The sequence below is a fragment of the Drosophila subpulchrella genome, chromosome X, assembly GCF_014743375.2.
Source record: "Drosophila subpulchrella strain 33 F10 #4 breed RU33 chromosome X, RU_Dsub_v1.1 Primary Assembly, whole genome shotgun sequence".
NCBI lineage: Eukaryota > Metazoa > Arthropoda > Insecta > Diptera > Drosophilidae > Drosophila > Drosophila subpulchrella.
In genome coordinates this window covers 1,849,872-1,994,050 of record NC_050613.1, presented here as the reverse complement: position 1 = coordinate 1,994,050, position 144,179 = coordinate 1,849,872, and the positions used below count along the sequence as shown (strand labels likewise).

At 40.6% G+C, this 144,179-nt stretch overlaps 6 protein-coding genes across 12 annotated transcripts; 4 read left to right on the top strand and 2 right to left on the bottom strand.

Moving 5' to 3' along the window:
* The first annotated feature begins 77,753 nt into the window (after positions 1-77,753).
* On the top strand, positions 77,754-89,662 carry LOC119557074. The gene is made up of 2 exons (XM_037869626.1): positions 77,754-77,985; positions 88,196-89,662. The coding sequence occupies exon 2, from the start codon at positions 88,197-88,199 to the stop codon at positions 89,610-89,612; it is 1,416 nt and encodes a 471-aa protein (XP_037725554.1). The 5' UTR covers positions 77,754-77,985; position 88,196; the 3' UTR covers positions 89,613-89,662.
* Positions 89,663-96,424: 6,762 nt separating this feature from the next.
* LOC119556900 (solute carrier family 35 member E1 homolog) lies at positions 96,425-105,728 on the top strand. The gene is made up of 4 exons (XM_037869386.1): positions 96,425-96,936; positions 98,787-98,995; positions 99,066-99,191; positions 104,474-105,728. Exons 1-4 carry the CDS (start codon positions 96,606-96,608, stop codon positions 104,930-104,932), a joined length of 1,125 nt encoding a protein of 374 aa, XP_037725314.1. The 5' UTR covers positions 96,425-96,605; the 3' UTR covers positions 104,933-105,728.
* Positions 105,617-110,404, bottom strand: LOC119556901. Its single transcript, XM_037869387.1, has 2 exons — positions 109,563-110,404; positions 105,617-106,036 (listed from the first exon to the last, which is right to left on the bottom strand). The coding sequence occupies exons 1-2, from the start codon at positions 110,264-110,266 to the stop codon at positions 105,826-105,828; spliced, it is 915 nt and encodes a 304-aa protein (XP_037725315.1). The 5' UTR covers positions 110,267-110,404; the 3' UTR covers positions 105,617-105,825.
* A 490-nt stretch (positions 110,405-110,894) lies between these two features.
* LOC119556498 (protein tilB) lies at positions 110,895-114,879 on the top strand. The gene is made up of 4 exons (XM_037868758.1): positions 110,895-111,752; positions 111,809-112,655; positions 113,918-114,130; positions 114,496-114,879. Exons 1-4 carry the CDS (start codon positions 111,743-111,745, stop codon positions 114,602-114,604), a joined length of 1,179 nt encoding a protein of 392 aa, XP_037724686.1. The 5' UTR covers positions 110,895-111,742; the 3' UTR covers positions 114,605-114,879.
* A 451-nt stretch (positions 114,880-115,330) lies between these two features.
* LOC119556500 (DDB1- and CUL4-associated factor 7) lies at positions 115,331-120,544 on the bottom strand. Of its 2 annotated transcripts, XM_037868760.1 has the most exons (6): positions 120,390-120,544; positions 119,796-120,321; positions 119,529-119,721; positions 117,065-117,524; positions 116,825-117,006; positions 115,331-116,762 (listed from the first exon to the last, which is right to left on the bottom strand). In XM_037868760.1, exons 3-6 carry the CDS (start codon positions 119,717-119,719, stop codon positions 116,564-116,566), a joined length of 1,032 nt encoding a protein of 343 aa, XP_037724688.1. In that variant the 5' UTR covers positions 119,720-119,721; positions 119,796-120,321; positions 120,390-120,544; the 3' UTR covers positions 115,331-116,563. The 2 variants fall into 2 exon arrangements, with proteins under 2 accessions (XP_037724688.1, XP_037724687.1); XM_037868759.1 differs by having other exon boundaries at positions 119,796-120,526.
* Positions 120,545-124,227: 3,683 nt separating this feature from the next.
* LOC119558074 (ubiquitin carboxyl-terminal hydrolase Usp2) lies at positions 124,228-143,900 on the top strand. Of its 6 annotated transcripts, none has more exons than XM_037871250.1 (11): positions 124,228-124,289; positions 126,485-126,603; positions 126,679-127,320; positions 134,126-134,974; positions 138,163-138,373; positions 138,976-139,122; positions 139,179-139,392; positions 139,450-139,772; positions 141,167-141,316; positions 141,373-141,451; positions 142,215-143,900. In XM_037871250.1, exons 3-11 carry the CDS (start codon positions 126,820-126,822, stop codon positions 142,285-142,287), a joined length of 2,547 nt encoding a protein of 848 aa, XP_037727178.1. In that variant the 5' UTR covers positions 124,228-124,289; positions 126,485-126,603; positions 126,679-126,819; the 3' UTR covers positions 142,288-143,900. The 6 variants fall into 6 exon arrangements, with proteins under 6 accessions (XP_037727178.1, XP_037727181.1, XP_037727179.1 ...); XM_037871251.1 differs by having other exon boundaries at positions 124,279-124,405; XM_037871253.1 differs by lacking the exon at positions 134,126-134,974 and having other exon boundaries at positions 124,242-124,289.
* Positions 143,901-144,179: the final 279 nt, after the last annotated feature.

Genomic DNA, 144,179 nt, shown 5'->3' with positions numbered 1-144,179 from the left:
ACGAGCCGTCAACAATCGTTGGCGGGCGTTCCCTTCATATCGTCGAAATATATCCGACCTTCAAAATGTATATAAAGACATGCTTCCAGTTCACTATTTAACAATCAACGACAGTGTTTTATTTCTTTAATTATTTAGCTTTATCGCAAATATGGGTGACGATCTAATCTAACCCTAACCTGACACTGCGTCGAAGTCGGGAAAAAGATTTACAAACACGTGTACATGGCCGCCACCAGACGGTTTGCGAAGTCCCATGTTTCTCGGTGTTCGCTGGTCTTCCCGATTCTTGAGCAAACTTATAAGCTACGCACTCACCTGCTAACTCTTCGACACACACACGTCACAAATCTCCTCCTGCTGATTCTTTTGTCCTAGCCGCTGGTCCTGGGCTGGGAACTCGGTCTGCTGATCCCGCTGACCTCAGCGCTTGTCTTCCTCTCCTCCGCGTACTTTTGGGCTCAGTGCCAACCGGCCGCTGTCTAAAAGTCGTGCCGCCGCTGGTCCTGGGTCGGAACTCTGCTGCTCCTGATGGGTGTCCCGTTTTCCGTTGGTCTCTGCTCTTGTCTCCTTTTTGCTGCCTTACGTGCTCACTTTTGCTGCAGTGCCAAGGGGCACTGTCCAAAACTTGTGTCTTTCCGATTCTTGATCACAACCAATCAGCCGCTGCACAAGAAGTGGCCAGCCACGCAACCTGCGCGCCTTCTTTTCCATTAACTATTCACTATCGTAGCTCGCGATCATATCGTCCTCTCGCTCACTCTCGGGGATTGGCCTAGTAGGTGCCAATTTAAAGGGTGGGTTTTGTCTCGATTGCGTGTGTGTGGTAAGTTAGAGATGTGCGCGCTGCTAACTTATCGAATAATTACTAACTATTGTTCATGTTTTACTTATAGCTGACTGGGGCCAGCTACAGAGGTATTCCTTATTTCGAATGGAGGAAGAAAAAAACCGGCCACTTGAGTTCACTCTGTTCTTTATTAAATCTGTACGTAAGTCATGGTAACAACGAAAAAAATACAAATCAAGTAGTACGCATGGAACCCAGCAATTGGTACAAATGTGGTGTTCACACACGTAAGCATACCGCCGGCCTTGCAATATGTTGCAACGATGCATCCGTTGGGGCCTCATATGCTCAGCAATGAAATGCTCCAGAAAGCGTCCAACCGAAGACGGTGCTTTGAGCGACTGGCAGACCATCCGTGCTCGGCGAGACTTTTGCGCATATAACGTCCGAACAAACGTCAGCTCCTAAATAATAGCCACCGTGGATGGGCAATCAAACAGCTCATACGCCAGAGTTAGGTGCTTGAGATGCGGATCAATCTTCAGGTAGACTTCTAGCCTGAATTTTGGTGTCATCTTGGACTTTATTACTGCGCTACACACCTCCTCGCTGCCAACCGAGATCTTATCGAGGTGAAATGCTCGTGCCATGAAGGCGTTAATACGAGACACAGGCTCACAAGGATCGATGGGCGCTCTCGTATCGTACTCTGTCGCCCCGTTGTGAACCAGAATCGATGCCGTGGGAAACACTCGTAGGCTTCTGTGTTGCAACAAAGCCGTCAGGGACGATGACGGAATCCCGGTTTCAGGCTGGTGTGACGATGGAGTCACAGGTGCCGGTCTTCTAATATGACGGGGTGACCGTGACCCGGTAGAGGGTGATCTGGACCTAGATCGTGGAGAAAGCGTCGACTCCCGCATGTTTAGAAGTGTGTGATGATCTCCGTCATACTGACGGCATTTGTTACCACTTCGGCAGGATTCACCCGAATGTTCATGAGCCAGGCAGTTAGCACAGTAGCCGTTGACTAGTACTGCCCTGAGCCGCTTCTCCATGCTCAATCTCAAAAAACGGACGCACTTTTTGAGAGGGCGGATGCCGGCAAACTCGGCAACGTTAGGAGTTAATACCTCGAGTACATTTGCGCTCATTGGCTTGTACCTGCTCTCGACGTGGGCGTGGCGTCATGGTGGTCTGAGGACGGAACCGGATGGATGTACGTATATGTAGATGGTCTGAATAATGAAATGAATAATGGAATGAATGAAATGAATGATGAATAAGTGATATGAATGAATTAGTTGATGATTGGTTATTAACTGGAAATGATTGATGAGTAGGAGGACAGGATTTGGGATTCCATTGGAAGCATAATGGTTATAGCGATCGGTCTTTTAATTACGACGAGATCGCCAACCTCAACATTCTTAGATGAAAAACGCCACTTGTTCCGCTTATGCAATTCGCTCAAATACTCTCATTTCTATCTGACACAAAATTGTTGCCTCTGAGCCTTGATGCGTTGCCAACGATTTAGGATTGAGGCATCACGTCCCTTAATCTCCGGTTCAGCGGCAGAGAGGAAATGCTCCAATGCTCCAATGAGGAAATGGCCAGGTGTCAGCGCCAGCTGATCCGTTGGGTCTTCAGACATTGGTGCAATCGGCCTGGAATTCGGACAGGCTTCAACTTTGAAAAGTAGCGTCGCGAATTCTTCAAACGTGTACTTAGACGTAGCCATAGCTTTGTAAAAATGAGCTTTAAAGCTTTTCACTCCCGATTCTCACAACCCGCCCATGTGAGGCGCACGGGGAGGTATAAAGCGCCACTTATGATTTTGATGGTATGTATCAAAGTGGCGTCGCGAATTCTTCGAACGTGTACTAAGACGTAGCCATAGCTTTGTTAAAATGAGCTTTAAAGCTTTTCACTCCCGCTTCCCACAACCCGCCCATGTGAGGCGCACGGGGAGGGATAAAGCGCCACTTAAGATTTTGATGGTATATATCAACATTTATTCTTACTGTGGATTCAAGAAAATCGGAGTACAAGGCTCTAGCTGCCCCGACAAAGTTTTTACCATTCTCGGAATGGACTTGACATGGGCAGTCCCGTCGCGTTACAAAGCGGACAAAGGCAGCAAGAAATGCTTCGGAAGATAGATCGGATGTTGCTTCGAGATGGATGGCCTTTGTGGTGAAACATACGAATACACACACATACCCCTTCCTTATTCGACAAGCGCGGCCCATAAATCTCTTAATTTCGAACGGACCCGCAATGTCAACACCCGTGTACGTGAATGGTCTGGAAAAAGTGACTCGCTCGGTTGAAAGATCGCCCATTAACTGTGATTGCACCTTCTTTTTGTAGATAATGCATACTTTGCATGCGCGGATGACGGACTTTACAATATTTTGTAGTTTTGGGATCCAATACTTCGAGCGTATTAGACCTATGACGAGCTGGTTCCCACCGTGTAAGGAACCAGCAAACGAGCCAAATGACTGGATGCTGACACTAAAAACGGATTTCGTTCGTTGTAAGACATGGAGTCTGATGCTTGAACCCGTCCACACGCTCGCAGCACACCTCGCTTATCAATGAAAGGATTGAGACTTACAATTGGTCTGGACAATGGAAGATGCTGCTTCTTCGTAAGAAGTCGACGTTCATCCTGATAACAAGCTCTTTGAGTTGGCGGACATGGCGCCAGTTGTCTAGGGTGTCGGTCCGAGCTATTTTAACCCCTCTGTTGGCTACGAAGATAGTCCATTGACGTGGAGGCTGGTTCAACCACGCCAGGACGATCGTCGAGTCTGTCCAGAAATACTTTTCGGTGGAGTCGAGTGGAAGTTGGGGAGCAATGGCTGCTGTCAAGTCGACTAAAAGTACGGCCCCACATAACTCAAGTCGTGGCAGTGAATAAGTTTTTACCGGATTGCATATTATGCCTTCAGGCGTCTCTACCCGGACATATATGCCCACCCCATAGGCGCGTTGTGACGCATCGCAGAAACCGTGTATTTGTACCTTCGCTTTAGGGCATGTTTGCAACCATCGCGAAATTCGGATATTATTGATCTCCGGAAAGCTTGGAAGGAAGGATTGCCACTTCTCGGCTAGGGCGATGGGCAGCACGTCATCCCAGGCCAATTCCCTAAGCCACAACTCCTGCATAAACAACTTTGCACGGACGACGAACGGAGCTGGCCAACCTGCTTGATCGAAAAGCTTTGCGAGTTGGGAGAGTATTTCACGCTTCGTGTACGAGGAATTGAGACTGGGGTAAGAAGCAATAAAATAAAAAGGGTCACTCGTGGATTTCCCACGAATGCCCAACGTTTTTGCAGTGCTAGCCTCCTCGACTTCCAGAAATTCCGAATTCAAAAGATAATCAACTGGTACTGTGTGTAACAGAGCCTTGTGGTTGGAAGTCCACTTTCGCAGTGGAGCCCATGCGTACCCTGCGTATATATATCTTGCTCTGAGTGGGACCCTGCTAACACATCATCGACGTACATAGATGTCCTGACATCCATTGACAGCTGCTGCAGGACTCGGGGTGCCAGAAATGGCACACAGTTTATGCCAAAGGTTACTGTATTGAGCTTATAATCGTTAAGATTACCGTCCTGGTCTCGGAATAATATTCGTTGGAATGGAGTGTGTTGTGGGTCTACTAGGATCTGGCGATACATTTTGGTGATATTGGCATTAAAGACAAATCGAAAGCACCGCCATTTAAGCAACTGGATGGTTAAGTCCGTTTGTAGGACAGGACCTAGATGTAAGATGTCATTCAAGCTAACGCCACTTGTTGACTTGCTTGATGCGTTGAACACAACTCGCACCTTTGTTGTTGTACAGTCAGGCTTAAAAACAGCATGATGAGGAAGGTAAAAGTTTTGTGAGCTGCTATCAGCTGGTACATGGCACATGCGGGCCAACTCCAAGTACTCTCGAATGACTTGGTTGCACTGCGCCTTCAAAGTAGATTCTTTGCTCAAACGATTCTTTACGAATTGGGACATTGCTATGGATCTGGAATGACCCAAAGAAATGGCATCTGGGTTACTGTTCACGCTTGCCTCTTTATTTTAGTTGAAATTGTATGCTAAATAACAACAGCCACTGGCATTTGCGCAAGGGCAAATCTCACTTTTGGCTGCCACCTATTAGGCAGCGGAGTAAACAGTTACGAAAAGGAAGCGATACCACGTATCTCCCACACTCTAGTCGCTTAGTGGTTTTTTGAAAAGGTGCTCACATACTGTATCGGTCTCTTTAGCTGCTGGAAGCGGTAGATCCTCCACCTCCCAAAACCGAGTGAGAAGGTTTTCCAACTGGTCATGGTTCTCTACAGAAATTCGAGTGGAGAATGATGAGATCGAACTAGGAACTGGCCCATAAATTACACAGCCAAATATCGTTTCTTGTCCTAAGAGAGTTCCGCATAAATTCGAACGCACGCCTCCAACAGGATCGACGGTATTATATCGGCTCCCATGAGTACATCTATTGGTGCACTTTTTGAGAAGGACGGGTCGGCCAACTGGATATTTGGCAGATCCCTCAACGCATCGGATGGAACCTCACGCGACGGCAGATTATCTGCCAAATGTGGAAGAACATAGGCGGAAGTTTGTACTTGAATGCGAGGACGATGCGAGGAGCCCAAACTGAATTGACACATTTTTTTAAATTTGGCCAGCAACAGCTTGATTCAGCCCTGAGACTCGTGCTAGCACCTTCGTGTAGGAAATCTTTGTAGTCCTGAGCAATTTTTCAGAAATAAAGGTTCCCTCGGACCCCGAGTCGATCAAAGCTCTGGCTATGAAAGCCACGCCGTTGTAAATAACTTGTACATAACTTGACTTGTTGCAGTCCCTAACAAAACGCCTTGCACGTTGCTGACAAAGAAAGAGTTCACGTTTGAAGCGGCGGGGTTGCTGGTGTAAGCCGCAGGCGGAATAGAAACGGCTTGGGCTGAACAGTCGCATGTCAGAAGCGTGTGATTCTCACGGAAATTTTTTTTTATTTTAAGTGGCACCAGGATTAATGGTTCGAATCATAGGCGGACTAGAAGCAGCTTGAAAAGCATCACCGCGATGAAGAAGCGTATGATGTCGGCCCCTGCACCTGTAACAATTGTGTGTACTAGTACACTTACGAAGTTGGTGTCCCCTTGCGAAACAGTTCATGCATAACTTTTGCTGTCGGATATAATTACCTCTCTCTTCCGTTTTTAGTTGTAGGAAGCGCGAGCACAAGAGGATTGGGTGATTCTCTTTGAAACAACAATTGCAATTTTGTGGCTTTGCGTTTACATTCGTTTCAATAGCATTTAAGTTTCTCACAGTATGAGTGCTCTTGAAATTAGTGGATGTATTCGGTTTTATGTCTTCGATCGCCTCCAATGTTCTGTATCTCTCACTAAGGAATTTGTTCATTTCCTCCAATTTGTGAATCACCCACAAAGAACAGTTTTGGCAATTTACTTGAACACAGGAAAACAAGCACACAATCCCAGTTTTCGGTGGATATAGGGGAATGCCTTAAAGCAACCAAACAGCCCTGGACAGTGCTTTGAAGCTCTTTCAGTACGACGCCTGATTCAGAACATATCACACATAAATTAAAGAGAATCTTGAGCTGGCTATTTACTAACAGTCTTAGATTCTCGAATCGTGCCATTAAATTGTCCCATGCTGACTTAAGACCGTCGTTAGTGAGCGGAGATTTGGAGACAATCGCATGAGCATCTCCAGTGGTCTTTGCGTATAGATGGAATAATTTTTCGACCTCGGTTAGCCTTGGATTATTAATATATATGGCCGTAAATAGGTCCCTAAATGTGGGGCAGCCCAGATAGTCTCCACTGAAGACCTCAGTATCGCAAGGATTGGTACTTTGGGATTGCGTTTGTTCACATAATTGTGCCGCACACTTCTCGTAGACCCCATAGCAGTAATCATACATTGCCTGCACCACAGGGGTGAGACTATAGGCGAGCTCTAAAGAGATTGCTTCGCAGCATATTTCATATTCGCGCTCCACCTCTTCCCACAAGGCCCGGACTTGGTCACGACGGATTTGGCAAGTATACACAGATGGCTCAGCTGTGCCAGGAGTATTAATCCTTGCTTCAAACTGACTCATCCTGTCAGATACAGCAATCAATTTCGATAGTGCCGCCTCTGAAGACATTTTAGCGCTGGATCGAGTAGCCCTACGATTTTTAGGTGGGACTTCGTTCTTAGACTCGGGAGTAGGTGGGTTTACCGAAATGTTAGGGATGGTCTTTGTAAGGGGTGTGGATTCAAACGAAGGTGCCTTTGGGCTGGAGGTGGGTTTTCTTCCAAGTTTAGGACTTGGAGTCTTTTGCAAGTGTTCCTCGCGATTTGTTTTCGGTGTGCGAGAGGAACTCGCTTTTCCGGCGGACAGGGCTGACAACTTCTTGTCTTCTTCCCCTCCCGCTTGCATACTAAGTTGGACTACAGCACTTTAAGTTGGTCTATCATAAAGTTACACTTTTCCCCGAAACGCAAGTGTTGCGAAGTGGAATCACCCACGAATAAAAAAGAAATGCTGTCACGATAATATATATGGACCGTGTTGAAAGCAACGTGTAATATGTGAAAGGAATGCCTGATAGGATGGAGTTCGAATATATAATTACAGGAAAATCGTAGTATTTTTAATTGTACATAAATTCCAATAATAAATTTGAAATAATAATTGGATAGGAGTTGGATAACACGTATACGTTGGATAACAATGGAGACGCAGTATTAATATAAGATGCGTTGGATGATAAGGGAAACGCATCATATAGCTGCCATAGGAACGATCGAAAAATTGGTGGGAAAATAATATGAAACAAATTATATCTTCGGTGTTTTTTGGCATATTATCTTATACTATGTTACGTGGGCATATTAGTGCCCGAGTCATAACAGGGACTTGGGCCGAGGGAGAGGCGTCCGATATTCTGGCACCATTTGCCGGCATAAGCTACGTCGTATTCGGGTCGTGGGATCTTGGTAAGCCCCTCTCCTCTCCAACATAACGAGAATAAATATTAAAAGTGCCTGGAAAATAATATTAGTCATAAAGTTCGTCTGTCGTCAGTCCACACTGCCCCACAAGCTTAGCTGTTGCTCGATCGCAATACGATCGGGCTGTGTTTTGGCCATATTCCCTCCCCTTCACACATTCGTGTGCCAATGGATCGTCGCGGGCCGCGCAATACGATCCCCTGTTGTCAAGGTTATCCGTCAAAAGTTATGTCATTGTTCTTGACCTACTCCACTTCTCGCGTCAGCACTTCTAGCACTTCATGTTTTCGAATTCTTTTTCACATTATAAATTTATTTGGTAATATATATCGGCGACTGCCGTGGATAAATAACATAATATTGGCTAATTCATATGGGGATTAAGTTACTTGAAAATTATTTTATTAGCGGAGAGTATCGACTTTACCACCTGTGAAGGTGCACACATCAGCAAAATGCTGACTATTCACGACTACAAACGTTGCTCACATACAATAACAATTACATACAATTACAAGGCTGATACTCGCCGCTGAAAAATTAATATTTAATTATTATGTATGAAAAAATGTAAAAAATGTATAAAAAAGAAAAGTATATCTAAATGATTATATATATGAAACAATTATTATATATGGATATAATTTTATGAATTTTTAACAGATTAATTCTTGGTCTTAACTAGGAAAGTATAAGCATTGCCCAAAAATAAATTCTTATCTAAACGGGAGAGGACAATGACCGTTGGAACGGTAGATATAATGATTGCCTTTTCGGTCTTATTACAGTGGGCAAGTGGTGAAAAATCTAGACGGAAGGTCTCAATATATAAGTACTCCAATTTATTCACTGTTATTGGTAGGGTTGTTTTTGATAACAAGTTAGGATTCCTACGTTAAATTGTGGATCATTGTCCATAGTTCTTGCTAAAGCTTCTGAAGTAATCATGGTGCACGGATATTTATACATGTATTTATAAGAAAGGAACCGTGTTCCGCCGAACTTACCCTCCTTTTAATCCTGGGCGATGAGATCTCGACGCTCGGGATCCTGGGCTTTGGGAGATTTTAGAATTGGTTTATACATATATATACGTGCAAGACTTGATGACGGTTTACAAAAACAAAACACAAAAATTACGTTACACAAAAAAATAACACTATCGCTGTATATACACTGGTCGGCATATGTATTTTGACAAAATAAAAGTTAAGTATACTCATAACTTGAATTTACTTCTTGTAAACTATAGGCATCAATGGAAAGGTAATTTCAATGCCGTTTGAATGATACAATACATTTCTTTACCCATTCAGTACTTATTGAAAAGGACAAATTTGTGTAAATCAACTTTTAAATTTTTTTTTCAAACTTTTTTCCTCGACTTGAAAACTTAAACTTTTTGATGCAAAAAGTTTCTTCAAACAAAAATAATAGTAACTGCAAAAAGAATTTTTCAAAAATCATTTTCCTTATATTTTTTATGATTTTTTGAAGGTGACAATGTCGGAAAAAATTTGTATGAAAAAGAGAAAAATATGGCTCAAATGCCTGTTTTTAAGCATTTTCAAAAATTCATAAAAAATATAAGAAAAATGATTTTTGAAAAATTCTTTTTGCAGTTACTATTGTTTTTGTTTGAAGAAACTTTTTGCATCAAAAAATTTAAGTTTTCAAGACGAAGAAAAAAGTTTTTAAAAAAAATTTAAAAGTTGATTTACACAAATTTGTCCTTTTCAATAAGTACTGAATGGGTAAAGAAATGTATTGTATCATTCAAACGGCATTGAAATTACCTTTCCATTGATGCCTATAGTTTACAAGAAGTAAATTCAAGTTATGAGTATACTTAACTTTTATTTTGTCAAAATACATATGCCGACCACTGTATATGTATGTATGTATGCATCGTATGAGAGTTCCACTGCGGCACACGTCCGTTCCAATGCTCGGGCTGGGGCTGGTCGGTGGAGCTCCAATTTCGTGTTCAACGTATGTATTTGGGGGTTCTGTTTACACTTGAATTCAGAAATGCATGAACTCGCAAATTGTTTGTAATTGTTTTTGGCGATTCACTTTTAGTTGATTTTTCAATGTAGTTTATTCGCCTTTTATTGTTTTTATTGTCTTTTTGCTCTTTCACTTCACTGCAACTGCTCTGCCTAGGCTCCGATGTGGGTCACCACTTTCTCCAGGGCATGATGTTGGTCGCGGCGTCTCTGTACAGGGTGCTTGTAGATCTTAACAACCTTAAGGATCACTATAACCAGGAGTAGTCCGACGATGAGCTTCATGGTCTTGTTGACATCTTGAATATCATCTTGGTGGTCAACGATCTCTACTGTGTTAATCACATTGGCGGTGCTGCCGGCCACTTTGGACGTTTTGCTGCCCATCTTGGGGTCCTTAGGCCATACACTTGGTTCACTAGATCTTTTCGTCCTTCAGGATTTTGCAGGTTGACTTCCTCTAGAATGTGGTCGATCGCAGGACCAGTAATCAGGAATTTCTCCTGGGTGAAGTTGATCCTAGGGAAACGGTCAAGACATCCTTCTTCCAGTCATGGTCTGTGTTGATGGGAGTTGTACTTCTAGACCACTGTCAGGGAGAGATCAGAACAATTTCTGTCTGTCTTCTCTATTTGGCTGGGGTCTTTCATACCGGACTAGAGCTTTCGCTAGGCCCCCATATTGGATGAATTAACTAGGTGTTCCCACCTAGGGGTACTGTTTCTCCATTTCCCCTATTTTAGGAGTCAACGGCCGGCTGGTGCACTTTGCCACCTTACTGGAGTACGGTTACGAGCAGGTCGATCGTGGTCGTTGTTCTGGCCACGCGTCACCCATGAGTTGTCGAATTGTTTTTGCTGTTCTGCCCTTATCAATCGGAGTGTGGTTAGTCATTAGGACCCCTACCCTCAACTTAAGACAGTTGTTAATCTTTGTATGGGGCTCAAAGTGATCGATGCGGCTACGCATGGAATGACTTCGCAAAAGGAATCTTCGTACTGCCATTCTTCTATTTATTCTTCTTCTCCTTCTTTTTTTTTCCTTGGCACCCATTGACGAGTGGCTTCGACCCACTACTTTAACCCAGTCTCAGATGAGCTAGTCGAGCTTCTTAGTTTACTATTTAATTATTGTACATATCTATTAAGTTATTATTATTATTTTTTATTAAAGATATTTATTGCTGAATAAGAAAAGGCTTTCCGGCCTCGCACGGAAACATACATATGTACATATATATTTATACCTGTAAACAAAAGATTTGGCTCATAATAAAATATATATATATATATATATATATATAATGGAAAATAGTATATAAATATATAAAAAAAGCAGAAGTGAGTAAAAGCTAAAAAGTTGAGAATAAAATGGCTGAGTGTGCCGTAATCACGGTATTCGACCAGGGGCTACTCAGCTGAATTGAAAAAGTTTTCCCATTTCCCGAAGAAATAATATTAAAAGTATAAGTATTTTTTTTTTTTAAATTTTTTTTTATTTATTTAACATTTTATATTAGTTATTAGTGATTTAATCTACTAAGTTTTGCGGCTCTTTCATGATGGCTGCTATTTCACGCCTCGCCTGGATACGAAGTTGAGGGCTTAGAAGGTTTTTTTTTTTTTTATATTCATTTATTACGTACTACGTATATACAGGGTAAATATAAGTACAGGCAACAGGGGGCTGTGGTTGCGCGGTATCACCGCAAGGTATTGCTTCGCGCAATGGTAGACGACTAGGCTGTAGCTCCTCTCCTCTCAGTACGCTCGCAGTACGCTCGCTGCGTAGGCTGCCGTCGCTTCCCAATTTGCCTCCTTCAGCAGCATGAGGGGCACAAAAGTTTCTGGCCGAACTCTTGCCCCGGTGGTCTCCATAAGTATTTGGCGGTCATAGCCAAAGCGGCGACATTCAAAAAGGACATGCTGAGCGTCCTGGACAATACCACTGCCGCACTATGGGCAACCGTCCTCAGTGTCGTGTCCGAAGCGCTTAAGGTAACTTCGGAAGCAGCCGTGTCCACTCAGAGCCTGCTTGAGGTTAAAATCTACCTGGCCGTGCTTCATATTTACCCATGGCTCTATGCTGGGGATGAGCTGGTGCGTCCAGCGACCCTTGCTGGTGTTGTCCCAGACTGCCTGCCAGTTATCGACGCTCTGCATCCTGGCCCTCCTCTTCACCTCAGTCTTGGTACTGTGGTCCGCCTGTTCGCCTGCTAGAGCCGCCCGAATCTCCTTTGCCTCCCGCACCAGTTCACACAGGGGAACTTGGCCTGCGATGACAAGCGCTGCATCGTCCGAGATCGTCCTGAAGGCACTCGAAATTCCGACGACACACAGGCGGTACGTCGAGTTGACACCTCGCATGTAGCTGCTCACAGCAGTGGCCTCAGCCCACACTGGAGCAGCGTACAGCAACTGCGACTTGACCACAGTCGCGAGGAGCCTGCGTCTGTCCTGCTTCGGTCCCCTGGTATTCAGCAGGATCCTGCAGAGCGATCCTGTGGTCTCGCTTGCCTTCTTGTTTACGAACTCAAGGTGTTCGCGGTAGGAGAGGCGGGTGTCCAGCATGACTCCCAGGTACCTTATGGCACGCTGAGATGGTATCGTTGTCCCTCCGATTTGAATATGCGCCGACTCCACTGCTTTCCTGCTTGAAATCAGCACCGCTTCAGTTTTGTGTGAGGTCAGCTCTAGGCCCGCCACTGAGAGCCACTCCTCCACTGCTCGAATCGCGCAGTTTGCAGCTGCCTACACGGCAGCAACTTCCTTGGCCACCACAACCAGCGCGACATCATCTGCAAAGCCAACAATGTTGGTGCTGCTTGGCAGTGGGAGCTTCAGAACTCCGTCTTACACCGTGTTCCAAAGCAGAGGGCCCAGTACCGAGCCCTGAGGAACACCGGCTGTCACCTCGTAAGTCCTGGGGCCCACAGAGGTTTCTAGGACCAGCTCCCTTTTGCTGAGGTAGCTATGCACAACATTCAGCAGGTATTCCGTGATGTTGAAGGACCGTAGTGCCTCCAGTGTCCTACCCCAATCGGCCGAGTTGAACGCGTTCCGTATGTCCAGCGTGACCACTAGACAATACTTCTTCGTCCCACCCTTCCATCTGGTACCAGCGATGGCTTTAGCGGCAATGTTGGTGACCCTCTCTATCGCGTCCAGTGTCGATTTCCCTTTCCGGAAACCGTATTGGTTGGAAGAGAGTCCACCGGCATCCTCCATAGCCGGCTTGGTTGCACGTGTTAGAGAACTTCATCATGTCTGGTGACTTGTCGGTCCCTGGTTGTCGCTTTTATAGCAGAATCGGAGTAGTTCTGATGACTGTTCTACCCATCATGTTTCCGTAGAATCGGATAGGCTGTTCCATGAGTAACCATCCGCGTTCTGAACATTGCGTAATATGGTTCAATGCCTATCGACTCGTGTAGGCCATTCCTAAGGGCACACTCTATTCGACTTAGTTGGGTATCCCAATTTCGCTGATCAGTGGCAATTGTTGCTCGCAAAATTTGGAGTACAGATCGGTTTACCCTCTCAGCCGCGTTCGCTTGCGGGGAGTAAAGTCCAGTCTTTACGTGTCGAATACCGAAGCGGGTAGGTTAGGTTAGGTTAGGTAGGAGTGGTTGGAGACTAGATATTAGTCCCCTCACTTAGGCCACATTGGGCCCCTTGTGATACCACATGATCTCTGAAAGATCCGTTTCCCTAGCTCATAGTAGTTTTTGAATGCTTACGTCCTGAATGGCCGCAAGGTTCGGAAGTGTGTAGCTACCTAGGGTTTGAAAGCGCTTCAGGTTATGCGCTGGGCAGAAGCATAGGAGGTGTTCGATGCTCTCCTCTTCGTCTATCTCTTTGCAGCTGCGGCAGAAGTCGTGGTTACTTAGACCCAGCCTTATCGCATGAGTCCCTATAAGACAGTGGCCCGTGAGGGCATTTAGGAGAGTGGAGATGTCCTCCCTGCTACATTGTAGGAGAGTTTTTGTTCTTTTCGTGTTGTAGTTTGGCCATGTGAGTCTAGAATTGTGACATGTTGAGATTGAGTTCCAACGGTTGTTGGAAAGAGTATACAATCTCTGCCTGAGATGGAGCTTGCAGGTAGCCATGGGCATCCCTACCGTGTCCTTATCACGAAGGATATCGGCGGTTGTCCCCTGTCTTGCTAGCTCGTCTGCTATGCAGTTGCCCTCAATGTTGCGGTGTCCAGGCACCCAGATGAGGTTGATTCTCAGATGAGTGGCCATCTCGTTAAGAGATTTGCGGCATTCAGAGATTGTTTTTGAGCTCGTTGTGTAGGAGTCGAGGGCCCTGAGGGCAGCTTGACTATCCGAGAAGATGAAGATATCAATGTCTTTATGTGCAGACGTGATCAGGTGGGTAGTGGCTTCCTGAATTGCCATCACTTCCGCTTGGAAAACACTACAGTGGTCTGGTAGGCGGAATGAGACTTTTATGTCTAGTTCGGGGGAAAAGACTCCCCCGCCTGTTTGGGAGTTAAGCTTGGAGCCGTCCGTGTATATGTTGACGGCGTTTACGAATTGATGTGGGAGGTTGTCCCAGTCTGAACGGGTGGGTATATAAATTTTGTATCTTCTTTCGAAGTTGACTATGGGTGGGACGTAGTCTGTATTACGTGGTAGGGGTGAATGTTTTGATAGGATATTGGAGTGACCCGTGGAGCCCGTTGTCCATGCCGCTGCTTCACGGAGCCTAAGCGCTGTTGCAGATGCCCAGCTTTTGGCAAGTAGGTCCAGGGGTTGGAGATCGAGAATTGTGTTTAGTGCCTCAGTGGCGGTAGTGCGCAGCGCCCCACTGATGCAGAGCTCTGCGCTAGTTAAATATGTAGGTTCCTTTGATGATTGTCTCCGACAAGATCCCGACCAAATTAAAAGTTAGGTGTTTGCTGGTTTCAAGTTAAACCCAGAATGAATGATAAGGTTTGAACGAAGAATTATAAAATAAAGTTATAATTCTTCGTTCAAACCTTATTGTTTACGTAAAATGTGCTGACCTAGCGGAATGGATCTGTAATTGGACCGGATGCCTATCTGGGGCTTGGACTCAGCAGTGGTCGCAGTGTTTGTTTGGTTGGCGACTTTATTGCCAATCAAGTGTTTTGTTTCTAGCTGCTTGCCAAACGTAGGGGCTTAGGTGGGGGACCGCCGATGGAATGTGCTGAGGCGGTAACTCCTCCCCCATCAGACTGAACTACCGACCATAGTGGAGCGATGGTTGGTGTGAAGGTGACCGGTGGAGCAATGGTTGGTGTGAAGGTGACCGGTGGAGCAATGGTTGGCGTGGAGGTGACCGGTGGAGCCTCAGGTGTGAAGGTGTTTCGATATCTTCCAACTCCAGCTCGTGTATTCCCAATTCTTGGGTTGTTCTATTCTTCTTAATGGCTTCGATTTGAGGTATCTCCAATTTTAGCTTTGTTGTGCCAAGTCTCTCTACCGCCTCGTACTGGACGTTGTTCACCATGGTTCTGCATTCCTCAAATGCGATTAATGCCGATCCATTTACCGTTCTCTCTTCCCCGCAGTCCGTTTGCAGCTTTACATTTTCTCCATTGAAAATTGCAATATATCCTTCTTCTGGCTCAAAGATCCTGGTTCTGAGCCCAGCATCCCTTGTTTCGCAGTCCGCTTCCTTTCCGCTGATCAGGTTTTTTAGACAATTTTCATTTATCTGATTTACAATTTTGTTGTTCTTACATGTGTACAAATTTCTAATTTTTTGACATTTGTTTTTGTAGTAGTACATTTCTTCGTTATTCATTACCACGTATTCTGGCGTTATTACAAATTCTGTCTTATTCATAGGTAGGGATATAATCCTCTGTAAAGAATACGTTCCTTTCTTAAAAATGGGTAATTCTATCGCAAATATTAAATCTGTCTTATTCATAATCGCTTTGAATTCTAGAAATTCGTACATGTGCTCTTCCGATATTATGCGTATGCCCTGTTCTTCTAGTTCTTGTACGCATTTGGCTGTTTCCTGCTTGTCGAATATGAATTTTGAAATTAATCCAATTTTTGCCAATAACAAACTTTCGGCTACATCATTTATATTTAATCCGAGCATGTCTATTGTTACTGAAATTCTATCGATGTATTCTAACTTATAAATTCTCTTATCTTCCTCTAAAAATGTTTTGCTTATTCCGTTTTTGTAATTGTTAATAAATGTCGTTACTCGTCTTTGCTCATCGTTAATATATTTCGTCAAGTTCTTAAACCTTATCATGAATTTAGCTCCTGTCCTCTCTTGTGAACTCAAATTCTCCTTCAATCTTCTTTCCTCTTCCTGCATCTTCCTTATCTCCTCTTCTAACCTCTCTGCGTCTTCCGCGTCTAAGTTTCCTGTTATGGATTTAACGACAGATCCTAATCCATTGATTAGTCCTCTTGCTTTCCTCTTTCTGGGGCATATTGCCTCTAATCTGTTCTTGATCATCTGTAATTTGTCTTGCAAAACCCTAACAAGGTCTCTGGTTTCCGAGTCTTCAATTACCTCTGTAAGTGTTCGTTCTAACTGTTCTATTGCCTCTTGATATTCTTGTAATTTTACCACGTGTACCAATGTTTTATGTGTTTGTATTATCCTTGCTTCGCCTAGATTTATTTGTGCTAGTGGTTCTTCCCCTAGCAATGGTCGGATCTCAAGTTTCCTTTCCGCTGCCGTGATCCTGGCCCACCTGTTATTATTGTTCGTTTGGTTTTGTTAGTCTCCTGATTTTTATACCCGTTACTCGTAGAGTAAAAGGGTATACTAGATTCGTCGGAAAGTATGTAACAGGCAGAAGGAAGCGTTTCCGACCCCATAAAGTATATATATTCTTGATCAGGATCACTAGCCGAGTCGATCTAGCCATGTCCGTCTGTCCGTCTGTCCGTCTGTCTGTCTGTCCGGATGAACGCTGAGATCTTGGAAACTATGAGAGCTAGGCTATTGAGATTTGGCGAAAAGATTCCTGAGCTTCTTACGCAGCGCAAGATTGTTTCAGTAGAGTGCCACGCCCACTCTAACGCCCACAAACCGCCCAAAACTGTGGCCTCTACAGTTTTGATGCTAGAGTAAAAATTTAAACTGAAATGTATTGTTCTCATCAATACCTATCGATTGACCCAAAAAAAAGTTTGCCACGCCCACTTTAACGCCCACAAACCGCCCACAAACTTCAAAAAATCGTAAGTATGAACGCGGATATCTCGGAAACTATCAAAGATAGAGTATTGGGATTTCAGATTTAGATTCCGTAGCCTTGTACGCAGCGCAAGTTTGTTATGCGAATATGCCACGCCCACTCTAACGCCCACAAACCGCCTAAGCCTGTGGCGCCCACAATTTTTATGCTAGATAAAAAATTTTAACTGAAATGTATTGGTCTCGTCAATACCTATCGATTGATCCAAAAAAAAAATTTGCCACGCCTACCCTAACGCCCACAATGCTTAAATCTGTCTTCTGCCGGTAGGTGGCTCATTTAAATCTCGCTTTTCTGCTTGCATATCTCCATTTCCCTTTGGTCCCTTTAGCTGAGTAACGGGTATCTGATAGTCGAGGTACTCGACTATAGCGTTTTTCCTTGTTTCTTTATGGATTTTTTGTGGTTTAGTAGAAGTTAGTGTGAGGCCGTTGTCTCCCATCACCTTGTGCTTCGAAAAACGAGGAGTTAATTTATCCCTCCTGTTTTCCTTCCTAAATATTATGTCTCCTGGTTGTACTGTGACCGGGCTTTGTCTGTCTACATTCGCCGCCTCTATTCTTTTGTTCTTTTCTTGCTGAACCCTTTCCTTAATTTTTGGATAAAGCTCGGCTTGAAACGCATTAATCTTCTGTAAGTACTCGTGTTCGTTGTTAAAGGACACGGTATTCAGGAAGTTATGCGTTCTTCCCGTGAACAGCTCCTGCGGTGTTAGTTTCGTCGCTGAATGAATGGCATTATTATAAGTTATAAATGCCTCATCCAGGACTTCCTCATGTCTGCTTTCGAGTTTGTTTTTCTTCCTTGTCTCATTTATTAGCCTATATATTTCTGTAATAGTCGAGTGCAATCTTTCAACCGTAGAATTGCTTGATGATTGCTGAAAGGATGTAGTGTGTAGCTCTAATTCGTATTGTCTACAAAAATCCTTGAACAAGTTGGAAAATTCCACTCCTTGGTCACAGACTATCTTCTTAGGCACTCCGAATAAGGCCATGAAACTCTTTACTGCCTTAACGATATTTACGCTTTCCTTTGCTGGGATTGTTGATCCCCAAGCGTATCTCGAGAACTTGTCAATTATGGTTAGTACACTTTTCTTGTTTACAAAATACAAGTCAATGTGCACTATTTCCATAGGCCTCTCTGGTGTTTCTGTCAGACTGTATTTTCTCTTGTTTGGTCTCCTATCGTACTTCTGAGTCTGGCAACTGTCACAATTATTTATTGTTCGTGTAATTGCCTGTCTCATGTGTACGAAAAACACTTCTTTTTGAGGTGAGCTAACGTTTCGGCTATCCCCCTATGGTTGCTTTTTTCATGATATTCCTTAATAATCTGTTCTTGCTCGTTTTTCTCCGTTATATCCGGCAATAAGACTGTACATCTTATTGCCCTATACAACTTACTGTAAGCAAAGTATTTGCAATAAACGTTTTGGATCACAATCACCAGATTTTCTGGGATCAATAGCGCAACCGTTCTTTTAGGTTTCAGGATTTCTTTTAACCTACGACCAATTGTTTCCTCATCAAAACAATTTTCCGTCCAAGTTATTCTTAATTTATTCCTGAATGGGATTCGTTTATCTATTCTCCCTACTCTACCTTCCTGTATGACCACCTGAATGTTATACTCGTTTAGTGGTTTCTCTGATATTGGAAATCCCAACTGGAGATCTTCCCCCGCAGAGTGGATTGTCTCTCCATTGGTCGCCATCTCTGAGGCATCTTCCAACACATTGAGCTCCGGCTGAATTCTGCTCAGTGCGTCAGCCACCACATTCAGCGAACCCTTCTTGTATACAATCTCGTAGTCGTACTCCAACATTTGGAGTCTCCATCTCACCAGCTTGGAATCGGGTTCCTTGACGCTCATTAGCCATGTTAATGGTCTATGGTCCGTGACTATCTTGAACTTTGTGCCAAATACATAATGCCTAAAATGCTTAATCGCCCAAATAATGGCGAGCATTTCTTTTTCTATTGTGGCATAATTCACTTCTGATTCTGACAGGGTTCTACTAGCGTATGCTATTGGTCTGTCCGTTCCCAAATTTCCTTGGGATAGGACGGCGCCAATAGCATAATTACTTGCATCTGTGGTGAGTATGAAAGGTTTAGCAAAGTCAGGAAACTGTAAGATTGGGTCATTGCACAATAAGGTCTTGCATAGCTCAAATGCATCTCTATATTCCTGGTCCATCTGCACAGCCTTTTTTCCTTTCAACTGTCTTGTCAATGGCTTTGTTATAGCCGCGAAATCCCTTATGAACTTCCTATAGTATCCTAACAGACCTAGGAACGACTTTATCTGCCTCCGCAAGCTTCTTGAAAACCTTTTCTAAATCCGTTACGTGTTCTTGCAGGGATGTCGAGTACACCATAATGTCATCCATATATATCAGACAACACTTTCCAAGTAACTCTCCGAAAATATTATTCATTAACCTTTGAAATGTTGCTGGGGCGTTATTTAGCCCGAACGGCATTCGGACATATTCGAAGTGACCCCCTTCTGCCGAGAAGGCAGTTTTCGGGATGTCTTCTTCCTTCACCTCGATCTGGTGGTATCCACTCGCCAGATCTAAAGTTGAGAAATATTTAGCCCTACCCAAGCTATCTAATACGTCATTGATTAATGGCATAGGGTATCTGTCTTTAATTACCTTATCATTGAGTTTTATATAGTCCACCACCATTCTCCATTTCCTCTTTCCGGAGGCATCCTTTTTCTTGGGCACTAACCACACCGGCGCACTCCAAGGAGAATGGCTATGTCTAATGATTTTCTGCTCTAACAGCTTTTCTAGTTGTCTTCTCACCTCCTGTCTTTCTTGGAATGAATACCTGTACGGCCTTGCGTACACCGGTATGTCGTCATTCGTTCTAATTTGGTGCTTGACCGCATTAGTGAATGACAAATGGTCTCCTTCTTTATGGAATACTTTCGGATATTTCTTAAAAATTCGTTGGAGCTCTTCAAGCTCCTTTCTATTCAAGTGTTCCGTTCTGATTTTATCGAATGGTATCCTCCTATTTTCATTGTCTGTCACCTCTATATTGTTGAGCTCGAAATGTTGGTCAGTTTCGAATTCAGCACCTTCCAACGGTTTGTTGGTAGTGTGTCGTGGTTCAACGAGCTTCCGTGTGGTGTAATGGAGTCCTGGAATTAATTTAAAATGAGTACTTTTCTCTTAATCGATTTTTAAACAAATAAATATCAACAATGGGTCTCCAAATTTTATTATTTATTTCTTATTATTGTTATTGTTTCCCTGTCTTCCTGTCGTCCAAACTCATCGAAATAACTACGATTGCTGTATATTTATTCTTTTTATTTTTTTCAAGTTACCCGACATGCTGAAGCTAGCCGATCGGCTGTGCGATACAACCTCACGACCAAATGCGGACAGACATTGCCCTTAGGGTATTTGTTTTGGCCATCCCCATGCTACGCGAGTACCCCGTTCTCTACAGTGTATCGCCTAATACATGTGGATAGTCTCTTATATTGTTCTTGTTTACTAGTACATCACCTCATCCCCATGCTAAGCGGCCGCCTTGTGCATTACAGTGCGCCGCCCAATACATGTTAATGGGTCTATATAAACTTTTATTTTAGTTGTTCCATCGAACTGGTACTTCCCTTGCTAAGCGGCCGCTCTGCTTCCGCAGTTTGCCGCCTAATACAAATAAAAGCCCAATCCGATAGTACTTATTATAAATCGACATTTCTTCATATTACTTTGCCCCCTTTCTCATGCTAAGCGGCCGCCCTGTGTAACACAGTGCGCCGCCTAATACATACATGTTAAAGGAGAAAATTTCTTTATTTATTATTGTTTTCTATTTATAAGCTTGCTCCCGAACTCTAGTCTGCTAGTCTACATCCCACTGTGCCTGCACCGATCGAACCGCTCGATCCTCTTCTGTCTTGGCTTGAATTTGCCGCCAGCCGTTGCCAACTCGACCCGAACTGTCTGCAATCTCCCGGCTGTCATCACTCAAGAACGAATACCACCACTGTCGTAGCACGAACTGTCTGCAACACGTTTCATCCGCCCTTCGTTGGCGATCGAACGTTCGACCGAGCTGTTCGGTTCGCATCGAACCATCGACAACAACGACCGCCTGTCGACACTTGTCGACGGCCGACCGTTCGATCGAACCGTTCGACCGAACCGTTCGACGCAACCTCTAACCGTCCGTGCTACACTCGACCCTTCCATTTAATTCGCGAAGACGAACACTATTTAATTTAATTAAGATTCTAGTCTAGCTCTTTGGTTATTAAACATTTTCACTTGTATCTTGGTTACTTATTCATTTTATTTTTCTCTCTGCTGTTGTGCAGCTTCGGTCTTTGCACTTGTCCTACACTCCCCTTTACATTTTTGTCTGCGTTTGGAATTACTGCCTTTTTCATAACTTGTTGCTTGCATATTTTTATTATTTCTTTCATTTATTTATTTCCGTATGCTCATTGTTTAGTTTTATTTTTTATTACTATATTCTTCTTCATTTCAGCTTTATATATTTCTTTTACACTCCATTGCACCCACTTCACTCTACTCACTCTCTTACATAATAATGCTAAACGTTATCCAGAACATCTGTCCTTCCTGTGTCCTTGGTTAAATCCGTTCTTTGACGAAAGCTACCGTCTGCGCCAGTTAAATATGTAGGTTCCTTTGATGATTGTCTCCGACAAGATCCCGACCAAATTAAAAGTTAGGTGTTTGCTGGTTTCAAGTTAAACCCAGAATGAATGTCTTTATTTTATAATTCTTCGTTCAAACCTTATCGTTTACGTACAATGTGCTGACCTAGCGGAATGGATCTGTAATTGGACCGGATGCCTATCTGGGGCTTGGACTCAGCAGTGGTCGCAGTGTTTGTTTGGTTGGCGACTTTGTTGCCAATCAAGTGTTTTGTTTCTAGCTGCTTGCCAAACGTAGGGGCTTAGGTGGGGGACCGCCGATGGAATGTGCTGAGGCGGTAACTCGCTCCTTTGGATCTTGTGAAGGATCCGGAGGTTGCAGTTCTTATCTAGAGAAGGCCACCAAACGATGTTTCCGTAGAGGAGAATGGGCCTGACTATTCCAGTATATAGCCAGTGAACTATCATGGGGGAGAAACCCCACTTCCTCTCTATGGCTTTTTTACAAGCGAAGAGGGCTATGGCCGCTTTGCGTGTGCGATCTAGGATGTTAACAGTCCAGAGGAGCTTTTTGTCAAGGATGACACCTAGGTACTTTGCTTGGTTGCTAAAGGTTAGGCGCGTTTGGTGTAGTTTTGGGGGAACTAGAATTGGTACCTTGTACTTCCTTGTAAAGAGAACTAGTTTGGTCTTTTCCGGGTTAACTTCCAGTCTACAGCCAGCCGTCCACCGGAAAAGGGTGGATAGGGCTGTCCCCATTAGACTACAAAGGGTTTGCGGGAATTTGCCCTGCAGTAGGATAACCACGTCATCCGCGTAGGCTACCACTTTTGTGCCCGCCTCTTCTAGAAGTGATAGCAGTTTGTTGACCACTAAAACCCATAGAAGAGGTGAGAGTACGCCCCCTTGTGGGGTTCCTCTACTGACATTTTTGGTCGAGTGGGCCGATCCCATAGTGGAGTGCACTACCCTGCTGGTTAGCATGGTGTGTATGAGTCCCACTATGGGCCGCTCAATGCCCAGTTCAGTCAGAGCACCAGTAATCGCCGTTGGGGTGACGTTGTTAAAGGCGCCTTCTATGTCTAGAAACGCTGCAAGAGAGTATTCCTTATTGCGGAAGCCTCGTTCTATACTGTACACTAGAGAGTGGAGGGCGGTATCGGTTGATCTACCCTTACGGTACGCATGCTGTGCGTCAGAGAGTAGGCTATGGTCGATGGTTAGTCTGATATGGGTGTCAATTAGCCTTTCCAGGGTCTTCAACAAGAAGGAAGAGAGACTGATCGGGCGGAAGTCCTTTGGGTTGGTGTGGGAGGGCTTGCCGGCTTTCGGTATAAAAATTACCTTAACGTCCAGCCACCTTGTTGGAATATGGTTTAGAGCAAGGCAGCCGTGGAAGATGGCTGTCAGCCAGGGAAGGGACATATCTAATGTCCGTTGTAGCTTGGCCGGGAAGAACCCATCTGGGCCAGGTGATTTGAAGGGCTTAAAAGAGTTAACAGCCCACTGAATGCGGCCAGGGTTTGAAATGTTGTCAATACTCTGGTCGTCTAAATTCACCTCTACATGGGTGTTGTTAAGGAAGTGTGTGTCTAACAGTAGTTCAAGGGTTTCCTGACTGTTTTCCGTCCAGCCATCAGCATTGGTTTTAAGATAGCCAATGGTTGCTGGAGCTTTAGCTAGAATTCTTCTGAGTCTGGATGCCTCCGCAGTAGATTCTATGCTACTGCAGAAGTTAGCCCAAGCTCTTCGTTTTGATATTCTAATTTCCTTTTTGTATAGGCTTAGTTTTGTATGGTATGAATTCCAGGAGGATTCGCTATTGTTGTATTTAGCTCTATTGAAGTAAGTTCTACACTCTCTTTTGAGGTTCGCCAGGGTAAAAGTGTTAACTAGGTTATCTAATTCTTGACGGTTGCGTATGTGTGTCGGTGGAGCGTGTAGGTTCCTTTTGAGGAGATTTTTGTAATATCCCCAGTTGGTTAAACTTAGATTAGTGATGTTCTCGGCGGGAGGACAGTCTAGAGTTATTGTAAATTCTATGTATCGGTGGTCTGAGAATGAGTGTTCGATCCCCACCTTCCACGCTTCTAGTTGGTTAAGTAGTGGATCAGATATCACTAGAAATAGGAGGGAAGTACTAGACATTATAGTACTTCCCTCCTATTTCTAGTGATGAAAGTTGGGTCATTACCTTTGTTGCAGATGAATAGATTTGATTGAAGGAGATAGTCGTAGAGTAACTCACCCCTTTCGTTAGTGTTTGTACTTCCCCATTGTGTGTGGTGTAAGTTAGCGTCCCCACCCAGGATGAGTTCCTTAGATGAGTGAGTGTGTATGAGTTGTTGTGTAGTGGTGTTTGGTAATGGCCCGTCATAGTCGTGAGCCAGATAGAATGATGCTATGGTGGGATGAGTGTGTTCGTTTAGCTCCAGTCTGACCGTGGTGAGGTCGCCTTCGCTAAACTGTGGAATAAGAAATGCGTTAAAGTGTGCCTTTGTAAGAATGCAGGTTCTGGTTTTACCCTTGTCCTTGGTGTAAAATAGCTTGTATAGGGGGGTTGATAAGCCACAGATGTTGTTACCAACAATCCATGGCTCTTGAATGAGGACTACGTCTATGTTGCCTGTTGCCAGGCGGGTGAGGAGGGCAGCGGATGCTGCCTTGCTGTGGTGCAGAATAATTTGCAGAAACTGCACCATCTTTGGGACTGGGGTCGGGCTGGGCACCCTCCGCTTCCTCCGCTATGTCCTGGAGAACAGAGCGCCCTGGTCGGGTTGTGTCCTGGGTGCACAGCTGTTTCAGGCTCTCCGTCAGCTCCGAGTCGGTTGACACGTAGCCGGTGAGGGTGGCCTCTTCATGATCTGGTTCGTCGTCGCTCGGGGGTTCGTACGACGCACAGGCAGCCAGGTTGTCTGCCGCTATCTTATCGGTGTCATATATACGTAGCTGCACCTTATCGAACCCGTAGTTCACCCGGTACGCGCTCGGGTTTCTCCACCTTGACCACCTTCCAACCGTCTGTTGGAAGCTTCGGGTTGAACCTGGTCAGCAGGCTGAGTATAGCCTCTGGTTTCAATGGTTCCGACGGCAGCCACACCCTCGCTCTCGGTCGAGACGGGATGTCCGCAGCCTAGCAAACTGCCAGCTTGGCCCCGGGGTAGACCTCGCCGACCTTGTTAATTGCAGCCTTGTAGAGTACTGCCGATCTCTCGTCTTCGCAGGCGATCAACTTTACATTGCCCTGGTACCACCCTGCATCTGTGCAATCGGGTGGCGGGCCTGGGTTTTCGTCCAGCACTTTCAAGGCCACTGACGCAAGGGCCCGTCTAACCAGACCCCATTGGTTTCTTGGGATCCTACCGCCTTCATCGCTCTGGTCGATGACACCAATGATCTTCCGATCCTTTACCACTTCCGCAAAGGATCTCGACCATGTGCCGCGGTTGGTTACCTTAGCCTTCTTGCTCGCTGGTTGAGCTGACTCCATCGACCTCTCTCGCTTGTTGCTGTGGCTGGTGGTCATAGCGATGGGATAATTGCCTTTGCCCAGGCTATGTCCTCTTGGATTTTCAGGTAATCCAATTTCGATGTCTGATCCTCCCGTATCGGATTGGTGGCCAGCCGCTTGAGGATCCTGGAAGCCTTCCTTCTTTCAAGAGGTCCTGCCTGGTTAGGTGGTACCCTCTTAAGCTCCTTTGCCCTGGTACTCACCACGAGACCGGCCTTAGCACTCCCCTCAGGTTGGAGTGGCTGGTTAGCCACACCTACGCTGGTGGGGGGCTTGGGCTTGTCGCTATGGCGAGTTGGGCTTAGCCGGCTGCGTTGTTCGCTGGCCTTGGCAGGGGTGGACGTCACATGGACTGGGGTGGTCAGAGCCGTGATCTTGCTCTTTCTCTCGTCGTTGGTTGCGACTTCCGACTTTATAAGAGTGTCGGGCTCTTGTCTTGTGCAGTCTTTTAGTTTTCTATTTGTTAAATTCTCCATGTTAATTCCCTCGAGCTGCGGAGAAAGGACAGGTCCACCCGGGCAGAGATCCGCCGTACCCGGGTAAGGCTGACTTAGAACAGGCGGTCGCCACTTGCCTGAGCTCACCGTTTGAGACTGAGTTATTTGATGACTCGGGCTCCCAGCCAGATTGACTCTCGGCACGGTACGAGTGACACCTTAGTCCAGCCCGGGGTGAGATGAGTTGTGTGGGTAGGGAAGAGGTAGGTTCAAAGAGTGTGGGAAGGGGTGTGTGTGAGCTATTTGTCGGAGGCGGCAGCACAAGCGCGACGTCGGTACTGCTACGGCGCAGATACCCGCTGACTGTCCGGGGCTACTTATTTGCGCTTCGTGTTGAGGGCTTGGCGGTAGCCGGGCCGTGTCCAACTTCCACGCTTATTCGTAGCTACCCTGGAGAACCAGGGCGCTCGCTATCCGCAACCTGCGACCCGTTCGGTAGCCTTCAGCTCGGCGCCCTCAGAGCCATCCCACTAGCTCTTTGGCCGAAAACAAGCGGGTACTAGCTCGCCAAATATTTGAGATACAAATTGTTTGCCGTTGTCCGAGTGTACAAACTCGGGGACCCCATATTGATGGAAAATTTTGGTCTCAAGGAATTTGATGACCTCTGCAGCTACTGCATGTCTCATTGGCTGCAGCCAGACAAATTTGGAGAAATGGTCTAGGCATACAAAAATCACCGAATTCCCAGCTTTGGTCCTCGGGTATGGTCCCATAAAGTCGATGAACAACCTTTGACCAGCCCGCTCCGTAACCCGCTGTTCTCCCATGGGTGCTCGATTATTTTTGTTGGCGGTCTTGGTGATTTTACAGACTTCGCACATCTACAGCCATCCCTGGCCAATAGTAAAACTGTCTTAATTGGGCTAGTGATTTGTGCAACCCCTATGTCCTGCGGTTATGGCATGATGTGCTCTCCAGACTAAATCGGGTCGCAGCTCGGCTGGAGCCCAGAGCTTCCATGCTCGGGTTTCATCCACGGCGTCGTTTAGGCAAAATCCCATCCGTTTATAGACATAGCCTTCCGATGTTTGAAGGTCTGGACTTTTACCTAAATTTTGGTCCACCGCCTGCACTAGGTTGACATAATCCGATGACTGGAACGCTGTCGAATCGAGGTTGATGTGTATGTCTAGTTCTTCCGCACCAGCCTTCTGTAGCTCGTCCTTATGAACTCGTGAGAGAGCATCTGGGACTACATTTAGTGACCCTTTCCTGTGTTCTATGGTGAAGTCGAACGCTTATAGCTTCAGACTCCATCGCGAAAGTCTGCCTGATAAGTCTTTCTGACTCATCAGCCATTTTAGACTAGCGTGGTCAGTGATCACTTTGAAGGTCATCCCATCTACGTAGGCACGAAATTTGGTAATGCTAAGAATAGCGGCATAGCATTTCAACTCGGTTATGCTGTAATTCCGCTGTGCTTTGTTAAATTTGGCTGACATATAGGCAATGGGATGTTCTCCGCCCTCGTCATCGGTTTGGAACAAAACTCCCCCCGCTCCAGTGGTAGAGGCATCACATTGGATGGTAAATGGTTTTTTAAAATCTGGGGTGACGAGTACAGGAGCTGTTGCCATGCTGGTTTTTAAAAGTTCAAACGCCTTGATTGCCTCTTCAGACAACTCAAATTTCTTTATGCGGTCTTTCTTCAAACAATCGTGAAGCGGTGCCGCTGTCTGGGCGTAGTTTTGGATGAACCTCCTGTACCAGCCGGTCGTTCCCAGGAACCTCTGCATCTGTTTGGCGGAGCTAGGCTGGGGAAATTCCTGGATCGATTGTAGTTTCGCATCATCCGTTCGGATGCATCCTCCCCCAACGACATATCCTAAATATCTTGCATGGCTGTAGCAAAACTTGCTCTTGTCTACATTTATTGTTAGTTCTGCCCGCTGTAAGCAGGCACTGACCTGGCTCAACATATCCATGTGGGCTTTAAATGTAGGTGAACAGACCAGTAAGTCATCCAGATACACAAATACATTCTCGCGTAGCGCCGTTGGTATAACTTTATCCATTAGTCGGCACATTCGCTGCGCGGCATTGCACAAGCCGAACGGCATGACTGTAAAGTGATACAGTGGCCTGCCGGGCACGGTAAACGCGGTTTTTTCTCTACGTTTGGTTTCAAGAGGTATTTGCCAAACGGCGTCTTTTAAGTCAATTGCGGAAATGTAATACGTTTCCTGTAGTCGGCTTAACAGACCCTCAATATGTGGTAGTGGATACGCATCTTTGATCGTCTTTTACGCGCATCGAGGCAAAGGCGACTTTTCGGTCCTTTTTGCACCAGAGTTACCGGTGAACTCCAGATATTGCTCTCCTCGATCACGCCTAGCTTCTATTTAGCTGGGGATATCGGGTAATGTCGCTGTTTGATTGGTAGGTCCCCGTTGGTCACTTCAATTATATGTTGCTCTAAGCTCGTCTTTCCTAATCCCTTTTCTAGACAAGAGGGATATGTGTCTATCACTTGCTGCAGCTTAGATTGTTGTCCTGGAGTAAGCTGATGTGGGGTATAGACGGTCTCGGGCTTAAGCGTGTTGTTCATGTCTAGGTCTCCAGTCATAAGATCGAAATCCGGTGTTGTTTCGACGACGGTAACCTCGCGTCCACCTTTACCGAGGAAGGTGAGGCCGAATGTATCCCAGAAATTAATTCCAAAATAAAATCGTTGTGTCACACCTGGCACTATAAAAATCTTTAGGTCCTTGGTTTCTCGTGACCATTCTACAGGTAACGTTATGGCTCCGGTTACTTGGGTCTCACCACCGCTGGCTGTGCGTACACATTCTTCACTTAGCTTCCTTATCGGCCGCGTCCAGTTTTTTAAGAAAGCACTCGCTCCTCTGCCAATACAGTTCGCACTGGTGCCTGTTTCCAGTAATGCGAGTATTTCTTCTCCATCGACCTTCGTTTTGGCAAAGAATCTGTTGTCGTTCTGATCGCTCACCACCGTGTACACCACCTTTTGCTTGAGCCGACGATAGTCTGCTCGGGCGTCATATAACCTTAGTACTTTCCGTGTTGTTCGTGTCTCGCAATCCGCATCTTCCGAGCCAGTGAAGATACATTCGCGAGCGAGTTCGTACTCCCTCTCTCGCTGTTCTAGGCTCTTATTAGGGGAAATTTGGTTAGGCTTCGGTGTTTTTTCCGGAAAGGTTTGGTCCTGGTCGGGCAGGATTCTTCCTTCGAAGGATGCTTCCTGTAGAAGTCTGCTCCTTTGCCACACTTATAACACACCAGCGCGTGTAGTGGGCCTCGGCATCCTTGTCCATCCTCATAACGCCCTCGTGTATCTTCCCGCTGCCGGTTGAATTCTTCCACCGTGACCGCGTCCGGCAAGTCCTCCAGTTTCTGAAATTCCTCTATTTCGTTTACCGCAGCTCGGCTGCGCATGTTTCTTCCAGTATTTCTCAACCAGCGATCTACTCGGAGACTTGGGGATGTTAGCAGCAATCCCCCCATATGGGAGTTCATATTGTCCTTTAAGAGCTCAACGAATTCATCTTCAGCGATTTTGTGCTTGAGTTTGAAATGCAAGTTATGCATATCCGAGTCATAATCGCTAAAGGTTTCGTGCGGCCCTTGCTTCCGTTCCATTAGCTCTTTGACTTTCATAAGGTCACTCCCGGTAGTGGAAAATGCCCGTCTCATTTCTTGGGTCAATGAGTAGTAGTCAAAATCGTAGTCTTCCGCCTTGTCCTCCATTATTTGCCAATATTGCCTGTGGGACGGGGTGTCCATCCGCCTGGGTGTTCTTAACCGGTGCATCTGGCTATTGAGCATGTCCTGTGTTACTGGTTCCAGAGGCGGGATCTCTTGGTACCTCAAGAAGCTGTCGGTTGGATTCGGAACAGTACGGGGCGGCGAAGGCAGTCCCTTCTGTTCGGGTCTCCTGGATGTCGGAGACTGCAACTCTGCCACTTGTGCCTTCAGAGCTTCTATCTGGGCGCTCATCCCACGCTGCATTTCGTTGCTCTGCCTCAAGAGCTCCATCAATCTTTATTCACGTCGCTCGGCAGCCTCTAAGTTGTCCTCCACGTGCCGCTGAAATTGGGAAGCATGCTTGATCTTCCTTTCGGCGGTCCTAGGGGTAGATTCTCTCCTCTGGCGGCTCCTTCCATTTCAGTGGATTGATCCAAATGGTTTTCTTCGGACAGGGTATCCACCTGTCCTGGCTGATTCTGTGCGAGCTCACACGGCTCTCTTTCAGGTTAGTCTCCTAGCCTAGGCGCGCTCGCACTACGGGGTTGGTGATTTTCACCGCGCGTTGTTGCTCGGGTCACTCTTCCGGTGCTGGGTTGGTTCTTCTTGGCTCCCTTCGTTTATATGACTGGGCCTTCTTTACAGGCCTCCGCTTTCTTTTATAAATTTTCACTTGGTGCTGATTAATACACGCACTAAAATTTATTTTCACTTCTTTTTCGTTTGGTATAAAAGGATCACGTGATTTCTTTCAAAAAACCCGGTCAGTGACGTAAACGCTAAGTCGACAATAAAATGTTTATAAACTGGGGGTGCTTTTATCTGCTTCTCAAGTTTCTCTTCGGTCAAGAACCGTCCGATATTTAAGCCCCAAAGACAAAACAAAACATATATCCCTAACTGGGGGTGTCAGCCACTTCTACACAACTTTGTTCCGCTAAACTAACATGCCCTTACTTTCCCTTTTTCAAGACAGCTCAATATAAGGGATCTGTCCAAAAACCCCCTCCCGCCTGTCGTCGTAAAACAAGTTGTTTGACCGATCACTCTCGGGGTCCACAACCGTTTCCTATTTCTCTGGACTCGAACCAAGCAAACGACCTGACCAACTAGCCTAATACGTTGTGGGGCGTCGGCCAGAGAAACTAAAAATCGTCCACCGCCCAAATATGGTCAAGGGAAACCGCAAAGACTCGAACCAAGCAAACGACCGGGCAAATGCCTAGTTCGGCGTGGGGCGTCGGCTTTGCGTTTCCTGTCAGTTCCCCCACCCCCATTCTGTCCTGGATCGACAAACGAACAGTAGACCCGCACCGCAACTGCTAAATGCGTTACCGTAATGCTTGCGCTCCTGCACTTTCTGGACTCGAACCTATCAAACGACCTGGCAAATGCCTAGTACGTCGTGGGGCGTCGGCCAGAAAGCACCTATAAATTGTATTTACTTTAATTTCAACAAATAGTCGTTCCGCACGTAGTTTTATAGTGTTATAATAAGGAAAACTCATAGTTCTTGATTTAAGGAAATTCTGGTAAATTGATCCATTTACAAAACAGGGAATTCTGCGATTGTAAAAGACAAAAATTAAAACATCCTAAAGTCAAGCCGCTATTCTGATACGAAGTTCTGATTGAGCGGCCGCTCAACACTGACAGTCACTGAAGTTGGGGACTTTACAGTTACTAGCTCGACAAATAAGTAGGTACGCGTACATTTAAAATTATTTAATCTCCCTGCTCTATAAATCAGTAAAATTACCTATGGCAAGAAAATATGAAAGCTTTGCCATACTTAGCATTCACTCCGATACCGCAGGCATCGAGATGATTGACCCTAATAATATTCCTTAAGGAATATGATAAATCCTAGCGTTGGGCGCCAATTCTGTTACGTGGGCATATTAGTGCCCGAGTCCTGACAGGGACTTGGGCCGAGGGAGAGGCATCTGATATTCTGGCACCATTTGCCGGCATAAGCTACGTCGTATTCGGGCTGTGGGATCTTGGTAAGCCTCTCTCCTCTCCAACATAACGAGAATAAATATTAAAAGTGCCTGGAAAATAATATTAGTCATAAAGTTCGTCAGTCGTCAGTCCACACTGCCCCACAAGCTTAGCTGTTGCTTGATCGCAATACGATCGGGCTGTGTTTTGGCCATATTCCCTCCCCTTCACACATTCGTGTGCAATGATCCCCTATTGTCAAGGTTGTCCGTCAAAAGTTATGTCATTGTTCTTGACCTACTCCACTTCTCGCGTCAGCACTCCCTCTTAATAGAGCTCTAGCACTTCATGTTTTCGAATTCTTTTCACATTATAACGGCGAGTGCCGTGGATGAATAACATAATATTGGCTAATTCATATGGGGATTAGATTACTTGAAAATAATTTTATTAGCGGAGAGTATCGACTTTACCACCATAACACAAAAATTAAGTTACACATAAAAAATAACACTATCGCTGTATAGATATGTATGTATGTATGCATCGTATGAGAGTTCCACTGCGGCACACTTCCGTTACAATGCTCGGGCTGGGGCTGGTCGGTGCAGCTCCAATTTCGTGTTCAACGTATGTATTTGGGGGTTCTGTTTACACTTGCATTCAGAAATGCATGTACTCGCAAATTGTTTGTAATTGTTTTTGGCAATTCACTTTTAGTTGATTTTTGAATGTAGTTTATTCGCCTTTTATTGTTTTTATTGTCTTTTTGCTGTTTCACTTCACTGCACCTGCTCTGGTAATGCTCCGATGTGGGTCACCACTTTCTCCAGGACATGATGTTGGTCGCGGCGTCTCTGTACAGAGCGCTTGTAGATCTTAACAACCTTAAGGATCACTATAACCAGGAGTAGTCTGACGATGAGCTTCATGGTCTTGTTGACATCTTGAATATCATCTTGGTGGTCAACGATCTCTACTATGTTAATCAAATTGGCGGTGCTGCCGGCCACTTTAGACGTTTTGCTGCCCATCCTGGGGTCCGTAGGCCATACACTTGGTTCACTAGATCTTTTCGTCCTTAAGGATTTTGCAGGTTGACTTCGTGTAGAATGTGGTCGATCGCAGGACCAGTAATCAAGAATTTCTCCTGGGTGAAGTTGATCCTAGGGAAACGGTCAAGACATCCTTCTGAACACCAGCCTTCTTCCAGTCGTGGTCTGTGTTGATGGGAGTTGTACTTCTAGACCACTGTTAGGAAGAGATCAGAACAATTTCTGTCTGTCTTCTCTATTTGGCTGGGGTCTTTTATACCGGACTAGAGCTTTCGCTAGCCCCCCATATTGGATGAATTAACTAGGTGTTCCCACCTAGGGGTGCTGTTTCTCCATTTCCCCTATTTTAGGAGTCAACGTCCGGCTGGTGCACTTTGCCACCTTACTGGAGTACGGTTACGAGCAGGTCGATCGTGGTCGTTGTTGTGGCCACGCGACACCCATGGTTTGTCGAATTGTTTTTGCTGTTTTGCCCTTATCGATCGGAGTGTGGTTAGTCTTTAGGGCCCCTACCCTCAACTTAAGACAGTTGTTAATCTTTGTATGGGGAGGGCTTACGTAACAACTATTTTTTATATCCTTTTTGTATTTTTAAATTTAATAATTATAACTGCAAGGGTATACAAACTTCGGCTTGCCGAAGTTAACTTCCTTTCTTGTTTTTATTTAATAATAATATAAATATATGTTATACAATATAAATGTGAATCTAAAATGTAATGGAGTTCACAATTGCGAACTGGAAGCAGTGCAGAGTAGTGGACTGTAAGCAATGCAGAGATGTGGAATTTCAGCAATTATTTATGTACCTAAGTCAATACATACATACATATATGTGCGCCGGTACGACATGGTAGAAGGCCAAAATAACTGGGGAACTTGAAGCTGGAGAGGGCAGCACCTATATAAAATAAAGATCAGTGGGTTAGTCTCGCGTAGTACCGCTGCGTTGCTCTGCGTCTTAGCTGTGTAGTTCTGCGTCTTTGCTGTGTAGCTCTATGTCTATGTAGTGCTGATCCTGATGTATCTCGTCCTGTAGTGGCCTAGGCCTGGTGCTGGAACGATGATTAGGTTGGCGGTAAACCTTACCGCTATTGCTGGCCTTAAGCTCAGTCAATAATAAGAAATATGGTTTAACGGCTTTGCCGGAGTATGTTATTTATTGAGACAAGTGAACTGTCGTATTGTTCATACAAGACTGACAATGAGAGTTTACAATAAGAACCTTAAAGCCAAGCAACAATGCATCACGCCACAAAGTCATGGTCGGCAAGCCGACTCAGCATTCCATAAAGCGCAGCACTCCACTTCGAATACGAAGTGTCAGCATATCACTGTTGGTCGTTCTTAGCGCAGAGCGCTGAACTCAAATGTGGCGCATCCGCATTACTCACGTAAGCTATTTGATAACTAGGGCAATACATTGTGCAATATTATACTTAGTTGTTAACTACCCCCCCTCAGGATGATGACCGTCCTCGGGCATACTAAAGTTGTCAATGGCCTTCTGTAATTCCATAGAGGCTCGTCTTCTCCTTAGCACTAGGAAAAGGATGAGAGAGCCGATCAGTCCAACGTTCAAAAACGCACCAACTGCGAACCAAAGTTTTGGCGAGCCTGCTGCATCTACTTCCTCTTTGAAGCCTTGGATGAATCGCAAATTTTCGTTTTTCATCCGGTGAAAAAAAGGTATGCTTAAAACCGGGTCGTGGCCAGTAGCGGTGACCTAACAATGCCAGGCTGCTTGCTTTGCATCTTTCGCAAGTTCACAAATTTGGTGCCGTTGATTGTTGCAGAGTTTTCGAACGTTACCAGGTGCGTTCCAGACGCGAACACTTCTGCGCCATTGTCTATTTGGATGCGAGCTGTCGCTTCATTGATTATTACGACGATATGACGGCGACGGGCATTATCGCCCTCAGGTGGCTAGGTTGAGTGTAGCAATGGGCAGTGTTTCCTGCGTGGAGTGAACGCGCACAGGTTTATTGTAGAGACCGTCACCACCGTGAGATAAGGTGTTGTGTGTGGTCTCAGTGCATTCTGTGACCACGAACGTATCCCCACATTCCGCCAGTGTGTTTTCGTCGAGACGTAGGACGACTTGTTGGTGAGACAAAGGGTAGACGGTGATCTTCTTACATCTGAATTTAACTTTTGGGAAGGCTATTAATATATGAATTATGTTTTCGGACTGAAGGACTCTTATTTTGGAAGATTCTATCAAACTAACTATTGGAATGTCCTGTTCGATTAGTGATTTCAAATCAGCGTGATCAAGAATAGTGGGGTTTACAATGTTGGATTTTCCCAAAGTAATAGTGAGAATTGAATTTTGAATTTCTGTGCGTAGCATCCTATTTCTTGCCAAAAGTGCTTCGAATAGATGTGGGGTGTCAACCAAATCGTTCTTACGGGCTTTTATAATATTGTTGATGGTGTCCGTTAGTTTGTTTATCTGTTTCTGAGTTTCGGAATTTATGGCAATCTGTCTAGAATTGGACTCTACCAGTTCCGCCTCGGTGATTCTGATCTTCAAGAAATCTGCTGCGTCAGGTGTGCCTGCAACCACCTTTAGTGCAGTACCTAAAAAGTCTAGGCTTTTAGCAAATCTATGGTGTATTTTGAGAACGGACAAAAGGGTTCATAGATGGTCTGTATCGACGTCTATCAACTTACGCATATGCGAGTGCGGATAGGAATCGGACAATTTTTCTGTTTCATCTATCATATTGCTATACTCAGAGAGGTTACTTGAGTGTCTCAAATAATCTCTTTGTTCGAACACTAACACCTCACCGTCTAGTACCGGGATGTAGTCAGCGTGCGAAAAAACGGTGATCCGTGCATTGGCCGCTGCCAGGGAGACTAGCAATGTGAGGGCAAACCTGAAATCCAAGCATAGCGTAAGATAGGGTGTTTAAGCTTTCTTAAACTGACTTACTAACTAATTGTAGAAGGCCACCTATTTGAGGTTGTCCTTGTGGACCACCCTCCCCTTAATGAGGACAGCCGTTCCGAGGTCTGCTTCCAATTTTTGTTCTGAGCATAACGGGGTCATTTTGTTCCCTAACCTCTTATTGTTTTTTTGGTATCCCTTTTCTCCTACCTCAAAGGTACGGTTCTGTCTGGAGTTGTTACATCTTTTGATATTATCTTCTTGAGCTTTTACCAACCTTTCTTTGATGTCTGCAAGATGCACATTGTGCACAGCATGAACAATCTCAATTGGTTTTTCACGAGTGACTGAGTGTATGGTCCTGTTGTACTCTACCGTAGCCCTCAGGATTAGCTTTAAACATCTAGCGATTTCTGCCAAGGTGCTATGAAAGCGTTCAACTTGACCATTCGACGAGCTATGCAAGGGGGGCTCATTTACAACGTCAATGACATAGGTATTCCTGGGCATGGAGGTGCTCGTTTCTGAGTTGAAGGCAGCTTCATTATCGCAAAATATTGTTTTGGTTTTGGGGAAAAAGTTTAATAGCTGCAATAATGGACCAGTGATGTCGACTATAGTTCTAGACACAATCGATTGAACGACTGCAAACTTAGATAACTTGTCAATGCATGTCAAGAATTGTTTTTTATCGGTCGAAAAGATATCAATGTGCAACATTTCGCCGGTGCAACTTGGGATGGGTGTTACCCCGAGCTCTTGTCTTTTAGGGTGCCTGTCATATTTTGCTTTGGTACAGACTCGGCAGTTTGCAACTACTTCCTTGGCTAAGTTGTTCATGTTAGGAAAATAATAGTCGCGAAGAACTTGTTTCACATTTTCCTGTGCCGCTCTGTGCGCACGATTGTGGTCAGTTGTGATAACCTCTAACTGATCATTTTTATCAGTTATATCTTGCACGAAATTTTTGCAGTTCCGAAATTGGGTGGCTGGGAAGAGGGAGATTAGCTCGTGCTGAAAACTTGCTAAGGTAGGCAGGTCGCAGTGCTCAGCGTTAACGACGTCTGTGTTCACGCGCTTTTTAAGAATCTTTAAAATTCTGCCTTTGTCGGTGAAATTGATAGAATGACGAGTTTTGCTGCGAAACATCACCAGATTCCGATTTAACGGGAAACGTGCTTCTTCCAAAAAAATCTGGTTCCTAAATCAGTTTAGTGGCTTGTCGGTAGCCTCGATTGTGTAGGTCAGAGAGATTTCGCTGTGAATGGTTGCAGCGTCCGATTTAGGCTCATCTTGCAGAGCGTTAAGATTTTGTCTGGACAAGGCATCAGCAACAAAATTTTCTTTGCCTGGCTTGTAGAAAACTTTGGCATTGTGCTGGTCTATGTACGCCTTCCATCTTTTTATTTTGGCGTTTGTGTTCTTGTCAGCTACCGCGAATGTGAGCGGCTGGTGATCAGTGAAAATGTTAATTTCCATGGACCCATACAAAAAACTCTGCAATTTTCCCAAAGCCCAAACAATAGCTAACAATTCTCTCTCATTAGTGGCGTAGTTTAACTCTGCCTGTTTTAGTGTACGGGAAATCGTTGTTATTGGTCTACCCTCTTGGGATAGTACCGCACCAATGCCGCTAGCCGAAGCATCGGTAGTAAGGTCAAAGGGCTTTTTAAAATCTGGGTGCAGAGGTACGACATCTTCTGATGCCAAAATGTTGCGAAGTCGCTCGATCGCATTACGCTGCGTTTCATTGAACTCGACAAGGATTTTCTTTGACATGTGTTTACTGACCGAACCGTTTTCGCCTTTTAGTATGTCTGTTATTGGCCGAGCTATAGCGGCAAAGTCCTTGATAAAAACCCTGTAGTAACTTGCTAGTCCTATGAAAGACCTGACACTGTACACACTCTTGGGTCAGGGTATTCTCGAATGGCTTTTACCTTTTGAGGGTCGGATTATGCTCCGTCCTTGCTTACAATGAAGCCTAGGCATTCTACGCTGTCTTTGAAGAAACTAGTCTTCTCTTGGCTTACTCTCATGTTAGCATCGATTAGACACTTGAGTACAGCATCGATGTGGCGAACATGGTCAGTCTCATTGTTTAAAAAAATTAAGAAGTCATATATATATAGACGTAGCATATTTCTCCAATATGTTCCCTGAGAACATCGTCCAACGCCCTTTGAAAAATGCTGCTTGCATTTTTTAGGCCGAGCGGCAGACGGCAAAATTCGTATTTGCCGCTGTTAACTGAGAATGATGTCTTTTCCCTGGTACCCTGATTTTAAATCTAGGGTAGTAAAAAATTGCGCTTTCCCAAGGTTCGCTAGAATCATGGGAATGCTGGGCATTGGGTAACGGTCAAGAATAGTTTGTTCGTTCAGTTTCCTGAAATCAATGACTAACCTCTTCTTCGGGTTACCATAGGCGTCAGTACCTTTTTTGTCAACAACCCAAGTTGGGCTGTTGTAGGGCGACCTCTAGGGCCTGATAATGCCATTTTTTAGCATTTGTTTGACTTCATTGTTCACAAAGTCGGAAACGCCCATAAGGTTTGGGTAGGCTCTGGAGTACACCGGTTCGTTTACTATTGTCCGAATTGTGGCAATAACTGCGGTGTTAAAAGGGAGAGCTTCGTTAGCTGTTGAAAAAGCTTTTTTTCTTTTTAGTATCATACTCCTAAACTCTTTCTTAACGGAGGTAAGCACCACGATGTCATTAACATCGGTGATATTTACGTCAGCGCAGTTATGATACTAAAGTTTTTCGGAGGTGCCCTTATATTCCAGAATGTTTTTTTCTAAGTTCAGCTTAAACCCGGCCTGTGTTAACAAGTCGAAGCCTATGATAGCGTCGAACGAGCTGAGAGTATCTAACAAAAAAAATGGTGACGTGTGCTTGAAAATGGTCATAAAGCACTTTTGCTTAATTTCGGTAGAACCGTGAATCGAATTCATCCGTCATCTAGCTTTCTTTGCGTCCAGACGTGCTTAAAATTCTCGCTATGTTACTTCCCCGCTGTCCCGAGTGCAAAACTGATGTTACATTGGCCCAGCTTCGCGCTTCGGATGCTGTTCGCTGCTCTTCTTTGTGCCGTCGCGCCTATCATACTTCTTGCGTAGCCCTACCGGATGATGTGCTCAAACTCTTATTAAATCCAAATATACTGTGGCAATGTGATAGCTGTGTGGTTGCGAATGTTTCGCATTCTAAAATAGATGAACTCGATGATAAATTGAAAGCCCTGGAGCGCTTATATCAGGGCCTTCAAAATAAATTCTTGGAGGCGTTCCCATCTAAAGATGATGCATTGAATCAGAATGTGAATCCCACACCTCGTCTACCGAGGCCTACCAACGTAACTGCAGCTCCCCAGTCATATGCGGCTGCTGCTGCTACGGCTTCCGCGGTCGTTGACCCTTCTAATCATGCTCTGGATATGGAGAGAGGAAATTTCTTACAAGTTCGAAATAAGAGGAGAAGGAACAACAACAAGCCCAATAAACATGTTGTTGGAGTGGCTCCTAATGCCGAAGACCTTCATGTTTTGCCGACCAAGAAATTTTTGCATGTCGGAAAGTTTGCAACTGATACAGAGCCGAATGCTGTTTTAAAATATGTGTCCACCAAGCTTAAGGTGGATGCTAGTTCTCTCACTTGTGCAAAACTTGTAAAAAAAAGTTGTTGACGTTACAACTTTAAAGTTTGTAAATTTCAAGCTTGGTATCCCCGATCAGCTTTACGATATAGTCTTCTTCGATTTCTGGCCGAACTCATTTAAGGTCAAAAGATTTATTCATAGAGAACGGGCCATTGTGGTAGGGGATGGAATTTTATATAATTGGCCGGAGCCTGGACAAACTTCATCATCAAGTCAGCCATCAAAAAACCCCTAGTGTTCGACGCCACTGGCGTCGATACTTTTGCGGGACATCGTCTGCAAGCCTTTCCTCATTTGTCGGAGTCGTTTTCGCAACAACATCGGCAGCTGCTTGCCTTTCTCACTGCGCTCTCTTCATCTTCTGACTCTGTCCTAACGCACCATCGACAACATCAGCCGGAGCTTTTGTTGTCCACTTTGTGCGACATTCGCCGTCCGCCTGGCTTGAATAACGGCGCGCTCCTCGGAGTTGCGCTCACATCATTTTCCGTTGCTCTCCTGATGCTTCATCAACAACATCAGCCGGAGCTTTTGTTGTTTGCTTTGCGAGGCGTTCGCAGTCCACCTGGTTCTAATATCGGCGCGCTCCTCGGAGTTGCGCTCTCATCATCTTGCGCCTCTCTCCCGTTGCACCATCAACAACATCAGCTGGAGCTTTTGTTGTCCGCTGTGCGCGACTTTCGCCGTCCGCCTGGCTCTAATATCAGCGCGCTCCTCGGAGTTGCGCTCTCATCATCTTGCGTCTCTCTCCGGAAGTACCTAGAAAGTCGGCTGGATTCTTACTCTTCATCGCCTAATAGTTATGCGTTCTCCGTCTCTACCTTTCTGACGTTCGACTTCCTACAACAACTTTTATCGACACATTTGGCTCTCAGAGTGCTCTCTCTGAAGGTGCTCTCTGGAGATGCTTTCGCCACCAACAACAACAATGGACTGCGGCTGCTGTAGTACGTTCTCGCTCATTATTACCAGGAGTGGATTCACCTGGGTGCAGTTATATCTTGAATGCTAATATTGACTGCCCACCTAATATTTGGAGCGCCGATCACCAGCCTATTCGTATCCGTACCACTACTTTACTGAAGGTTCTTACAAATAATTTTATTTATTATGATAAAATCCCAGCGAGGCCTCTTACGGATTCGGACCATGATGCTGGACCAGTTATTGATAGCATGACCATGGATGACCGGATATGCGCTAACAATACATTTTCCTGACAGTATCATACATACCCAAAAGCAGCAGTTTTGATTTATATAAAGCGCATGTGGACAACATTGCCCACCTATACCAGGAGCTGGAAGATGGCCAATATATATGTGTTTTGGGCGACTTCAACCTATCTTCGCTCGTGTGGGCTAATGATCTTGAGTCTTCAGCAATGGTTCCTAGTAATCTGCATCTTCCCCACGAAATCTTAGTCATCGATGAGCTTCTTAGTATGGGATTAGTCCAGATTAACCATGTTTTTAATAACTTAAATAAGCTTCTAGATCTAATTTTTGTACACCCTGATTTATGCCTTACTCTATGCTGCAGCGATAATCCTCTAGCCGCGTGTGATGCTCATCACAAGCCCCTATTAATCTTAATTACTTGTTATATTTTCTCACCAAATAATTCTCGCTTGCCTCTTACCTATATTAATTCTAGCAGTTTAGATTCTATCCGTAGTGATATTTCTAATATCAGATGGGCGGAAGTCCTCTCGCATGCGGATGTGAATGCAACCTTTGAAGTTTTTATATCTTTTTTCTCTACTATCATAGGCAGATACGCTAAAACTAGAGTTCAAAATTCTTATAGACTACCATGGTACACACAAGGACTAAAAAAATACAAAAACCTCCGAAATAAATTCTTTAAGCGCTACATAGAAAGCGGTGAAGCTGCTGACTTTGATCGGTACAAACAACATAAGCGTGAGTTTGAGTTCCTCAATAAATTCTTATACAGCCAATATATTGCTGATATAGAGGGTAAACTAATTACCAATCCTAAATAATTCTGGCACTTTGTCAATTCTAAACGTACAACCTCCTACTTTCCTTCCCATATGTCATATGAAAGTCTTTCAGCTTCTTCTGATATTGGGGTCGCTAATCTATTTGCTAAGTACTTTGCGTCTAACTTTGAACCGAGCTCGCTGTGGAATGGCGATGATTCACTCGGTGCCATTGCCACGATGCTAAATATTGGGTGCTTAGATGTTACTGATTTGGACTGTCATATGGCGGCTGAGAGTTTTAACGACTCAGGAAAATTAGACTGCGATGGCCTTTCTCCATTTATTTTGAAAAACTGTATAGGTGTTCTTTGTGAGCCCCTAAAAATGATCTTCAACAAGTCTCTTTCCACTGGGGTATTTGCGCATAGATGGAAACTTGCCACAGTTTCTCCTATATTCAAGTCTGGTTACAAAAATGTTGTTTCAAATTTTAGGCCAATTGCAAAGCTAAGTAATGTCTCAAAAATGTTTGAACAAATTGTAGCTAAGCAGCTAACCAACATTGTTTTATGCCTGGAAGGTCAACTACCACTAACTTAGCAACGTTTAATCTTTTTTGCATCCACTCGTTTATCAGTCATCATCAAGTTGATGTAGTCTACACCGACTTCGCCAAAGCATTTGACAAAGTCTCCCATAATGCTTTATTGGCAAAATTGCAGAAATTGGGATTTCATTCATCAATATTAAATTGGTTTAAATCTTATTTAGATGGGCGGATTTATAAAGTAGAGTGCAATGGTGTTTTCTCAAACCCGTATGTGGCTACTTCTGGCCTTCCTCAGGGAAGTGCATTGGGTCCGTTTCTATTCATCATCTTCATTAATGATTTAAGCTATTGCATAACAAATTCTGAATTCCTGTTGTTTGCGGACGATCTTAAAATATTTAGGTCTGTGAATTCAATCTCCGATAGTGAACTTCTTCAAAATGACCTAGTAAAAGTGGGAAATTGGTGTTCTCGTAATAAGTTGCCTCTGAACGTGTCAAAATGTTTCTACGTTAGGTACAGCAAACGATTAATTAATGTCCTTAGCTCTTATTCCATTAGTTCCCATGTTCTTTCCTTAAGAAATGAATCACTGGACCTAGGAGTTATGTTTGATACCAAATTTACTTTCATGGATCACATAAATTACATAATTCCAAAGGCATACGCTATGTATGGTTTTGTAAAACGAAATTCCACGCAATTTAAAGATCCGTACACGAAACTAAGCCTATTTTCTTCGTTCATTAGGTCCAGATTGGAATATGCTTCGTTTGTCTGGAGTCCGACTGGTACTACACACATCAATCGTATTGAGCGTGTTCAAAAAAAATTGCTATCTTTTGCCCTTCTTTCTCTAAACTTTAATGACCCGGTTCCCTCTTACTCTGCGAAATGTCGTCTTGTGCACCTTTCTTCCCTACAAGATCGTAAAACAACTAGCGCACTAGTTTTTATTTGTGACCTGCTGTCCTCCAAAATAGACTGCCCTGCATTGCTGAGTAGCATAGGCTTTTCCGTACCTGGTAGGTCTTTAAGGTCATTTGAACCTTTTTTTATTCCGGCATATAGAGCTAACTATGCTTTTAATGAGCCTCTGTGTAGAGCCTTGTTCTACTGGAACAAACTTCCATATCACATGCGGCTGGACCCATGCTCCCCTAGGGAATTAATTAAGAAAACCCTTTAAAATTACCTTGCGTCCCTTAGTATTTAGTTTAGTAATAGACAAGTAGCCAGTTAAGGTACCAACTGTTGGCGAAATAAATAAATAAATAAATTCACCGAAAACGATTTGGTGACCGGCATTATGGTTTTTAGCTCCTTTATGGGCTTGACATAATTTTTTGCCGCACCAGTGTCGATTAACATTTTTAATGTTCTCCCAGCCAACCGTCGCTCGATGAACGGCAACCGGGAGTGTTCCCTAAAAAATGAACTGAGTCGTCATCCGGAGCAAGCTCGTTGTCACTTTCAATTTCCTCAACTGCTTCCTTTGCCGCCGTTTCGTACTTAGCATTATCTTCTTTTGAGTCCTCTTGAACTACATTATTGAGTCGCTGGCGTCTTGGGCCTGTCGCACGATCGGACGAGTTTCGTCGCTTCGCGGCGTTGGAGTCATTAGATTGACGTTTGCTGTACTCTGTACGCTGCCTAAACTTAGAGAAGGAATCAATCTCCATAGGTTGTTGGGCCTGCGATTGGTTGTCCCTGTTAGTCTGCTCTTGAGAGTTGCCCTTTGGGCGCTTGACAAAATGGGGGTTTCTATCCTGATGTTGGTCTTCTTTGTTATACCTGCCTGGCTTGCCATAGGAACGGCTTTTGCTGATTTCGGTACCTTGAGCCCGCTCTTCCCCAGCCTTAGCGTAAGAGTTTGCAAACATGCTTCTCTACTAGACTCTGCCTCTCTAGCATGCAAGGCGTCGGCTCTAACTTCTGAGTTGAGCAAATCGGCACCCTCTTGTTCATAAAGATCAGTGGGTTAGTCCCGCGTAGTACCGCTGCGTAGCTCTGCGTCTTAGCTGTGTAGCTCTGCGTCTTCGCTGTGTAGCTCTATGTCCTACTGCTGATCCTGATGTATCTCATCCTGTAGTGGCCTAGGCCAGGTGCTGGAACGATGATTAGGATGGCGGTAAACTTTACCGCTATTGCTGGCCTTAAGCTCAGTTAGTAATAAAAGATATGGTTTAACGGCTTTGCCGGAGTATGTTATTTATTGAGACAAGTGAACTGTCGTATTGTTCATACCAGACTGACAATAAGAGTTTACAATAAGAACCTTAAAGCCAAGCAACAATGCATCACGCCACAAAGTCATGGTCGGCAAGCCGACTCAGCATTCCATACAGCGCAGCACTCCAGCTCGAATATGAAGTGTCAGCATATCGCTGTTGGTCGTTCTAACCGCAGAGCGCTGAACTCAAATGTGGCGCATCAGCATTACTCACGTAAGCTATTTGATAACTAGGGCAATACATTGTGCAATATTATACTTAGTTGTTAACTTATATATGTATGTATATGTGATTGTATGTAATTTGGATTTCAAAATGTCAGCCTGCTCGAGGATGACTTTGATTAATTTTGTATGTAAATTATGTTTGTTGCTTCGGGATATATTAAAAAAAAGCGATTTTAATTTTAATATACAGCGGAGTTTTTATTGGTAAAGTTCTTTCAAGTTAGATCCCCAATCTTAAACTGATTTTACAAAATTCATTATTCTTATAACTATGGCTTTTAGCGGTGACAGCGACGCGAGCAGCGAAAGTGGACTTTGATTGAGAATTTTGATTGGTCAAATCTGTGGCCCGATGAAACGGTTTCTAGGCTGCATCTATTGTTTAATTAATTTGGATTGGCCAAAGCTTTTATGCTGCCGAATGGGTTCTCAGGCTGGACCCTTTGTTTAAATGTTTGAATATTGTTTATGTCTACCGTCGTCGATAAAGGCGTGAGAAGTGTTTATAATTCTGGTGCTGCCGATTGAAGGCGTGGGAAAGATTTGTGTCTGAGGGGTTAAATGTTTATGTCGGATTGATTTGAATAACTGCGATAGTAGGCTCTGGACTTATGTTATTGACAATTGGAATAATGGGTATCTCGGGATATACAGGATGTGTGTTGGGTTTGGTATCCAGGGTATTTGCGTATACGTCACTCGCCCCTCCTTTAGAAGATTCAACATCCTTGTTGAATTTAAACAAAATTTCTTTTTTGTTGGCTAGGCGCCTATAGGTAAATATGATGTAAGTAGTAATGCTTAAAAGTATAATTATTAATATTGTAAAAACAATCCACTTATAAATTGATTCTTGTTTTTGTTGATAGGTAATAGAATTTTTAAGTTTTAACAATCGTATTGGTTCATATAAAGTAATATTAGTGCTGGATAATATAATTTTATATTCTTTTATATTCTTTGATGTTGTAATTTTAATATCTCTTATTTCTAAAGTACATTGACTTAATTGTATTATATTGTTACCCTGAATTGTTTTGTTAAACATTTCGCAATCTTGATTAATTTGTGTCTCTTTTAAATTATAAGTAATAATGATGTCAGGCTCAATATATTTTAAAGATTAATTTTCTGATACAAAAGTGTGTTGACATTTCGCAAATTGATTAGTAAGGATTTGAGAGATACATTGATCAGTGATCATAAATTTTTGGTCTAAAATATTTGCTAGTGAATTTGGTGAGTTTTCCAAGTAAAATACTTTCTTTTCGTCATTTACAAAATATTCATATTTATCATTTATATCAATTTGTCGGCCCATATTATCTGGATATTTAATAATTCTATATTTTTGTGTTTCTTTAAAAGAAGTGGGTATATGGGCTAGAATAAAAGTGTCTTTAGTTTGACTGCTTAACCAAGCTGAAGTTTTGATTGAGAGTAATTTTTCTTCGTTTATGTTCTCCAACTCTTCATGTTTTAGTATTTTAGGATTAAATATTCCAACTCTTGTTAATTGTAAACTCATTTGTAAATCTTCAATGTATTCTAGGAATATATTTAAGGAATATCTAAAAATGTGCAAAGCTTTTTCTTCTTGTTTATCTTTTACGAGTTTGCTTATATCTTTTGATTGTTCATTTATTATTTCAATTATTTCATTAAATTCTTTGTTTTCAATTAACATTTCTTGTAAGTTTTGTAGTTTATCTTCCAACTCTTTTTTATCATCTTCAGTTAATGTTCCAAATAGATACTTGTGAGCTGTCCCTAAAAAGTTAATTAATCCCCGTTTTTTTCTCGATGACGAAGTAATTCCCTTGATTTCATGTTTTAATTGTTTCAATGTTAATGCAATGTCTAATACCGTTTTAAATTGATTTTCGTGTTTTATAAATTCCTGATATGTTTCAAATATTTTAGTTTGATTTATTTTAATCATATGATGTTCATACTTTAGAGGTATTTTTATAGTCCCTGTGTTCAGAAGTAAATAACCGTTGTTCGAAGTAATGGGTGTAATGCTAATTTGTTGAGCTGTTGTCAATGGTATGTTCGTCCATGTCACTATCATGATCATTTTCATTATCAGAATCAGTACTGTCAGTTTCCCTGGAATGAGGAGAGAGATTTTGTATTTTACCTTTTTTAAATTTACTTATGTGTTTTAGTACTTTATGACCCCTATTAGTTTCTTGCCAGTGTTTTTCGTCTTTTTGTTCTAACGCTCCTGTCTTTTTGAATGGGTTTACTAATTTAGCTTTACGTTTCATTTCTTTTTCAACTTTAGTGCATTCCAGATCTACTTCATGTTCCTCGCGGTCTTTATTAAGTTTATCTATCTTATGTTCTTTTTGTTTTTGCATATTTATACCCGTTACTCGTAGAGTAAAAGGGTATACTAGATTCGTCGGAAAGTATGTAACAGGCAGAAGGAAGCGTTTCCGACCCCATAAAGTATATATATTCTTGATCAGGATCACTAGCCGAGTCGATCTAGCCATGTCCGTCTGTCCGTCTGTCCGTCTGTCCGTCTGTCCGTCTGTCTGTCCGGATGAACGCTGAGATCTCGGAAACTATGAGAGCTAGGCTATTGAGATTTGGCGTGCAGATTCCTGAGCTTCTTACGCAGCGCAAGTTTGTTTCAGTAGAGTGCCACGCCCACTCTAACGCCCACAAGCCGCCCAAAACTGTGGCTCCTACAGTTTTGATGATAGAATAAAAATTTTAACTGAAATGTATTGTTCTCATCAATACCTATCGATTGATAAAAAAAAAGTTTGCCACGCCCACTTTTACGCCCACAAACCGCCCACAAACTTCAAAAAATCGTAAATATGAACGTGGATATCTCGGAAACTATCAAGGATAGAGAACTGGGATCTCATATTTAGAATCCGTAGCCTTGTGCGCAGCGCAAGTTTGTAACGCAGATATGCCACGCCCACTCTAACGCCCACAAACCGCCGAAGCCTGTGGCGCCCACAATTTTCATGCTAGATACAAAATTTGAACTGAACTGTATTGGTCTCGTCAATACCTATCGATTGACCCAAAAAAAAATTTGCCACGCCCACTCCAACGCCCATATCGATTAAATCTGTCTACCGCCGATAGGTGGCGCATTTCAATCTCGCTTTGCTGCTTGCATGTCTCCATTTCCCTTAGGTCCATTTAGCTGAGTAACGGGTATCTGATAGTCGAGGTACTCGACTATAGCGTTCTTCCTTGTTTTGCTTGGTTTTATTCCATAAAGAAATATTTCAGCATGAGTTTTACCTGTGGCATCGTGGGTTATTTCGTGGTTATAAACGTATGTTGCCTTTTCTATGTTCATTAACTTATCTTCAGGGTCCGTAAGTGTATTAATAATTCTAAGTTTTTCATTGATTGTTTTATGTACCCTTTCTATATCGGCTATACCATTCTTGCTAGTTGTAATTTCAATGTTAATATTTTCCTTTTGTAACCAATTTTGTAATGATTTTGATACTAGGCCAGGATCTTGATCCATTTTAATTGTTTTCGGTTTACCTATCATATTAAAGATTTTAAGAAGAGCTTTTTTACTTTCAATCCAATCTGTGGTTTATGTTTCAATAATAGAAATGAATTTTGAATGAATGTCGATGCATGTTAAAAATTTACGTTTGTCAATAAAGTAATAGTCTATAACATATTTATCGCGAATATTTTTGGTTTCTGGAGTTTTTTCAAACGGAAGAGCAACTTTTCTGTGCTCTGCTTTGCATAAATTACAAATTACACATTTATTAATAATGTTTTGAATAAGTTTTTGTGCGTCTGGGAAGTAGTATTTCGTTTTAAAAGTGTCATAAGTCTTTTTAATACCTTGGTGTATTGTTTTCTCATGTATTTCTAATATTTTTTCATGAAAGTCTGCATATGTGGGCAAGTTGGGAAGTACTACTGAAGTTTTCATTAATTTCGTACCAGTATTTGGTTTAATTAATTTCATATAGGCTCGTTGAAAAATTGCAAAATCTTCGTCATTATTAATGTACATAACAAAATTGTGTCCACATATAAATTTTATAATTATGTCTTTCGCCAAAGTCTCAGTCATGTCACTGTAAATTATTTTATTAATAGTTTTGTTAAAGTAGTGAGTAAGTTCGTTAGTGTCTTGATTTCCCTTTTCAAATATAAGTTGGTGATTAAAAACGTTAACTGGTCGTTCGGTAATTTGTATGCAATCGCCATTATCTTCTTGTGCACTATGCACTGTTGCTGCAGTAGTTCTACATCGTCTTCATTTTGAAATACTTCTTAAATTTTGTTATCTTTTGATTCCTTTTTTGTAATCCTGGATAGAGCATCTGCTACGTGATTCTCTTTTCCTTTAATGTACTTTATTTCATAATCAAACTATCTAAGTTTTATTTTCCAACGTTGTAATTTCATATTAGGTTCCTTTATATTGTGTAACCAAACAAGTGGTTTATGGTCAGAGCATATTTTAAAACTTCTTCCAAAGAGATAGGGGCGGAAATACTTAGTCGCCCATACAATAGCTAATAATTCTTTTTCAATAGCTGCATAATTTAACTCATGTTCATTTAAAGTTCTACTGGCAAAACAAATGGGTTTCTTGGGATAGTACAGCACCTAATGCATAATTGCTTGCATCTGTAGTTAGATCAAACTTCTTTTCAAAATCTGGAGAGAGTTTGGAGAGTTTGAAATTTTAAAATCTTGAATAGCTTGAATTTTATTTGGATTTGCCCTGATTCCTTCAGTTGAAATTATGTGACCTAAAAATTCAGTTTCTCGTTTCATAAACTCACATTTATCTAATTGTAGTTTGAGATTCGATCTGCGAAGACGTTCGAATACTTTTTTTTTAAAGATTGAATATGCTCTTGTAAAGAGGTTGACAATATAACAATGTCGTCTAAATATACTAGACAATGGGTACCTATTATGTCGTGTAATATGTTATTTATACAACGCTGAAATGTAGCGGGTGCATTTTTAAGGACGAAGGGCATTCTAGTATATTCATAGTGACCCTTCTTAGTGGAGAATGCAGTTTTTTGAATAGAGTCTGGGTCCATTTCAATTTGATGGAACCCTTTAGCAAGATCTAATGTTGTAAAGTATTGACATTTCCCTAGCTTGTCTAATATTTCGTCCATGTTCGGAATAGGAAATTTATCATTGATAGTTATTTCATTCAGTCCTCTGTAATCAATAGCCATACGAAATTTGGGTATGCCCTTTTCTTGGGTACCATTACAATTGGACTGCAATAAGGAGATATAGATTTTCTGATAATACCTTGTCTTATCATTTCTTCAATTTGTTTTTCTACTTCTGTATCGTAAATGTAAGGATAACTATAACTATAACTATACTCCTATAAATCGGTTCTTCATGTTTTGTTTTTATAACGTGTTTGATTTCGTTCGTGAAAGTCAAATTTTCACCTTCATGATACTGAATATCAAAATATTTTGACATTAAATAATGAAGTTCAGTTTTTTCTTCATTATTTAAGTGATCGTCTCTAATAATATTGTCAGATTAGTCCGTTTGTTAGGCATAATTATATTCTTCATCATCTACTACATTTGAAGCAGTTTGATTACATTTTTTCGTTATATTTACCATAGGGAATTCATAATTATGTAATTCAATGGTGTTTTTCATAAAATCAATTTTTGCTGACGATTCTTTCAGAATTTGTCTTCCTATAAGAATGTCATAATGTTTTGAAAAGTTTTTTATAAAAAATGTTTGCTTAGATGAAAATAATTTTGGAATACTAAACTGAATATATTTATTCAAAGTTACAGATTCACCAATTGTTTCAATTTTAGTAGAAATATTTTTAATTGGGTAGTTAAAGAAGTTTTCGTTAATTAAATTTATGCTTGATCCTGTATCGATAAGACAGAGGCATGGTTTATTATCAATTTTAATTTTTATGGCTGTGGTGTTTCGTCCGAGGCTGTTGTCTGAAAATTTTCAAATGTGTCCACTGGCTCAGACTTACGTTGTTGATCTGAATCTGAAACTCGGGGACGTTTTTGGGGAACATTGGTACTCTGAGTACTTTGGTTACCCTGTCCTTGATTGTTTTGAAAAGTTTTAGGATAATAATTATTTCCTGAATTATTATTATTAGAATTATTGTTGTTACCCCAATTTCTATTAGAGTCGAATCTATTCTGTCTCTACTAGTTGTTGTTATATTTGTTTTGATAATTGTTATTTTGGAATCTACCCCCTTGGTTATTATCTGAATGATAGTTGGGTTTTGTATTTGAGTATGATTTTGATGTTTAAAAATCCTGAAATTCATCATCTTCCTGAGAGTTTTTGAACATATAAGAACGATTGTTTATGGATTTATCTTCAAAGATTCCTACAGCATGGGCAGCTTGTTTTAATTTAAGAGGAGACGAAATATCAAATTTACTTAATGTAATAAAAGTTTTGACTGGTAATTTTTCACGAATCACTTCAGCTAATGTATTACTAGAACTGTGTTTGATGGATTATTGTCTAAGCTCAATTTACAACAAATTCTACTAGTCTGTTCTTCTAATTCTTCAACAAATTTTCTTAAATTATTTTTATATTTAGTCTCACGTAATTCTGCTATCATTCGATGTGGAGGTGTTGCGCTGTTGAACTCGCTGATAAGTAGGGTTCTCAATTCCTTCCAGTCCTGTGGTATGTTTCTCATCAAGAGTGATCTGGCTTGTCCAACTAGGAGGTTAATGATGGCTGCTTGGATAATTTGATTTTGGACTTCTGCATCTTTTGTTTAATTAATTTGGATTGGCCAAGCTTTTATGCTGACGAATGGGTTCTCAGGCTGGACCCTTCGTTTAAATGTTTGAATATTGTTTATGTCTACCGTCGTCGATAAAGGCGTGAGAAGTGTTTATAATTCTGGTGCTGCCGATTGAAGGCGTGGGAAAGATTTGTTTCTGAGGGGTTAAATGTTTATGTCGGATTGATTTGAATAACTGCGATAGTAGGCTCTGTACGGATAATACGGATAATACGGACGTGGATGTATAATAGGATTTGTATTTAAGTTCAGTACTTAGCTCTTGACGTGTTGATAAGGGGGGAACCTCTTGATGGCAATTCGCTGGTTTGCACTGGTAGGGTTAACCGGCTTCGATGGACCAAATGACTGGGGCCAGCTACCTTGCCAGAGGTATTCCTTATTTCGAATGGAGGAAGAAAAAAACCGGCCACTTGAGTTCACTCTGTTCTTTATTAAATCTGTATGTAAGACGGCCGCAAGCCAAGGTAACAACGAAAACAATACATCGATTTCAAATAGTACGCTTGGAACACCGGAATTGGTATAAATGTGGTGTTCACACACGTAAACAACTAAACTAAACTAAATATAACGTTGATAGCCGAAATTCATATGGTGGCTTTTACATATTAATGCAAGAAACCTAACAACTATATATTTGTGAGGGACCCAGGTTCCTCACAGTCTTGCAGAAAAAGCGCCCACGTAGCTATTCTTGGGCATAATTCCATTTTATTTAACGCAAGGGTAAGAGCACTACAGTCTGTAACTATTTTGACTCTGATCCTTGAAAGTAGATTCTAAAGCGTTGCAATGAGTAAACAGCGAGCGTTTCTAGTTCGAAACTACGGTATTTCGCCACCACATCTGACATGCGTTTATTAAAAAAAAACCAGGAAGAAGGCTATTGTCGAGTACATCGACTATCAGATACCCGTTACTCAGCTTAATGGAACAAAAGAGAAATGGAGATATGCAAGCAGCAAGGCGCGATCTCAATATATGGTTATCTGCGCGGTAGACAGATTTAAGCGGTATGGGCGTTAGAGTGGGCGTGGCAAACTTTATTTGGGTCAATCGATAGGTATTGACGAGACCAATACATTTCAGTTAATATTTTTTATCTAACATGAAAATGGTGGGCGCCACAGGCTTGGGCGGCTTGTGGGCGTCAGAGTGGGCGTGGCATATTTGCGTAACAAACTTGCGCTGCGCTCAGGCCTACGGAATCTAAATCTGAAATCCCAATGCTCTATCTTTGATATTTTCCGAGATATCCACGTTGTGGGTGCGGCCAACTTTTTTTTGAGTCAATCGATAGGTATTGATGAGAACAATACATTTCAGTTAAAATTTTTATTCTAGCATCAAAACTGTAAGAGCCACAGTTTTGGGCGACTTGTGGGCGTTAGAGTGGGCGTGGCACGCTGCTGAAACAAACTTGCGCTGCGTAAGAAGTTTAGGAATCTGAATGCCAAATCTCAATAGCCTAGCTCTTATAGTTTCCGAGATCTCGGCGTTCATCCGGACGGACGGACATGGCTAAATAGACTCGGCTAGTGATCCTGATCAAGAATATATATACTTTATGTGGTCGGAAACGCTTCCTTCTGCCTGTTACATACTTTCCGACCATTCTAGTATACCCCTTTACTCTACGAGTAATGAGTATAAAAATAACATTCGCCTATACCTTCAACAATGTCGTACGGTGATGTTGTTGCTTCCACCGAGGCCAATATCGCCAATTTGTTTGCTGCCTGTTTTTCCTCGAACATTGAACCTTCCGATGATTGGTATGAATAAGAAACTATAAATTCAATTTCAGAAACTTGCAACATTGGAAGCCTGGGCATATCGTATTCTTATTCTTACGAATCACTGTGTACATGGATTTGAGGATCATTCACAGATGGACACGACTTACAAAAATGTTTCCAAAGCTTTGGACAAGGTTTGTCACTCTGCCCTAAAAGCTTAACTTCCAAACTTGGCTTTCACTCCTCTTTTCTTAAATGGATAGCATCGTATTTGGATAACTGACGTTATCATGTTGAAGTAGGTGGTGCATTATCCCATCCTTATAAATCGACATCTTGACTTTCTCAGGGTAGCTCTCTTGGCCCTTTAGTTTTTATTATTATTATAAATGACATTTGTGCCTTTATCGATTTTTCAAACTTTCTTCTATATGCGCATGATCTAAAGATTTATAGGACTGTCAGTACCGTAAATGATTTGATATTGCTTCAACCTGACTTAGATAGTATCGGTGAGTGGTGTTCCAAGGAAAATTTGCCTTTAAACCTTAACAAATGCCACATCGTTCGTTAGGCGAAACATTCCATCCACTTATCACATCAATAACCACCCTCTCCATGTCTTGAATGAAAGTGGATCTGGGGGTATTACTTGATGACAAATTTCTGATTAACGAACACCTGAGTTTACCAAAGGCATATGCAATGTTCGGCTTTGTTAAGCAAAACACTTTCTTATTCAAAAATCCGTATTCCAGATTGTTTGTATACATTGCAATTGTCCGTATGATTCCATTATTTGGAATCCCGCGGGAAATGTCCAGATCAATAGCATTGCATTTTACTGATCCGGCTCCGCCCTATGCTGGTTAGTGTTCCCTGCCTCACACTTCACAGTGCTCTTGAAGCAGAAGCAGGGTTTTTGAAAATGGATGGAAGGTTTTTGAACGTAGAGTTTTCCTACATGACCTCTAGTTTCAAAATTTGCAAACAGCGAAATCATACCTGATCCTATTTTAAAGTTAGACTGATTTAACCTGTGATAGATGCGTTATTATGAGTAATACATTGCTCATTTCGTCATTGGAGGTCCATAGGTTATATAACATCAAAAGTTTATTTAATTTTAGTTGATTTACTAATGAGAAAGACAGTTGACTGTCGAGAAAAATTTTTGGTTGAATATAATATAAACATTTGAACTGAACCAATAGCTTCTCTCGACAGTTGACAGTCGCGTATGCTTACTGCGTATGTGCTCAGGTCCCTATGGACGCAAGGCCTCACGGGTGTAACGAGCTATTTACATATCAGCATTGTTATAAGACTTCATAAAAACTGCAAGGCTCTAATGGACAATACGAAAACTTGTCTTCACGATGAAAATAGACGTAAAGTCTGCGGACCTTGCGGTAAAAAAATTTTTTTCGGGAAAAGAAAGCCGAATGAATTTCTTATAAATGAAAAGTATGAATCATTGATTAAGATGTTTATAAACAAAGATTACGATTTAAATAACGAGAAATTTCCCCTAAGCATATGCAGAACCTGCTATCTTACACTATTTGATGCAAGTAAGAATATTTTTACAAGACCTTTACCAGGTATGCCAGATTACATTTGTTTGGTTTTACCTAAAAATACTCGCACATCTACTGACAGTTGTAATTGTTATATATGCTTAACAGGTAGACATAAAGGTCATGAAAAAGTAGTAAAGGGTAGAGGTTGTAAACGAAACTTTGAATCTGAGATTGACACAACTAACGGTCTTTATGGATCCTCAAATATTGACAAACTTGCAAAGAAAAACATCCAAAAAAAGGAAAAAATTACCTTTCAAGTGTGTAAAAAATGCTTACAAGAAATCAGCAAAGGTAAGAAGCATTCATGTAACAATATGCAAGGTGTCTTGAAACTAATGGAAAACGTTCCCGAGAAAAAGCAATAATACATTGCGTCTAGTATTATTAAAACAAAAATTCATTCTGAAGACAATGCAAGCGGGCGCATTAGGAATAAGCAAATTCAGTTGAGTACAAAGGGTTCGAAAATGAAAATTGTTGTCAATCCGAATGAAAAAAAAAACACTACGTTCAGCGAGGAGCGTTTGGATAATTTGCGAGTGAATCTTGGCTTATCTAGCAATAAAATGAAGAATATTGCTAACTTTCTAAGATCAAATGTTGGGAGAAAGTCAGTACCCGCTGATTACAGTAAGCACATGTCAGGGCAATCTAAAATTTTACAAAATATTTATAAAAAAGGTAAATACTCTTTTGATTGTGACGATAGAAAAAAAGAAGAAAGACCAGAAGTTTACACAGATGCAGAAGAACTTTTTGATGCAGTTGTTACAGAGAGAAAATTTCAGGGAAACGTTTGTGTTAAAGCAATGGCCGACGGGGGTGGCGGATTTTTCAAAATTTCTCTATCAATATTTCAAGAAAACTGTGATTACGATGATGATGATGATTCAACAATTCAGAATAGGAATCGAAGATGTCTGTATTTCGAAGGTGGTAGCGCAAGTAAGAAAGCGAAATTGATGAGCGTGAAACGAGTTGTGTTGCTATGCATTGTTCCTAAGATTAAGGAAACATATGAAAATGTTAAACTTTTGTTTGAAATCACTAAAATAAATAATATTCCCTTTAAGTTCGTTTCGGATTTCAAATTGTTGCTTATCATAAATGGCCAACAGACAGCATCTGCAATGTTTCCTTGCCCCTACTGTTTCATTTCACTCGACGACCTGAGAGAAAATAAGACTCCTACGCAGGAGGATGTAAGCAGTTCTCATTGTAGTTCGGATGCAAATAATTTAAAAACCAATGTCACGAGACTAAAAACTTTCGGAGATTTCGAATGATTTCGAACAGTTCGATCTTTCTGGTAGAAATAAGAAAAACAGCAAAGAGTTTCACAGTACTATCAACTCTCCTCTATTCACAGAAAGTGATGATACCACCGTGTTAGAAAAATGCGTTATTCCTGAATTACATGTGTTGATGGGTTTAGTAAATCATCTATTTTGGAAGGGTTTAGTACCCCTTTTGGGTAAAGAGAAAGCTTTGATCTGGCCGAAAAAGTTAAAACTTATTTCCAAAAACTACCACGGAGATTGTTTCGAAGGCAACGCATGTAGGAAACTTTTAAAAGAAGCTCACAAACTAAAAGATCCTGAGATATATGAAAAAGTCGGTTATTTGAAAATCATACCCTTTTTCAATGCTTTTGTGATAATGAATAAAGTTGTCGATTGCAGTTTCACATCTGGTAAAGTAGGACCAGAACTGGATATTCATTTAAATGAGCTTAACGAAGCTTTAGATGCTTTACATGAAATTGAAGACGTCTCTAAACCATTGAAAATACATGTATTAAAAACTCACATTAAAGAATGTCTTCAGTTCATAGAACACAATAATGGACTAGGGTATTGGTCTGAGCAAAGTGGGGAGTGACTCCACCGCGAATTCTCTCAAACTTGGGAGAGGTATAAAATTAATACTATCGAAGACGAATTATACTTAGAGAGGCTTTTCAGAGCAGTTGTAGAATTTTCATCACTCAATGTATAATCGAAATTCCGATTCCAAAAAGGATTGTTATTCCTCAAATTTTTATATAATAATGACGTATTTATCTGTAGCACCAGACGTCATTTTATTTTATTTTTCATCATTTGAACATTTCTCGATAAACGAAAAACCACATTAAAAACAAAACGAAAACAAAATAAAAAAAACAAAATACAAAAAAATATAATAAAAATCAAAAAATTACAAAAAAAAAATATGGGTCCAGATTACCACTACGTCCACGCCGTTGGTCCCGGGTTACGCTGAAAGTGGTATATTCAAGTATTTAAATTTTTTCTGACAAGATGTCTTATTAAACTAATTAATCCAACTCTAAATTAACTAAAACAATACAAAAGAAATATATAAAACACATTTAATCTGTATTTGAAATTATTATCTGTGCAGACTTATTTATAATCCACTTAGAGTATACATATGAAGATATATACACATGTATCTTTAAAATAGGATCAGGTATGATTTCGCTGTTTGAAAATTCTGAAACTAGAGCTCATGTAGGAAAACTCTACGTTCAAAAACCTTCCATCCATTTTCAAAAACCCTGCTTCTGCTTCAAGAGCACTGTGACTTGTATCTTGAAGGATCGCCGTGCAATTGCTGGCCTTCTCTTTCTTAATGATCTGCTAGTAGCAAATATTGATTGTCCTTGCCTGGTGGGATGCATTAATTGTAATGTTCCTGCCAGGAATCTCCGTACCATGGGTCCATTCCTGGACCGTGCTGTCAGGACATATTATGCACGCAATGAGCCATTACAAAGGGCTCTTAGAATGTTCAATTCCCCGCCTTCAAGCATTAGATTCAGCTGGGGGGCCAAGAAAGATATGTAAAGGCAAACCCTTAGGGAATATTTTTAATCAATTGTAGCCAGATAAAGATTTATCCATTGGCGATAAATAAATAAATAAGTTGAATAAATTTTATAAATATGTCCCTTCCCAATTTTAAACAATTCTCAAAGAATTATCCACAAAATACATGGACATATTCAGAATAGAAACCGAATCCGATATCAACAAATAATTTTTACAAACAAACAAGAAAGGAAGTTAGCTTCGGCAAGACGAAGTTTGTATACCCTTGCAGCTATAATTATTAAATATAAAAATACAAAAAATGATATTTCCAATAGTATAAGATAATATGTCAAAAAACACCGAAGCTATAATTTGTTCCATATTATTTTCCCACCAATTTTCCGATCGTTCCTATGGCAGCTATATGATATAGTCGTCCGATTTTGATAAAATTAAATTCAAAACTCAGAACTAATTAAAAAATTTTATTTTCAAGCGTTGGAGGTTATATGTTGAAAAACACCAAAGCTATAATTTGTTTCATATTATTTTTCCACCAATTTTAAAATCGTTCCAATGGCAGCTATATAATATAGTCGTCCGATTTCGATAAAATTAAATTCGAAATTCAAAACTAATTAAAAAATGTTATTTCCAAGCTTAGGAGGTTATATGACAAAAAACACCAAAGATATAATTAAAAAAAGTTTTTTCCGATTATTCCTATGGGAGCTATAAGAAATAGTACCTGCAAAAGATATAAGACTGGTTTGCGCTGGTAGGGTTATCCGGCTTCGATGGACCAAATGACTGGGGCCAGCTACCTTGCCAGAGGTATTCCTTATTTCGAATGGAGGAAGAAAAAAACCGGCCACTTGAGTTCACTCTGTTCTTTATTAAATCTGCATGTAAGACGGCCGCAAGCCAAGGTAACAACGAAAACAATACATCGATTTCAAATAGTACGCTTGGAACACCGGAATTGGTATAAATGTGGTGTTCACACACGTAAACAACTAAACTAAACTAAATATAACGTTGATAGCCGAAATTCATATGGTGGCTTTTACATATTAATGCAAGAAACCTAACAACTATATATTTGTGAGGGACCCAGGTTCCTCACAGTCTTGCAGAAAAAGCGCCCACGTAGCTATTCTTGGGCATAATTCCATTTTATTTAACGCAAGGGTAAGAGCACTACAGTCTGTAACTATTTTGACTCTGATCCTTGAAAGTAGATTCTAAAGCGTTGCAATGAGTAAACAGCGAGCGTTTCTAGTTCGAAACTACGGTATTTCGCCACCACATCTGACATGCGTTTATTAAAAAAAACCAGGAAGAAGGCTATTGTCGAGTACATCGACTATCAGATACCTGTTACTCAGCTTAATGGAACAAAAGAGAAATGGAGATATGCAAGCAGCAAAGCGAGATTGAAATGCGCCACCTACCCCGATCTCAATATATGGTTATCTGCGCGGTAGACAGATTTAAGCGGTATGGGCGTTAGAGTGGACGTGGCAAACTTTATTTGGGTCAATCGATAGGTATTGACGAGACCAATACATTTCAGTTAATATTTTTTATCTAACATGAAAATGGTGGGCGCCACAGGCTTGGGCGGCTTGTGGGCGTCAAAGTGGGCGTGGCATATTTGCGTAACAAACTTGCGCTGCGCTCAGGCCTACGGAATCTAAATCTGAAATCCCAATGCTCTATCTTTGATATTTTCCGAGATATCCACGTTGTGGGTTTTTTTTTTTTTTTTTTAATGCTTTGCTATTTATTTATTGAATCTTCTCCCTTTGGATACTAACAATAAGTGTATCAAATCTTAGACTACTTAATCTATCTCTCAGTCATATGACTGCTGTTGTGCTAAAGGGGCCCGAAAGTTATAGCTGGCTTGGCAGGTCGTTGCGTTGTAGACGGGATCGGCTGGAAACCCAAGTCAAGCCTCTTGCGAGGCGATTGGGGTGCACAGAGAGTTTTTCGTTGTAGGACGCTTTTTGTTTGTCTATTTCATCTTTTACGGTAGGAATGCTTAGGTCCCTGTGGATGTTTTGGTTGCGAATATACCATGGAGCCCCAGTGATAGTTCGCAGGATTTTCGATTGAACGCGCAGTATAATGTCTATGTTGCTTCTGCTGGCGTTTCCCCATAGCTGGGAGCCGTACGTCCAGATGGGCTTGAGAGTGGAGTTGTAGAGCAAAACCTTGTAGTCTAGACGCAGGGGCGAACGAGCGTTAAGAATCCACTGGAAGCTGCTGGCCTTTAGTTTTAGATGTACTTTCTTGCGTTCGATGTGTCTTCTCCAGGTTAGTCGTCTGTCGAGGTGGACGCCGAGATACGTTACATCGTTGACTTGGGGAATCTGCGTATTATTCAATAATAGTGGAGGGCATGTTTGCCTGTTGAGAGTAAACGTTATGTGTTTACATTTTTGTTCATTTATTTTAGTCCGCCAATCAGATAGCCACCTCTCTACTACGAGGAGGTGGTTTGCTAGCTGTGTTGTGGCTCGGCCTGGGCACCTCGAGCGACTTAAAATTGCGGTGTCGTCAGCGAACGTAGATGTTGTTAGCTGCTCGTTCGTAGGAATATCCGCTGTGTATAGGAGGAACAGAGTAGGCCCTAGCGCGCTTCCTTGCGGGACTCCGGCTTTGATAATGTAGTCGTCGGATGTTGTTGTATTGCACCTTACTGCGAAGGTCCTGTTGTATAGATACGACTTAAGAAGCTTGTGAGTGTAATCAGGCAAGTGTGTTTTGATTTTGTGCATGAGGCCATTTAGCCATACTCGATCGAAGGCTTGAGATACATCGAGGAATATTGCGCTGCAGTATTCCCGATGCTCAAAGGCTGTGCGTATTTCTGATGTTATTCTGTTAACTTGTTCGATAGTTCCATGGTTTGGCGAAATCCAAATTGATGAGCAGGGATAACATTGTGTGCTCCTAGATATGGTGTTATGCGAGTTAGAAGGCATTTTTCGAACAGCTTAGACAGACACGATAATAAACTAATTGGTCTGTAGGATGACGGAATTGTGTGGTCTTTTCCGGGCTTCGGTATCATAATGATGATAGATTTTTTCCATTTTTTCGGATAGTAGCCGAGAGTTATAATCCCATTGAAGAGCTTACAAATAACCTCAATGGCAGAGTTTGGAAGTTCTATTAACATTTTTGGGGTTATTTGGTCACCGCCAGGGGCCTTTTTCGGTTTCAGTTCACCAATGACTTTCGCGATCTCCTTTGGCTGAAACAGTGGTGGTAGGGAAATAGATTCAGGTTCGATTTGTGGTAGGAAAAATGAACCAGTGGCAGGGTTCGGCTGGAAGACGTTTCTGAGGTGTAAAGCAAAAGTTTCGGCTCTATCTTCGTCGCTGCGGACCCAGATGCCAGATGAGTTTCTTATCGGAGTGACTGTTTCGATTGGAGAGCTCAGATTTTGGTGAGCCCTCCACAGAGGATGTTTTGTACTGGTTGGCGAAAGTTTTTTAATGTACTGCAGCTGTGCATTTTCGGTTTCTTGCTTTAGAGCTCGATTTAGTGTGCGAGTGGCTTCCTTGAGACGTTGTTTTGATGACGGCGATCTGTTGGTTTGCCAGGCACGTCGCAGGCGCCTCTTTTCTAGGACTAACCGTTCAATTTGCAGATTAGTTTTGAAATGGTTGGTTTGCACGTCCCTGCCTTGTGATGTTGAGATAGTGGCTGCCTCCACGAATACTTCTTCAAGAGCATCGGTAGAGCAGTCGATGTCCGCTTCGATGTTGAAGTGAGGGGTTAATTTGATGTGTGAGCTTACATACTTTTTATATTTTAACCAGTTGGTTCTGTGCGACGTCAGCCTGAGGGGGTGGTCTGTGGTTTTTGTGCTTTGAAGAAGAGTTATTAGCACTGGCGAATGGTCTGACGACAGGTCCGAAAGCGCTTTGGCGCTTATTATATTGCGGGGAATGTTTTTTGTCACCGCAAAGTCTATTAGGTCTGGAACTTTCCTGGGGTCTGTTGGCCAGTATGTGGGGCTGCCAGGGGAAACATAGTCTAATTTGTTATTCGGTTTTATGATTGCATTGTATAATTGCCTTCCTTTGGGAGTCACAAGGCGTGATCCCCAGTGCGTGTGTTTGGCATTATAGTCCCCTGCAGCTATAAAGCGATCTCCAAGCAAGTTGTAGAAGTCCATGAATTGTCCTTCAGAAATTGTAAAGCGAGGCGGGCAGTAGACAGCGGCTATGGTGATGTTTCCGTTGCCTGACTGCACTTTGATGGACGTGGCTTGCAAGTAATTAGTTGAAAACCTTTGGTGAAAGTGGTGCTTGATGCGTTCCCTGATTAGGATGCCGGTTCCGCCGTGGGCTTTACCATCTGGATGGTCTGTGCGGTAGAAAGTGTAGCCTCTTATTTGGAAGTTGTATTTGTTTGTGAGGTGCGTCTCTACCAGTAGCATAATGTCGATATGGTTTTCATTCAGGAACTGTGTTACTTCAAGGTTGTGCCGTGAAACGCCATTGGCGTTCCACATGGTTATTCGTAGATTTGCCATCTGATTATATGGACTGCTTAGCTACAAGTAGCTGTATCACCATGTTCTGGTTTTGAACCAGTGTTTGCATGGGCGTTTTTATGAATGACATGAGTTCCATCATACTTTGTTGCATGGTGACCATCATAGTTTCCAGAGTGCTTTGCGACTGTACTTGGATCTGCTGAGCGTTTCCTAGATTAGACTGGAGTGGGTTTTCCGTCCCCGATCGAAGGGCATCGGCGTATGAGAATCCCTTCTGGGTATTTAGTTGACCAAATGATGATCTTGCAGCCGTGCCGAAAAATACTTCCGGCGTCGTACGCGAGTAAGTGTACGCATTTTGGGTATTCTGATGGCGCGTTGCTATCACTTTTCGCATGCGGTCCTTCATCTCCTTGTAGATCGGACAGCCCCTGTAGTTTGCCGTGTGGTTACCTTGGCAATTAACGCATTTTTTCTTTTTGGGGTCTTCTTTGTTGGCAGGGCAGTTAGCCGAATTGTGGAAGTCTCCACAAGCTACACAACAACATGAAAGTTTCCGTCCCCGGTCAGCGCAACAATTTTGTTGACCAGGGCGTTCGAGATTTTCTCCCTAATGTAAATTGGTGGGGGTTTAGGTTTCGGTTGGGTCTCCTGAGCCCGTTCTGGTTCATTTTCCGCTAGAAGCGCAAATCTATTGCTGTTGGATCTCCCGGGTAATTTATCTTCTATTTGGACACGGTTTATTTTTGCCTTGTTACCTACCGCGGTGTTCTGCGGGCTAAGCTTACGCTTGATATGGATGTACCGATCTAGTCCGGTCTGTATGGCCGGACCCGCTTGCTGAATTTTGTTTTGGTTTTGATTTGTTGTCGTGGTTTTTGTTGCCCTTGTATTTAGAGCTGCGGTTGCAGTCGATTCCGAAATAATAGTCGTAGCTGTGGTTGTTGTTGGTTTTTTTGCCGTAGCTGTAGTTGTTGCTGACAAATTTAGAGCGGATGCAGAAGTTTTACCGTTGCATGTTGTTGGTGCGCCAGGGGTCGAAACTGATGGTGGGGGGGTTTTGCATTGTTGACTCCACGCCGTCGGAGTAGGGGTAGCCGTAAGTAAGCATGGTGAGCAAGATCGTGCTCTTTGGCTATCGACCGACAGTAGGGTCGTTTCTTGCACTTCGCTATCACGCGTTGAGACATACGAAAAGTAACCGTCTCTTCGGCTCGCGGAGCTGAGTCGCTCTTTATTTGTTCGTAGCTCATTGAGCTTTTATTAGCGTGGCACTTATTTAATATTATAAGATGAGACAATGTATGTGCTAGTCAAAGTCATTACACCGATTTTGTGTGTTGAAACCTAAATTTCTTTGGTTTTTAGCGTCTTTTCGCTTATTCGAAATTAACCAGTTTAGTTTTTGTGTTTTGTTTGCATTTAATTTATCAACTTTCTTGCACTTTTCGCGGAGCTCGCACAAGACACGTCCGCTCTCTTCAGCGGTCGCGAATTTACCCACGTTGTGGGTGCGGCCAACTTTTTTTTGGGTCAATCGATAGGTATTGATGAGAACAATACATTTCAGTTAAAATTTTTATTCTAGCATCAAAACTGTAAGAGCCACAGTTTTGGGCGACTTGTGGGCGTTAGAGTGGGCGTGGCACGCTGCTGAAACAAACTTGCGCTGCGTAAGAAGTTTAGGAATCTGAATGCCAAATCTCAATAGCCTAGCTCTTATAGTTTCCGAGATCTCGGCGTTCATCCGGACGGACGGACATGGCTAAATAGACTCGGCTAGTGATCCTGATCAAGAATATATATACTTTATGTGGTCGGAAACGCTTCCTTCTGCCTGTTACATACTTTCCGACCATTCTAGTATACCCCTTTACTCTACGAGTAATGAGTATAAAAATAACATTCGCCTATACCTTCAACAATGTCGTACGGTGATGTTGTTGCTTCCACCGAGGCCAATATCGCCAATTTGTTTGCTGCCTGTTTTTCCTCGAACATTGAACCTTCCGATGATTGGTATGAATAAGAAACTATAAATTCAATTTCAGAAACTTGCAACATTGGAAGCCTGGGCATATCGTATTCTTATTCTTACGAATCACTGTGTACATGGATTTGAGGATCATTCACAGATGGACACGACTTACAAAAATGTTTCCAAAGCTTTGGACAAGGTTTGTCACTCTGCCCTAAAAGCTTAACTTCCAAACTTGGCTTTCACTCCTCTTTTCTTAAATGGATAGCATCGTATTTGGATAACTGACGTTATCATGTTGAAGTAGGTGGTGCATTATCCCATCCTTATAAATCGACATCTTGACTTTCTCAGGGTAGCTCTCTTGGCCCTTTAGTTTTTATTATTATTATAAATGACATTTGTGCCTTTATCGATTTTTCAAACTTTCTTCTATATGCGGATGATCTAAAGATTTATAGGACTGTCAGTACCGTAAATGATTTGATATTGCTTCAACCTGACTTAGATAGTATCGGTGGGTGGTGTTCCAAGGAAAATTTGCCTTTAAATCTTAACAAATGCCACATCGTTCGTTAGGCGAAACATTCCATCCACTTATCACATCAATAACCACCCTCTCCATGTCTTGAATGAAATAGTGGATCTGGGGGTATTACTTGATGACAAATTTCTGATTAACGAACACCTGAGTTTACCAAAGGCATATGCAATGTTCGGCTTTGTTAAGCAAAACACTTTCTTATTCAAAAATCCGTATTCCAGATTGTTTGTATACATTGCAATTGTCCGTATGATTCCATTATTTGGAATCCCGCGGGAAATGTCCAGATCAATAGGATTAAGATGTTGCAGAAAAAGTTTTTGAAGCTTGCTTTGCAATTCTTGCATTTTACTGATCCGACTCCGCCCTATGCTGGTTAGTGTTCCCTGCCTCACACTTGTATCTTGAAGGATCGCCGTGCAATTGCTGGCCTTCTCTTTCTTAATGATCTGCTAGTAGCAAATATTGATTGTCCTTGCCTGGTGGGATGCATTAATTGTAATGTTCCTGCCAGGAATCTCCGTACCATGGGTCCATTCCTGGACCGTGCTGTCAGGACATATTATGCACGCAATGAGCCATTACTAAGGGCTCTTAGAATGTTCAATTCCCTGCCTTCAAGCATTAGATTCAGCTGGGGGGCCAAGAAAGATATGTAAAGGCAAACCCTTAGTGAATATTTTTAATCAATTGTAGCCAGATAAAGATTTATCCATTGGCGATAAATAAATAAATAAGTTGAATAAATTTTATAAATATGTCCCTTCCCAATTTTAAACAATTCTCAAAGAATTATCCACAAAATACATGGACATATTCAGAATAGAAACCGAATCCGATATCAACAAATAATTTTTACAAACAAACAAGAAAGGAAGTTAACTTCGGCAAGACGAAGTTTGTATACCCTTGCAGCTATAATTATTAAATATAAAAATACAAAAAATGATATTTCCAATAGTATAAGATAATATGTCAAAAAACACCGAAGCTATAATTTGTTCCATATTATTTTCCCACCAATTTTCCGATCGTTCCTATGGCAGCTATATGATATAGTCGTCCGATTTTGATAAAATTAAATTCAAAACTCAGAACTAATTAAAAAATTTTATTTTCAAGCGTTGGAGGTTATATGTTGAAAAACACCAAAGCTATAATTTGTTTCATATTATTTTTCCACCAATTTTAAAATCGTTCCAATGGCAGCTATATAATATAGTCGTCCGATTTCGATAAAATTAAATTCGAAATTCAAAACTAATTAAAAAATGTTATTTCCAAGCTTAGGAGGTTATATGACAAGAAACACCAAAGATATAATTAAAAAAAAGTTTTTTCCGATTATTCCTATGGGAGCTATAAGAAATAGTACCTGCAAAAGATATAAGACTGGTTTGCGCTGGTAGGGTTATCCGGCTTCGATGGACCAAATGACTGGGGCCAGCTACCTTGCCAGAGGTATTCCTTATTTCGAATGGAGGAAGAAAAAAACCGGCCACTTGAGTTCACTCTGTTCTTTATTAAATCTGTATGTAAGACGGCCGCAAGCCAAGGTAACAACGAAAACAATACATCGATTTCAAATAGTACGCTTGGAACACCGGAATTGGTATAAATGTGGTGTTCACACACGTAAACAACTAAACTAAACTAAATATAACGTTGATAGCCGAAATTCATATGGTGGCTTTTACATATTAATGCAAGAAACCTAACAACTATATATTTGTGAGGGACCCAGGTTCCTCACAGTCTTGCAGAAAAAGCGCCCACGTAGCTATTCTTGGGCATAATTCCATTTTATTTAACGCAAGGGTAAGAGCACTACAGTCTGTAACTATTTTGACTCTGATCCTTGAAAGTAGATTCTAAAGCGTTGCAATGAGTAAACAGCGAGCGTTTCTAGTTCGAAACTACGGTATTTCGCCACCACATCTGACATGCGTTTATTAAAAAAAACCAGGAAGAAGGCTATTGTCGAGTACATCGACTATCAGATACCCGTTACTCAGCTTAATGGAACAAAAGAGAAATGGAGATATGCAAGCAGCAAAGCGAGATTGAAATGCGCCACCTACCCCGATCTCAATATATGGTTATCTGCGCGGTAGACAGATTTAAGCGGTATGGGCGTTAGAGTGGGCGTGGCAAACTTTATTTGGGTCAATCGATAGGTATTGACGAGACCAATACATTTCAGTTAATATTTTTTATCTAACATGAAAATGGTGGGCGCCACAGGCTTGGGCGGCTTGTGGGCGTCAGAGTGGGCGTGGCATATTCAAATAACAAACTTGCGCTGCGTACAAGGCTAGGGAATCTAAATCTGAAATCCCAATTCTCTATCTTTGATAGTTTCCGAGATAATCGCGTTCATACTTACGATTTTTTGAAGTTTGTAGGCGGTTTGTGGGCGTTAAAGTGGGCGTGGCTAAATAGACTCGGCTAGTGATCCTGATCAATAATATATATACTTTACGTGGTCGGAAACGCTTCCTTCTGCCTGTTACATACTTTCCGACCATTCTAGTATACCCCTTTACTCTACGAGTAATGAGTATAAAAATAACATTCGCCTATACCTTCAACAATGTCGTACGGTGATGTTGTTGCTTCCACCGAGGCCAATATCGCCAATTTGTTTGCTGCCTGTTTTTCCTCGAACATTGAACCTTCCGATGATTGGTATGAATAGGAAACTATAAATTCAATTTCAGAAACTTGCAACATTGGAAGCCTGGGCATATCGTATTCTTATTCTTACGAATCACTGTGTACATGGATTTGAGGATCATTCACAGATGGACACGACTTACAAAAATGTTTCCAAAGCTTTGGACAAGGTTTGTCACTCTGCCCTAAAAGCTTAACTTCCAAACTTGGCTTTCACTCCTCTTTTCTTAAATGGATAGCATCGTATTTGGATAACTGACGTTATCATGTTGAAGTAGGTGGTGCATTATCCCATCCTTATAAATCGACATCTTGACTTTCTCAGGGTAGCTCTCTTGGCCCTTTAGTTTTTATTATTATTATAAATGACATTTGTGCCTTTATCGATTTTTCAAACTTTCTTCTATATGCGGATGATCTAAAGATTTATAGGACTGTCAGTACCGTAAATGATTTGATATTGCTTCAACCTGACTTAGATAGTATCGGTGGGTGGTGTTCCAAGGAAAATTTGCCTTTAAACCTTAACAAATGCCACATCGTTCGTTAGGCGAAACATTCCATCCACTTATCACATCAATAACCACCCTCTCCATGTCTTGAATGAAATAGTGGATCTGGGGGTATTACTTGATGACAAATTTCTGATTAACGAACACCTGAGTTTACCAAAGGCATATGCAATGTTCGGCTTTGTTAAGCAAAACACTTTCTTATTCAAAAACCCGTATTCCAGATTGTTTGTATACATTGCAATTGTCCGTATGATTCCATTATTTGGAATCCCGCGGGAAATGTCCAGATCAATAGGATTAAGATGTTGCAGAAAAAGTTTTTGAAGCTTGCTTTGCAATTCTTGCATTTTACTGATCCGACTCCGCCCTATGCTGGTTAGTGTTCCCTGCCTCACACTTGTATCTTGAAGGATCGCCGTGCAATTGCTGGCCTTCTCTTTCTTAATGATCTGCTAGTAGCAAATATTGATTGTCCTTGCCTGGTGGGATGCATTAATTGTAATGTTCCTGCCAGGAATCTCCGTACCATGGGTCCATTCCTGGACCGTGCTGTCAGGACATATTATGCACGCAATGAGCCATTACTAAGGGCTCTTAGAATGTTCAATTCCCTGCCTTCAAGCATTAGATTCAGCTGGGGGGCCAAGAAAGATATGTAAAGGCAAACCCTTAGTGAATATTTTTAATCAATTGTAGCCAGATAAAGATTTATCCATTGGCGATAAATAAATAAATAAGTTGAATAAATTTTATAAATATATCCCTTCCCAATTTTAAACAATTCTCAAAGAATTATCCACAAAATACATGGACATGTTCAGAATAGAAACCGAATCCGATATCAACAAATAATTTTTACAAACAAACAAGAAAGGAAGTTAACTTCGGCAAGACGAAGTTTGTATACCCTTGCAGCTATAATTATTAAATATAAAAATACAAAAAATGATATTTCCAATAGTATAAGATAATATGTCAAAAAACACCGAAGCTATAATTTGTTCCATATTATTTTCCCACCAATTTTCCGATCGTTCCTATGGCAGCTATATGATATAGTCGTCCGATTTTGATAAAATTAAATTCAAAACTCAGAACTAATTAAAAAATTTTATTTTCAAGCGTTGGAGGTTATATGTTGAAAAACACCAAAGCTATAATTTGTTTCATATTATTTTTCCACCAATTTTAAAATCGTTCCAATGGCAGCTATATAATATAGTCGTCCGATTTCGATAAAATTAAATTCGAAATTCAAAACTAATTAAAAAATGTTATTTCCAAGCTTAGGAGGTTATATGACAAAAAACACCAAAGATATAATTAAAAAAAGTTTTTTCCGATTATTCCTATGGGAGCTATAAGAAATAGTACCTGCAAAAGATATAAGACTGGTTTGCGCTGGTAGGGTTATCCGGCTTCGATGGACCAAATGACTGGGGCCAGCTACCTTGCCAGAGGTATTCCTTATTTCGAATGGAGGAAGAAAAAAACCGGCCACTTGAGTTCACTCTGTTCTTTATTAAATCTGTATGTAAGACGGCCGCAAGCCAAGGTAACAACGAAAACAATACATCGATTTCAAATAGTACGCTTGGAACACCGGAATTGGTATGAATGTGGTGTTCACACACGTAAACAACTAAACTAAACTAAATATAACGTTGATAGCCGAAATTCATATGGTGGCTTTTACATATTAATGCAAGTAACCTAACAACTATATATTTGTGAGGGACCCAGGTTCCTCACAGTCTTGCAGAAAAAGCGCCCACGTAGCTATTCTTGGGCATAATTCCATTTTATTTAACGCAAGGGTAAGAGCACTACAGTCTGTAACTATTTTGACTCTGATCCTTGAAAGTAGATTCTAAAGCGTTGCAATGAGTAAACAGCGAGCGTTTCTAGTTCGAAACTACGGTATTTCGCCACCACATCTGACATGCGTTTATTAAAAAAAACCAGGAAGAAGGCTATTGTCGAGTACATCGACTATCAGATACCCGTTACTCAGCTTAATGGAACAAAAGAGAAATGGAGATATGCAAGCAGCAAAGCGAGATTGAAATGCGCCACCTACCCCGATCTCAATATATGGTTATCTGCGCGGTAGACAGATTTAAGCGGTATGGGCGTTAGAGTGGGCGTGGCAAACTTTATTTGGGTCAATCGATAGGTATTGACGAGACCAATACATTTCAGTTAATATTTTTTATCTAACATGAAAATGGTGGGCGCCACAGGCTTGGGCGGCTTGTGGGCGTCAGAGTGGGCGTGGCATATTCAAATAACAAACTTGCGCTGCGTACAAGGCTAGGGAATCTAAATCTGAAATCCCAATTCTCTATCTTTGATAGTTTCCGAGATAATCGCGTTCATACTTACGATTTTTTGAAGTTTGTAGGCGGTTTGTGGGCGTTAAAGTGGGCGTGGCTAAATAGACTCGGCTAGTGATCCTGATCAAGAATATATATACTTTACGTGGTCGGAAACGCTTCCTTCTGCCTGTTACATACTTTCCGACCATTCTAGTATACCCCTTTACTCTACGAGTAATGAGTATAAAAATAACATTCGCCTATACCTTCAACAATGTCGTACGGTGATGTTGTTGCTTCCACCGAGGCCAATATCGCCAATTTGTTTGCTGCCTGTTTTTCCTCGAACATTGAACCTTCCGATGATTGGTATGAATAGGAAACTATAAATTCAATTTCAGAAACTTGCAACATTGGAAGCCTGGGCATATCGTATTCTTATTCTTACGAATCACTGTGTACATGGATTTGAGGATCATTCACAGATGGACACGACTTACAAAAATGTTTCCAAAGCTTTGGACAAGGTTTGTCACTCTGCCCTAAAAGCTTAACTTCCAAACTTGGCTTTCACTCCTCTTTTCTTAAATGGATAGCATCGTATTTGGATAACTGACGTTATCATGTTGAAGTAGGTGGTGCATTATCCCATCCTTATAAATCGACATCTTGACTTTCTCAGGGTAGCTCTCTTGGCCCTTTAGTTTTTATTATTATTATAAATGACATTTGTGCCTTTATCGATTTTTCAAACTTTCTTCTATATGCGGATGATCTAAAGATTTATAGGACTGTCAGTACCGTAAATGATTTGATATTGCTTCAACCTGACTTAGATAGTATCGGTGGGTGGTGTTCCAAGGAAAATTTGCCTTTAAACCTTAACAAATGCCACATCGTTCGTTAGGCGAAACATTCCATCCACTTATCACATCAATAACCACCCTCTCCATGTCTTGAATGAAATAGTGGATCTGGGGGTATTACTTGATGACAAATTTCTGATTAACGAACACCTGAGTTTACCAAAGGCATATGCAATGTTCGGCTTTGTTAAGCAAAACACTTTCTTATTCAAAAACCCGTATTCCAGATTGTTTGTATACATTGCAATTGTCCGTATGATTCCATTATTTGGAATCCCGCGGGAAATGTCCAGATCAATAGGATTAAGATGTTGCAGAAAAAGTTTTTGAAGCTTGCTTTGCAATTCTTGCATTTTACTGATCCGACTCCGCCCTATGCTGGTTAGTGTTCCCTGCCTCACACTTGTATCTTGAAGGATCGCCGTGCAATTGCTGGCCTTCTCTTTCTTAATGATCTGCTAGTAGCAAATATTGATTGTCCTTGCCTGGTGGGATGCATTAATTGTAATGTTCCTGCCAGGAATCTCCGTACCATGGGTCCATTCCTGGACCGTGCTGTCAGGACATATTATGCACGCAATGAGCCATTACTAAGGGCTCTTAGAATGTTCAATTCCCTGCCTTCAAGCATTAGATTCAGCTGGGGGGCCAAGAAAGATATGTAAAGGCAAACCCTTAGTGAATATTTTTAATCAATTGTAGCCAGATAAAGATTTATCCATTGGCGATAAATAAATAAATAAGTTGAATAAATTTTATAAATATATCCCTTCCCAATTTTAAACAATTCTCAAAGAATTATCCACAAAATACATGGACATGTTCAGAATAGAAACCGAATCCGATATCAACAAATAATTTTTACAAACAAACAAGAAAGGAAGTTAACTTCGGCAAGACGAAGTTTGTATACCCTTGCAGCTATAATTATTAAATATAAAAATACAAAAAATGATATTTCCAATAGTATAAGATAATATGTCAAAAAACACCGAAGCTATAATTTGTTCCATATTATTTTCCCACCAATTTTCCGATCGTTCCTATGGCAGCTATATGATATAGTCGTCCGATTTTGATAAAATTAAATTCAAAACTCAGAACTAATTAAAAAATTTTATTTTTAAGCGTTGGAGGTTATATGTTGAAAAACACCAAAGCTATAATTTGTTTCATATTATTTTTCCACCAATTTTAAAATCGTTCCAATGGCAGCTATATAATATAGTCGTCCGATTTCGATAAAATTAAATTCGAAATTCAAAACTAATTAAAAAATGTTATTTCCAAGCTTAGGAGGTTATATGACAAAAAACACCAAAGATATAATTAAAAAAAGTTTTTTCCGATTATTCCTATGGGAGCTATAAGAAATAGTACCTGCAAAAGATATAAGACTGGTTTGCGCTGGTAGGGTTATCCGGCTTCGATGGACCAAATGACTGGGGCCAGCTACCTTGCCAGAGGTATTCCTTATTTCGAATGGAGGAAGAAAAAAACCGGCCACTTGAGTTCACTCTGTTCTTTATTAAATCTGTATGTAAGACGGCCGCAAGCCAAGGTAACAACGAAAACAATACATCGATTTCAAATAGTACGCTTGGAACACCGGAATTGGTATGAATGTGGTGTTCACACACGTAAACAACTAAACTAAACTAAATATAACGTTGATAGCCGAAATTCATATGGTGGCTTTTACATATTAATGCAAGTAACCTAACAACTATATATTTGTGAGGGACCCAGGTTCCTCACAGTCTTGCAGAAAAAGCGCCCACGTAGCTATTCTTGGGCATAATTCCATTTTATTTAACGCAAGGGTAAGAGCACTACAGTCTGTAACTATTTTGACTCTGATCCTTGAAAGTAGATTCTAAAGCGTTGCAATGAGTAAACAGCGAGCGTTTCTAGTTCGAAACTACGGTATTTCGCCACCACATCTGACATGCGTTTATTAAAAAAAACCAGGAAGAAGGCTATTGTCGAGTACATCGACTATCAGATACCCGTTACTCAGCTTAATGGAACAAAAGAGAAATGGAGATATGCAAGCAGCAAAGCGAGATTGAAATGCGCCACCTACCCCGATCTCAATATATGGTTATCTGCGCGGTAGACAGATTTAAGCGGTATGGGCGTTAGAGTGGGCGTGGCAAACTTTATTTGGGTCAATCGATAGGTATTGACGAGACCAATACATTTCAGTTAATATTTTTTATCTAACATGAAAATGGTGGGCGCCACAGGCTTGGGCGGCTTGTGGGCGTCAGAGTGGGCGTGGCATATTCAAATAACAAACTTGCGCTGCGTACAAGGCTAGGGAATCTAAATCTGAAATCCCAATTCTCTATCTTTGATAGTTTCCGAGATAATCGCGTTCATACTTACGATTTTTTGAAGTTTGTAGGCGGTTTGTGGGCGTTAAAGTGGGCGTGGCTAAATAGACTCGGCTAGTGATCCTGATCAAGAATATATATACTTTACGTGGTCGGAAACGCTTCCTTCTGCCTGTTACATACTTTCCGACCATTCTAGTATACCCCTTTACTCTACGAGTAATGAGTATAAAAATAACATTCGCCTATACCTTCAACAATGTCGTACGGTGATGTTATTGCTTCCACCGAGGCCAATATCGCCAATTTGTTTGCTGCCTGTTTTTCCTCGAACATTGAACCTTCCGATGATTGGTATGAATAGGAAACTATAAATTCAATTTCAGAAACTTGCAACATTGGAAGCCTGGGCATATCGTATTCTTATTCTTACGAATCACTGTGTACATGGATTTGAGGATCATTCACAGATGGACACGACTTACAAAAATGTTTCCAAAGCTTTGGACAAGGTTTGTCACTCTGCCCTAAAAGCTTAACTTCCAAACTTGGCTTTCACTCCTCTTTTCTTAAATGGATAGCATCGTATTTGGATAACTGACGTTATCATGTTGAAGTAGGTGGTGCATTATCCCATCCTTATAAATCGACATCTTGACTTTCTCAGGGTAGCTCTCTTGGCCCTTTAGTTTTTATTATTATTATAAATGACATTTGTGCCTTTATCGATTTTTCAAACTTTCTTCTATATGCGGATGATCTAAAGATTTATAGGACTGTCAGTACCGTAAATGATTTGATATTGCTTCAACCTGACTTAGATAGTATCGGTGGGTGGTGTTCCAAGGAAAATTTGCCTTTAAACCTTAACAAATGCCACATCGTTCGTTAGGCGAAACATTCCATCCACTTATCACATCAATAACCACCCTCTCCATGTCTTGAATGAAATAGTGGATCTGGGGGTATTACTTGATGACAAATTTCTGATTAACGAACACCTGAGTTTACCAAAGGCATATGCAATGTTCGGCTTTGTTAAGCAAAACACTTTCTTATTCAAAAACCCGTATTCCAGATTGTTTGTATACATTGCAATTGTCCGTATGATTCCATTATTTGGAATCCCGCGGGAAATGTCCAGATCAATAGGATTAAGATGTTGCAGAAAAAGTTTTTGAAGCTTGCTTTGCAATTCTTGCATTTTACTGATCCGACTCCGCCCTATGCTGGTTAGTGTTCCCTGCCTCACACTTGTATCTTGAAGGATCGCCGTGCAATTGCTGGCCTTCTCTTTCTTAATGATCTGCTAGTAGCAAATATTGATTGTCCTTGCCTGGTGGGATGCATTAATTGTAATGTTCCTGCCAGGAATCTCCGTACCATGGGTCCATTCCTGGACCGTGCTGTCAGGACATATTATGCACGCAATGAGCCATTACTAAGGGCTCTTAGAATGTTCAATTCCCTGCCTTCAAGCATTAGATTCAGCTGGGGGGCCAAGAAAGATATGTAAAGGCAAACCCTTAGTGAATATTTTTAATCAATTGTAGCCAGATAAAGATTTATCCATTGGCGATAAATAAATAAATAAGTTGAATAAATTTTATAAATATGTCCCTTCCCAATTTTAAACAATTCTCAAAGAATTATCCACAAAATACATGGACATATTCAGAATAGAAACCGAATCCGATATCAACAAATAATTTTTACAAACAAACAAGAAAGGAAGTTAACTTCGGCAAGACGAAGTTTGAATACCCTTGCAGCTATAATTATTAAATATAAAAATACAAAAAATGATATTTCCAATAGTATAAGATAATATGTCAAAAAACACCGAAGCTATAATTTGTTCCATATTATTTTCCCACCAATTTTCCGATCGTTCCTATGGCAGCTATATGATATAGTCGTCCGATTTTGATAAAATTAAATTCAAAACTCAGAACTAATTAAAAAATTTTATTTTCAAGCGTTGGAGGTTATATGTTGAAAAACACCAAAGCTATAATTTGTTTCATATTATTTTTCCACCAATTTTAAAATCGTTCCAATGGCAGCTATATAATATAGTCGTCCGATTTCGATAAAATTAAATTCGAAATTCAAAACTAATTAAAAAATGTTATTTCCAAGCTTAGGAGGTTATATGACAAAAAACACCAAAGATATAATTAAAAAAAAGTTTTTTCCGATTATTCCAATGGGAGCTATAAGAAATAGTACCTGCAAAAGATATAAGACTGGTTTGCGCTGGTAGGGTTATCCGGCTTCGATGGACCAAATGACTGGGGCCAGCTACCTTGCCAAAGGTATTCCTTATTTCGAATGGAGGAAGAAAAAAACCGGCCACTTGAGTTCACTCTGTTCTTTATTAAATCTGTATGTAAGACGGCCGCAAGCCAAGGTAACAACGAAAACAATACATCGATTTCAAATAGTACGCTTGGAACACCGGAATTGGTATAAATGTGGTGTTCACACACGTAAACAACTAAACTAAACTAAATATAACGTTGATAGCCGAAATTCATATGGTGGCTTTTACATATTAATGCAAGAAACCTAACAACTATATATTTGTGAGGGACCCAGGTTCCTCACAGTCTTGCAGAAAAAGCGCCCACGTAGCTATTCTTGGGCATAATTCCATTTTATTTAACGCAAGGGTAAGAGCACTACAGTCTGTAACTATTTTGACTCTGATCCTTGAAAGTAGATTCTAAAGCGTTGCAATGAGTAAACAGCGAGCGTTTCTAGTTCGAAACTACGGTATTTCGCCACCACATCTGACATGCGTTTATTAAAAAAAACCAGGAAGAAGGCTATTGTCGAGTACATCGACTATCAGATACCCGTTACTCAGCTTAATGGAACAAAAGAGAAATGGAGATATGCAAGCAGCAAAGCGAGATTGAAATGCGCCACCTACCCCGATCTCAATATATGGTTATCTGCGCGGTAGACAGATTTAAGCGGTATGGGCGTTAGAGTGGGCGTGGCAAACTTTATTTCGGTCAATCGATAGGTATTGACGAGACCAATACATTTCAGTTAATATTTTTTATCTAACATGAAAATGGTGGGCGCCACAGGCTTGGGCGGCTTGTGGGCGTCAGAGTGGGCGTGGCATATTCAAATAACAAACTTGCGCTGCGTACAAGGCTAGGGAATCTAAATCTGAAATCCCAATTCTCTATCTTTTTTACGATTTTTGTGCGATCTCTTTGCGGTACCCAATTGCGAGCGCGTCTGCTTTGACGCGGTTGCGTTCGGCTCTGACGGCGTCGCAGTCAACTTAGTAGCTTGTGCTACTTTATTTTTATAGCAAAACTCGTAACTTTGAAATTCGATTACAAGAGAACCATGGCAGACCGCGCCTTTATTTCTTCATGTAAATTCTTAAGATTTCGCGGTCCGTCGAGGATAATATTTTCGCGAAAAGTGCAAATTTTCTAACGGACTAAGTTAGGTTTGTGTCATTATTTTAAAAGATTTTTTTGGTATACTTCTTAATGAGCTCTCGTGATTAGTTTCTTTGATATCAATATCATGTGTAACTTCTTGGGTGATTCCATTTCTAGAACTTAGATTATAATTATATTTTTCTGCCAAGATTAACCTGTCTCGTGGTCTTGAGCAACAGAGTATATTGTGATCTTCGTTTTGATTGCTCAGTTAGTTTATTTCGAAAATATATCAATTCGTCCTAGATTGGGCGTCTCCATAGTCCGAATCTGCGAATGTCATTTATTTTTAAGGTATTTGTCATCGAAAAGTTCTCAGTCAAAATAAAGATACAAAGTTTTAGCCTAAAACAAAGAACGATTGCTTAATTATACCCGTTACTCGTAGAGTAAAAGATAAACTAGATTCGGAAGACAGCGTTTCCAACACCATAAAGTATATATGTTCTTGATCAGGGTCACAATCCGAGTTGATCTAGTCTTGTACGTCTATCCATATGAACGCTGTGATCTCGGAAACTAGAAATCAGCACTTTTGGGATTAGGGATGGAGATTCTAGAGGTTCCTTTGCAGCGCGAGCTTGTTTTATCAAAGTTCAACGCCCACTCGAACGCACAAGTCGCCTAAATCTGGAGCTCCTGAGGTTTTAATGGTATAATAAATATGTTATCTGAAATGCATTGCTGTCGTCAATACCTACCAATTGACCCAAAACTAATTAATTGACCACGCCCACACTATTGCCCGCAATACGCCCACAAGCCTCAAAAAATCGTCAGTACAAACGCTAATATCACGAAAACTATAAAAGCTATTTCAGATTATGCATAAAGATTCTAAAGATTTTTGCGCATCGTAAGAGTACTTCAGCAGGGTGCTACGCCCCCAAACCGCCCAAAACTGTGGCGCCCACAATTTCAAAAATGTTTTATTTTTGATAAGCAAAACAATAAGTTTTTTTTAAGAGTGTTACGTGACACTCGAAATTGTTAAGATCGGACCCCGTATTAATTTTTCGCCCGTATCTAGCGATAACATCGTCTATGACGTCACAACCTGAAGATATAAATAAAAAATGTGTAAAATGTAACATTTTACAGTTGATAAAATATAAATATCGATAACCTTTACACATCTGTGCCTGCTAAACTTTTGATCTAATATCCCAGCTTTATCTAAATGTGGCTAATGAGACACCTTTTAAAGTTAGTTTTTCTTAATCTAAACAGAAGGCTATCCCGCAAGGGTGCTATTTGATAACGCACGCTAACCACGCAACAACACAATGCAGCTGTAAAAATGTAAAAAGTATATTATAATCCTTTAGTATTTTCTAATTTCCATCCTAGCACATCTCTCTCTCTGAATAAACTGAACATTTTCTTATATTTTATTCCAATTGCATCTTAAAACATCATACACAAACAAAAGTTACGCCGTTCCAAGGCGAACACCGATATCAGATCTAATATATATCGAAATGTAGTAAGAAAAGAAAACGTTTCAAGGGAACCAAGAAAAGGTCTCTTTACGAACTGTCAACTCGACAAGCTCACAGTTTTCATTTAAGTTAATTGAAAAAAAAACTTGCCACCAACTTCCAGCAAGCCACTATCACCTTTCAACACCCTACCATTAGCTTCCACCAACTTGCCATCAGCTTCTAGCAACGTACCAGCAGCTCCACCATTTGGGTTATCAACTTCTTGAAAACCTTCGTCGTGTGATAGCGATATCATAGATTGGCAACCGGCGACTATTCGTGGTCCTTCGAACTAAGTGGCAAAGAACTGGTGGTTTCCTCAGCATTACAAGGTAAATTTCCCTTAGCCACGCGAAAAAAAAACAATCAAAACAGTACCCAGACTTTGGCGACTTACGTTTTTGGGGTTGATTCAATTAAATGGGCATATTAAGAAAAACGCTAAGCCTATACATTTTTATACCCTTGCAGAGGGTATAATGATTTTAGTCAGAAGCTTGCAACGCAGTGAAGGAGACGTTTCCGACCCCATAAAGTATATATATTCTTGATCAGTATCACTAGACGAGTAGATCTAGCCATGTCCGTCTGTCCGTCCGTTTATACGCAAACTAGTCTCTCAGTTTTAAAGCTATCGGGCTGAAACTTTCCCAAAAGTCCTATATCTTTTGCAGGTAGTATATAAGTCGGAACCAGGCGGATTGTACAACTATATCTTATAGCTCCCATAGGAATAATCGGAAAAAAAATGTACAAAAATTATATCTTTGTCGTTTTTAACATATAACCTCCTTAGCTTGTAAATAACATTTTTTAATTAGTTTTGAATTAAATTTTATCATAATCGGAAGATTATATCATATAGCTGCCATAGGAGCGATCGTAAAATTGGTGAGAAAATAATATGAAACAAATTATAGCTTCGGTGTTTTTTAACATATAACCCTGACATATTATTTTATACTATTGGGAATATCATTTTTTGTATTTTTAAATTTAATAATTTTAACTGCAAGGGTATACAAACTTCGGCTTGCCGAAGTTAACTTCCTTTCTTGTTATTATCAGAGTTTATTGACGTTGAAGTCAAATTCAAAATTTTGCTTGGACTGTACGCAGAGATATGGAGTGTATTTACATATCCCACATTAACAAAATCGAAGTTACATCACATCTAAACACTAATCGAAAATCAAGAACGCATTAGTCGAGTGCCTCGACAAACATATAACCGCTACTCAGCCAAGAAATTTAACTTAGTAACTATCGGTCGATTATTTCAAGCTTAAAGTTTATTACTGGCTCGATTTGTTATCGACTAATATACACATTAAAATAAAATTCAATATATTGAAGTGTGAAAATTTGGTGTAGGCTTTATTTTTTCTTGATTATATTTTATTATCTACGTATTTTATATATATCTGTGTTATTTTTTTTGTATTATTTTATATATATATACTTGTTAATATCTAAAACGAATACCGCTCGCTTAAGCCAGCATCGGACCAGAGCGGTTTGCCTCCTGGCGCCACTTCTCAATTCTGAAGAAGGGAGAATACTTCGTCGTCTGCTAATGGGACTTGCTCCTAACATTGGTGGTCAGATTCTTCCTGATGATATTATTAAAACAGCAGATTTGTGGTAAGCAATCTCGAATGAATTTGCAAAATATTGATTTTTATTTTTGGCATGTAGATAGGAATTAATAATAAGAACAACAATTTAAATTTTTACAAAACATACAAAATGTGGGCGCTGATCGAGTTTTAGTGAAATGGTCGTTTGACGGCGTTAGAATGGGCGTGACACACATTTTTTAGGTCAACCGATACGTATTGACGAGATCAATACATTTTAGTTTAAATTTTTTTCTAGCACTAAAACTGTAGGGGACAGTTTTAAGCGGCTTGTAAGCGTTAGAGTGGGCATAGCATGTTCGCGTAACAAGCTTGCGCTGTGTAAGAAAATAAGGAATCTATATCTGATATCTCAACTCTCTATAGTTTCCAAAATCACATCGATCACACGGACAGACAGACAGACGATCAGACGGACATGGCTAGATCGACTCGGCTAGTGATGCTGATCAAGAATACATATACTTTATGGGCTCGGAGACGCTTTCTTCGGTTATTTTCTTTTCCCCGAATATAATATACCCTTTTACTTTACGAGTAACAGGTATATATAGTAGGATATTAGGCCAAAAATTAAAGTACTATAAGCGAAAAATACAAAAACTGCAAGATACTATTATCGGTGAATCATCCGATGTAGTATGAGCCAAATGGAAAAAACATCCTAAAAAGAGAAAACTGCTGAAAAATGAATTTCATAAATTTATAATCTACGAAAGCTTCTTGAAGCCTCGTATATCCATAGGGGCCTATTAGCCGAACATGCTGATAAATGCAGTACCAAAAAAGCCACAATGGTTACAAATTGTGAACACGACAAACTTAAAACAAGAGAAAACACAATAGTCGATGGCCTCGACGATTAGATACCCGTTACTTCGCTTAAGGGAGTGCGAGAAGGATGGAAGATATGCTGAAAGCAACTATGCTTTTTTTTAAAACACACCTAGCCTATAGCGCCAGGTATCTTCTACTTCTATAACGCTAAGTAGCCTATAGTGCCCCTAGCGGCTTGGTAGAGTATTAGAGAAAACAGCTTACTTGCATGTAGTTTGCGATCTCGATTGAATTTCAAAATATTGATTATTATTTTGGTAAAACTTTAAAATGACTAGTACGATTTCAATAATTTTTGACGTGTAAATGGGTATTGGGAGCTAGACTAGTTTTAGAGTTATAGTAATTTGTGGGCGTTAGAGTGGGCGTGGCACCCTGCTGCGGAGTAAGCCAAAGAATCTGCATTCCATGTTCCAGCACTCTTGGTCTTATTGTTTCCGAGATCTCAGTGTTCATACGGACAGACGGACATGTCTAGATCGACTCGTCTAGACAGACAGACAGACAGACGGGCGGACAAACAGACGGACAGACGGACGGACGGACTGGCGGACGGACGGACGGACGGACGGACGGACGGACAGACGGACAGACGGACAGACGGACAGACGGACAGACGGACAGACAGACAGACAGACGGACAGACAGACAGACAGACAGACAGACAGACAGACAGACAGACAGACAGACAGACAGACAGACAGACAGACAGACAGACAGACAGACAGACAGACAGACAGACAGACAGACAGACGGACAGACGGACAGACGGACGGACGGACGGACGGACAGACGGACAGACGGACAAACGGCTAGACGGACAGACAGACAGACAGACAGACAGACGGACAGACGGACAGACGGACAAAAGGACAAATGGACAAATGGACAAATGGACAAATGGACAAATGGACAAACGGACAAACGGACAAACGGACAGACGGACAGACAGAAAGACAGACAAGAAACACCGAAGCTATAATTTGTTCCATATTGTTTTCCCACGAATTCTACGATCGTTCCTATGGCAGCTATATGATATAGTCCTCCGATTTTGATAAAATTTAATTTGAAATTCAAAAATAATTAAAAAAATTTTATTTCCAAGCTAAGGAGGTTATATGTTAAAAAACACCAAAGATATAATTTTTTTTACATTTTTTTCCTATGGGAGCTAAGATATCAAACAAAAACACCTCTTAACGAGGTAAGAAGTAGTGGCAAACGCGCCTTTAACAAAAATTTCTGATATCAACAATTGTGACGAAAAATGATATTACATTCGATAAAATAAATAAACTATATTAAATTTATGATTTCGGTCCGCAACAGAAAATATGTATTTACCTACACGTAAATTTTCTGTTGTAACGTGCCGAATACATAAATTTAATATTGTTTATTTAATTTATCGAATGTAATATCCTTTTTCGTTACAATTGTTGATATCATAAATGTTTGTTAAAGGCGCGTTCGCCACTACTTCTTACCTCGTTAGGAGGTGTTTTTGTTTGATATCAGAAGTTTTTTTTGCTCAAGAGTTTAAGTACCCCAATACCATGACTAGGAGTCGTTCCCATATGGCTTGGCTGTTTAAAAACCAAACACAGATTCGAACACACAGAATCTTAGCTGAACGCCACCTTAAATTAGGCACAACAAGTTTTATCGCTTCAATTACCTATTTTGATAGCACAAGTTTGGAATCTCAATGGCTGTATAGTTTCAGATTCCAAGAGAAATCGTTCCTTACATTTCCCGCCGAACTAGCGGGCTTTTCCAAAGTGGTATAAAAAATAGATCAAGTTTCCTACTTCGATTAGCTTCATGCAAGTTAAGGACCCTAACACCATAACATATTTTCCGTTTGAAAAAATCTAATAAGAATATTTTTCATCAATTTGGTTTTTTTTTGTTTATTCCAATAAGTATGAAATATTTCGTATACTGAGCTAAAACGAGTTGCACTTTTTATCCCTTAATATCTTCCAAACAGTAATTTTTAGGGCAAAAAGTGTTATATATCAAAAGTTGAGGAATCTCAAGGGCTATATGATTTAAAATTTAAAAATAAATCGTTTGACTCAATTTTGAGGAAATAGTCAAACAGTGGTTTTAAAAAATAACTTCTTGTCATAACTCCAAACCTATTACATTCAGACAACTTTACTATATGAAGGGTATTTAGCAAATTAAATTATCTTTTCAAAAATATACAGCACGTTTCTGTAGCATTAGTTGTTTACATACTATAAGCATTTTAAATCTGTCTTTTTTTGGATTTTCCGCTAAACTAGCGGGTTTTTCCAAAAATCGTAGAACAAACGTTTTCTATTTCAAGATACTTTATACACCCATAGGGTTTCCAAAACCCTAAAACTAAGATGGGATGCATACAAACCCACAAACAAAGGGACACACATTTTCATTTTGGGAAGAAGAATAAAATGTTGTTTTTTGAATTACTTTTGAACGAGACATCTGATTTCAACAAATGAGGGGTCATTCGACGCGTATTCTCAGTAAGAATAAAACTATCTAAACAGCCGAGGGTTTTTAGCCCCACCGTATCCAGCATCTCCAATTTTCTAAAATTTTACTTTTACACTATCACCGCTTTTTCTCCCAAACAAATCTATATTTCGAAAGTCTTGGTATGCAATCTTCTTCGTTTTTGCGATACCTTTCGATTGGTGTATTACTCGTTACTATCGGACCATAATGGCAGATTTTCAATTCTGCGGCTATATATAGTAGTTGTCTTCGCACGCTCTCTTGCGCGCTTCGCCACTACGTGTACTGCCGTCCACAGTGATAATTGTCCGATCCGGCTGGTTCCGACTTACATACTACCTGCAAGATATAAGACTTTTGGCAAAGTTTCAGCCCGATAGCTTTAAAACTGAGAGACTAGTTTGCGTATAAACGGACGGACAGACGGACATGGCTAGATCTACTCGTCTAGTGATACTGATCAAGAATATATATTCTTTATGGGGTCGGAAACGTCTCCTTCACTGCGTTGCAAACTTCTGACTGAAATCATTATACCCTCTGCAAGGTTATAAAAAGAAACTTTAAGTTTTTGTACCTACGAATAGCTTCGTCAATTGTAGTCCGATCACAAAAATTGATATGTCCTCGGAACGGAATCTATTTAGAATGTATTTTAGATAGGGTCAATTGCCAAACAGTTGGATAATTGGATTCTGAGATTTTATTTCTTCAACAGTTGGCCGGGATGTCTGTTGTGTCATGGTATACATATATAAGCGATTGCTCTACATAGTGAGCACGTAGCTTCTAAGGAACTTATATGTTGGAAGGATACGGTCCGTTACAAGGCTTTCCTTTCCTGGCTTTTAAAATACTTTTGCGCCATGATCATCGATATTTCCTTACCAGCGTTTTAGTTTCGCACTAGAATTTTTTACCCGTAAAAGCGAATATTAATTAGTATGAAAAATAATGGAGGTGTTTTTTGAGACCAGACTATTGCGAAGTTTTTTTCATTATTACGTTACGGAAGTGGTACCATTGTTATAGTGTGTCCCCTAACGATAGCACCGCCCCAGACCGAGACCAGAAGCGTACATTGTAACACTGATCGGCTTCGTAAAGTCGGAGTAGAACTTCTTCCAAAATGATTATTTTTGCTCTTTAGCTATTTCAATATAAGATTTCTTGATTGATACTTGCTTAACTTTCCAGTTTCCCATTTTAGAGATTGCGTAAGAGGCCCCGCGATTGCCAATCCCAAAAATATGAAATATATATAACATATATTATTGATAAGGGTTTTTGGTGGGCGAAATTTTTTCCTGTCATTTTCTGCCAGTACTATCTGGTGGAAGCCCGATGTAAGGTCACGTATTGCAAAAAATTAAGATTTACTCAAATTTGACAATATGGTCGAAATCGATCGAAATTTTCTGAAATCAATACCTAATCGTTTCTTTTCAATCCATTTTGCTCGGTTCCACTTTCACCACGACCCAAGTTGGGTTGTTCAAGTAGGGCGATTTAGATGGCCTTTCAATGCCGCCCACCAGAAGTTGTTTAACCTCTGTGATTGCAATTTCTGTAACACCGATGGGATGCGGGCTCGACTTGAAGCACACAGGTTCCCCATGTATTTTTATTGTGGCTATAGTATTACTGTTCAAATGTAAAGAGTCTTAGGAAAGCTTTATAGAAACGGGTACTCTACGAGTAACGGGTATAAACTAGATTCGTCGGAAAGTATGTAACAGGCAGAAGGAAGCGTTTTCTGCGGCCAAGTAAGCCTCCAGAGCATCCGCGCCAAGGACAAGCCCTCGGAGAACCCCCTCGATAGCAATTGCCCTCGCTTCACGGTCAACGGTACCCTCTAGGAGTTCACTCGGGATTCACGGGCAGGTAACGATTGCTTACAGCCTACCTCGATAACCCGTCTGCTTCTCTGAGACGCCCAGGGCGAGCTTCACCCGTACGGAAAGCAGATAAAGACTGTGAAAGAATCAAACGAATTTCGAAAGCAGCCAGTGCTCGGACGTAGGTTGGCTACGGCGACCGGACATAAATACCGAGAAGATCGATATTCCTCTCTCGGAAACCTGGCTCAGAGGATCGGGAGGCATTAGCTCCTCCGGGATAATAAACAATTAAAAGAAGAACGCGGCTATGCATTGGACAACTAACGACGAAATGGACGAACTGCTGCGGGACGACACGATCTAGCCCTCTTAGAGTCCGCTTATCGCCTCATTTGTGCTAGTCCGGAAAAAGCCAGCACATGCTAATGTGCGTCGACTATCCGTTGCGTATCCATTTCCGCGCATAATCCATATTCTGGAACGCCTGTGAAATGCCCGGTAGATCTTAAGGATTGATATTGGCAGATACCCATGGCGGAAGGTAGCCGCTATGGCACGGCATTCACCGTGCCTAGTCAATAACTCTTCCATTGGAAGGATATGCCCTTTGAATTTCATTTTGTACTTTTAACAGCATCATCGAAAAAGTCCTGAAACTGAACGCTTTCTCCTGTTTAGATAACTTAAACAAGATCGTTTCGACCTGAAAGGAACACGTCTTGGATCCAACCTACTGTTAAACCAGGCGATGTCCAAGTGCAATTGCAAGAAGCCAAGTGTACTTAGGACCTTTGATCATCGAGCAGGGGCTCGCATTTTTACCCGATCGGTCACGGCAGCTATGTCAGCATCCACTGGCGCTGGGTGGTGAAAACTTCGCCGCCGACAGTACCCAGGTACCGAATGCTCTCGAAGAGTCTTGGTTCCTCTAGACAGCCGAAGGGGTCAAACACTACAGAGCTTTCTCTGCCTACAGGAGAAGTAAGCTCTGTAGGAGTCTTTGGTCCTGATAATCAGACGAACGATGTTTGTTGACCCAGAATACCGATATCATTTTACATTGGAACTAACAATGTGTCTCGCCTGCTTCGATACCCTCTATCCTTTACTTTTTACTTACTTTACTCGTAGAGTAAAAGGGTATACTAGATTCGTCGGAAAGTAGAAGGAAGCGTTTCCGACCCCATAACGTATATATATTCTTGATCAGGATCACTAGCCAAGTCGATCTAGCAATGTCCGTCGGTCCGTATGAACGTGGAGACCTCGGAAAATATAAGAGCTAGAGTTTTGGGACTTGGCAAGCAGGTTCTTGGGCTTCCTGCGTAGCACAAGATTGTTCAGAAGTGTGCCACGTCCACTCTAACGCCCACAAACGACTTTAGCACCAAAACCCGTCTTGCGCCCACATTTGTTCTTATTATCAATACTTATCTACATACCAAAAATTATTGAAATCGAACCAGTCAATTCAATAGAGATTGCACACCAAATGCAGCAAATAAACTGTTTTCACTAATACTAAGTCGCTAGGGGCGCTATAGGCTAGTTGGCGATGTAGGCCAAGTGGCGCTATAGGAGAAGAAGATAGGCTAGGTGTGTTAGTGAAAAAAAACAGTTTTGCTTGAAGCATATCTCCATCCCTCTCGCACTCCCTTAAACTGAGAAACGGGTATCTAATAGTCGAGGCCATCGACTATAGCGTTGGGCATGGAAGCTACGAGAGTACCAGTTCAAGTGCTGCACCGTTGCCAGTACTCTGTCATGCCAGCCCTCAGGTGTACTTCTTTTCCTGGTGGAACGCAAAAGCAGCTCGAGAAGTGGCTCGTCCAGCAGTGGCGCCTACAGCAGGAGCAACGACAACAGGTGTTTGAGGATTGTCATGATCACCCCACGACCGGCCATCTAGCTATAGTACACGGCTCCATACTTCCCACAGTATAATCCAACCGAGCGAGTGCAGTATGAATGCACTTAGCCGCGCTTATGTGGTGCATGGCAGAGAATCCCATCTACCAGGTGCTTTTTTTGATGCAGTTGCACCGCACATGTAGACACCGCAGGTGAACCCCACGAACCGAGTGAACCAGCCCCAAGAAGCCTTCCGCACCGGCTGGGAGATCAACTAACGTGCCTCTTAAAGTCGCCATTACAATCTGCAGCGGCGGGACTGGCGGCCCCAGCTTGTTGCATTGGTGCTGGATCGGCTTCACTATCAGTCTAAGCTCAGCGAAGTACAGCATACTGAGTCGCGTAAGAAACGGACCGCTGGAGTCGGCGACTTAAAGGAACTCCACCCACGTGACATCTGAACAGAAGATTCCGAGGATGTCACGGACAAGGACATGAAAGACCCGGCAAACTCGACAAGGACAACGACTACGATGCCAAATCCACATACCTCAGAGGGTCGAGAGAAGTTCAGAAAGTAGAATAAGAACCGCTGTTCAGAGTAGCTAAGATAACTTGTATTTTTATTTAAGAGGAGACTAAAAGATCTGTGAGAGAAGGTTAAAATAAGTATGGCAGCAATGCTTTACGTAAAGGTCGATATATTTTTACGTTGCGAAATTTTTGCAATAAATCAATTATGTTTTCGATATATCAGACCAATTAACGTTTTGAAAGCCGCCTGCCCTTGTTTACCAAAGATGATTCGATGATGATTCAAAGATATTCGGTGAAAAAAAGCAATTGGAGTATATACAAATTTTCAGATATTCAGAAATTCTTTATTTCATAATATTGAATAATTACGATTTTTATAGGTTAAATGAGATATTTTTCACTATTTAAAATTTTGATACATAAAACAAGGAAGAACGCTATAGTCGAGTACCTCGACTATCAGATACCCGTTACTCAGCTAAAGGGACCAAAGGGAAATGGAGATATGCAAGCAGCAAAGCGAGATTTAAATGCGCCACCTACCGGCGGAAGACAGATTTAAGCATTGTGGGCGTTAGGGTAGGCGTGGCAAATTTTTTTTTGGATCAATCGATAGGCATTGACGAGACCAATACATTTCAGTTAAAATTTTTAATCTAGCATTTGTGGGCGTTAGAGTGGGCGTGGCATATTCGCATAACAAACTTGCGCTGCGTACAAGGCTACGGAATCTAAATCTGAAATCCCAATACTCTATCTTTGATAGTTTCCGAGATATCCGCGTTCATATTTACGATTTTTTGAAGTTTGTAGGCGGTTTGTGGGCGTTAAAGTGGGCGTGGCAAACTTTTTTTTGGGTCAATCGATAGGTATTGATGAGAACAATTCATTTCAGTTTAAATTTTTACTCTAGCATCAAAACTGTAGAAGCCACAGTTTTGGGCGGTTTGTGGGCGTTAGAGTGGGCGTGGCACTCTACTGAAACAAACTTGCGCTGCGTAAGAAGCTCAGGAATCTGCTCGCCAAATCTCAATAGCCTAGCTCTCATAGTTTCCAAGATCTCAGCGTTCATCCGGACAGACGGACAGACGGACAGACGGACATGGCTAGATCGACTCGGCTAGTGATCCTGATCAAGAATATATATACTTTATGGGGTCGGAAACGCTTCCTTCTGCCTGTTACATACTTTCCGACGAATCTAGTATACCCTTTTACTCTACGAGTAACGGGTAAAATTACGTTATTTTCGATACTATACTTAACTCTATATTCTTAACGATATATAATATAAAACTTTTCCTCTTCATATACTTTCCTAGGATGAATCAGAATGGCCTTTCTCAGCCCATCAACCATGATGGGGATACATTGAGCAACAGCAGTGGCATCATGCATAACTCCGTCATGTCGTCGGTTCTGGACATCACCAAGTCACCACGATACAGCCCCACGGCGTGTGGAACATCATTGCGTAGGAATGAAGACGAGGAACCCAGAGGAAGAAACTCCACAGCAAGAAACGAGCCCACAAGTCCCAATAACCCGGTGATGAGTTTGCGAGATTACGACTCGGATTCAACACAACCTTTCGTGCACGTGGGCCAGATGTCACCGATAGGAGACCCCAGCGCCGAAGAGTACAACAAGGAAACCACACTGACCTTAGCGCGACTGCCAAGGCTGACGGTCGAAGACGACATCGCATCTGGATCCGTCTCGACTCACTGGTCGCTAACCTCCTGGCTGCGCACCCAAAACCAGCACTCCAACGCACCAGGACTCTTGGGCAGTTGTGTTGAGGAGGTCCAAGCGACCGAAAGGTCCGACTCGACATCGTCCGACGATTCCTCGGTTGGGGGCGATGATCGCTTTGGCATGGGCGGATATCGACCACCCCAAGCCGACGCTGTCAGGGCAGCGAACGCTGCGTGGGACATCTACCTAGACGACGATGTCATTCCCGACCTTGTTCTAGCGGCTCCTGATTCCCAAGTAATCCTCGACGAAACGCTCTCCTCGATTGATGATACGGTCCAGTACGACCCGGTTTGCAGTCCCTTTCCTTGCTTTGTTGAGATGGATCAAGATACCGGTAGGGCCGACTCGGCCGACGATTCCTCGTTAGATGGCGATGGTCTCAGTGCACAGACCACGTCTTGGGAAAACTACATGGATACTTACTACCTGTTGCGCTCCCCGTCTGAGCGCTCTCAAAACGATGCCGAAGACGACCTGGTCCTAGCGGCTCCTGATTCCTTACCTCTCCCGATGGAAGATGAGATGCAAGACACGGTGTGCAGTCCTCTGCAAACACCTGGTTCGGAGCCGTGGTCCCCAGTCTCGCCATTTTGTCTGGCCCAAGGGTTGCGTACCTCCGCCCGATTACTCCCACCGACCCCAGCGAGTACAATCCCACCGGCAGCCTTAGACATGCTTCACGGGAGACAGCCAAGGACAGTCACATCCGAGGTCGAAGACTCGGATCGGGGACTGCAAGTTCATCGGGTATCGCCTGGCGCAGAGGAGGCGCTAAGTGAAGACCACTGGGTCTTTGCCCCCCTATCATGGCGAGTGAACACGCACGACCGCCGCCTACCCCCGAGTCTAGTCCAGTTTGTTCTTCAGCATGAACGCACACGAGTCCATTTCATACGGCACGCGGGTGGTCACCGCTTCCGGATCACCATCTCGGGGCAGCGAGCTGTCACCATTTCCATGTGCTACCCAAAAGAATAAGGGGGGTGGGAGGAAGCATAAAACTAGCCCCCACATTTGTTTATCACTTCAGCCACGGAGGCCCCTCCAAATTTTAAATATATTCTTTGTTCAAGGATGCCACTTCACGTTTGTGAATATGATTTAGTTTAAAAACAAGAAAGGAAGTTAGCTTCGGCAAGCCGAAGTTTGTATACCCACTATTCCCAATAGTATAAGATAATATGTCAAAAAACGCCGAAGCTATAATTTGTTTCATATTATTTTCCCACCAATTTTCCGATCGCTCCTATGGCAGCTATATGATATAGTCGTCCGATTTTGTTATTTCCAAGCGTTGGAGGTTATATGTTAAAAAACACCAAAGATATGGGAGCTATAAGATATAGTTGCCAGATCCGGCTGGTTCCGACTAATATACTACCTGAAAGAGATAGAAGAAACGGACTGTCCGTCAGACGGGCATGGCTAGATCGACTAGTTTAGACTAAAATCAGAATACCCTCTGCAATGGTATAATAAGATTTGGAAAAGATTTACTTGCGCGCGCACCAGTGTTTGAAAAACACTCTATAGCAATTTCGATAGCTTGCAAAATGTTAGAGAATGCGAAACCGGGATAAATCGAGCTTACAAGCCGTGAAACCCTGACACTTTCATTGGCCGACGTGGATTTGGGTAAATTCTGTCAGATAAGAGTAGAAAAATCAGAGCAGTATGGTTAAAGTGTAGAAAATAAAAGTGAGAAAAGTACTTGAAACCCCCGATCAGCTCGTAGAGTAAAAGTGTATATTAGATTCGTCGGAAAGTATGTAACAGGTAGAAGAAAGCATTTCTGATCCTAAAAAGTATATTTATTTTTTTTTCTTTTTCTTTTACGCAGGGGATCCCAAGGCCACACCTTTAGCCCCATCGACCAAAGGGCGCTCCCGTATGTCGTACGGTAGGGATTCGCGAGATGATATTGTTCCAAGGAAAAAGTAGGATCTAATTCTGTGCTAGAAAATTTAATATTTATCGTTCTAAGAGAGGCAGATAGTCAGATTTTGTGATAATAGGATAAAGTCTATTATAGTCAGAACATAATACTCTAAAAGGTTCATGCAAGATCTGCAATGATTTAAAATTAGGGGAATGTAATTTATTGTAAATCTGCATTGAATAGAAAGGTTTAGCTGGCTAACCAAGTCGGGGTTATCAATTTCACCTCGAGTAAAGTTATAAAGAAAGACTATCCCAAGCTACATTCTGCAGTTGGCTAGGGGGGTAAGTTAATTGGGAGTAAATTACTAGAATAAGAATCCTTGAATCCTTGAAGATCGACATATCCCCAGTAGCAATGTTCTTCCTCTCCATATTCCACTTAGGGCGCTTTTGAAGTGTAGTGAGGTACTCCTGATGCCATCTCTTCCAGAAGCCTTGTAGCATTGCCTGGACATTTTGCCAGTAATCCAGTCGGCTACATGGCTAAGATCGCCCTCTGGGTTTGATGTATAAGGGCGTCCAACAAGCAGATGTGCGTGTGAAAAGTAGGAAACCTCGATGAAGCTTTACAAAACTCCATTTGATACCCTCGCTGCCCAACGCTTGGGTTACTTAAGTCTTTGCTGCTGCTATCGTTTAGCACTTTCTTTGCTCCCACAAAATTGCGACCGTTGTCGCTGAAGATGTGGGTACACATTCCTCGACGAGAGATAAAACGGCGAAGTGTCGCGAGAAATGTCTCCGTGGTGAGATCTGTGGCCAACTCCAAGTGAATTGCGGAGGTCACAAGGCAGACGAATAGACAGATATATCCCTTTTCCTTTGGTGGATTCTGTCCCTTGTGCACTTTGAGTAGAACCGGTCCGTCAAAGTCGCACCCAGTATTTTCAAATGGGTATGCTTGACGTACCCGAACAGCTGGCAAGTCCGCCATATATTGATCAGTTGTGTTGTGGCGTTGGCGAAAACATGTGTGACAAGCATGTGTAAGCTTGCGAATCGTGTTGCGTGCGCCAACTATCCAATATTGTTGACGGACGATGACGAAAAGTGCCGTCACACCTGGATAAAGTTATTTCGGCAGAAGAATTGGATGCTTGACTGACTTCCTTCGGTGGTAGCGAGTTTAATAGGCACTTACCTACACAAAGCAGGTCGTTCTCGCAATCCATGGGTGATAGCTTCCCTGTGCCTGCCTTAGACAATAAACGCGGGCCTCGCTGATTTCCTCAAACGTGAGTGTGTGGTTTGACGGAATCCGTTTCTGCATTCTGCTTCGATGAATAGAGCGTAAAACATAAGCAGTGCAGCGAATGAGCTTGGTCCAGGAAGAAACTCGAAGCGGTAGAAACTCAATCGGGAACTCTTTAGATTCAATACGGCTGGATAATGAAGAGGATTTGCAATAAGACACACCAAGCAGGTGCCGTCTACATTGCTTACACGGCTGCATACGACAGCGGCATACACCTTTATAGATATAGCTTTGTTGGACAGGACGTTGTCTTGTGGATTCCATTGCATTCCTAAAACTATAACCGCACTGGTTATTGGGTACTTGTCTTGCCTGGTGTGGCTGATGCGGCTGCTGTTAGACATCTATGTATTTGCCAAGCTCAAGCTTAGCCTTGGACATCAGCTTGATGAGTTCGTCACGGTGGCTACGTAATGTGTCTTCATTTTCAGCGTCGGTGATGACATCGTCTACGTAAAAGTCCTCTAGCACAATTTTTGAGGCTACGGGAATCTCATTGTGGTGATCTCGCACTAATTGTTCCCGTACTCTGACAGCAAGATACGGTGCAAAGCTTGTTCCATAGGTGACTGTGTAACATTTTGAATATGTACGCCGAAAACAAAAACATGTGCATTCGAAAATGAAGACATAAATGAAAAAGGTTACGTTAAATGCTGGGTCCGATATGTACGGCTTCATTTAGAGCGTGGCCGTTTACGTCTTCAATTGACCCGTCAAATATCACGCGCAGCTTCTTTCCTAGAACTGGGTGGCGTGGCCCCAGCTGACCTAGGCTTAGATATTCATTCATAAATATTGAATATTGTTTGCGTAGCGCCCTGCAAGCTGACTCCAAAAACTTAGCTGTCGGGTTTTAAAGGCAATTCTACGATGTACATATTTGCCGTCAGGGTCTCGGGAATGTGTGGTCAGTAAGTGCTGCTCCACCTTTTCGTGCGAAGGGTCTCGTTGTGTATGGTCAGTGCTTTCCTCGATCTCCCAAAAGCGTTGAAGATAGGCGTTTATGTCAACAGTAGTCATGAGCGTTTTGGCGGTTGATGGGTGCGGCATTGCAACGGAAATGATTATCCATCCAAAGATCGAGCTGATGGCAATAATATTTCCATCGGTGTCATATTTTTTCTCACCTGACAGTAAAATGTCTACAGGGGGAAGATGTGTCTGAGGTCATAGACACAGTTTTTGATAAAATCGCCTAACAGTGGACCAACCTCGGATTTTTCCCATACAAAAAGGGGGCAAAATTCAAATTACCTTCGGCTCCACTCATAGAGGTTGTGCAAATATGCATGGTACAATGGAAGATTGGGGGTCATCTAAGGAGTGCTCTGTGAAAATTTTATCAAAAAACCCACAGATTTTGTGAAAATTGCTTTACAGTGGGGGGTGTTAAAAAGGTTAATGAAAAGCCGTTTAATCCTGGAACTGAACCTTTGGATACTAAGGCATAAACCACAATGTAAATAGCTTAGCCATTACAATCATCCGGCGCTAACTTTCTTTAACTTATATTAAAACTCTCACAGAGGTTGTGCCAACTTACACGGCTTTTTTTAGATAAATAATAAACGTTTTCGTGCAACGGATTCAAGGTTTGCCAAGAAGTACATAACATGAAGTTTGGTCATTTGCTTAAAAAAAACATCAATATTTCATCTCACGATGAGTTCAATTGCTTGGTTCCAAGCCCCTGGAAGTCTCCTTGTGCCTCCACAAACAACAATTTCCTTATAACGGCACTATTGCAGTTTAAATGCATTTCCTTCTCGTAATACTGAATAAAACTCTAGAATACTGCATCGGCCTAGTACTCACCTTGACGAAAACCGTGAGCTTAGCACAGGAGTGAGCGAGAGGAAAATAGGCGGCTAAGGCTTTTCGTCGGGTATGTTTTTCAGCGCGGAACTCAGATGAGTTAGGGAAAAACCAGAGAAAAAACAAGGAAGAACGCTATAGTCGAGTACCCCGACTATCAGATACCCGTTACTCAGTTAAAGGGACCAAATGGAGATATGCAAGAAGCAAAGCGAGATTTATATGCGCCACCTACCGGCGGTAGACAGATTTAAGCGTTATGGGCGTTAGAGTGGGCCCGTCAAATTTTTTTGAATCAATCGATAGGTATTGACGAGACCAATACATTTCAGTAAAAATTTTGTATCTAGCATGAAAATTGTGGGCGCCACAGGCTTGGGCGGCTTGTGGGCGTTAGAGTGGGCGTGGCATATTCGCATAACAAATTTGCGCTGCGTACAAGGCTACGGAAACTCAATCTAAGATCCCAATTCTCTATCTTTGACAGTTTCCGAGATATCCATGTTCATATTTACGATTTTTTGAAGTTTGTGGGCGGCTTGTCGGCGTTAAAGTGGGCGTGGCAAACTTTTTTTTGGGTCAATCGATAGGTATTGACAAGAGCATTACATTTCAGTTAAAATTTTTATTCTAGCATCAAAACTGTAGGAGCCACAGATTTGGGTGGTTTGTGGGCGTTAGAGTGGGCGTGGCACTCTGCTGAAATAAACTTGCGCTGCGTAAGAAGCTCAGGAATCTGCACGCCATATCTCAATAGCCTAGCTCTTATATTTTCCGAGATCTCTGCGTTCATCCGGACAGACGGACAGACGGACAGACGGACATGGCTAAATCAACTCGGCTAGTGATCCTGATCAAGAATATATATACTTTATGGGGTCGGAAACGCTTCCTTCTGCCTGTTACATACTTTCCGACAAATCTAGTATACCCTTTTACTCTACGAGTAACGGGTATAATAAATGGTATGTTCAACGAATGTTTTTAATAACAACTTTTTACTTATGTAAATTAGTAGTTTTAAGCTTCCTTCTCGTCCCACGGATGCTTCGCCATCTGCAGTCCAGCTCCGAATCTAAATAGGCATTTGTAACTTGAGGAAGTGGGAGCCGGATTGGGAACGGGGTTGTTCCGTCTGAAGCTGCATGAAGTCGCCCAGCATACTGGTAATGGCTGGAGATGGCTACACCAGCTCCTCCTCCCTGTAGAAGCCGGCGCGTAGCCCATTTCCGCTTTAGCTGCCAAGTAGCTGGTGGATGTGGAGTCCGGTCGTTCCTCAATGGAGAGGTCGTCGGAGATCGAGCGAAGTCCCACTCGGCATGTTCCTTCCCGCTGGGATTCTCTAGTGGATCTCCTTCACCACTTCAACTATTTTGCGGATTTGGCCTGTCGTGGTATTGCTTCCTGTCGGTGAAATCCCACAATAATTGAACACATCTCGGATTAGGCGTCCTTTTTCATCTGCACTGACCTCCTTTAAACGATTTTGAAGTTTTTCTTTCATTTTAAATTTTTAAATTCCACACCGCTTTTGCACGAGCACGGCCAAAGATTAAATTTCTTGTTCTTTGGGCCGCGGCTAACGGCGTTCATCGAAATTCACTCGCGAAATTTGGTATTTTTTCTGGTATTTCCTTAGCTTATCTGAGTACCGCGCTGAAAAACAGACCCGACGAAAAGCGCTAGCCGCGTATTTGCCTCTCGCTCCCTCCTATGGTTAGCTCACGGTTTTCGTCGATGTGAGTACTAGGCTTTAAACTCGTTGCCAACTTCTTGAATTAACTAAGAAATTACAAATTAGAATACGCTTGAAACTGCAACAGCGATTTTAAGCGACTGTGTGGTGGTATTAAAATATTTGCAAGCATTTTCTATTGCGAAAGACACTATTTAGTATCTTCTAGAAGATGAAAACGATTGTCCGTAACCAAATATGTGGAGAATCTTTGGATGCTTTGTTTGTCCGCAGCTACACGTCAAGAAATGTCCACAGCTTGCTTAGAATTATTGTACAGCTCCACGTTAAGCACGTAATATCTCACCCTTTGAATATGTTTGTTTAGAAAATCAATGCAATATTTTGTAACCACACAAATTGGATACAAAACCACTCTGAGCACAGGCAAATCGCGAAACCAAATGACGCTTATCGTAAAGCAGTACGATTTTTTTAAGCTATTTACGGGCAAGCTAGCTGTGGTTATTACTTGGCGTGTAACTACAGAAAAACCCAGCATCCAAAGACTCTCTACATATTTGGAAATGTTATCCTTGATAAATTTGCTAATGGCAATGAAGAAATTACTTGTCGCTGAAAACTCTAGCGCTTAAATTGTACTTACATATTTAATTTTGTGCTGTGTTGCATATTTTTCGAAGCAACTAAATTTTTACGTTGATAAATTTGCTAATGAAATCATTTGCCGCTAAAAATATTCCACATACTAGCGTTTAAATTATATTTAGCTTTGCGTTGTTTTCAATTTTTTCGGAACAACTTCGGAAACGGTTTGGTTATGCCGGTCAGCTGTTCGCTTCAGCAATTCTCTGTAAACAAGAATCAGTTAAAATTGCATCAGCGGTTTTAAGCGGTTGTGTGCAGAGGCTATTAGATGATCTGAGTACTAGGCTTTATCGAAGAAAAAGTAGCTGAGCGGAATTTGGTCGCTGATGCAGAAAAGCCTTTGTCTGAACAGACTATTATACCCTGCAATATGAATCGTTATACTATCGCGTGACCACCGGTCGTCACCACTATCGATAAGTCGCATACGACAATCGACCGTACACGTAGAAAACAAACAGACAAGGCTACGTTTAAAAGCACAGCACACCAGGCGCAATGCAATAGGCCCTGTGCGCTAGACAGTTAGCTGATACTACTAGCTCCAGGATCAGGCCTTGCCATCCACACCCGGACGTGATCCAAGATAGCACGGGCCAATCCCGGACGAAAAATGCTGGGTGGCAAGCGGACAGGGTCGCGGCACATAGCCGTTGTGCTGCTGATGTGCCTCTTTTGGTACGTGATCTCCTCAAGCAACAACGTGATTGGCAAGATGGTCCTGAACGAATTTCCCTTCCCGATGACGGTGACTCTGGTCCAGCTGTGCAGCATCACGCTGTACAGCGGGCCTTTCTTCAACCTGTGGCGCATTCGAAAGTATCAGGACATCCCGCGCCCCTACTACTACCGTCTGATAGTCCCGCTGGCGCTGGGCAAGCTCCTGGCCTCCGTCACCTCCCACATCTCACTGTGGAAGGTACCAGTTTCTTACGCTCACACAGGTGAGTTGTGTGCCCGTCGATCTGGTGGTTCCCCAACACGTCAGCAGTACATTCCTAATGTCTCGAAAGGGAAATTACCAATAGACGTGATAACGCTTTTGTTATCGAATTTTGGCACAAAAAGCAAAACAAGTTGTAATTAACTAAAAAATGATAAAATCTATATTTTAAAATTTGGTAAAAGCTATAATATAAAAAAAAGTTTTAAAATTGATTTATCAAGGTTAAATACACTGCAATATTTTAAGGGATTTGTATTGAAAACTCATTTTTGATACCAAAATCTGAAAGTACTAATTGAATCCAGTAAAGCCCCATTTCGGGATGTTCCAGCTTAGCTCGCATTTGGATATTATTGCGATGTCAAGATATCCAGTAAATGTTAGCTGAATCTTAAGAGCCGATTGAGATCTTGTTTTTATGTCTTCCGGGTTATTATAGACATGGACACAGCATGGAAAAAAAAATTAAGCCTTTAAAATGTCAAAAAATTACTATAATTACTAAAAAAAACTAATGTTAATACCAAATGCTTTATTTCTTCTATAGTTTTGAGTCTAATATTTCATAATCACTATTTTAATAGAATTGATTTATATTTTGTACTTTATGGGGATTCCTTTAATACTTTTGAGAACAAATACTTTAAATATAAATGGCCTTAACAAATATTGCCGTTACAAATCAAGTTTTACACCAAATATTTAAATCGCGAGCTAACCCATAGGAACCGCAAAATGGTTGACAAGTTTCTATAAGAACTTTCAGATATTGAAATCCAAACTGCCGATAAATCTGTCAAAACAGTTTTCATTCTTTGTATATATTACATTTTTCACAAATGTTAGTATCTAAAGACTTACAAATTATTAGCCGGTATATATTTATTAGGCATCAGGCATCACTTCATCGCTAAGTCGTTTACACTTTTTACTTATGATGTACATCAGAGTATATAATAAATAAAAAACAAGAAAGAAAGCTAGCTTCGGGCGAAGCGGCCTTACTGTACTTATATTACGAAAACCATGCATTCGAAAGTTTTGTAAATGTACCGATAGGTCCTATGACAGCTATGTGATAGTCATCCGTCTTATACATATATAAAAAAATTTTGGAATTCTGAACCCTAGAGTAGAAGAGAATATGATCAAATAGAACAAAGCTATAATTTTTTCACATTATTTTCTCTTTAAACTTTGACCGCTCCTAATAGTATATTTTATTCAAAATTTTAAAAACCCAACAAAAAGCTGTACCTAGAGTAGAAAATTATATGATCAAAGTCAACAAAGACACAATTTTTTTTATATTTTCTCATTATTTATTCGATTGTTCCTGTTAGACATAAATGTCGTCCGATTAAAAACCAATTTTATTTGAAATTCTGAAATCCCGAAAAAAACATGTACCCCGGAGTATGAGAGAATATGATGATAAACAACGAAGCTAGAATTGATTGAATTATTTTTCCGACCATTCCTATGGGAGCTGTATGAGATGCTTGTCCGATCCATCTCGTTCTTACTAATATATATCTCCAAAAGAAATAAGACTTTTGGGAGAGTTTTATCCCGATAACTATTAAACTGAGAAACTAATTCGCCTAGAAACGGACAAACGGGCTTGGCTAGAAAAAGTCGACTAGTAATGCTGAAACGTGTTGTTCTACCTGTTACATGCCCTTTAACAATATTCGCTTTTACTCTACGAGTAACACGAACTACCCTTTCAGCTTAAACCATACCATATAATTAAAATCATAAGTTTATTTTAGAAACCGTATGCACGGAAGATTTTTTTTTGAAATGCCCTTTTATAAATGATTCCCTAATTCTCTTCTCCCTCAGTAAAGGCCACAATGCCACTATTCACCGTCGTTCTCACGCGCCTCTTTTTTGGAGAAAAACAACCGACACTTGTGTACCTCAGTCTGCTGCCCATCATAACGGGAGTAGGTATTGCTACCGTCACGGAGATCTCCTTCGACATGCTGGGTCTGATTAGTGCCCTCATCTCAACAATGGGCTTCTCCATGCAAAACATATTTTCCAAGAAGGTACAGTTTTCGTTTAGCCTGCGATTTAAGTCCATTCCATATTTTCTAAATAGTGTATTTCGCCCGACAGGTGCTCAAGGACACCAACATCCATCATTTACGACTCCTGCATTTGCTTGGCCAGCTGTCGCTGTTTATCTTCTTGCCTCTCTGGCTATACGTGGACAGCTTTGCTGTATTCCGCCACACAGCCATTGTAAGTATATAAACCAATTCTGCGAGAACTTGGGACAATCTTATCTTTATAACTGTGTATTTCGTTTAGATAAAATATTTGATAGGGGAATTCTAAGTATAGGTATTTTCTTGATTGGTTGACTTTTGTGGCCAAAAAGGGATGCTGCACGATCTACGGAACTTTTTTACATTATGATTTATCACAGATACAGAAAAATAGTACCTTTCCCACAGGCTATTGGGAATTACCTTTCGCAAATTTTTTATTTAGTCGAATGTATAATAATTTTTCGTCACAAAATTTGAATGTGTATTGTTGTACGTTGAGGGTGCGATCGTCACGATCCTTTACATCGCAAAGAGGCGTTTTTGTTCGATAACAGAACTAAAGTTTATTATATTGAACTGTGAAAAAAATTTAAATTTTCGGATCCGCATATAAAAAATTCAATGCTCAGGCAGCGTAATTTTCTCTGGACTAGTAAAAGTGGCAATTTTTGTTCGTTTAAAAATTCGGAAACCAATTTTGCACAAAATGTTTTAACTATAGTATTTAGGCAAATCACGTAAGGAGAGCGTGCAAAGCATTTAAAAAAAACTTTTCAAAGACATACAGTGGTCGGCATATGTATTTTGACAAAATAAAAGTTAAGTATACTCATAACTTGAATTTACTTCTTGTAAACTATAGGCATCAATGGAAAGGTAATTTCAATGCCGTTTGAATGATACAATACATTTCTTTACCCATTCAGTACTTATTGAAAAGGACGAATTTGTGTAAATCAACTTTGAAATTAAAAAAAAAAACTTTTTTCCTCGTCTTGAAAACTTAAATTTTTTGATGCAAAAAGTTTCTTCAAACAAAAACAATAGTAACTGCAAAAAGAATTTTTCAAAAATCATTTTTCTTATATTTTTTATGAATTTTTGAAAATGCTTAAAAACAGGCATTTGAGCCATATTTTTGTCTTTTTCATACAAATTTTTTCCGACATTGTCACCTTCAAAAAATCATAAAAAATATAAGAAAAATGATTTTTGAAAAATTCTTTTTGCAGTTACTATTGTTTTTGTTTGAAGAAACTTTTTGCATCAAAAAATTTAAGTTTTCAAGACGAGGAAAAAAGTTTTTTTTTTTAATTTCAAAGTTGATTTACACAAATTCGTCCTTTTCAATAAGTACTGAATGGGTAAAGAAATGTATTGTATCATTCAAACGGCATTGAAATTACCTTTCCATTGATGCCTATAGTTTACAAGAAGTAAATTCAAGTTATGAGTATACTTAACTTTTATTTTGTCAAAATACATATGCCGACCAGTGTATATGTAGCATAGGCCTGCAGCTTAAGTAGTTCACTAGTTACGGGCGTACAAAATTAAGTACTAATAGCTGTTTTTCCGCTAAACTAGCTGGTTTTACAAAAAGTGGTAGAACTAAATTTTCTTATATTAACTGCTTAACATCATCTTAAAATTCCAGGTCCCTAAAACAACGTTTAGGGACAAACTGACAAACAAAATACAATTTTTATTTTTGGGAAGTCCTCCAAAATCTTGATTGCGTATAAGTTTTGAACGGAGCATCGGATTTAAACAAATGAGTTGTCAGTCGACGCGTATTTTGAGTAAGAACTAATAGAGTAATAAACAGGAGCATTAATGGCATATTGAATTGCAGCGTTCCGAATAAAAAAAATGTAGAAAGTTTTTTTTATTTATAGTAGATATTAATAATACTATAATGCATTTAAACAAACGTTAATATCAGAACTTTTGTTTGTTGAAGATGCGATAGTCACGAGATTTTTACCTCGTTAAGAGGTGTTTTTGTTTGATATCAACAGTTTTTGTTTTAAACATATAGCACAGGTTACGGGTGTACAAAACGTAGCAATTTTTAGCTGTTTTCTCGCCAAACTAGCTAGTTTTTCCAAAAGTGGTAGAACTAATGCTTTTTATATTGAGCTGTTTAACATCATCTTAAATTTGCAGGAAAACTGGTAAATGTGGCAATTTTTCTGATTAATAACTTTAAACAGGACTTTTTACAACAATGTGTCGTATGTCAAAAGTTGAGGAATCTCAAGGCCTATACACCTTAATTTAATTTAAAATCGTTAGAGCCGTTCTTTAGGAATCAGAAAAAAAGTTTAAAAAAATCTAAATAAAAAACGTTTGCCCATAATTTGTAAACCGTGATATTTTGACAAATTATGTTAGAAAGGCGTACAAAGTATTTAAAAATACCTTTCTAACTTTCTTTAGTAGTTCACAAGTTTACCTATTTATAGCTGTTTTGTCGCCAAACTAGCTAGTTTTTCCAAAAGTGGTAGGACCAATGTTTCTTATATTGAACTGTTAAACACCGTCTAGAATTTTCAGGACTCTAAAATAAGGTTTTGGGACAAACTGACAAACAAACTACAATTTTTATTTTGAGAAGTCCCCCGAAATCTTGTTTTGCGAACGGAGCATTCGATTTTGACAGTTGAGGTGTATTTTATGTGAGAATAATAGCGGGGGTATTTATCCCCACCGGCCCCAACAGATCAAATTTCCGAAATTTTCACTTTTACCTTTTCACCGCTCTTTCTCTTAAACCAATTGTTTTTTAAAAGTCTTGGTATGCAATTCTTTCAGTTTTTGCAATACATTTTGATTGCTGTATCACTCGAAACAATCGGACAAGATTTTCATTTCTTCGTGTATATATAGTAATCGCCTTCGCACACCATCCTGCGCTTCGTCACTACGTGGACTGCCGTACCAGTAATTTAACTTTGTGATGTTTCCAGAAACCATTTCTAATTTTCAATATAAAAGTTTGTGCCATCACCTACAGGTTCCGCGATTTAGCTAAGAATACAAAAAACCGATGCTTTCCCACATTATTGTGGGTCCCACATATTGAATTATCTGGCCTACATAATTCTTCTTATCTTTAATATTATCGCTAAAGCACAGTCTCAATACATAACGGCATTGCTAAAAAAAAAATAGTCCCTATCTTGAACCATTGCCCATGTCTTTGTAATTTACGACAAAGTTAAAATTTCTTAATTTTTCACAATTTCTCTGATGTTTCCATACCGCTCCTAAAAAATAAATGGAAGTAATTTATATTTTTCTTTAAATCTACGTATGTATGCTTTATTTTCGGTTTAAAGCGATTTAATGAGATTATTTTATTGGATTTGTTATAACAATAAAACTTTTTTTTAGTTTTATGTGTTATGTTTTCTATATGTTGTCAAACTTAAAATAAATTATGACAACCTTTGGAATGCGAGTAAATAATGGAACCTTTTTTAACAAAAATTAAAACCTCTGTTTTTTTTTACATTTCTCTACTCTTAGGGATATCATTATTTTAGTGTATCAGAATTGCAAGTCTAATTTTTAAAAAATCAGACGACTATACCATATAGCTGCCAAAAGAATAATCGGATAATTAATGAAAAAAAATTAGGAAAATAATTAAAGCATCACTATTTCTGATCATATTCTCTTCATCTTCGGTATATAAATTTTTTTAATATTTCAGAAAAACGAATTTAATTTAATGAAAATCGATATCATAAAGCTGCTATAGGAAGGATCGCAAAATGAATGTCAAAATATTACAAATAATATTTCGTTTCGGTAAACGTAAACGGTAGAAAATTAAAATGGAAGATTATCTTAAAATTTCTGTAATTATTTTTTAGTTTTTTTAAAATTGGAAAGCTCTTTATAGTCAATGTCAGTTACGCCATTTGAAATTTTTAAGATGTGGCTATCTTCATTCACACCACGACAAGGGCACACTCCACAAGGTGAAATTATTATCATTTACTAGAATATTACACCCGGCGATTATAAATTTTTTCTAAACTACGTTGATTTAGAAACAATTTAGATATTATACAATTAAACGAGTTATACAAAATGAATACCGTAATTATGACGAAAACTTAAACTTGAGATATTTGATGTTTTCAGTGGCCCATCCTGGATTTGGTTGTGGGAAGAAGTGAAGATTTTCAGAACTTTTTGAATACTACAAAACTCAAAAACTATAGGATTTGTTCAAATAAATAAAATTAACTTTACGGTTGATTTTTTGTATTATTTTGACATTAATTTTCCGACCCTTCCTATTGAACCTATATGATATGAAACAAAAACACCTCTTAACAAGGTAAACCGCAGCTTCGACACACGAAAGTTCTGATATTAGCTTTTGTTACGAAAAATGCTTGTACATTCGACTAAATAAATAGACTTTCTAAAATGATTAGTTTGACATCGAAAATTCAACCTAAACTATTTCTTTCGATTTCTGGCTACAAATAATTAATTTATGGAAAAAAAAATTGTTGGTCGATAACAAAGGCGACCATTTGCTTCGAAGTGATACTTCCACGAACAACTTTCATTGGTCGGTCGGTCGATTGATCATTTGTTTCGGGCTCATAAGCATAGATCCATAAATTATAAATGTACTTTGAAACACCGCGATTGTATTTTTCCAAAATTTATTTGCAACAATCCACACGAACCTTTTTTTGAGCGCTTGTCGAATTGTACGGGATCCAAAAAGAACAATCCTTTTATACGTCCAGGTGTTTACTCAATATCGAATGTATGCTGGTGGAAGAAATAATATTCTCTGGCACAACGACAGTTTTTGGACGACTTTCACGACCTTCGTCTTCGAGCGGGCGTCGTCTTCGATATAACCCATTAAATCAGTTTTTCACAGTGCTATAGGATGGAAAAAGTTCATCGATGCACTCTTGTGATAATCCACGGCGAAAGCTGTGAAAAATGATTGCACGAAAATGTTCACGAGTTTATTCTATTTTTCTGTCGAGGTAAGTTTTTGATTATTTGTTAATTAATATCAGACGTGTTCACACCTGAAAAAGTTGTATGGAGCTTTTATCGATAAAAACCCAAGCTTTTGGGAAAAGTCAAATTGGTCCTAATATAAATATATAGGTCTAGGGCAAGTATCTTAAGTAGCAGCCCCCGTAGTTCGCGTAGGGGGCGTTTGTGGGAGGTATAATGCGTTACATAGACGGACACGGCTAAATCGACTTGGCTAGTGATATATATGCTTTATACGGTCGGAAACGCTTCCATCTAAATGCAATGTACCACATTTAGACACATTTTGAATAGGAAATTTCATTTTGTAAGGTTTGGTCTGAGAATAAGGTTATAACTATCACAATTTAGAAACTATGAAATTCTACAAAAATGATTTTTCATTGTTTCTATACTCTAACATGAAAACTTTCCTCTTTGCAGAAAAACCTGGACTACCGTGTGATTGCCCTGCTTTTCGCAGACGGCGTTTTAAACTGGCTGCAGAACATTATCGCCTTCAGCGTCTTGTCTCTTGTCACTCCACTAACCTATGCAGTGGCCAGCGCCTCAAAGCGGATCTTTGTGATCGCCGTATCGCTTCTGATACTCGGCAATCCGGTTACATGGGTCAACTGCCTTGGTATGACGCTGGCGATTGTGGGTGTGCTGTGCTACAATCGCGCCAAACAGATGACACGGGGCCAGGAGAAGCCCACGCTTCCGTTGTCGCAGAGCAGCCATGTGAAGTACTCGCCGCTGGAGCAACATACAGATCCGTATTACCGGGGATCAGTCAACGGGAAACTATCTAATGGGTTGCACAGGACACCGGGAAACAGCCTGTTGGCGAATGGCAGTGGAATGCCGAACGGAACGACAACGCGGCTGCTCTTTGTTTAGTCTGTAGTTAGTAAATGTATCCAATAGGCGGGTTAGCTGAATAGAATTTACCCGTGACCACCGCCACGCAATTCACGACTCTCTCTATCTCTTTTTATAAATGTATAATCTATATATATATTGACTAAAGAGGCACAACTCTAAATTTAGTAAATTTAAGGAAGAACAAAAATTTCTTTGTCTTAAATCGTATTTGAAGGAAGCGAAACTTCTCGCAAATGTCTATTTTATATAAATACAATCTGTGGAGTAAACTAGACACTAAACTACAATTAAAACATACAAGTATGCTTGCGGTATTAAATTGAAAATTAAAAAAAGCAAGGCGCAGAGGGTGCTAATACAATATGGCTAATTATTAGTGATTAGTAAATTGACTGAGAGAGTGTCTTTGATGTTCTGTAAAAGTTTCATATGTGTATGACTCGCAATAAGAAAGAACTAAAAAGGTATACACAAGCTGTATTCTTGACATTCTTTTAGGAATTAAACTCGAAAATTAAAAATTAGAATGTTGTGCTGATTGAGTCAAAAGTTCGTAAAATATGTGTGTAAGCTAACCCAAAACGCATAGCAATGCTGTAAACGTAATTAATTTTTGATATAATTTCATAGGCCGGCGGAGTGTGTAAATAAGTAGTTCAAGTCCCTGATTTCCATGTACCCCACCCCGCTAGTATGTAATTTGTTTTTCAATTTTATTAAGTTGTAAAGTGTATTCAGAAGGCGTTAGCGCATGTTAAATCAAAGAATAAAATTGTTGACCATGTAAATACATAGGCATAGCAAATGCAAATCGCCGTGTGTGCTTTTTGACCTAACCTATTTGTCGTATGTACAACTAACCAACCCAATGTCCAGCAGCACCCCCAGTCCAACGGGAGACAGTGTGCCTATGACGGATTGGGTACCAGCTTGATCCACTCGTTTACCACCTCCTTGTGGAAGCCGATACGCTTAAGAAGTGCCTCCGATCGCCAGTTAGCGGACACAATCCAAGCCGTAATGGTAATATCCTCGCCTCTCGCAATTCTTTGGGTCATTACAGCGGCTAAAAGACCACCAAGTCCTCTGCGCTCTGCCTTGGGCAGCACTTTGAGCATACTGAAAGCGGCAAAAAACAATTTGAGTTGTTTAACAGGAATCGTATTAACCTGGTTTAATACTTATATTAACATCTTTGTGAAGACACAATTTTTAAAAATATTTATAATACCCTTGATTTTAGTCAGAAGTTTGCAACGCAGTGAAGTAGACCTTTCCGACCCCATAAAATATATATATTCTTGACTGGCATCACTGGACGAGTCGACCTAGTCTGCACATCCGTTTCTACTCGAATGTATATAGTATATATATATAAAAATGTAAAAAGAATATAACTTCCGTGTTTTCTGACATATTAACTTCTACTCTTGAGAATATAATTTTTTTTAATATTTCGGAATCTCGTATTAAATATAACAAAAAATCGAACGACTATATCATATAGCTGCCATTGGAACGATCAGATAATTAATGGGAAAATAATTATAGCTTCGTTAATTTTGATCATATTCTCTTCTACTCCGGTCCATAACATTTTTTAATTTTCAGAATTACGAATTCAATTTCGCAAAAATCGGACACTATATATATATAGCTGCCATTGGAGAGATCGGAAAATTAATGTCAAAATATTACAAAGACCTTATAATTTGTTTTTGGTAAACAGAAACGGTTATAAGTTGAAGTGGAACATTATCTTAACATTTCTGTAGTTATTTTTTAGTTTTCATAAAATCGGAAATCTCCGTATCCCATGGGAACGATCTGCGAGGGTATACAAGGTGAGTTCCAAAGTAAACAGGACTTTTTGAATCTAGTGCCCTCTAGTGGCGCCATCTATATGTCAACTGGTGCGGTAGAATCTGCTATCGTTTACCGACTTCCAGTAAAAATTTCATGACTTTTCATCTATTGGAAGTGAGGTTATTGCGTTTTAAGTGTCAGTATGTTTTTGTCATCGGTGCGAAAATGAGCTTCGAACAAAGAGCCAACATTAAATTTTTTTTTAAAATTGGTAAAACTTTTACCGAAACGTTTCAATTGATAAAACAAGTTTATGGCGATGATTGCCTATCCCGTAGCAGAGTGCACGAGTGGTTTCAACGTTTTCAAAGTGGTCGTGAGGACATAAATGACGATGAACATGTGGGCCAACCAAAATCCGTGATCACCGAAAATTCCATCGAAACTGTGCGAGAATTCATAAAAAATCAGCCGAAATCATCATTGAAATTCATGGAAATAGAATTGAACATCTCCAAAACATCGATTTATCGCATTTTGACCGAACATTTGGGCTTACAAAAGGTGTGTGCACGGTTTGTTCCGCACAAATTGACTGACGTCCAAAAATTGCTCAGAATTCAACATTCGAAGGACATCACTAGGGGCAAAAAAAGACCCGAACTTCCTTTACAAGATTGTGACTGGTGACGAAACGTGGTGTTTTCAATATGATCCCGAAACGAGGCGCCGGACGAGCCGAAACCCAAAAAATCGTGCCTGGAGAAGTCAAAAGTGAAGACAATGCTGATTTGTTTTTATGATTCCAAGGGTATTGTCCACAAAGAATTTGTTCCACCCGGCCAAAACGTTAGTGCGGTATTCTACCTTGGAGTTTTGAAGCGTTTGGTGCGCCGTAGTCGACGTGTTCGGCCCGAATATCGCGAAGATGGAAGTTGGCGTATGTTGCACGATAATTTGACCAAAAATCACATTTTAACGATCAACCACTCCCCGTATTCACCTGATATGGCACCGTGCGACTTCTACCTTTTCGGAAAAATGCATTTGCCGATGAAAGGAAAGCGTTATGCAGACGTAGAGGCCATTCAAAAGGATTGCACCGGCATACTGGCGGCCATACCGGGCAACGAGCTAAAACACTCGTTCGACATGCTTTTGGACCGTGCAAAACGCTGTATTAAAGCAGAAGGAGACTATTTTGAATAAAATAAATTGATTTTGCCGAAAAAACTATTTGTTCTGTCTTTTTTAAAAGTCCTGTTTACTTTGGAACTCACCTTGTAGAACCTTGACTTGTCGATGTATTCCGATGCTCGAAAGAAACCCAACCCAATTCTTTTCAAGCCAAAAAAAAGTTTACAAAGTAGAATTTCACAAAACTTCGAAATTTTCAATAAGTGCTAAATGGGTTAGGAAAAGTCTGGTACTATTCAAACGGAATTTAAATGAAATTTCCATTTTCCTTTGTAACCCCTTAAATGCATTCGTTATTAATAATCCTGATAAAGTTAGTCAGGTGTAAATAGATGTCTCCACATTGACTCCAAACAATACTTAAGGTGCTCCGATCAAAAGAATTTTTTAATCAAGGCGATATGTATTAAAGTATTCTTAAAGGCTTAGAGAGCGAGAGCGATTCCAAACAAATATGAATAAGATTGCCTTCGGCGTTCGCCGAATGTGTGTAAATGTTTGTATTCGTAGGTAAAAGTCTGGCTTCTTTGCCGTTAGCATTTTAAAAACGGAGATCGTTAAAAAAAAACCGCGACAACTATTTTCTATTGCCGCTGAGTGAAGAAACACCCTGTTAAGGTCAAGACGCATTTGTTAACTTCTTGCGATCGGCTTTGCCACCTAAATTGGGTGTGTGGTGTGTATTTGAGGGTGGGATTTTTAGAAATAAAACAAGGAAGAACGCTATAGTCGAGTACCTCGACTATCAGATACCCGTTACTCAGCTAAAGGGACCAAAGGGAAATGGAGATATGCAAGCAGCAAAGCGGAAGCTTGCAGAAGATACATAGAAGAGCATTACCCAATATTTTTATACCCGTACTCGCAGACTAAAAGGCATATCTCCATCCCACTCGTACTCCCTTAAGCTGAGTTAATAGTCGAGACCATCGACTATAGAATTTTCACTTGTTTTTGATCATTTTCTCTTCCTCTTAAGGGTACAGTTTTTTTACGATTTCAGGATTTAAATTAGATTTTTTTAATCGGACGACTATCATACAGTTGCCCTAAGAACGATCGGTACTTGATGATAAAATAATATAAAGAAAATTATAGCGTCGTTGATTTTGATCTTTTTTTCTTCTAGTCTAAGGTACATCATTATTTTAAGGTTTCACAACTTCGAATTTTTAAAATGAACTTATTAATAATTTTATTTAATTATCGGACGACAATATCACAGCTATTTGATATTTTGCCACCCGATTTTTACATAAAATAGTTCGAAATTGTGAAGTCCTAAAATAGAACCTATCAGTAGATTTTCGAATAAATAGTTCCTATATTACACCAACTTATGATTTTGATTAAATAATATGGTTTAAGCTGCAAGAATATATGGCCGAGCTTCCTTTTCAGCTTTAGTTATGAATTTGTTTCTCAAGTCATCAGAATAGAGAGAGATATGGTTAATCTTTTTATTTAAATATAAGCTTCCTGCTTCAATATGATCAACAAGTATATTCTTTTTAGGATGTATGTCTCTTTCACTTGCAACCTTCTGAATGAAATTACAATACCCTCTGCAGGGATATAAAAATAAATTACAACCAAAACGCAGCCCTGATCCTTGTGTTCTATTATGTCTTGGTATACGCACCCAAGCCCGGAGAAGTCGTTTTGAAAGATCCAGGCAATCAGTTCGCCGGTGTCGCTCCGGCACACTCCCAAAGATTTGTTAAAGCGAATGAGAGCACGGAGATAAGCGAGTGAGCCCTCACCCTTGTTGGGCCATGTTTCGTGCACCATGGCCGCGTCCTCGTCCCGCAGTGGGCGGATGTCGAACTCGGACAGCAGCTCTGGAACTTTTACACATACGGCTTCATCATGCGGCAAAACCATTCCGAAGCACTGACGAGGTTGGATGGAGGGGACACCGCGTTTGACGGCCAACTCTTTGACCTGATCGCAAAATCGGAGATCCACATTGGTCAGCAGGGCGCCATGCGTCCATTCGATTAGCTGTGTTTGCTCCAGGCATTCCCACATCTCTGTAGCTCCGTTTGGTTGCCAGCTGAAGAAGGAGACGCTCTGCACGATATCCCGATGAAGACTCACATAGGTGCCCCACTTCCGAAAGTCCCCCCTTCTATGGGTGAAAAACTCCTTTCTCATGGATATATAGTTCATATCATCACGCGTTATCTTAGCCCCATCCAACTGACGATCCCATTTTCGCTGATTATAAAGCAACAGGAAGTGAAAGTTCTTTACACCATATTTAAGTTTATAAAGATCGAGAAGCTCGTCCACTTCACCGTCGCTAAGTGGCCGCAAGATATCACCCTCCTTATCGATGCTCATCGCCAAATCCTAATTTATCTGTCTGACCGATTTGATTTGCGTTTACTATGTGTGCTTTCCGTCCGTCCGCTGCCCAATGACTGACGAGCTGGACGCAGTAAACACGTCCCTACTAATTTCCTAGTTGACTACTTAAATTAATTCCAGCTGATTAGATTTGACGATTGGCCAGGGCCGAAATAACGCAGCAAAGCAGGGGCGTCGAAAAAAATCGTTGTCATAGTAGCCGATAGAAGTTTCTTATTATATATGAATGAATAATCCCGGGTATTCCCTAACTGGTTCCTGTTGAATGTTCAAAGAGCTGGGAAAATGGAGTTTGAATAGAGCAGCTGATAAACAGCTCACCAAAGCTCAACAATTCAGCAATTCAACAGTTTAGGGAATACCCTAAATATGATTTTTAATCAGCTACATACATTCTTAAGCCTAGTTACTCACATAAACGAAAACCGCGAGCTAATCATAGGAGTGAGCGAGAGGCAAATTCGCGGCTAAGGCCTAGTACTCAGATCGGCTGAGTTTCACTAGTCGAAAAATCGTATTCTTTGTGGTGTGACCGAAGTTTTCAAAGATCACCCGCAATGCATGTAGCATGGTCTTACTGTCAAGCAGCTGGGTTTGTTGACAAACGTAAAACAAATCAACTGGATCAATTTAAAAAAGAAGAGTCTGCTGGTGCACAAAAAAATTAACATAAAACTAAATGGAATGTTAATCGAATGTTTTATTTATGTAAATTAGTAGTTTAAAGCTTTTTTCTCGTCCCGCGGATACTTCGCTGGGTTTGTTGACAAACAGCAAACAAACCAATTAAAGGAATTTTAAAAAGACGAGCAGCAGGCTGTATAAAAAATTACAATAAAAATAATTGAAATGTAAATTAGTAGCTTAAAGCTTCGTCATCTTATTATCCACCTTAGCAGTATCTTCCCGACACATGCTGCTCAGCTCGGACTCCCAGTATGCCAACATGAGCCAGAAAGTGTAGAAGTGAAAATTTAGAAAATGTGATCTGTTGGGATCGTTGGGAATAAATGCTCAAGTTTATTAGTCTAGTTGTGTTTTTACTCAAAATACGCGTAGAATGACACCTCCTTTGTATAAATCCGATGCTCCATTCAAAATACGCAAAACAAGGTTTGGGGGACTTCTCAAAATGAAAATTGTATTTTGTTTGTCAGCTTGTCCCAAAAGCATTGTTTTAGGGTCCTGGAAATTGCAGATGATATTAAACAACTTAATATAAGAATCTTTAGTTTTACCACTTTTGGACTCTTATCATCTTATCTTCACTACGTTGCAAACATCATACTTAAATCATAATACCCATAAAACTGCAAGGGTATAAGGAGGGTAAAAAAACAATAACAAGGAAATTGGATCGGCATGTACAAATGCTTAGCAACGTAGTTGGCTTTCGCCCTTTAGCTAAGGACTTTCTATTACTTTCCCTTACATCACACTTTTGTCAATATGGTGTCGAGTAAGTAGTTGAAATTCGAGAAATATTTCCTGATTTCGATCCATTTAAAATTTTAGTCACCGAAGAGCTGGTCCGCAAGAAATCGGAGCACAATGAACGTCTAATTAGCACTTTGGAAGAGATTTCATTGCACCAGGAGGATATCGAGGCCATAGAACACATCCAAAACTGGTGTCGCAACCTGAAAATCCTTCTCCTCCAATCCAATCTGATTTCGCGTCTGGAGAACTTGCATAAACTAAAACGTTTGGAGTACCTTAATGTAGCCATCAATAATATTGAGAAGGTGGAGAACCTGGAGGGCTGCGAGTCTCTTACCAAACTGGATCTTACTTTAAATTTTATAGGAGAACTAACCAGTGTGGAGTCGCTATGTGGAAATCACAATCTCCGTGAACTGGTGCTCATTGGAAATCCTTGCGTGGACTATCCACAATACAGAAACTACGTGGTTGCGACTCTGCCGCAACTGAATAGCTTGGATTGCATAGAGATCACACCTTCGGAGCGTCTCCAAGCTTTGAGGGAACTACCCAAAAACCGTGCCATCATCGTCCAGAAGCAGGCAGATCAGGCTATAAGTCGGGATGAGCAGCGTATCCGGGTGGCGGAGCAGCAGTCCGCCTTGGCCGATCGTTGTGCAGGAATAGACGATGAAGAGGAGCGCATTAAAACCTTCTGGCAAGCAAAGAGCGAGCACTGTCCGGAGATTCGCACGGAGATCGCCCGACAGCACCGGATAGGCCGGGAGCGGCACGAAACCAAATCCCCGTTGGATCCTCCGAAGCAAGAGCGCAATCTTTTTGCTCCCTGCGGCAGACCGTACAATCTGAACCAAGGCAAGATGCCCTTTAAATTCCAGGACGAGGCCGACCATTACTTGCTCGAACTAGAAGTATACAGGTAAATTAAGCCGAACAAGAAAGGTAGCTAGCTTCAGCAATGTGTACCCTTAAGATAAGGTCGGCCCATTTTCATGCAATTAAAATCGCATTTCCATATTATACCACTTTATATTTATAACAAGAGAAAACGCTATAGTCGACGGCCTCGACTATCAGATACCCGTTACTCAGCTATCAATAAAGCGCCACCTATCGCCACGTGAAACCTAGTTGGAAACGCTTCCTTCTACTTGTACTTTCCGACGAATCTAGTATACTTTTATAAAATGGGTTTTTCGATTTGAACAGATTTTTACACTGAGGGACCGAGTCTAAATTTAAGAACAATATTCTTATTTCAAGAAGGTTTACTTCTTTAACTTTTTTCTTCAAATAAGAAACTTTTTTAAATATATCGGACGTTCTTAAATTTAAAAACAGTTCATAACTTAATAACTTACAGCGTGATCTAACGGGTAGTGGGGTTGTAACTTTAAATTTGGAGTATTTGCTTAGAAGAGTGCAGTCTGGAGTTCGAGCCCACGAAACAACATGCAGCAAATATGTTTATTTTCACAATCTCTGAAAAACTTCGTTTGCCCTCTTTTGCATTTTCGAACTATAGGGTTAGTGTGTTCGCCTTATAAGTTGGGGTCCTGAGATCGGTTCGACTATCAGTTACCCTATACCCGTTACCCAGTACACCAATTTAAGCTTTTAACTAATGGTCTGATTTAAACCACTGTTTGCAAACTGATAGGTATTGTAATTGTTGTTAAATAAAATAAAATAGAACTTACAATGATACAAAAATATTCGAAAATGTGGGCGCACAAAATTTCGCTGTTTTTTTTTTGGTGCTATAGTCCGCTTGGGACCCGGCTGGTTCTTATAGGCACGAGTGAAATCAACAGGCGCCACACTGAACTTAGCGTTAAACGTTTTAAGGCGCACATACGATGTCTTAACCGAATTTATTTGAATACAATGGATTACAATTTATGACCAGACTTTTTTTGTCACTTTTAAAGTTGGTTATTCAAAAACTGAAAAACCGACCTTTTTTAAATGTTTAACTTTTCAGAGCACCTATCCAATATTAATATATTTATATATTGAAGTTGCGATTTTACTTCGTTGGGGGTTGTTTTTATTTGATATACGCAACAAAATTGCTTATAAATCTTTGACTTCTACTTTAATTTTAAATAAATATTATAAACAGAATATAAGGTTTTGTAATTTCTTTTTTTATTAATCTCATAATATATCTGCCCACAGACACCTGGATACCTCTCTAATTGATGTGGACGTACAGACCATGTATACTAGAGTCACCGTCAAAAAAAAGATCTTTCAGATCGCCTACAGTGAGGAGGTCAAGCCGGATGAGTCTACGGTGCAGCGTTCGCAGATAACAGGTCACCTTAAGGTCAAACTTAAAAAACTAAAAGTCAACGATCTACTGATCACCAAGAAAAGTACGTCTAAAAGGTGAGTGTGCAAAGTATACTAGGCCTGTTTAATTATAAGGTTACCCTGCAGTACCGTACATCGACTTTTTGGTAATGAATCATCGCAAAAAAATATAATCACTAAGCCTAGTTTTGTTCAAATAAAAAATGGTGATAATCTTAACATAAGCATGCCAGTGAAAGAATCATATCAAAAAATTATCCGTTTTAACCCATGATCACCGCATTTTCATCACCTATAATTTAAAATATAGATATCGAGAGAGAGGCTTGATGATGATAAATGATTTTCAGCAGTGATGAATTGTGCAACTGCAGGGTACTCAAAAAATTTAGTGAACTTTAAATTCTTAAGTCTGGACTATAACATGCTTACATTTCTAGCCATGCCCCTTCTGATGATGGAAAGGACGAAAAATCCAAGGAAAGACTCGATGGAGTTGTGGACATCAGTAACATTTGTCCGCCCGACGACCTTCCCGAATTAATATGAAAAGGAATTTATTATTTAAAAATGGTTTATTTAAATATTTGTCTGTTTTGGTTTGTTTTCTCCAACCCCTCATCCTTCGTTTGTTTTTGTTTGGTTTTATCGATCGATCAATTAGCTTCCTAGTAACCTCTTCAGCCCGATCTGATGTCTATATATACGCGCTTGTGTTTGTGTGAGTGTGTGTACATATACAATACATATATAAGTGTAGTTACATTCCCAAATAACGTGAACCGTATAATAAAATAAAGATCACAAACGAAGAAAAAGAAACTGTAGTATATAATATTCGAACATCCTTTTAAGATTTTTTTGTGAGTATACCGTGAAATGCCAAATCAATCAAATCGTCTTTGATTAATGGCTACAAACGCAAAAAATCTGAAAGGATTTAATTCAGTTTATAACTTTTCTGTGGCAAAGTAAGACAGTATTTGGATTAAGGAGATGTTTATTCAGGGGTTTATGGTCCTCTTAAATGGCTATACATAACCAGGGCCTAAGTCTTGCTCAAAAGTCTCACGGCTTCCGACTGCTGATTTGTTGTTTAAAAGTTGCCTTTCATGCTGTATTTACAAAACATGATCATCGGGACTATCGGTACTTCTATCGTTTTTGTATACATATCTATATATATAAGTAAGTTGTGAAACTGCTATAAATTACAAGATACATAAAAAAATTGTTTCGATTTTATGTGAAAAAGTCGATTTTGTCCTGTGGAAAGTATGTGATGTTGTTGGGATTATTCAAGGAGAGTCCTGTTTTATCTGAAATGATCATAGTTTATTTCTGTTTCGTTTCTTCTTTAAATGGATATAGCAACAATCTTGTATTCTCTCTCGCTCATATATTTCAATATTTGTTTTTGCTTTTGCTTTTAGTTTGAATCTTTAAATAGTATTAGAATCTAGCTGTGTTGTGTGCATTTTTTCTTCGGTTTGTTTTTGTTTTATTCTTTTATATATGTAAGTACTTCCACTTATTTATTTAATTCATACCGTATTTTGTTTGTTTTGCATTCGTTTAAGTCCATGGTTTTTTTCATTATATCATGTTTTTGTTGGTTTCCCGTTTTTGGTTCTCATACAAAAATTGAACAAAGTAAAAATATTTCGAAAAAGCGTTGTTACTGTCTACATCATTCCGTTTTTATTTTTCTTTGTGTGTTGCTGTGGCTGTTGCTTTCGCTGTTTTGGCCAGACTCAAAAACTTGGTTAACAATCAATATTCATAGTTGAAAAAACGAGGTAGGACATTGTTTTTTTACTTGTTTTTTTCTTTCTTGCTTCTCTCTATTCTACTTGGGTTTATATAATCAAGAACCAAATGAAATGAAGCGCCTCTAATAGATTGTGGCTTGCATGGGCTGGGCGGTCTTGTCAAGTGTGAAATAAACTATAATTAGAAATACATATTTTGGTTATACCTCATAGACATGACTTACATACTTGTACGGTCAACTAAGCTAATAATTCTAAAATACATGCTCCGTCGCCTTCGTTTTCTCCTTGATACCTCCCTCTCTTTCAATACCTTTCTGTTTCTCCTTTAATTACACAGGCCAAACATTTCAATTTTGTGCTTCTGTGTTATTCTTCCTCTCTTTCTTGCAGTAGACAATAAAGTAAGGGAGTTTGCTTTGGCTCGGTTTAATAAAACCGAAAATGTGTTTTCTGCGATCGGATTAAAGAAAAAAACAAGGGATAGTTTTTCTCGTGGCAACCGTTGGATCGGCTGGGATATGGGTGAACCCCCTTAAACAAACGACGGAAGCGTGTTGAAAAAACCGATACAACTTAAGCTCACTCCTTTCCGCCTTCAAGTAACCAACAGCAAATGTGTGTGTTGTTGTGGGTAGTGTATGTTTTTTCTGACGTTCTGTTTTTTGTTGACTGTGCGTTGTTCAGCAATTGCAACCAGGTGCTATAGCCAGGGACCAGACCAAAAAATTGACTCTTAGACCCGCAGAATCTCGCACGCTTTGTTGTAACAAATGGCTATCCAGTCGGGCTGTGTGGCACCCCACTGGATCTGATTGACTTCGCCCTCGGCAGCTGTATAGGCTAAAATTGGATCCTCTATTGCACGTGGCATTTGTTGTATATCCCAGATCAGTGCTTGGTGATCATCACCGGCAGTGCAGATGTGACAGGAACTGAAATACGAAGTACAATGCATATTTATGATGGAACGAGTTACGTTTCACTGGAAACTCACCTATGCGGCGCCCACGCAATACCGTTGACGCACGCTCTGTGATTGCTCAGTCTTGCAACGGGTGTACAAGGAACACGAACATCTAAAATTATAACTTCGCACGAGTCCATGGCAACAGTGGCTAAATAGTTCGGATCCTGTTTGTTCCAGGCCAAGCGCAGCAGCGCCGTGTGGGCAGGATCCTAAAATGGTTACGTAAATAAATTGATCATCGTGTTTCACTCCTTGCGCTCTACCCACCTCATAGATAATGGTTGAATGCTCCAAATGGCGCAGATCAAACATGCGCACCGATCCATCAGCTCCCACCGAGGCGAACATGTCCCGACCGCCGCCTGCCCGCGAAAAGGCAATGTCGTAGACCTCCTTGTCGTGGGCAATCAGCTGCGTCTTCACGTGTCCCGCCACATAGACGCGGGCGTGCGGCTGTCCAGTCTCCAGTCCCCATATAGTGCATGTGGTGTCTATTGAGGAGGTGCCAACCAGATTTGGATCTACCTCGTTCCAATCAAACGAGGTAAGCGGGGCGCAGAAGTCACTATTCTTGTTATTGTTCAAAACGCATTCAAGCCGTGTGTCTGGTTCGCCGGCACGCCACACCCGCAAATAGTCTCCGCTGGTGGCCAAAAGATCGGGATAGACGCCCTTGGAGTCCGGTATCCACATGATCTTGGTTGTCGGATATGGATGGTCAAAGGTGCTAGTTCGGAAAGCAGCAAATTAGAAAATAGGCAAGGGTAAATTAGGACAATGTGGAAGTACATAAAATATAAAATGTGGTTGCGCCTATAGGCTAAAATTAAAAAAACCATTACGAACATTGGCTATAAGTAACCCAATTTTCTAAGCTTCTGTATAACAAAGCAATATTTTTTAAAGGACGTTCTAAAACAGAAATTAAGCTGTAAAGACAACTTATTGTTTAATTTAATTTTGGTAGGTTACTCCTATCAGTTTGTTTATGGAGGTACAAAAATGTGCATCAATGTGCAAAGCAATATTGGAAGTATGGGCGTATATGAAAACGCGATTTGTCTTCAAAAATTATTTTAATTTTTTATTAAAAAAAAAAAAACAAAATGTCAACCCAAAAAGTTATTAAAGTTATTATACCAAATTAAATTCTTAAGCAGCGCAAGTTTGTTTCAGCAAAGTGCCATAAACACTCTAACGCCCACAAACGCATAACGCTGGTCTGTATGGCGCCCACATTTTAAAAGACTTTGTAAAAAGGGATTTTGTTTCGTGTATCAATGGAAAACATGCCAAAAATGCATCAAAGTTTTCACCGATAGGTGAAGGTTAAGTCACTTCGCGAAATAAAAGCAGTCGCTTTGCCGCTTGCATATCTCCGTACCTATGAAGCCCAAGTTTGTTTCAGCCGAGTATCACACCCACTCTAACGCCCGTAGCACTAAGTTTTTCCTTTTGCCCACATTTTTGAGTTCAAATTTGACATTCAGATTCTCCTAGAGCATTTTAAGTTCATGTTTGTTTTAACCAGTGCCACGCCCACAAATTGCAAAATTTTTGGCGCCTACATTTTAAAAGATTTTTTCATTGTACATTTTATTGATTAAATCGGACCATTAGTCAATTAGCTAAATTGGTAAGCTGACTAGCAGGAATATGACAGTCGAGGCATCTTAAAAAATTTATCGTAACATTAATAAGTTATCGCTGTGGAAGGCAGTCCACGTAGTGAAGAAGGGCAACACGAGAAAACGAAACGGATTCCATACGCCCGTAACTTCTGAACTACTAAAGCTACTTGAGCTATATGTCATCGAAAAGGTATTCTTAACGTTATTTGTCTAAAGACCACTCTTTGAAAATTATGCGCATCCAACTCTATTTTAGGGTCATAGAATCATTTAAATTGTGTTAAACAACTCGATTACAGAAATTTTGGCCTTACGATTTTTGAAAACGCGTTTTTGCTTTAAATATCTATATCTTATGTCGTTAAAAAGGTATTTTGGAATCCTATTCGCCATAACTACATTTTTTCAAATATAGTTTGCAAGTTATGGGAATAGGGATTTTTTGGGACACTTTTTGGTACTCAAATCGGGCTTAAGCGATTTCTTTATAATTTTTATACCCGTTACTCGTAGAGTAAAAGGGTATACTATATTGGTCGGAAAGTATGTAACAGGTAGAAGGAAGCGTTTCCGACCCCATAAAGTATATATATTCTTGATCAGGATCACTAGCCGAGTCGATCTAGCCATGTCCGTCTAACGCCCACAAACTCAAAAATATCGGAAAAATATGAACGCTGATATCTCGGAAACTATGAAAGATAGAGAATTGGGATTTCAGATTTAGATTCCGTAGCCTTGTACGCAGCGCAAGATTTTCATGCGAATATGCCACGCCCACTCTAATGCCCACAAACTGCCCAAACCTGTGGCGACCACAAGTTTCATGCTAGAAAAAAAAAAACTAAAATGTATTAGTCTCGCCAACACCTATTGATGGACCTAAAAAAAGTTTTCCACGCCCACTCTAACGCCCATAACTTAAATCTGTCTACCGCCCACATAACCATATATTGAGATCGCGGGTAGTTGGCGCATTACAATCTCCCTATCGTCCCTTTAGCCGAGTAACGGGTATCTGATAGTCGAGGTACTCGACTATAGCGTTCATCCTTGTTTAACTTTACTCCTAGTAAATTTTAGTTTGTCGCTCGATTTACCTCTTAGCACTAAATTCGCTTGTGTCCTCGTCCAGGCTGATGATCTGCACCTTGTTGTTGTACTCCTCGATGAAGCTGCCCAGTGCGAGTCGGAATCGCTTATCAGGCCGAACACTCCAGTTCATGGAGTACAGTGGCCATGGTGCGAGATATTTATAGATCTCCTTGCGCTTACCGGCGGTGGATGACATAACTGTGGATTGTGAAAGGATCTGTATGAGGATCTGATTGAAAGACAGGGATTCAGAATCGGCATCGAGAACTCACCTGAACTGTGTGATGGGAAACCCAGACTAAGGTGATGATCAAGACTTAGATGACCAGGTGCTGTTGAGTTTCCTCAAGGCCGTTTCGCTGGTGGGTAGTTGACTAAAAAACACCGACTCCGTAGACGACAATAATGGTGATGATGATAAAATGACCACCTAGAGCAGTGGACAACTCAACAAAACGTCATGGAATAGGAAATAAAGGTCCTCGCTGGCCACTGTCATTGGCACACTCTACCAGCTTTTCTTTTGGCTTTTCTTTTAGCTATCCCTTTTTTCCGTAATTCACTTCATTTTTTGTTCTGGCAGTGCTGCCAGCTTGGCCGTTTTTCGGCTGGAGTCCGACAGTTCGCCGGCGTTTTTCCGACCAAATTAGAGGCTGGAGAACACTAATCAGACTCTTCGGAGTTTACCCAACAAAAAGGACGAGCAAATCAATCCAACGGCGTGAGCATATCGGCTGCAGCGCGTCTGTTTGGCCAGCAATTTAATATATTCCCGGCACTCCGTAAAAGTTGGCAGCACTGAAACGTAATGCGACGCGACAATTCGTTTGTGTGGCCTTTGAATTCGCTAATTGCGGCAGGTTTACCTATTCCGTTGACAAACAACTGGACAAACGCAATTCTCTGGAGCGACACACCGGCGGTTAAAGGCGTTGTAACAGGAGGAGTTAGTAACAGAAGAAATTTTAACAGAATCTCTTCGCCAGATTTTTCACACAAAAACTAGAGCTGGTCAAGCAATCAATAGCCCTATCGATGGTATCGATATTTTTAAACATCGCGTCATCGATGCTTCCGGTATCAATAATTTGTTGTTAAATCAACTGGGGTATTCGCAAAATTTTAAAATACCAGCAAGAGATCGATTCTTAATGTCTCCAATAATTCCTTTCATTTTTAAACAGCCTACAGCCCTTTTCCTCAGTGTTCAAGTGGCTTATTCATCAATTTGCCGTTCCTAAAATTTCCCAGTAATAGGTTCGGCCCACAGATGATCGGCCATTACAAACCGAAACCGAACAGAAGAGAACGTGCAAATAGATTTATTTTGAAAACAAGACAAAACAAGGAAGAACGCTATAGTCGAGTGCCTCGACTGTCAAATACCCGCTAAAGGGAGCGCAAGGGAGATGACAATATGAAAGCAGCAAGCGCATTTCCCGAGAATGTAATGCGCCACTTAGCGGTGATTCAAATATTCTATAACACAATTTCTTATTGAATGGTCCGATTTAAGCAATTTGTAGATGGATGTTGACAATAAAACAAACTCCCATTTACACATTGACAAAATCTTCGAAAATGTGGGCACCAGACAGATTTTTAGCTTTTGTGGCCGTTATGCCCTATTCACACAAAGGGGCTTCCGCTTCAGCGACCAAATTCCGCTTCTGCGACTGTTTCTTCTTTAAGCCTAGTACTCACATCGACGAAAACCGCGAGCTAACCAAAGAAGGCTAAAGCTTTTCGTCGGGTCTGTTTTTCAGCGCGGTACTCAGATGAGCTAAGGAAATACCAGAAAAAAAACCAGATTTCGGGAGTGAATTTTCGATGAACGCCGTTAGCCGCGGCCCAAAGAATAAAGCCTAGTACTCAGATCGGCTAAGAGTTTCACTAGTCGAAAAATCTTATTCTTTGTAGTGTGACCGAAGTTTTCAAAGTTCACTCGCCATGCATGTAGCATGGTCTTACTGTCAAGCAGCTGGGCTTGTTGTCAAACGGAAAACAAATCAATTGGAATTTCAATTTCAATTTAAAAAAGAAGAGTCTGCTGCTGCACAAAGAAATTCAAATTAAAATAAATAAAATTTTCATCGAATGTTTTTATTAATGTAAACTAGAAGTTTAAGGCTTCCTTCTCGTCCCACAGATGCTTCGCCATCTTTCCCGCGCCATCTGTAGTCCAGCTCCGAGCTGGTCAATTATGTCTGGTGATGGCTCCTCCAGCTGTCCCTTCGCGGGCGACCTTATTTCCTCCTCCCTATAGAAGCCGGCGCATCCTCTACCTTCGCTCCATCACCAGCTGCCTAATAGCTGGTGAGGGAGGAGTCCTCGTCGGAGATCGAGCGATGTCCCATGTTCCTTCCTACTGGGATTCTCTAGTGGATCTCCTCTAACGCTTCAACTATTCTGCGGATTTACCCCGATGTGGTTTTGTTTCCTGTCGGTCAAGTCCCACAACAATAGGCAACAGCTTGGATTAGACGTCTTTTTTCATCTGCACTGACCTCCTTTAGTCGATTTGGGTGTTTTTCATCCATTTTTTATTTTTAAATTCCCCACCGACTCTGCACGAACACCGCCAAAGATTAAATTTCTTATTCTTTGAGCCGCGGCTAACGGCGTTCATCGAAAATTCACTCCCGAAATTTGGTATTTTTTCTGGTATTTCCTTAGCTCATCTGAGTACCGCCCTGAAAAACAGACCCGACGAAAACTTTAAGCCGCCTGTTTGCCTGTCGCTCACTCCTATGGTTAGCTCGCGGTTTTCGTCGATGTGAGTACTAGGCTTAAGATATGTAATCTTTGGCGGTGTTCGTGAAGAAGCAATGGAGAATTTAAAAATTTTAAATGGAAGAAAAACCCCAAAAACGGTTAAAGGAGGTCAGTGCAGATGAAAAAGAACGCCTAATCCAAGCTGTTGCCCATTATTGTGGGACTTGACCGACAGGAAGCAATACCACAACAGAAGCAAATCCGCAGAATAGTTGAAGTGCTGGAGGAGATCCTCTAGAGAATCCCAGTGGAAAGGAACATGCCAAGTGCGACTTCGCTCTCTACATGCCGAGCGTGTCCTCTCAAAGAAAGTATGATCTGGCCAAAATAATTTGGGTGCGTTGTACTAATAGAAGGATCTTTTTAGCAGAACCACCAGTAATATGATCTCCGAAGTCCTCTCCATTAGGACTCCGTACACCATAACCACCAGCTACTTGGCAGCTTAAGCGGAGCTGGAGGACGCGGTGGCTTCTATAGGGAGGAGGAAAATAGGGCGCCCGCTAAGGAACAGTTGGAGAAGCCATGGCCAGGATGCTGGGCGACTTCCTGCAGCATCAGCGGATCAACTCCGTTCCCAATCCGGCTCCCACTTCCTCAAGGTCCAATATGCCCATTGGGACTCGGAACTGGACTGCGGTGGCGCGGGAAAGATGGCGAAGCATCCATGGGATGAGAAGTAAGCTTTAAACTACAAATTTACATAAATAAAAACATTCGTTGAACATTCCATTTAGTTTAATTTTACTTTCTTTGTGTACCAGCAGACTCCTCCTTTTTAAATTTCTCCAATTGATTTGTGTTTTGTTTGGCAACAAGCCCAGCCGCTTGACAGTAAGACCATGCTACATGCATTGCGGGTGATCTTTGAAAACTTCGGTCACACTACAAAGAATAAGATTTTTCGACTAGTGAAACTCTTAGCCGATCTGAGGACTAGGCTTTAAGGAAAACACGTGCTAGAAAAAGACGGGAAACTCGCAACAACTCGCTTCAGCGAATAATGGGACCACACCCGCAAATCGATTCAGTATTCCAGTGTTTCTATTCAGTATTTTTTTTACGAGGTAATTTGAACTGCAATGCAATATAAGGAAATTGTTGTTGGTGGAGCCTTTCGGCTTGGAACTCAGCAATTGATCTCATCTTGAAATTAAATATTGCTATGCTTTTTTAAGGAAATGACCAACCCTGAGTTTATACCCTTTTTGGCATGACTGGCACCAAAACGTTCCTTATTTATCTAAAGAAAAAATCTTTTGAAGGCGCATCCAAAATAGTCCTTATTCAATCGATTTCAGCTAACATTTTTATTCTAGCACTAAAACTGTAGGCTACACAGTTGTGGGCGCAATTATGAAATTGCTTGGCGGCCAGCCTCGGTTCTCTTGCAATCAAATTTTAAATGTTGCTATAAAAATAAAGTAGATTTTCTATTATTGGCTTTTTATTCGTTGTCAAAATAATAAAGATTATAAACAATTCGAGAAAACTGATATATTGTGTTTTTATAGCAACCACGCCCTACACCAGCAAAAAAAATCCTCGATTGACAGTGATTTCTTAACAGTTTAGCTGACCATCCATGGTAAACTTTTAAGAAGTCGCTGTTTATATAATGTACATTATTTTGACAACGAATAAAAAACCAATATGTTTATTATAGCAAGTCAAATAGTAATTTATTTTTATGGCAAGCCCCGCAACTTTTTAATTTGATTGGAAGAGAACCATGGATGACCGCCAACAAATAACTTAAAATTTCACAAGACTCCAGCAGGACTTCACCGTCGTTCATATCTAGTAGTGCAAAAACTATTTTAAAAAAAGATTAACCCCATTATTCAACTATAGTGTAAACGATGTTTTTTCCGTGCGCTCTACACACTTATCGATTGTATCGATAGGTATTAAATAAACATCGGTTGTGGTTTCTCTAACGCAAAAGCATGCGGTCACACTTGCCAAAATAAAAAATATCCGATTAAAGAGTGAGTTCTGTGCTGTGCTAAAAATTGCTAAAACTCAGCCGAAAATAAACACTTTGCTGTGTGAATCGAGGCTGGTGCTTGTCTGGCATCAGTGTTGTCGAGCGATTAAGACACGGGTATATTGGCCGCGCGACCTCGTTCGCCTGGTGATGTCCATCTTGCTATCCAATGTTTTCACCCGTTCCACTTATCTCGCTCGCTCCTATTTCCATTTTTTTTGGACTAAGCGGATGGTTGAAAAATTCGCAAAACCATCCTCACTTTTCCACTTTCCATTTTGAGAACGATATTTCACTTTGCGTAATTCGTACGCTTACTGCTGTGTGTGTGAATGTGTCGCCAATAGTGCTATCTTGCTTGCCCGCATGGTATTCGCTGTTTTACTACTACTCCTGATTCTCCCCCTCTTCCTCTCACATTTCACTGCCAAACATGCGCGCGCTTGTGTGTGTGCGCCTTTTATAAATAGAATTTCATTTCGTTTCGTTTTTGTATATTGCTGTTGGTTTTATCATAATTATTTCGACGTGCAGAGGATGTACGAATTTTTTATCCAAAGAAAGTGCCTAAAACGTGGTAACCGTGGACAAGTTTAGTTCAGCTGCAGCAGTGTGTGACTGTGATTGTGTGAACTTGAGGAATTGTATTTATTTTTGTTAAGTGCGTGTGTGTGAATGGGCTGAAGTGTGGTTGGTAGTATTTTATGAACGAAAGATCGATTCATGAAAGTGTGGCCACTTTATAAAAGTTAAAAGAATAGCTACGGCTCTCTCGTGGGGGAACGTAGACTGCCTGGCGGCACACTCACACATATGTACATACGCACACTTAACTTCGTTTTAAGTGTTACCGCATAAGGCCAACCAGTTACCTCCCCAACCCCACCACTGTTCTTGTTGTTATGACAAACTTGAAAAGTGTTTTTTCTATTTATTCTTATTTTGCAATTGTAAACAAGTCACGCAGCAGCTGGTCTGTTTTTCTCTTTCCGCTTAACTGTTTACTATTATCAGGGCAAAAATAAAGGTTGAGAAAGCTCGAGTTGCAACATAAAACCAACAAGCTGCTACAATTTCTCTCAGTGTTTTCAAGGATTAATTAATCATTGTGTGTGCGTTGCGCTGGTGAATATTCAATCGTGTCGCGTTCCTCTTATAAAGCTTTCCATTATCCTTGGCATCCGGTAACATTTTAGATAAACTTGCGCTTTTAAGGCTTCTCTTTTCCCTGTATAAATAATTGTTAAAAAATGGTGGTTTACTTAACATTCATATGTATCGTTTTTATTTCATTTAATTCAAATTAGAAGTTGAAATTGTTTCACAAGATTTGTTAATTATTTTATTTACTTTATGCTCGTAGAGTTAAAGGGTATACAAGATTCGCCAGAAAGTATGTAACAGGTAGAAGGAAGCGCTTCCTACCTCATTAAGTACATATATTTTTGATCAGGATCACTAGCCGAGTCGATCTAACCATGCCCGTCTGTCCGTCCGTATGAACGCTGTGATCTCGAAAACTATTAAAGCTAGAAATTTGGAATGTAGATTCGCAAGCTTGCGTAGCGCAAGTTTGTTTCAGCAGGGTGCCACACCCACTCTAGCTCCCACAAACGACTATAACACTAAAACACGTCCAGCGCCCACATTTTCAAATATTTTGTAAAAATTAAAACCAATGTTTGTTTTTATTATCAATACCTATCTACATGCCAAAAATTATTGAAATCGGGCAACTCATTGAAAAGTTATAACCAAATAATAATTCATATTTTGGAATTCAATCCAGATTTCACACCGCATGCAGCAAATTAACTGTTTTCACCAATACGCCGCCAAGCCGCTAGGGGCGTTAGAGGCCAAGTGGCGCTATAGAAGAACAAGATAGGTGGCGCTATAGGCTAGGTGTGTTAGTGCCATTACACCTATAGTCCGTCAGCTGTGATATTTGCTGAATGATTAATTTAAGAAAATCACAATTCATGTTAGGTCGTTGAATGTAGACTTTTGAGTTTAAATGAAAAGAAACAGTTTCGATTGAAAAGTTGTATGAATTGAGCTTTATAGGAACTTAACTTCGAAAAAAATGCAAACTGCATATCTTGAAAATGTACTTATTTTTATAAACCCTCAATATATCATTTTCGTATTAATCATACAAAATTGTATTGTGCCCCCAACTGCTTTTCTTTTCAGTTTTGTCCGCAACCTTAGAAGCAACAATAACGGGTCTTAGATGTAGCACATAAGCATCAATTAAGTTTAAGCTAATGCTAGGAAAATTATTCAATGATAATGTAAATAACGGGGTGCAGGTGGGTACTTCTATTTGCCTTTCGAAGATTAAATTTAACATTAATGGACTTAAATACTTTTATGTACATGTAAAGCCGACGAAAAGCAGAAACGGAAGCAAGACCAACCGGAATCACCCGCTCAGCAATACCACGTGCTGCAACCAGAACAAGTTAAGGACACTCTCGACTTCAACCTGAACCCGGAGTTAGACCACTGCCCCTGCTGCCACTAATATGCGTGTAATTGCGCCGCGAAGATCGTCAACATCAGCGGCGGGCAGCGGCAGTCTCTACGGCACATCGTCAGCCGGCACCTCTGGCGACAGCAGTACCAGCGGCAGCCATCACATCAGCAGCTCCACCAGCACCACCACTGGCAGTGGTGCGGTGGATCGGCCCAGCGGAGGCGCCACCACGAACGGTTATTCCCGCTACTCGAGCAGCTACGAACGCGGTAGCAGCCTGTCCAAGTGGCTGCCAACCTCGTCTGGCGGTTCAAACTCGTCGTCCGGCTACGGCAGCAGCTACTATCCCAGTTCGTACTCGACGTACTCAGCAAACAGCGCCTCCTCCAGCTCGTCGTATGCGCCTCGCTCCAGCCTGCAACGGAGCAGCGTTGGGTCCACCTCGTCGTATCTGAGCGGCGGTTCCGGTACTAGCTCGTCCGCCTACCGCACAACCTCCTCTTATCTGAGCGGCTCCAGCTATGATTCACCTACGTATAGCCGATACGGAGTGAGTTTCACCTTATCTACCTTATAAAATGTACCAATTTGAGATACACCCATCCCGAATTATGGTCTATTACTCTTAAGTTTGATGGCTGATTTCTCGGTTATACATATCTCAATACTTTTGTATTAAGTATCCTTGTGCTGGGCCCTTGGTATAACTCTACCCTACTACCCTATCCCTGAAATCATTATCTGCATATTTGGTGAAGTCGCGTATAATTCAAAGGTTTTCATCGTCCATGTACAGAAAATGTTCGCTACATTGTGTCTTTTATAAATCGTGTATTATATGAAAATTTAAATAGTATAGCGGTCAACATCTCCCAAGTGGGCCAAAACAGCTACAAAGATCCATATTTCGTCGAAACTTGTATTTTTCTGTTTACAACAGCAAACAAAAATTTAATTCGAAGTTACAAAAGCAAGAAAAAGTTAAATTTTTTGTAATTCCAAAATTGCAATTTGGGACCCCTTTATTATAATCCGATACAGTAATCCAATTTTGTTTTAGTTCTCTGACATGTAATTTAGAATACAGAAGGCATACTTTTGAGACGATAAAATACTGGATATATATCAACCACTCGATTTCACTAAACCTTAGGATCTTACCCATTGTAAGAGCTTTTATTGGCATTTACATAGTAATGCGTGCATCTGCGCTGTGATTTACCAGCTCTAATATTTCATTAGTTGGTAATCTGCTTTCGGTTATATGCATTTGATCCCAAGAATAAAACTCCACAGCAGACTCCACTCACTCATGGATCATGGCTCATGAACCTCACGCTCCTTTTTGTAGTGATCATTTTCCTGCCCGTGACCCCACCGTTTAAATCACGCTTATTATTTTGACTATTATAGTGTTATTTACCATATTTTTTTGATGCATTTAGAATATTAAATTTTTGTTTTGCTGATTATTTTGTTTTGTTTGTGTTGTACTTTGTTATTGCAACAACAAAACACAATACACCCACTCACCCATGCACACCCACATAAATAAAGCGCGGGACGAAGCGACGTTTTATACCGGCGATATCGAATTCTGGTAAAATAGTTGCTCTTTAACGATAACATCTTAAAATGTTTAGAAAGTATACGTTTCAAATGTAAACATTTTTTTTGTACATTTAAATTTTAGGTCCTTTACGAATATCAAATTTGATTATGCTTAGAAAATATATTGAATTCAATATATTAAATGGGCAAAAACTGTTACACCTTTTGCCTTATGCCTTTGTGTACTTTTCCTTTATTTTGACTAACTGACTGGATTTTAAATAAAACCAAACAACATTTTATGAATTTAATATTAAATATAAAATGCATGTTTTGGTTCCCATGATTTTTTTTTTGATAAATCGTATTAATGGAAGTAATTTAACCTTTAAATTCAGAAACCAAAAAAAATGGCAAAGTTTATATACCCATACTTCTAAAATAATATACCAATTAAAATCATATGTAAATTACAAAATATGTATATTATAAATCCCATAGTTCCTATGGCAGCTTTGCCCACATTTTTTATACCCTTTCTCAGCGTATAATAATTTCAGCCAGAAGTTTTTAACGCAGTGCAGGAGACATTTCCGACCTTATATGTTATATTATTATTATGTCCGTCCGTCCGGCAGTCTGTCCGTCTCTCATTTGTATAGCTATTGCAATGAAACTTTCCCGAAAGTTATATTTCTTTTGGAAGTAATACATAGGTTAGGTTAGGTTACGCGCTGGTGGTTACGGTAAGCCACCCACATGAGCCTGTAGCAGGCTCTTTGTGTTGCCGCACGGGTTTGGGGGTTGCCCCCGCCACTCCTCAGTGCCTGAGAGGGGATCCCAGGATGATTCGTCATTTTCAATAAGTTCTAAATGGGTTAAGCAAAGTCTAGTATAATTCAAACGAAATTTAAATGACCTTTCCATTGATGCCAAAATGTACATGAAGTAAGTTCAAATTATGAGTATATTTAAATTTTGTTTCGTCAAAATACTTACGACGACTAGTGTAGGAAAGTTTATAAGAATGTTATATGGAAAAAAGAGCTTTGTTATTTTTGATTATATTCTCTTTTACTAGGTACAGCATAGAAACTATCTATATATTTTTATACAAATCTGCCGAATATATACTTCCGATTCGCCAAATTCTGTTTGTGTTGAATACTTGGAGCACAACATTTATTGTTAACTAAAATTCCAACTGTTTCTATATTATACCGAGGGTTCACATAGAACAAGAATTGCTAAAAAAAAAAAAAAACAACTGCGAGTTCTTAAGGTCGAATATTTTGCCGAATATTTCTTTAATATGAAAGCAAAGGTTTTTTTTCGATTTCTATTAGCGCGGCACACGCACCTAGCGGACGGTGGCGGTACTACTGACCATGACAAAGCCTGTTTCAATTCATAACTTTCAAAATAAAAAATAACAATTTATAATACAAAACTGGCAAGATTTATAGCGTTTAGATAGGTATTAATCAATGCAAGTATTTTCAATTTACTCTACTACTTACTTTTGTTCTACATGTAACGGGTATAAAAATAAAAAAATTTACTTTCATCGTTTTCGATCATAATGTTTTATACTCTGGTGTAAAGCATTGTTTTAAGATTTCAGAACATCCCATTTTTGTTTATTAAAATCGGACGTTAATATCATATATCTGTCATAGGAACTATCGGCATATTTATACACAATCTTTCAAACTACGGTTATACAAACGATTCGTTTTTTGAATGTCACTCTTCCAAAAATCAAAATTTTTGAAAAGTTTAAGAGCAGAAAGTTGCTGACATCTATTGAGCTCTTGGCGCCCACCAATATTTTTTTCACTTTTAAAAGTTGTATGGTAAGTTTACGAACTGATAAATACTTAATAAAACTCAATGCACATATTAATATTTTTTTTTCTTAGAAAAGTTGAAAATGTACAATAATGGAATACAAATTAAACTGTACACTTAAAAATGTCTACTACAGTTCTGGGTTTAAATTAAACAAATCAAGTTGTTCAATATCCATTTCACAAAAATTAACATCAAAAATTTGTTTTTTTTTTAGTTGTAGAAAGGAAAAAATAACGATAAAATGAAAAAAAATAGCGAAAAAAAATAAATCACACGCTAAAAAATGTTTACCTCGATACCCTACAAGGTACTGTATGAAATATGATGGTGTCACTTTCATAAGGCGCAAACGAAAAAACACCAAGCCTCAAGAATTGCTTCTAAAGATCTTATTAACACTTATATATATTTATCTGACTTGATTTTCCACAAATCTTTGCTACGGCCCTGATGAAACACATAAATTGAAAGGGTTTTTTAATTTTTGCTCCACCCTTTAAGTCAAATTTGTTCCACGAACGAATTTCTCGAATTCTTAATAATATTATTGTAAATACATTGTCGGCACGATAAGACAAATCGACTAAAGTTACTTGGAATTTTTTACGTGACATATATGAGTTTTGAAGAGTTCGTCAACTTACCCTACACTCCTCTACGTATGATTTTATATATATGATATGGTTTAGGCTGCAAGGGTATATCATCTTTGGCTTACGAAACTTAGCTTCCATTCTGCTTTGGTAAAGTGATAACTGTTACAGTCTGGTATAATTAGTAGTTATTTACTATCTCAGAAAAGTTAGGACATTTCAACAGAGTCGTAGGCTTAGAGATAAAGCTCTCGACCGACCTCTTAGGACCTGCTGCAAAACTAATTCCGTTACAGGGCTACACTTGTTCAGCTACGCCATTGCGAAAATTGCCAACGGCGTCAATGCCCAAGCACAGTTTACAATCACGTTCACAGTCACATCCCTGCAAACCACTTGTTGGCTCAGATCCAATAAAAAAGAAAATATAAAATAAAACAACAAAATGCCGCGACACCAACAATTGTGTCAGCCCATGTCCTCCTTGAAACTAGCAACAAGGTTAATGCAATGGGGCTACAGCTGTCTCTATCTAATCGGTGAGAGTTGGTGGGTGTTTAGTACACTCTGTATGTGTTACTATTTTTTTGGGTAAGGTTAAGGAAAAAAAAAATTTATGGGGTCGGAAACGATTCCATCTACCTGTTAAATACTTTCCGACGAATATAATGTACCCTTTTACCCTACTAGCAATGGGTATAAAATTGGCTCCAACTTTAAAATAGTGTGGGGGCAAGCCTTACAATTTTTAATCTTAATTTGTTTTAGTTCTGAAGAAATTAAAATTTTTGTAAGAAGATGTTTCAGAGAAATAAATACAAAAGAAACGAAGTCAATCGGATAAATAGATCAATGGGCAAAAAGTAAGGTGAATTTATTTTTTCGTGGTGTGCACTATGAATTCCTTCCTCCCGACCAAACTGTTATTAAGGAATATTATGTGATCGTTATGCGTTTCGAGTCGATTGAGGAGATAAAGAAAAATCGAAGAAGGCGCTGATGGCTATACTGGATTGAAAATAGAAAAGAGTAGAATAGAAAGAACGTTGGCATAAGTCTATTTTGTCGGGAGGGGATTACTTAAAAAGGGAATGATATTAAGATTTTTGGTTTTACAAGTAAATTTACTTTTTTGTGTGTACACTTGCAGTTATAAGTAATAGTCATTGTAAAAATCATAAAAAATATTAACAAAACAATTTTTGAAAAATTCTATTAATACATCTGTTTGACATTCAGCAACTGACAAGAAAGATAAACTTTTCGTTCTCTTATCAGCTCAGCAGCAGTGTTAGAATAGCAAATACGTCATAGTTTGACTGTGACGTTATTGACCATTTTTCTCCTATTAATATTGGTTTTCGATAACCTTTAAATAGGGGTTTAATTGGAAATTTGTATTTTAAGCATAAACCGCTAATTTTCGGGCCTTTACAATGTCTCAACAGAGTTTCAAGAGCGCTATTTACAAATTGAAATTTTTACAGCCTTTCATGATTCATAAACCCTTGCAAAAGCTACAGCGATTTCAGTCAGGAAGTTACATCGCATTGAAGAAGAAGTTTCCGACCCTGTAAAGTATAGGTAGTCTTGATCAGCATCACTAGACAAGTCGAGCTTGCCATGCCTGTCTGTCCGTTTCTACACGAACGACTTATTAAAGTTATAAGACACTAAGAAATATTATTGTTTAAGTGTTGCCAAATTTGGACCCATACCATATAGAGAATTATTATATCCGTTACTCGTAGTGTAAAAGGGTGTCCTAGATTCATCGGAAAGTATGTAACAGGTAGAAGGAAGCGTTTCCGACCCTATTAAGAATATAAATTCTTGATCAAGATCACAAGCCGAGTCGAGTTAGCCATGTCCGCCTGTCTGAACGCTGAGATCTCGGAAACTATAAAGGCTAGCTTTGAAATGAGGACTCCTGAGCTCATGCGCAGCGCAAGTTTGTTTCATCAGGGATCCACGCCCACACTAACGCCCATAACGCTAAAACCCGTCTGGCACCCACATTTTTGAATAATTTAAATGACAGTTTGTTTTGATTATCAATGTCCAACTTCTTGCCAAATTGTTCAATATGGGCCATTCATTAAAAAGTTAGCAAGTAAAATGTGCAATCTTGGGCACAGACGCTTTTCTACTTATATATTTCCTTCGCAATCCCTGAAAGCTCCTAGTACACTTAGCAGAGTAACGAGTATCTGATAGTCGATGGTATCGACTACAGCGTTCTCTCTTGCGGAAGTTAGCTTCCCTTCTTGGTAAAACCGTACTATTAAGAAGGTATGTTGTTTTATAAATAAACACCGTTTTTAAAGTGTTTTGTAACACAGTTATATTAAAAATACGTTAAGACCACTTAAATTAAATAAGCATCCATTTAATCTATTAAGCTTTGTAGTCGCAGCATTAAAAACTTTAAAAAATCATAACAAATCTGGTAATTTTTCTCGCTGGACGGCAATCTCCTCTTTGGGACCGTTTTCTTGTCGGCTATAAAATTAACAAAAAGAACGCTATAGTCGACGACCTCGACTATTAGTTACCCATTACTCAGCCAAGAGGAGTGCGAAGGAGACGGAGATAAGCATGCAGCCAATTGGTTGTTTCCGAAATTGCACTCTTTATTTGCTAGATCGGTAGTGAAAATCAGAATTTACACTTCTACCGAATATCGAAAAATGTTGGCACTAGACAGGTTTTAGCGTTATGGCCGTTTGTGGGCCTAAGAGTAGGCGTGTCACCCTGTTGAATGAACTTGTTGCGCAAGAAGCTCTAGAATCTGCATGCTAATCTTAACTTTCTACCTTTTATAGTTTCCTAGATCTAAGCGTTCATATGGACGGATAAACAGACGGACATGGGTAGTTCGACTCGTCTAGCGAATATAATAGTTTCATTTATAGGGTCGGAAACGCTTTCTTCTATCTGTTACACACGTTCCGACGTATCTAATATACCCTTCTACTCCACGAGTAACGGGTATCAAAATAGGTTTTAAACCATAAATCGAATTTGTTTTGTGCGATAAATCTGATTATTAGGCCACTGATCCGACATCTCGGTGAATATTATTTCGTATATGTAATTTCCTTTCCATTTGTGTTCAATTCAGTCATTGACCATATCATTGATGTTTCTTTTCTTTACATTTTGTTTTTGTAATAAACTTTTTGACACTGAAAACATAAAACATGATTTATCGTTGCCGTTTACCGTTATCGTTCAACTTCACCGCCTTCCGTTACTCCAACTCAAAAAAACAAACACCACCACCACAAATTCATTGACACCTGTAAATGTTTCGCCAAAAAACACTCTTCAAAATATTGAAAATCGAAAATAAAGTTACCGCGCAAGTCGGCTTCCAAGAGTACAACCAATGGTGTTAGCTTGACCGGATCGGTCAAAAAGGAGGATTACGGTCTGCGGCGTGGCCAAGATTCCGCAAAGAAGCCACCAATCAGCGGAGGAAGTGGTGGCCAATACAGCAGTTGCAGTAGAGACACCCATGGCGATAGCAACAAGCGGCCAACCAGTTCATCCTCATCCCCATCGCTGGCCCGTTTGGTGGCCACCTCCGGATTGGACATATACGAAAAGTATAGTCCGGCCAACTATAAACCCAACTGTGAACTGTCACGTTCCAGGTCGGGGCATTCTGAGGCGGATCTGGAGAATGGCAGCAAAAAGGAGACGACGCCCACATGCACGGTGACCCTGGAGAGGCCACGAAGTAGTAGCAGTCGCTACAGTCTCATCTACAGCAATAGCGGCGATGCAGGATGGGACTCCTCGGGATCCTCGGGAAGATCGATTTCCGGGAAGTACTCGATAAACAGCAGCAGCAGCAGTGGCGATGTGCCCTCGGCCACCTTTACACTCCGCAGCAACCGCACACGACGCAACCAGGCGGAGACTTCTACGACCACGCCAGTAGAATCAACAGCAGCTTCTACACCAACACCACCACCACCACCTCCACCTCCACCTACAAATGGCTATAAAACAGGTGAATCAAATGGCGAGCTGGAAGCCAAACTAAATGGTGTATCACTGCTATCGACTTCACCAAAAAGAAATGCCATACATGATCGAAATCAGGACACTACTGATGATGCAAGTGTAGTGCAGGATAATGCGGACAATGCCGATGTTAGCACCTCGGCCACATTTAAGCTAAACGACAGCAGCAAGGTAAAAGCTTTGGCCAGAAGTTAAAAGGAAACTAGAAAAGCTGCCCCGAAAACGAAAAACAAACTAATTGCATGTTCCATAACCCAAACAATTAAATGGCGTTTGCGAAAAAATAAGAAACCATTAACCCCCACCCTTGCATAAACCATTGACCTCTTTACCTAATTTTATTCCAATTCCACCATCTGTTTGTTCGCCAGTCAACCTAGCAAAAGCTGATCATTTAACCAACTTTACATTTCTATGTATTTTTAGCTAAACTCTTGCAGATTGCGAGCCTTCTAACTTAAATTAAACTTAAAAAACCAAGTCAAACTAAACTCCAGGCTAATTAACAATACTCCTAACTAAAATCAAACCCCCTGAAAAAAACCATCATAATATCATCAAAAAAACATTTGCTTAGAATATAGTGCGGACACGACAGGATTATCCGGTTAGTCGAGAGTAGTTTATTCCTGGCAGGCGGCGAGGAAACAAACAAACACAACACAAAATCTCGTATCTACTCAACCGTAGGCAGGCAACAAAAATAAACGCTAGAAATCCGCAACCAAAAGAAGAGCAACTGCAGAAGAGAGAAAAGGAGTGCGGTGACCATCCCGTCGAATGATGTTAGACATTAAGAAGACTAGAGGATTCCACAAGATTCCACAGGCATCAAAATTGCAGACAGCAACGGGAACAACATCATCAGTAGTAGCAACATTAGGAGCGAGTGCAACAGAAGTGTCATCAACAGGCGGATCAACAGGAGCAACATCTTCATTATCGGGACGGGGAACTGGTAGTCTTGCCACTCGTCTGAAAAATCCAGTGCTCGGGAAACACTCGACAGTTCCTGAAACTTCAGTGGCTGTTGGCAAGACCCACGCCGCCCTGGCGGCAGCCAAATACGGCAGAGGCGGCGGTGTACCAACACAGATCCGCTCCACGCCGAGCAGTCAATCCAATCCAGTGCGGGCTGCCAATCAGCGTTATTTCTTAGTATCCAGCTACAAGGATCCCACATTCTTGAAGGCCGAATGCGAGTTGGCTCATGCTCAGGTGACAGCTAGCAAGGTAAAAACCAATTCGCAATCCCACAGGCGGAGTCGAGCAGGTGAGGATTCAAGGAACAATAACCACAACGGTAGCCGAGCACCAACGCTGGTTGATATGCGACGCACGTCCATGTTCAATGGCAATCAGCAACCAACCACCATCGGCACCAGCACCACCAACAACAACACCAGCAACGGTGTTCTCAAGTACAGTGCCCGCTCCACGACTGCAACATCAGCTTCCACGTCTACCAGGAGCTACGGCAAGCTGAAACCGCTTAATAACAACCAATCAACCGCTGGATCAGCTATGATGTATGGCCACAACACTAATAATAATAACAACAGCAGCAACCTTAACAACGGCGGCAATAACAACATGCAACGTCAGCAAGAGCAACACGATGACATTAGCTACATAGACAGCGATGATCCGCCGGCAACTAGTGGTCCAGAAGGCGGGGGATCGACTACCAAGGCGAGCATATGTTACTTCAAGCCCATCACACCGCCTCTGCAGCTGCGACACCAGCAAACTCAAGTGCAGCAGCAGGAGCAACATCAGCAACCTGTCTGTTCGAAGTCAGTCAGCCATCGCTATCCGCGGCCCAAGTCTACCATTATAGCATCGGCCCACTCAAATTTCGCAGCTAGCTATGAGAAGTTTAGTGGTGCTCTCTATAAGCAAACCAATGGCGAGGTGAACTCGGAGAGCAGGAACAGCAGCAATGCTAGGCGATATGGCATAGATTCTTTGAGTATCAAGGCCTCCATAGAGAAGTTCAACAATCTCAGTGGACAGAAGAGGCAAACTCCAAGCTCAGGAGCTGGTATGGGATCAGGCAGTGTTACAGGCACATGTTTAGGAGTCGGAGCCGGGACTGGTCGAAACAACCACCCATCGCAAGCAGGCGGGAGTAGCGGCAATCTGCAACAGCGCTATAGCAGCGACCTGGACAACATCCGAGTGGCTGCTGGCTATAGTAGTTCTCTGACCAGAGCAGCCTATCGGACTACAGGCACGATGAATAATGTTAGCACTCCCGTACCGGCGTCATCAGGATTGGGTGGTCCAATTGGTAAAGGTGGAGGAGTCGCCACGGCGGTTTCGCCCATTAACAAGGTAACGGTGAGAGGAGCTCACAGCAGCCGGCAAGCAAACGAATGCGAAAGTTTAGCTATAAGCACCAAGGTAAACAACGATGAAACGACACCGCCAACACCTAATGTTGTCGGTACAACAGTAACATCAACACCAGCCACGTCTTCCGTCTCCACAGCCACAGCCCCAAGCTCCGCCAGCGATAGTGTAAGTCGGTCCTTGGTCAGGTCACCGATTAGTTCAGTTTAGTTTTCTTTTTTGACTCCATTACATTTTCGTCTATTATACTATTATGATACATGAAATTCCTGTACTTGGCAAGAGCAAGCAACTGAAATTGTAGCTAGAATGTATATTTATTCCATTTTAATATTGGATTTATCATACTACATATATTTCTTTGTTTTCGTCTATCTCTATTTTAATTTCGCTATTGATGTGACTCAGTCGCAGTTTTGTTTTTGTTATCCTTTTGCATGCTGGTCTATTATCGCTGTCTATTCTCACTTTTCATCCGCATTATGAAACACAATACACCCGTACTAACTTCGACTTATTATGGTTTCTTCTTTAATATCTAATTGTTCAATTGCTAGTTGCTTTGATTGACTAACGTAACTTTTCCTAAATACTAACGATTAATCTATTGCCCGAACCGACAGACAGCTACCGAGGCTATCAGTGATGGGATAGTTCCGTTTAAAAAAAAATAAATTATACTTTTATAATAAAAAGATGTAAAGTGTGAAAAAAAAAACTTAAATCTAAAGTAGCAGAGATACGTTTATTTTCCTTTCAAGGCTCACTAGTTTCGACATTATGAGGACGAGAAAGTGGTCCTTAGTATTCAAACAGAGTTCACGTATTTTAAATATTAAATAACAATTTACCTATATATAAAATAGTATGCATAAAAAATCGTATCGACGAAGTACTTTAAAGACCCCCATCACTGGAAATGAATCGCTATGTTGTTATTTGGGTTCGGGAACCTAAATAAGTATTAAATGATACTCACTTGTAAAATTTTCTCTGTTGTGCAGACGGCGGCAAGGAGCGGCATTGGAAGTAGCAGCAGTGCCCGGAGCGTGCTGCCTCCCATGACACCCACGTCGAGTCGCTACTGGGATCGGGACAGCGGCACTAGCCGCAATAGCGTAAGCAACTCCTCCGCCCTCAACTCGTCATCACTAAAGCACAATTCGGATGATGGTTACAAGAGCGCCTCGTCGTCGCGTGATGAGAAGTCCGAAGGTGGGTTTACTAAGAATAGTTCTGCATTGTGAAAATTTACAAGTTTTATTTTCCTGGGTTATTACCGATACATTTTTACTTTAAGTAAGGGAGAGCTCCATAGTCGAGTACCTCGACTAGCATATACCCATTTCCAAATTCATTTATTGACTAACGGCCCGAAAAAATCCAAATTTTAAATTATAAAAATAAATAGGTTGACTAAATATCCTTACTGATTGATATTTTGTTCAAAAATATGATTAATAATAATAATATGCAGGTCCCGATCCTGATTTTGCTTTGTCAATAAAAAAAACTCAAAACAAGTAGCTTAATATGTGTAACCGCTTGTTCTAATTCCCATTTCTCTAAAAGTCTACTGAAATTCTTAGTAAAAGCTGAAATTTAAAACAAAAACTTTGGAAAAATATTAGAACGGAGAGTAAGAACGTTGTAGAAGGGTTATTTAAAGGCTGAGGATCGGGCGAGGATGATAGATCCTTCCGTCAGCGAATGCAAGCCCACGCATCCCAATTGGGGAGTAGAGACCTCGGCTGTGCCATCAATCTTGTTGGTTGAAATTAATCCGAATCCCCTTTCTTGAAATTTTCTTTCCACAGGTCTGTGCGGTTTGCGAAACATCGGGAACACTTGTTTCATGAACTCTGTTATTCAGTGCCTGAGCCACACCCAAGAGCTAACACGCTTCTTGCGGTCGCACCATGGGTCCCGCTCGACCTCCACCAAGGATCAGCAGATACTCCACGGTGAGTTTTATTGTCTTGCGCATTGGTATATTTTAAAACCTTATTGGTGATTGCAGAATTTGCCAAACTTATCCAGGAGATGTGGACGTCGAATGTGCACACTGTGACGCCTATGGAACTGAAGCGGGCCTTCTCCACCAAGCACCGCATGTACAGCGACTACAACCAACAGGACGCGCAGGAGTTCCTCCGTTTTTTCCTCGACTCGCTACACTCGGCCCTGAACACGGGGGTCAAGGGTGAGACCCTCAGCATTGACGATAATCTCAGGTGGGTCTTGATTTATTGACATATCTACTTATGCGATAAATTTGTGACCTACCGCAGTGACAATAAGAAAGCGGACCTGACCTGGGAGTGGTATTCGCGGCACGAGAATTCGCTGGTACGCGACCTCTTTGTTGGTCAGCTCAAAAGCACGCTAAAGTGCACCACCTGCGGGAACACCAGCGTCACTTTCGATCCCTTCTGGGATCTGAGCGTGCCGCTGCCGTCTTCTTCGCGCTGCAAGCTGGAGGCTTGCCTTGACCTCTTCATCCGCGAGGAGGTCCTCGACGGCGACGAGATGCCCACGTGCGCCAAGTGTAAGACGCGGCGAAAATGCACCAAGAGCTTCACCATCCAGCGTTTCCCAAAATACCTGGTTATACGTAAGTTCCGTACCCATTACATTATAAAGCTAACATAGAGTAAAAGACCACAAGCTACATATGGGCATTTCCAGGGGTCGCGAACGTACGTTCGTACGCACTAAGGGCAAATAAAAAAATTTCTGATTTTTTTTTTTTTTTGCATTAATCAATTCATATGGAAACCCCAGCTTTTCGGTGCTGCATTTGTGCTGGAAGTGCGGATTTGGTTTGTTGAAAATAATAAGGCCCCTAGTGTTATTTATAAATTTAAAAGAAACGTGGGTCCACGGCGTTCCTCCCACAACCCATTAAAACAACCTAGCTCAAAAATTAAAAATGATTTTGAAAATAGATAAAATGTTGAGAGCCCCAAAGTGTACCAATTTTTAAAAGGGTTAAAATGGCCGCATTTTGAAAAGTAATCCTTTTTTAGTGTATTTTGAAATGATTAATGTTTAACCTTTTATTTTTATAAAAATTATAACGACTTTTCGACTATATTGATTCAAATTGGAAGCGGTCAATTTAACATGCTTTTAATTTTGGATCAATATTAAAAAAATTCTATGCTCCGACTAACACCATAGTTATTACGGTATCTCCCCAAGTCCTCAGGACTCTAGCCCGAGAGTCAAATAAATTGTACTATAGCATTATATATATATTTAGATGTCAAGCATATCATTTGTATATCCTTACAAAGAGAATTATGATTTAAGTCGGAGTGAAGGAGACGCTATAAAATATAGATGATTTAATCAGCATCACTAGACGAGTCGATCTAGCTATGTCCTTCTGTCCGTTTCTACGCAAACTATTTATCATTTTTGAAGCTTTCGGGATGAGTCTTTCTACAAAGTCTTCTTTCTATTGCAGATAGTAATTAAATAATATCATGTAGCTCCTATAGCTTCGGTTCTTTTACATATTATCTTTTTTGTAATATTTTAGAATTTTTATTGATTTTTAAATCAAGGAAGGAAGCTACTTCCGAGCCCAGTTTTTATAGCCTTTCAGGTAGTAATATGGTATTAATTATTTGATATGGTTTACCTGCAAGAGTGTATAAACGTCCTTTCCTGCTTTCAATACTACTGGTCTATGGAGCTTGCATATCAGACCCTGATTTAAAATGCTCTTCATTTGTCAATAATATCGACATAGTTAATAGAGAAACGGGTATTAGTCAGTCGAGGTACTAAGAAATGTTCTCTAGGTTTGTTTTTATACCCCCCTCGCAAAAGCAGAGTATTTTCAAAATTTCGTTAAAAAAGTGAATACATATTTAAACACGATTAATTTATCATAAGAAAATACCAATTTTAGTATTTCAAAATAACTTCTAGCACTATGATAAAGTACTGCTATCTCTTTAAAAAAAAGATCTAAACTACTAAAACATTAAATTTCAGACCTAAAGCGCTTTTCGGAGACGCGCTGGAGCAAACTGTCAAACATTGTTGAGTTCCCCATATCGGACAGCGAGCTGAACATGGGCTCCTATGGCGCCAACTCCAACTCGAATGTGCATTACACGCTCTATGCGATATCCAATCATATGGGTGAGTTGCCAACACATCTTTGTATTTAAGTATACTTATTAGTATTAATTCAACAGGCTCAACGGCTGGCGGTCATTATGTGGCCCTCTGCAAGCATCCCGTATCCCGCAAGTGGCACGAGTTTAATGATAATATGTAAGTAATATCTGCAAATGATTCAAAATTCTGAAAATGTAACGTCTGCACGTCCAGACAAAAATTAGAGAAAGAATTTTTTTAAGCAAGATATTGGTATAAAAAAGTAATTATATTTGGTTTAGCTGAAATTTTTTTAATGAAAAAAATACAAAGTGGTCGTTTTCTAAGAAATTCTAGTCGCGATTTCTTTGGGAAACAACATATCAATTTTTAAACAATTGGATTTTCCAAGGATGAAATAATTGGCACCAAAAGTATTACAAGAGTATCTAGTCGGACATTTTTAAGCGTCAATTAGCGACAATTTTTGGTTCTTATTACTAGTCTTAAATCCGACTTTTTAGTGGGGGAGTTTAGGTTAAATTACGAACGATTCGTTTTTTTGCATGTCACTTTTTTCAAAATAAATGACTGCGTTCTGCAGAACAACATGATAACTGATTTAAATTGAAGTTTTTAAATTTGTGGTGCACCTTTTCATTTAAAATTATCGAACGAACAAAATACGCGAATGCTTAATAATATTATTGTAAATACATTGTCGGCACAATACGGGAAATCGACTACAATTACTTGAAATTTTTGACGTGACGTCACATATGAGATTTAACGAGTTCATCACCTTACCCTACACTCCCCCATTTTTAACCCGCTATTAAACGATTTTCGAAGGAAATTAATTCCTAAACTTAAATGAACATAATTAACTTAAATATTCCTTTTAAAAACTATTAACTGAGTTATTTATTTGATTCCGCAGCGTCAGCGATGCCTTGTCCGAAAACCATCTTGTTTCATCCAGTGCCTATATTCTTTTCTACGAGCGTGCGTAAAACCCAATCCGTGCTCTACGGCAACCGTAAGGTGCAGTGTTGACGATGGGGTTCCTGATGTCCCGGCGCACTCCTCAGATCGGGATGGAAACCAAGATGACCATGGCAGCGGGATGAGAGCAAAGAGGAAACGGAATAACCAACAAACGAACTCTTAGAAACGCTTCGTAGAATTGCATACAAACAAATTTACTTAATTTAACTCAACTTAAAGGCAAACAGAACTAACTCCTTACTTAAAGCAGAAACCAAAAGAAAAAAGGGATTAAGCGGAATATAAGTGCATACAAAACGAGAATCAATGTACATATAAAAAACGAACTTCGATGGCTTAACTTAACAAGTAAAATAACAATAATAAAACTCCTACGAAAAACAATAAATCTGTGCAATAACAACTTTCGGCAAACCAAAGCCCCGGGATAAGTGTAGGAGATACTAATACTAAATAGTGTCAGGATATTCCTTTGTAGGGATAAACATAGCAACCAGCGGCAGCAACGATACAATATTTTAATATTTCTCTCTTTTGAAGTGTTCTCTATCAAACTTAAATTAAAAACATGCATCAGCTCACTTTCCCTGTCTCTCTTTCGCCTGTCGCTCTATCTCTCTCTTTCTCACTCTACATTGGTTTGCCGAAGGATAGTGTTCTGTGGTTGTGTGTAAAAAAATAAACAAACAAAATGAAACGTATGAAAAGAAAACTAAATAAATATTTGAAATTCGTCATGTGCAATATTTTTCATAGAAAAAAAACCAACTGCAACAAATACCTTAACTAAGACGATTAAAATGAAACGAAACGCAATCGCACCACAAAAATCACACTAGCTGAAAGAAATGGGGTTTTAAAAACTAAAAAAAAATAATATTAATTAGTTGATAAATGAGCAACAAATTGAATGGAAGGGGCAAAAAGTAAAGCTGAATTGTGCATTGTGAAAACGTACTTATGATAAATGCTAGTAGTAAATGTAAAAAGCGATCAGAGCAGCAACAACACCAAAAAAAATTGTTATACTTTAGCCAAGACACCAACAAAACCATCCAGCCCATGTAAAAAAGGGATATTCCCAAGGGCACAAAAGACCTTACGAAGTTCGTTTCAAATTTATAAACATTTTTGTGTTTTTTTGTTAGGCTTGGGAAAAGCAACCAAAACTAGTCTTAAAAACAAATGAGTTAAACATGAGGGTTACTGAACAAAAAACAGTTTTTGTTTGTTTGATTTTGTAGTTTAAGTCTAGCGCTTTTCCATCACCTCAACAAACCCTCTTAGACTTGCTGCATATTTTTTATTGCTTATTTTGTTTTTATGCCTACATATATTATATAACATATTTATTTATTGTATTTATGTAAATTATAAAAAAAAACACGGACACCCCTAAACACCTACACTCTACGAAACAGGATGTGTACATAATGTAGCTTGTTTCTGACAGAAACTTAAACTACACCTACACTGCACCTAAATTTAAATGAAAGATAATAAAAACAAACAAGACACATTAATTTTTTGTATAAAAAAAATCAACTTTCATTTTTTTTCTGCTTAACTATTAGTTTCAATTGTAATTGTTGAATATTTTACTAACGTTAAAAAAAAATAAAAAATCACCCAAGAGAAAAAACGGAAAAATAAATGAAAAAATTGAAGTAAAAATTTGAATTTCAGAGAGGGTTTTATTCGGCGCGCCAAATATTTCTTGCCAGTAATGCATGGGTTCACGTTACATTTTAATTTGACTCGTTACAGGAACAAAACCAGAAAGGAAGCAAACTTCGGCCAGCCGAAGTTTATATACCCTTGCAGGTCTTTCCTATGGGAGCAATATATGTACAGTGGGGTGGGTCGATTTGTATGAACCCCAAAATTGTGATAAATC

Coding starts and splice junctions, on each gene's coding strand:
- LOC119556901 (XM_037869387.1), bottom strand. CDS start 110,266: ATGAGCATCGATAAGGAGGGTGATATCTTGCGGCCACTTAGCGACGGT. Junction 106,037..109,562: donor AACGACTTCTCCGGGCTTGG/GTGCGTATACCA, acceptor TGCCGCTTTCAG/TATGCTCAAAGTGCTGCCCA.
- LOC119556900 (XM_037869386.1), top strand. CDS start 96,606: ATGCTGGGTGGCAAGCGGACAGGGTCGCGGCACATAGCCGTTGTGCTG. Junction 98,996..99,065: donor AAAACATATTTTCCAAGAAG/GTACAGTTTTCG, acceptor TTCGCCCGACAG/GTGCTCAAGGACACCAACAT. Junction 99,192..104,473: donor TATTCCGCCACACAGCCATT/GTAAGTATATAA, acceptor TCCTCTTTGCAG/AAAAACCTGGACTACCGTGT.
- LOC119558074 (XM_037871248.1), top strand. CDS start 135,584: ATGATGTTAGACATTAAGAAGACTAGAGGATTCCACAAGATTCCACAG. Junction 138,374..138,975: donor GCGTGATGAGAAGTCCGAAG/GTGGGTTTACTA, acceptor TTCTTTCCACAG/GTCTGTGCGGTTTGCGAAAC. Junction 139,123..139,178: donor GGATCAGCAGATACTCCACG/GTGAGTTTTATT, acceptor TGGTGATTGCAG/AATTTGCCAAACTTATCCAG.
- LOC119556498 (XM_037868758.1), top strand. Junction 112,656..113,917: donor CTCGAACTAGAAGTATACAG/GTAAATTAAGCC, acceptor ATCTGCCCACAG/ACACCTGGATACCTCTCTAA. Junction 114,131..114,495: donor AAGAAAAGTACGTCTAAAAG/GTGAGTGTGCAA, acceptor TTACATTTCTAG/CCATGCCCCTTCTGATGATG.
- LOC119556500 (XM_037868760.1), bottom strand. CDS start 119,719: ATGTCATCCACCGCCGGTAAGCGCAAGGAGATCTATAAATATCTCGCA. Junction 117,007..117,064: donor ATTCAACCATTATCTATGAG/GTGGGTAGAGCG, acceptor TAACCATTTTAG/GATCCTGCCCACACGGCGCT. Junction 116,763..116,824: donor ATTGCGTGGGCGCCGCATAG/GTGAGTTTCCAG, acceptor TTCGTATTTCAG/TTCCTGTCACATCTGCACTG.
- LOC119557074 (XM_037869626.1), top strand. CDS start 88,197: ATGAATCAGAATGGCCTTTCTCAGCCCATCAACCATGATGGGGATACA.